The sequence below is a fragment of the Spea bombifrons genome, chromosome 3 (genome assembly GCF_027358695.1).
Source record: "Spea bombifrons isolate aSpeBom1 chromosome 3, aSpeBom1.2.pri, whole genome shotgun sequence".
In the NCBI taxonomy this organism is placed as follows: domain Eukaryota; kingdom Metazoa; phylum Chordata; class Amphibia; order Anura; family Pelobatidae; genus Spea; species Spea bombifrons.
This window is the reverse complement of record NC_071089.1, coordinates 116,967,204-117,111,382: the sequence shown is the minus strand read 5'-3', so window position 1 is coordinate 117,111,382 and position 144,179 is coordinate 116,967,204. Positions and strand designations below refer to the sequence as shown.

At 43.8% G+C, this 144,179-nt stretch overlaps 2 protein-coding genes across 2 annotated transcripts; both read right to left on the bottom strand.

The window, feature by feature from the left end:
* Positions 1–3,979: 3,979 nt before the first annotated feature.
* On the bottom strand, positions 3,980–41,715 carry PINX1 (PIN2 (TERF1) interacting telomerase inhibitor 1). The gene is made up of 7 exons (XM_053460949.1): positions 41,581–41,715; positions 40,862–40,971; positions 37,457–37,549; positions 36,532–36,610; positions 35,291–35,383; positions 27,698–27,780; positions 3,980–4,952 (listed from the first exon to the last, which is right to left on the bottom strand). Exons 1-7 carry the CDS (start codon positions 41,597–41,599, stop codon positions 4,386–4,388), a joined length of 1,044 nt encoding a protein of 347 aa, XP_053316924.1. The 5' UTR covers positions 41,600–41,715; the 3' UTR covers positions 3,980–4,385.
* A 19,860-nt stretch (positions 41,716–61,575) lies between these two features.
* XKR6 (XK related 6) lies at positions 61,576–130,213 on the bottom strand. Its single transcript, XM_053460945.1, has 3 exons — positions 129,570–130,213; positions 65,352–65,548; positions 61,576–63,716 (listed from the first exon to the last, which is right to left on the bottom strand). Exons 1-3 carry the CDS (start codon positions 130,211–130,213, stop codon positions 62,752–62,754), a joined length of 1,806 nt encoding a protein of 601 aa, XP_053316920.1. The 3' UTR covers positions 61,576–62,751.
* Between the last annotated feature and the right edge of the window lie 13,966 nt (positions 130,214–144,179).

Genomic DNA, 144,179 nt, shown 5'->3' with positions numbered 1-144,179 from the left:
GGGGTATTATGAAACGCACCAAAAAATTGGAACCGTTCTGATTCCTCCACTCTGTCCCTATAGAAGCCTCCTGAGTCCTACACCAGTTATAAAATATTTACACGTCTGTAAACTAAACAATGGGCAGGAAGCTCTCCGAGCGAGCGAACAATAATATAAAAAATATAACATAATCACAGCGAAGCGCAGATCGGCCCCATCCGGCCCCCGTCTAGCCTGTCCGTTCCTTCTGCTTTAAAGACTCAAACCTTAATCAGTCGTTGGTCTCGTCTTAGATTCAGGAGCCGTATGTCTATCCCATGCATGTTTAATACTCTCACTGTATTACCCTCTACCACTTCTGCTGGGTGGCAGTGATGGTGCTATATAAATCAATAAATAATAATAATAATAATAATAATAATAATAATAATAATAATAATAATAATGTGCCGCGGCCTCCAAAATCCACCCCGGGCTCGATTACATGAGAAGAGGTGGAGAACTTTCAGGGGACTCTATGAAACCTATAGAGCTGATGTTGGGTCCTCGGGGGCCACAATATTTGGTGAACTCGTCAATTTATTAATTAACACCAAGCCTTTTCCTTTCTGAAACTCTAAAAGCAAAGTAATTCCGCGGCGCGGCCGGCGTCTCCTGTGACACGAAACACAGATTTTTATTTTTTCTTTAAAAAATTTGACAATTTCACAACGCAGACGTTTGGCCCCCGGGGCCGGGAACATCTCTACACCTCAGCTGCTGTCTGGGGTGAGATAGTGAGAACTGCCCTGCAGGGGGTCACTAAATGGTTACTTGGCGGGAGGTCTGTGGGTTACAACCGGATCGTTCTGCGTGACTCCCACGACGCTCAGCCATCAGCCCAAGTTCCAGAGGTTGTCAGTCACGTTCCAGCGCCGGCTCGATTATAACAGCGATATAACACGGAAGCGATAATATAAACGTTTGGGCCGTCCCGACACCCGCAGCACGCCGACCTCTTACACAATATTAATGTGAACCAATTCCCTCCCCGCAACGCGAAAGCGTTTACACATTTCCCAATAACAATTAAAGCATGTTCTCTGTCCTTACGCGTACTCACTGAATGAGGATTTACTTTACTGAGAGGGTGGTGGATAAGTGGAACAGCCCCCCAGCAGAAGCGGTAGAGGGTAATACAGTGAGGGTATTAAACACGCATGGGATAGACATACGGCTCCTGAATCTAAGACGAGACCAACGACTGATTAAGGTTTGAGTCTTTACAGCAGAAGAGAAGGGGCGACTAGACGTACAAATAAAAATGAATTGGGGGTCTTGATACTCGCTTGAGTTTAGCGGCCGCGGGCCGATCGGATTATTCTTTCCCTAGAGACGCAGACGGATTCGATGATGTAACGCCTCGCGCTCTCGTAGAATCGCTAGCTATTCACTTAAGACGGGTTAATCCTTAAATCTGCGGCTCCCGCCAGGGCCGGCCCTTCAGTATGCAGAGCGAAGCAGGGGGGAATTCTCACCGCAAGCTCTCAGTTTAGTGAATACCCTTGGTATAGAATATTTTATTATAGTATTTTCTTTATTCTCCGGGGGGGGGTCACCGTGACAAATTATTCCGTTCCCCTACTCAGAGCCCCTCTTACTCCATCTCGCTTTCACTCGATGCATGCGCAGATAGCTGTACACGCTAACACCAGATCAATACCACCCCCCGCGCCGGCTCCCACACGCATTCTCTTCAGTATAAAAACACGGAGATGATTAATAAGGGGGGGTCCCACGCCGGAGCGCAGAGCATCGCAGAGCATCGCGGAGACCCCTCTGCGGATCGCAGGTAGCGCAGCCTCGGACCGATTCCCAAAGATTTCCTTCGCAAATACTGGATTTAAATGAACATAAAACAAATATACAGACTTCTGCCTAAGCAAACACGCGTGTAATCCGGGGCGTGATGAGGGAATTACGTTCCTGCGTTGCGTTGCCGGTTTCATCGAAAGGTCGCTGGGAGGGAAACGCGTTAACCCTTCAACATTCAAAAGAGAATAAGACTTTATACCCATCCAGCGCCACACGCTACGCATCGGCGAGGGCTCCACGCTTCGCTTGGTTTTGGTAAAATTCATACAAATTGGACTCGTTTTACCGTTTTCGGTCTCCCTACCTATAATAGAACGCATATCACAGAACGCTGTGAGTAACCCGAACGCTCCGCGAGTCCGTTAATACGCGTTCTTCAGAACAATAATACACACACTTACCTGACGCTGAAACTGCAGCCCTGCCGCTGCCCCTCTCCTCCAATTCCTTCTCCCATTGAACAGGATCGCATTACCCGCATGTGTCCGGGGGGGGGGCTTCTGTTAGTGTAATGGATGCCCTTACGCCAGCCCTGCCAACCCCCTCCCTACCCCAGGGCATGAATATCGCCGTGCCGGGGGGCCGCACTCCCTTGGTACCCACGCGGACGTGATGTCATTTCCCGGCCCTCACATGGGCTGCACGCGAGGACCGCAAGAGAGCAGAAAGGTGATCGCTGGGTGGGTGGGGGGAGGACAGGAGTTTGGGGGCCCCGGTGTTTTTAGTTATATTTCTTGCATTTAAACTAACAGAAACAAACCATGTAATTCATCATTTTTGGGTAAAAGCGACTGGATATTTGAAATAAAATCCGGACACTTAAATGATTAAATGTCATTTATGACGCTCGGGATCACTGACTTTTTTTTTTGTTTCAAGGGCAGAATTCCAAAATATAGATCAGCAAGCGAAGCTTTTACACAATCTTTTATTTTGAAGAAGAAGAATAAATTCTAATACTGGTGAAATATAATTTCAAGATGAAATGGTAATCGGGGACAGAAACCTCAAAATGGCATCTTTAAAAAAAAAAAAAAATTCTTCTTCTAGTACCAGAATAAAAACACATTTTTAAAAATATTGCATTTTCCTTTTTACCCCAGTTGTAGTTTTTGCCCCCGTAATATAATGTTTTCAGGCAGCTGCATATCAGCCATTTGTATCTCGCTCTGTTATCTGACCCCCGATCTACTAAACCCCCCCGACTCCTTATCATACTGCCTGTGGGGAACAATAGAATGGCTCAGTCTTAATCACCAAGCCTGACATTCTGACTAATGAAAGTCTATGGAGGAAAGGACTTGATTAGAATTGCCATAAAGCGTTAGCTCAGTGTGGTGTTTGAGCCGTCTCTTGAAACCTGGACACCTTAAATAACCGGAACAAACCTACGGGGTGTCAGCAGCTCCTGTATTCTTTAGGACATTCGCAGAACAGCAGGACGCCGGCCTTACAGTTTGTGTTTATTGGTGTAAATGATGGGATCTGTGCTCGGGACCGCCTCGTGTGCGTTGACGTTGGGCACACCGTACGTTATTTTGGGTAATGTTTCTTGGGTAACGGTAACTTTTGAAACCGAGGGATAAACCGCGTTACAGGAAGAGGCCGGGCGCGTGCTGGCGGATACATTCCAAGCCAAAACGCCCTAATACCTCCGTAACATCCGAGGGAATTTTCTGACTTCCAAACGCGCATGCACAGCCCCGAGCGGAACGCTTATGGCGGGGGGCATATCGTCCAAGGGAAAGGAGGTGGGGGATAAGAAACCAGATCAAGCGTACAGCCAGGATTCCCTCCTTTACGATCCGCAGAAAAGTGTATTTACGGGACAGACGTCTGAATCGCTCGATCTTCTTATAAACCAACAGACAAAAAAAAAAAAGCGTGAAATAAAAACAAAAAAACCTGGAATCGTTCCAAGGGCGTCTCTGCCAGATCTCGGATCCCGATAACATTTTCGCTCCGATACCTTAGAACGTCGCGTTTTCTTTGTACGGCAAACAGCTCGGTAAACACGCAAACAACGGCGGTGCCAAATATCCGCGGATGCTCGCCGCCGCCGGCACCCATGCTGCACGTACCTTCCCCGCGGCCAAGAACCAGAACGAGCCCCCAGCCCAAGCCCTGGCACACGCAGACCTAATCCTTTAATTACACCGGTTTATTATTATTATTTAAACAAAAGAAAAATTTTATTTTTGGGTAACATCATTTCAGCCAGACAGTTACCATGACGATGTAATTCCATACAGACCCCGGCACAGAGCACACGTCCTTTGCGTGTAATGAAGCGTGTGACCAGGGTACAGAATGTTGGCAGCGCGTTTCACGTCTCATAACCGGAATTCTTCTACCGGATCATCTCAGGGACCTATAGAAGCTATAAGAGACTGTATGGAATTCGATAAAACCACAAAGATTTGCTTTTGTTCTCAATAAAGTTAGTTTGGGCAAAACAGGCCGAGAGATCCACGGACAAAGACTTTAAGGCTCAAGAAAATCGGCCAATAAGACTCGCTGTTATTAGAGAAAATTTATAAACAGAGTTTTTAATCAAACTGCCTTTTATTTTTCTTCTTCTTCTTAGGCTGCGCAGAGTAAGCGCTTGTCTCTGGCGTATCGTCCTCACTGCGCTTGTCACTCTTCTTCCTCTTGTTTTTCTTTTTTTGGGGCGCTTCGCCCTGGTTTGCAGCAGCTGGGGCTCGCGCTTCTTCCTCCCCGGCTCGTTCCGCGTCCTCAGGCTGGAACTCTTTGTTTTTCCTTTTCTTCTTGGATTTTTTTCTCGGTTTCTCGCATTCTGCGGTAGAATTGCTGCTTTCTTGGGTTTCCGGGACCTCTTGCTCTTCGGGAAGTAGCCTCCCACCCCCCCGCTTGTCGCGCTTCTTCTTTTTGGGTTTCTTTACGGCGTCTTTGGTGGCGTTATCCGCAGAGTCTGTGGTTTTCGGCCGGTCCGGGTCGGTTTTGAGCCCCCGGGATCTTTTCAGCTCCGCCATGCGCTTGGCGAAATATTCGCTGACGGATAGGGTACTCGTCACCGTGTTTCCCGACTCGCACTCCTCCGAGGGACACTCGCTTTTATTTTCCTCGATTTCCTTGGAGTCAACTTCAGGCTCTTCCTAAAAATATAAAAAACAAATATTTTTTATAAGAACGGCAACGATCCTCGATCAGAAAAAAGTTCTAAAACACAATTATTTCAAAATAATAAAAAAATTAAACTGTTAATTTTAATTGTATGAATTAAATATAACGTAACGCCGATGCCTGGAGCAATACATAAAAAAAACAAACAAAAAAAACTAAAAATCCGTAAAAATAATACTGACAGCAGTAATTCCATCCATTTTAAATATTCCAGCTTCTACTCTTTAAAGGAAACGGACGTTTTTCGATGACGGCTTTTACTTTAGTTAAACGAGTTTTAAATCGGTGAGTATATAGTATGTTTTGGGCAAAAGGGTGGAATTTAAACAGAGTCTACTAAGAGGAAAACTTTTCTGATTGAAAATGTTAACAAAAAAAAAAAAAAAAAATATTGACAAAAGTCTTTATAGCCAGGATTTAAACTTTTTATCTTTAAATATATATTTTTTTTAGAATTTTTTTTTTGTTTTTTTAGGGAAACCTGGTCAGGTTAAATTGCCTATTTATTTATTTATTTTTTTAATAGAAAAACCCAAAAAACAAATTCATTTAAGCTTTTAAGGAAACGAGACATTGGTATAAAAATGACCGTTTAGAGCGTAGAATGCAACCATAAGGAGCGAGGGCCGTTTAAACTCCCCCCTTTAATCATAATAAAACCCCCTGCGCTGTATGGCGGATTTCGCCAATCAGCCGGCACTCCCAAGTCCCAGATACCGGCAACACCCGTCTCCACTTACTGATTTTTCTTTGGTGTTTTGAATGTCGGTTTTGACAGCTTAATTACTGTAACCGACTCCTGATATGAAGTAATGACTCGGGGTGAATTCTCAGAGTAAACACTACCCCCCTCCCCTCTTCTTTTGGCTTAAGCAAACATTTAAAAAGGAGTTTTGACCCCAGAAATGAGACCCCCCCCCCCGGTATATTGATAAGAATTTTAATAAGCACAGGCTGCTGGGCACAGAGCTAGCGGGGCATGGAGACAGAGCGGTGCCAGGCCAAGAAAGCCATTCAGCTCCATGAGAGCTCCAAGGGGAACATCCATCATCCCCGCGACGGGACCCGTGCCAGCCCGGTGCCCTGCCGCCTGCTCATACAGCCATGGCAGCTTCATGGGCTACCGGCGCTCCTGGCGCTGATCTAACCCAAGTTATTTAATGATTAAGCCGGCCGAGTTAGCAACGGATCGCGAAGCACAAAACAAAAACATCTGGAGACCCGAATGCCGGAACGCGTTAGAGACGGGGCACGGCTACCCGAAAACCGACGTTACTTCACGTACGAGAGCCGCTACATTCTGCTTCGTTAATAAAAGCAAAAAGGTTATCGTCTAGGGATACTTGGGATTGGGGATTTTTGGTAAATAGGGCGTTTTTCAAGGATTTGCTTAAAACCGGTGGCATGGAGTCCGGTGTTTGCGTGAAGAACGGCGCCGGTAACCCTTTCATAACCAACCCATAACAAACATTATTAGTAATCCTTAAAAAAATCCCCCAAACTCTCCCCAGAAGTAATGCTTTCATCATGTTAGTTTTTTTTTTCCCTGGGACACTGATTTGTCACGTGACAGAAAAGCACGCAGCGATTGGTTGTTGCCGTAGAATCTATAAAATGGTTACACGGTTTCTATGCTGTAGAAGTGTTAGGGTAAAAGTGGCAGATCTGCTAAGGCTTCCAATGAATGCTTTGTCTTAGTGGAACAGCCCCTTTAACCAGCGCCCTAAAGTAACACTGAACCCACATATTTCATATCTATGCGCAGGACGGACGTGGCAGCCACGGCACACGATTACGACACAGGTGACAAAGTCTGTTACCCGTAAACATGCGCGGGATAGACATACGGCTCCTGAATCTAAGACGAGACCAAAGACTGATTAAGGTTTGAGTCGTTACAGCAGGAGAAACGGGCGAGCAGACGGGGGCCGATGTAACCAACACCTGAAATGTGTTTCCCAGGAATGATTTATTTGACGGACCTTGAATTCAGGTGAGAACGGCAGGCTCCCCGTACAGGCGAGTCGGAGACACCGCTGCACCTGCTCCGCGGGGTGCGAGGGTCCGTGGGGCTGCTGGAACAAGTTTAACAACAGAACCAGCGGGCGACTACTCGACACCCTCATGTTATTCCTGAAAGGAAGCCGCCGGCAGCAATCAGCGCTCGCCGCTTTAACCTGAGATAAGAATCGCTTCCCCTATGCAAAGGGCTCCGGCTCAGTAACATTGGGATAAACGCGGCACGTAGAGGTCGCTGAGGTTAAAGGTTATAGAGTCTCAAAACATCTTACCGAGACCAGTGTGTTCAAAGGACGTTACCATGGAAACAAAAATCTGAGGTTGTTAGCCCTGACAAAAGAGAATTCATGGCTAAAAGGAAGGCCGATACAGTGTGCACTGCCTATTTTGTAGTTCAAACAAGATGACTCGGTCTTAATCACCAGCAGGACCTTCTGACTGATGAAAGTCTATGGAGGGACGGACTTCATTAGCATCGCCATAAAGCATCAGCTCAGTGTGGTGTTTGAGCCAGGAAAATAACCCAAAATATCACATGACTGACAGCAACTGCGGCTCCAGGTCTGCAGATAAAGGGAGTTTATTGGAACAAAATGAGATAAAAGCAATAAACTCCACGTTATAAGTTAAATATTATATATATATCGTATTCATACTATTTACTTGCTGTGGACTATTATATGAAGCACGGAATCCCGATCCATGCGCTACAAGGTCGCCTTAACACGGGATTTAGGCTTTGGAATCAATTACAGACACGTTTTCGGCAGAACACGCAACGGCAAGAGTGACCTCATTCGCTGAAGGCCAAAAGGACTGGCGTGCCGAGCGCGGAGCGGTAATCGCCACGCATTACCCGGGGTTCCTGTTAGGATTGTACAAACTTGCAGGAATTCTTCACATTTATCATAATGCTTATTAGAACCCAAAATTACAGCCACTTATCATCGACAGAAGTGAAAGGTTTAAACGGAGGCGGTAATTAGACGCACCGCTTGCCTGAAACGCTTCACAACGCCGGCTTGATGGACGCGTCAACCGTTCTATTCACAAAAAATAAAAAAAAAAAAAAAAAAAAAAGGAGAAAAAAAAATAAAAAATAAAAAAAAGAAGAGAAAAAAGGGAAAAGGAAAAGAAAAGGAAAATAAATAAAAAAAGGATAAAAAGGGAAAAAAAGGAAAAAAGGAAAAAAGAACAAAATATATCCGGGTAATTCGGATCTCATGATGTCGGAATAGAACACGAGAACACGTAGGCTCATCCAATATCTTATGCGAAGAATTGATTATTGCGGCGCGCAAAAATGTTTAACCCTTTGTTAAATCGTGGGTTAAATTACTAACGTTACAGCTCGGAGGATATGGGCAAGGTTTCTCGGCCCGGAGGTGACTTCGTCAGAAGAAGTGACGGATGTCTCGGCGCCATTGGCGGGAAACGTGTGGAATGCGCGCCGGTAGGACAGCTGCCTGACCCCAACTTTTACACCGTGATTAAAAAGGAAAAAAAGAAAAAAAAAAAGATTCAAACTCGCTTTTGTTCTTACGGCTCGTTAAAGCATCAGTCAGTCGGTAATTGGATGATGTCATGAGCAGGAAGTGGAGGAACGAGAGCTGCATTCCATCACGAGCCAACAGGTAGAAATGGGATAAGCATCGAGGGCTCACAGATTTACGTCGCTGGACCTGAAGGGCACAAGCGGGCGGCACAGACCACTTGCGGCACATGCTCGATTTGGACCTAGTGTCGGAGATCTGTGGGCCATGCCACTAAAAGAAGAAACTCAACACGTGCAGAACCCGTGAACCTCCCTAGTGAAGCCCTCTGGGTGAAGAGACGGGGGGGGGGGGGTAACTAGAAAACCCAACTCTGGGGAAACAGCTTGAAAAAGTAGAATTATTGAATAGCAACCAACTTAAGGGTCCAATTAGCAGGACCGGGTGCTTCTAACCCCGTACCTTTGTACGGGATACGGGGGCCAGAAAAGTGGACCTAACCGGCCGCCCCATAACCTGTATTTATATAACCTCGCATCCGAATAACACAGCCACTCACAACGGTGAAGGATTGTGCTCTATAAACGAGATAATGCCTCTTCTACCCCTTACATCTCCACCGCCTGTACCCCGACATAACCTTTATTAGGCGACTCTTAGTACATTAAGAAAGCTTCCTATTCCCTGTCCTTGATCCACGGCAGTCAGATTTACTCTCACTATAGGAGGGCAGAACCCCCCGACGGCTCGGCGACCAGCTGGCGGCACTAAATAGATGATCCGGTCCCTGCCCGCCGCCGGCGATCGGGAGCAGGGAACTAGCGGCTTAGCGTCGCCGACAGCTTCCACGGTAAAAGAGTGAAGCGTTTGTCAGCGTGAAAGAGCGACCCCGTGAATACATTTATATATCACACACATATTATATCTCTATCTGGGGAGGAAAAACCCAGTGTCCTGGAGCTTGCGCAGGCTAAAGCACTTCATCACATTTGTGGAAAGGTAAAATACAGGATGAGTCGCTGGTCAGCGAGGTTTAAGAAATGGAGCGAATTCTTCATCCAAGCCTGTCGGGGTTTAATGAACGATCCCATTGTGATGTCAAGATCCAGGTCAGCGAGTCTTGTGACTCCACGTCCGCAGAACGCTTTCGGTACCAGCTCCACGGGGCGGTGGGGCGACTACCTGCGCAGGATTAATGCCAAGCAAAAACCTGCCGGTGTAATAACGTATATGTTTAACGAGTGAGCTTTAGGTCGGGGGGTGGGGGTGGGGCAACAAGTGTGATGGGCTAAACAGGTGCGATGGGAAGCAAAGCTTGAATGCTGCATCGCCTCTAACATATAAACCCAATGAGCGTTACAAAGGAGAGGCCGTCACAACGTCACAAATCATTCGGCGTATCTGTTGGCCCATTCTTCCTTGCCTCCTGAACACGAGAAAATTATTCTTCAGGAGCCGTATGCATATCCCATGCATGTTTAAACTGCTTCTACCACCTCTGCTGGGAGGCTGTTCCACTCATCTTTCATACTCTCAGCAAAGTAAAACTTTCTTATATTCCATCTCAGCCTCGGACCCTGTAGTTTTAGATTCTGGTTTCTTGATCCAACATTTAAAATAAACTCCCCTCCTGTACTTTGTTAAACCCCTTTATGTATTTAAATGTCTCCCCCCCCCCTAGCCCAGATCCCTGAGCCTTTCCTGATAATCTTTATCCTCCCTCCATTAATCCCCCCCCCAGAATGTCAATATGTCTGGATACGGGGGCAGAACCCCCTCTATTCCTGCTATCAATGCCCCTCGCTATATAACCCAGCCCCCCCCTTCATTTATCCCGATGCTTCGCTGCACGGCATTACATTTAACAACGTTAAACTGCGGCGGCCGCACTCACTCGCTCTTCTAATTCACGTGAATCACTTGTCATTTGACTTGTTTCATCGGGAAGGTCTACCCCATCCGCCCAAAGCCATCTCTCCCCATCAAGACCTTCTGTAACATCTCGAATAAAACATTAGGTACGGTCCCAAAACTGACCCCCCCCCGACGCTCCCAACCCAATAAGCCAGCAGCAGCAGTGTATCAGATTTTCCTGCAGAGTTCCTTGGAGGCGCTCGGGCTTCGCTCTGGAAGCGGTCCAAAGGCTTGTGTGCATTTTGGGGTCTTTTGGGAGTCGTTAACCTCCCCCCCTGTTCAGAAGTCGCATCCTCGAGCAGCGATGGCACGAGGCTTTCCTGTTTTCCCAGCCCCAGTTACGGTAACACAGCTGACAAAACAGACACACGAGCCGCGGGCATCAGCCTGCTAAATACTCCTGACGGCGCCCCAGAGACTTTCCGAAGGGGACATCCCGACGGATCCATCCAGAAAGAGGTCGCCGGGAACACCGCCGCTCCCGGCAAACGCAAAACCACGCGCTTCCAAGTCTCACCCAAAGATCTTACACACTTTCCCCGCCGACAAACTATCCATATTATCAGAAAATACCCATTTACAGCAGAGAGGAAACCAGAACCTGCCGGCAGATCGACCCCATCCGGCCCCCGCCTAGTCGCCCGTTTCACCTGCTGTAAAGACTCAAACCTTAATCAGTCGTTGGTCTCGCCTTAGATTCAGGAGCCGTATGTCTATCCCATGCATGTTTAATACCCTCACTGTATTACCCTCTACCACTTCTGCTGGGAGGATGTTCCACTTATCTACCACCCTCTCTGTGAAGTAAAACTTCCACCACATTTCAAGGGCAGAGAAGGAAAGAACAAATGATTATGGGTTCTCTCCAAAATCATAATATACTTATGATAAAATTTATGATTTAAATATTTTTTTTCCCATTCCCCCCTTTTTAAGGCCACGATTATGTTGGTGATACGTTAACGGCACTCGCTTCATTAATACACCTTCAGCCGACCTGTCATTTTATTCTTCCTTATGGCTCTTTTACGATCCCTCCGATTGGATCAATGCGGGAAACTTGTATCTTTCTAAAAAATAATAATTCCTGATGAGCTGGAGTAAGAACCCGAATAAACAGAGGTAACGCAACACAATTACCATGGCAACGGTCTGTATCGTAACTATACATCGCCGGCAACAGGCTGGGGGAGACGTCCCGAGGAGGTTTACGGAAAACAGCTTAAGAGAGTCAACAAAGCGGCCGCTGAACCTGGTTACTGAACCTGCGGGGCCCCGTCACCTGAATAAATCACTACTTGGAGAGCGCAGCCCGAGGCCAAACCACGGCGACCTCTAAAGCCTCTGCCCGGCGGAAAGAAAAGAAGAAACCACGTTTCAAACTTCGAGCCCCATCCTGATCGTTATCTGTATATAGAGGACTCGAAATTCATCTGATGACAGATTACAGGCATATATCTACTTTACAGAAAGAGTAGTAGATATATGGAATAGACACCCAGCACACGTAAACATGATTAAGGAATTAAAGACAGTGTGGTGTTAAACTTCTGTATGTATAAAGGGGGGGGCGTTCGATGGGCATGTGAAAGGAAGAGGATTTTATTCACCAGGCATTGTAGGGGTTAACCAAGCCCCCAGTATGACCTTGCGGTTCTCACATTGTTTTTCACGCCATGAGGCAGAGAGTCGGGACCCCCCTGGCCGGGCAGCATCGCCCCACTAACACTCCCACGGAGCGCGAGGCTGCGACGGCTTTAAGGCTCCGTTTGAAGTGTCACTTGGTTTATGTCTCCTGTCCCCTTCTTCAGGAAAAGGATGCACTTTGGGACCCCGTGTGCCGGGCTGATAAGCCGATGGATTCCTGCACGCCGGGGGTCTTATCAGCGCTTCCTGCTACTCTGCGGCCGAGAGGCTGGGAAGTCCGACACGGGCAACGGTGGTCCCAACGCAGGACCTTAAAAAAAAAATCACCCCACAGAGAGCGTCTGCGGAAATATCTGCAAAAAATATAAACAGACGGCCCGGCGGCGTGCGGAGGACGGAAAGTGCTTAGAATATTCTAACGGCCCGTGTTAAAGGAAAAGTGATTTATACCCGAGCTTTCAATTACGGAGCACGCCGAGCACTTAAAGGGACAATGCGGAATTTAAACCGTCCGGCTCGGAAAAATCATGCGCACCAAATGCCTGACCAGAGTCCAACATACAAGTAGGAGCGGAAGATAATCGGAACGATGCAAGGAGCATATATATATATAACATGTGTTCAAAAGTTTGGGGTCACTTAGAAATCTGTGTTCCAACAGCCTTTTATCACTCCCACCACTCCTGTGTTCCAATGGCCCTTTATCACTCCCATCACTCCTGTGCTCCAATGGCCCTTTATCACTCCCATCACTCCTGTGCTCCAATGGCCCTTTATCACTCCCATCACTCCTGTGCTCCAATGGCCCTTTATCACTCCTGTGCTCCAATGGCCCTTTATCACTCCCATCACTCCTGTGTTCCAATGGCCCTTTATCACTCCCATCACTCCTGTGCTCCAATGGCCCTTTATCACTCCCATCACTCCTGTGTTCCAATGGCCCTTTATCACTCCCATCACTCCTGTGCTCCAATGGCCCTTTATCACTCCCATCACTCCTGTGTTCCAATGGCCCTTTATCACTCCCATCACTCCTGTGTTCCAATAGCCCTTTATCACTCCCATCACTCCTGTGTTCCAATGGCCCTTTATCACTCCCATCACTCCTGTGCTCCAATGGCCCTTTATCACTCCCATCACTCCTGTGTTCCAATGGCCCTTTATCACTCCCATCACTCCTGTGCTCCAATGGCCCTTTATCACTCCCATCACTCCTGTGCTCCAATGGCCCTTTATCACTCCCATCACTCCTGTGCTCCAATGGCCCTTTATCACTCCCATCACTCCTGTGTTCCAATAGCACGTTGTGTTCGCTGATCCAAGTTTAAGTATAAAAGGATAATTGATTGTTAGAAAACCCTTTTGTGATTATGTTACAGCCAGAAAGAGTAGTTATATACGGTATATACACACTATATTTTTTTGAACAGTAGTTATAAAACACACACTATATTTTCATTGTCTTACGACTTGAAAGTTTTAGCTAAGCACGTATAAACATAAAATAATTTGCTGGGTTTCTAAAGGTATGGGGAAAAGTTTCTTGTTTTCATGATTTATGCAGTTCAGGTAATACAGTTTTTAGTTGATGATCGCTTACTTCCAGAGTCAGATGAGTACCTGAATTACTGAAATAACAGATGTTTGACTGAGAGGGTGGTAGATACCATATTTTGGATATTTATCCTTTTTAATTAGTGCAATAATTTCCACAAAGCAGACTTTTAACGCTCCATGTTTTTCATGGTTTTTATGAGTGTCACACACACACGATCCGAGTCTCGGTAACACATTGTGCATCCTCTTCCTCTGTCAGGGGTCAGCAGGTTACCGTCTCATGTGGTTTTTACTCACAGGAAATAATCTTCACCCACAACTAGGAAGCCGCAAACCTCAAGGAGTTCAGCTTTTGAATGTTTCCTCCCTAAACGGACACAGATTTTCTGGCACTGGCACCAGGGGAGGCGTGGTGAAGCCCCCCCCGATCCCACACGCTATTCACGTACACACTACCTGCGCAGGTACATCGGGCCAGCGGAAAAAAATACCGTAACATCTACGCGATGCTTTAAAGAACCATGATTTGATTCACCTGGCAATAAAAAGCTTTTAAAAAAAAATAAAAAAACCCCAAGAAAACTAGCCCAAACAAAGCAAAAATCACTCAATTAAGCAGCTCTGCCTTGATGTAAAATAAATAATAATAAAAAAAAAGCAAAGATGTTGATGTTGGGGGGGTTGGATGTTTAGAGACTTTGCAATATGTTATGGCATGCAAAGTGTTAAACTTCAGTTCTTCTGTGAAAACCTACATTTTTATTTAGCCCCTTAGCCTACTCCATACTGGCTCAACGTCTTATTCTTACTTATAAAGGTTCGGCCCACATCGGTCTCACTTTTCAAATGGCAACGGAGCCATCTGAAGTAATAAGAAAAATATACTAAATTATACTTATTCTTGAGAAATAGAAAAAATATATTAATGCATCAATCTAATTAAATAAAAAAAATTGGGGACGACATCGACTAAATGAGAAATCACAGCCATTCACCCATTTTATAGACTCCCATCACAAATGGCGTGTAAAGGAATAATAAAAAAATACAAGACTATATAAAAGCGAGCCATAGATTTAATATGTTCCCAATCCATCACAAATGGCGCCGAAAATAAAATAATAATAGTAAAAAAAATACAAGGACTATATAAAGGGGGGGGCACCAAAATTTTATATTAAAAAAATATATATATAAAGCCATCTGCCTGTTTTATACGTTTCCATCACAAATGGCGCCGAACATTGTATAAAAATATATAAAGTAAAAATTCAAGACTCTATAAGAGGGGGACACGTATCTTGTTTTCGTAGCTGGCCAAGTTGCAGGCCTAGCAGCTGATTAGATGTGTCGCTCGGCACACCCGACAAAGTGACTCAAACCTGACGAGAGGAGGTGGAGGCATCGCCGGCGGAGCGGTGAATCATGGCGAAAACATTAACATGCCTCATTTCCCCCAATGAGGTAATGGGATGGACACGGACACACGGGTATATCGCAAGATACTGGCGGGATGGCTTTCCTGAATCAGTCTTCCTATCAGCATAAACAGGAAGCCCCCCGCTTCACAGCTACTGAACATGTGCTATATAGCTCTTCGGCGGCCCGGCGCGGTTTAACCCTTTCGGCAAGGAAAACACTTTGGTTTCTCTGATACCAAACCGAGATTGTGAAGAACAAAATAATTATTTGGGGGGGGGGGGTAAAGAAACCAAGACCTAAAGAAACTATCAAGGTGAAGAACAAGTTAGTGTATTCACTAACTCAAAGAGTCTGTAGGAGAGACGTTCATCACACCTGCCTGACTTCACTCCTATTATGAAAGGCCCAATAAGCGTCTCCAGCACGAAGGGTTGAACTGGCCCTGTACAATGTATAGTTAATGAAGGGAGATGCAAAGCTAAATCGGTGAGACTGTTCAAGACATTATCCAGGTCCAAGTCAGCCCCTTTCATAATGTGAGTGAAGTCAGGCAGGTGTGATGAACGTCTCTCCTACAGACTCTTTGAGTTAGTGAATACACTAACTTGTTCTTCACCTTGATGGTTTCTTTAGGTCTTGGTTAATGTGTAGAGATGGCGTACCAGTAATGTAACGCTTGTGTTGCAGTACTGCGCACTCTGATTGGATCGTTTGTTGTTGAAGGTACACTCCAGCCAAAAATTCACAACGACAAATTCTTCTGTGGACGCAAACGATCCAGCTGCCAATCGTGACGTGAATTCTAGAATATGGTTTCACACCCGCTCCCAGCTGGATCATCATCTATGGAAACCAACGAAAGCCGCCTTAAAATAGAAACTGCATCCTCAGAGAAAAAACAAAAATCAAAGAAGCCGAGCGCTGAATGGGGGTCAGAGGTCAGGAACCAGAAATGGAATATTTATATCCCCAAAAAGGGAGTCTCTGATGTTGACCCGTGTTTGGAAAGCAGGTTCCAGAACCAGCGAGGTCACGTAGAACAAAGCCAACAGGACACGCGGAATCTTCATTAACTCTTCTGGAGCGGGTTACAGCCAGGAAACATATTTCCAAATGCGGATCAGGGTCACGGCATGTAATATATCTGAGCACGAGCCACTCCGTTAGGGGTTCCTTCATATCTAAAAAGAGCCCCCCCCTTTTATAATTTAAGGGCCCTAAGCATATTTTGAAAATTACCAGGTGGGGAGAACATCTGTTGTGCCCCAAGAACTTTATACAATCCCTGGCGCTGGAAACGACCCCCAAAACCTAAATGTATCCCTGATAGCAGGTTCAGGACATCATTCTTCTTAATGGAATTTAGAGACCAAAGTGGCTTCCCCCACCCGACCTATTAAAATATTACTACCACCAAAAAATATATCGGATCTCTAATGTAAAAAAAAAAAAAAACAAAAACACAAAAAACCTGTAGAACACACTGGGTTATAAAAGGTAACGCTTAATTTAGCCTGTGTGTAATATACCCCACCTTCATCTAGATTGTAAGCTCCTTTGACCAGGGCCTCCTCAGCTGTCGTTCAAGTTGTTAGGCGACACACTACTAGTTATGTCTCCTTTATCCATTGTACAGCGCTGCGGAATATGGATGGTGCTATACAAATCGATAAATAATAAATATTGCCATAGAAACGGATGTAATAGTATTGCAGACTACTGGTTGCTATGCCGACACCGCCATTTTTCGCACTGACTCCTGGTTGGAGATCAGAGGCCTCATCACCAGAGCGAGGAAGAAGACGGGACAGAAGTCTAATTTTCAAACTAAAATATAAAAAAAAGCCTTTGCTAAAACCAACTTTTAAGAAATTGTATCTATTCACGAAGCTCGGAGCAGTTGGCGGGGGATCTCCATCACGGTTCCTCAGGTGCCACCTGCAGTCATAAAGGTTCTCGACTTACACCGCGGAGAACACGTTCCCGATATAACCAGCCCGCTCGGGGAACGGCCGTAAGCCTTTCTGTAAACAGACACAGTTTCTCAGAAAATCCAGCAGACCGTTCTCTTCTTTGTGAGGTGGAATCGCTCGCGATCGGCCCGTGAAGGCAACACGCAAACAGTCTGCTGGAAAGAGGGCAGGAGGCGACGGCGAGCCAAAGGTCAATAATTAGCAATTCATTGTTAAAAGTGAATTGCAGTAATGCGTATATGGAGAAACACGTACAAAGCGTCCCTTTGCCGTTTCGACAGTCCCTCTGTATGAGGGCATCACTGGGTTCCACAGCCTTAAAAGCCCCAATAAACTTCATTCTTTGTCAAAACTAATTTGATAATTTAAAAATGTATAAAATCTAATATTTTCAAGAGTTAAGAGATTTTTAAGGTGATAAAATGGATTTTTGTACCCCCCCCCACTCTGCCCGACCCTTACAGAGGTTGCCAGCTGGAGAAAAAAAGCTGAGCAGCTTGTAATGGCGGCTGTTTGAACAGGAAGTTGTAGAGCAGATTGCAAATCACTTCCTGTGATCTCATAGGCCAAACGAGGAAGTGGCAACCAAACCCGATACTGGGAAGTGAGGTGATGGCAGACATATTCCAGGATAGAGATTCATTTCCAACTCATTAACTAAAAGCATTAACCCCTAAGAATTGTGGGCATATTTTAACTCCATTCATTTCCGACACTATCCTATGACATCATAACCCAAACGTTCACTGCTGCAGAAGCCACCCGCCGTACAACTTGCACAAGGGCGGTCAGAACAGCTTACAATTAAGTTATACACATGCAGAGCAAAGGATTCTAGACAGACATATATGTAGTTGTATAACCTAGAACAATACCGGAACAGCGTTCCGTAACAGTCTATTCCGTTCTATTGTCTTCTTGGATTAGCCAGACGGGGCAATTTACCACCGACGGGCGTTCTGGGTTGGACCCCACGTTATAGGGACTTTCGCAGTCGTTTTTTTACAGTGAGGCTCCTTTAATTAAACGATATTAAGCTCGGCACAGCATTCCTACGGGAAACACTCCGCAGAGCAGTCTCTGCTTCCATGAGACAGGGGGAAAGAAATGTCCAGAATTTGCCCTACTCGCGGAATAAACCGCCCGGGACACGCAGCTTCTCACGAAGCCTTCAAAGCCTAACGCGACAATTCGAGAACTTTCAAGTCGGTCCAAAAAGATCACGACAACAAAGAATTCCATACAATAAGAGACGATGTTGAATGTACAGAAGGTCACATCGTGGTGACGCTTCCTCTGCCCCTCGGGGAGGCTTCCTGACGCTCTCTCTCCGACGGACGTAGTAAGACCCCAGATGATAAACACAGTCAATCTCTACATCATTTTGTTTGGATTTGGCCATCGAGGATCGCATCGTCCGTCAGAAACGGGCATTTCTCACATTCTTCAGATCGTGTTATTGTTCATTTTCAGCCCCCCCTCCCCATAGTAACGGCGCTACTGGGGGCGCTACAATTAAACGTAAAGGTTTAGGGTCCTATAGAAGGAGAAGAATGGGCAGAATGGACGAGCCAAATGGCTCCGGCGTGGGATATTTCCGTGCTGTACTGAAGATAACGGCCACAACGCCTCGTTGGGCAAGTGGGCTTTTCCAGCTTGAGGGGGGCCGATGAGATTTGACGCCCATCAACTGTCCAGCCCTGACGTAACGAAGACGTCAAACCGCATCTTTCACCAATTCTTCTCTTATTAGATTTTTATTTTTATTTTATTTTATTAATTTTTTCCAGAATAAAATATATATTTTTTTATTTTTACAAACCTGAAATACCACCACGTTGCCAACTGATAACGTAACATGCGCGTTGCGTGCGTTTCCCCCCCACCCTAGAATCCGAACGCTTTAACATCATATTTAATGTCAATAACCCATCAGAGCCGGTTAATCTTCTGCCAAGCGGGGGTCTCGGCTTTATTGTTTAGACCGTCAAATAAATCAGTTTGGAAGGGCCTCGCTTTTATGGATCGAAGCGGTTGACGGTCCGAGGCGCGGAGTCCTCGCGGACCCAATTAGAGCGGACTTTAAGAAGCGGTTAATAAAAACAGAACAAAAGCAGAAAAATGGCCATTCATCGTTGCGGATGTATTTGCCGAACCTCCGGAGACCTTAATTAAGACGCTAGAAGAAAGATATATAAATTAGTGTAACCCCCTCGGAGGGCGATACGCGGGGGGCTCCAACCGCAATGAACTTAACTTGTTTGCATTTGTTGGCATCTTCTGTGACATCAGAACGTGAAGGGGATGCGGCGATGATGTAAAGGGGATGCAGCGATGATGTAAAGGGGATGCTTCTTGCTCTATACATCTGCTTCCAGCGGGGGGGGGGGGATTTAGCCATCATACACATAAAGAGTTGTGATGGCTGGAGTGTCCCTTTAATGCCCATTTAACCCTTTATGGAAAAGCAAGCCGGCGGGGGCTGCAGGGAGCGCTGGGAGACGTTCGTTTCGGTGAAGCGGAAACACAGTAGAGATGGGAGTGTTTCTTGGCACGCGGGGAGCTCCGAGCGGGTCTCTTATCAGGCCCAACACTCCGCATTCCTTTCCAGTTTGGTAACCAAGAAACCCAACGGTAGAAAGAAAGTCGCCGCGGCCCGGTGCCCGGGGGGTATCCGCGATAATGAATGGCTGTCAGAGGAGGAACGGCATAAACAGCGCGCTGAACGCACCGTGACGAGGCCGGCTACTGTGTGACCTCTCAGGTGACTCGTCTGGCCGGCTCCTGCGCGACAGGACAGACGGGCTTATTGCCAACGGGACAGATACCTGTCCGCCTGCCAGAGAGAGATGGCATGGGGGCACAAACAAAATATATATTAAATCAGCAGAAACATTCCGCTGGTTTCCATGGCAACTGCTCTTCATTTATAACACTAGCCCAGAACTGCGCTCTTTCCTCGACACTCCGTATATTACATTATTTTGCACGGATTCTGTGTTAACCTCGATGAGCACAGTCCCGGGACCCCCGCCGTGTAACAGCCCCCTCCACGCTCTGTACATGAAGTGACCTACAGCGTGACTTGCCCAGTGGCAAGGAGCCGACCGCCATGATTTACAGGCAGCCTGACCGCTCCAGTAACGGCATTCACCCGATTAACCCAGAAACCGCCCCGGAATGTGAGAACGCGCTCTCTCGTTCCACTCCAGAGGAAGAGATTTATGAGACGCGGGCGCAGCGCCCACCTGACCCCATCGGGGCGGTAAGGGAGGAGGCGGCGATTACCACCCCCCAACCCCCCCCCCCCCGGTGACAAACAAATGAGCCAAGAAGACCTGGATCTCTAACTCCTTTATGGAGTGGACAAAATGTCTTCTGTTTGGTAGCCAGAATCTGCCCCATTCGGCCCCCGTCTAGTCGCCCGTTTCTTCTGCTGTTAAGACGCAAATCTTAATCAGTCGTTGGTCTCGTCTTAGATTCAGGAGCCGTATGTCTATACCATTCGTGTTTAAATCCCCTCGCTGTATTACCCTCTACCACCTCTGCTGGGAGGCTGCTCCACTTATCCACCACCCCCTAAGTAAAGCAAAACTTCCTGACCTTAAGTCTAAGCCTCTGACCGTCTAGTTTCAGATTAGTTGCCGTGGTGATAAGGACACTTTTGGGACCTGACTGCCCAAATTCATTAGCGGGGGTCTGCCGCACTATTACAGCTGCTGCCCATAGCCTGTGCCTTCTAATTCCCGGTTAGTGCAATCGCCATGGAAACAGTTGTTTTAAAGGGTCTGATTTACTTGATTGGAGCAGAAAGCTTTGCCACCTTCTGACACAGATAATTTGCTACAAAACGGCCGCCGGAAAAAGTCGGTTGCCACAAAAAAAGGAAGCCGGCGCGGCGACGCTTCACTAAATATTAACTCAAAGCTACATGGCTGCCTGCGCCCCGGCAGCTGAATGGCTAATAACGATCAATCACCCCGGACAGGACTGACAAAGAGACCAATTTCCTCTCATACACGCCCGGGGGTGAGAAAACGGCTAGTGGCCCCAAGCGCTCAAACGGCTCCTGGGGACCGTTGCCACGGCAGAACGCACAGAAACAGAGGTTTCCCCCCAGCGAGAGCCGAAACGACCGGTTCCTTCACCGTTTCACTCGGCGAGGAACAGGTCCGTCCGGCTCGGCCACACAGGGGGAGGTAAAGCAGTAGCTAGCCCGGCATTAGAAGGGTTAACGTGCAACAATCTCATATTTGCTAAATGTACTTATTTTGGTTAAATCCTTTTTGCAGGGAACACCAAGTTGTCACGTGAAACAGAAGCAGGTCCTGACGAGTGGTTGCCATAGAAACCTAATGGCTTCAAAGTTTGTGTTGCTTTTCTGTGACCCGCTAAGGTCTATGCCATGGACTCGTTGGCTCCAATACTAAAACTAGACGGTTGGAGGCTTCGATGGAATGTAAGGAGGTTTTCCTTTACTCAGAGGGTGGTAGATAAATAGAACAGCCTCCCAGCAGAAGTGGTAGAGGGTAATACAGTGAGGGTATTAAACATGCATGGGATAGACATACGGCTCCTGAATCTAAGACGAGACCAACGACTGATTCAGGTTTGATGGGGTTGGATATAAAGAGAGGAAAGTTTGATGATAAACGGCAATGAACTCCTCTCTATTCTGCGTTTGGTCGCCTCGAGGAGAGAAAGGAGCCATAAATCTGCCGGAGTGACGTGACCGTCGGGTTAAGTGGGGAGCTGTCTGACGGACGACGTGCTGTCACACACCTGCTGCATTTAGAGAGGGCGACGTGGGACCCGCCCCCCACCCCTGCACACGGCACCAATGCATGCGCTGCGCGGGGTCACCTATCCCCTCCGGCTGCGTCATCGCATCCACGGGACACGCAGGAAAACAAACCGTGTCACCCAAGGACAGAGCTTACGAAGACATCCTAATTAACACGTTCACTTCCAGCACGATTCGCATTTAAAGAAAGAAAAAAAAAAGTCCTTAACGAACATTGTGTTCTTATCACCGTAGCAACCAGCGTAGCGACGCATCTATTGGGAACACTCCATTGGTTGAAAAGATCATTTTCCGTACTTTATAGCAAGCGAATGAACTCGGCTCGGTACATGTAAAGCACGGGGGTTTATCACAGGGTTTTTACTAAAAAAATTTGTCACTTGAAGTTTTATGGAAATGAAAACTCCTTGAAATAGTATATTTTTTAGAACTCCGACTGAAGTCACTGAAGCCAATCACATCTCTTAACACGCAAAATATCAGTGATCAGATATAGCCTATGGCCAGCTGGCAAGCACCTGCATTCTACTGAGCATGCTCAGTGAGCGTACTGCGGTACACTTCCTGCCTTCAGCAGAGCACGCCGGGGGAGGATCTAAATGTATCGGAAGTGATCCAATCACTAAGGAATGCCTGCGCACCCATGCAAAATATGGAACCTAACCTGTAGATGACAGACATATATACACACACACACACACTTTATACTAAATCTACATATATATTTTACACGTGCATATGTAATCAAAAAAGCCCTATCTGTACTAAAATACAGGACTTGGGGGGGGCAATGGTGGGTGTGAAAACCTTGTCATGGAAGGGTTAATTCAAGTTAAAAGTGAGACTCCTCACCAACCTGCTTCTACTGGCGGGTAGCACACGGCAGCTCGTATATGCGACTGATTTTAGTGATCCCATTGCGATTAGTAAGCCAGGCTCCATTGACGCGCATGGTGCTAAGCTCTCTTCAATCATTTTTATCTATAAACAAGAAAAACAAATAGAAGAGCTTCTATGTGTACCGGGGCAGTATAGATCCTGTGTGCGTATACCTGGGCAGTATAGATCCTATGTACGTATACCTGGGCAGTATAGATCCTATGTGCGTATACCCGGGCAGTATAGATCCTGTGCGCGTATACCCGGGCAGTATAGATTCTATGCTCGTATACCCGGGCAGTATAGATCCCGTGCGCGTATACCCGGGCAGTATAGATCCTATGCGCGAATACCCGGGCAGTACAGATCCTATGCACGTATACCCGGGCAGTATAGATCCTATGTACGTATACCCGGGCAGTATAGATCCTATGTACGTATACCCGGGCAGTATAGATCCTATGTACGTATACCCGGGCAGTATAGATCCTATGTACGTATACCCGGGCAGTATAGATCCTATGTACGTATACCCGGGCAGTACAGATCCTATGTACGTATACCCGGGCAGTATAGATTCTATGTACGTATACCCGGGCAGTACAGATCCTATGTGCGTATACCCGGGCAGTATAGATCCTACGCGCGTATACCCGGGCAGTATAGATCCTACGCGCGTATACCCGGGCAGTATAGATCCTACGCGCGTATACCCGGGCAGTATAGATCCTACGCGCGTATACCCGGGCAGTATAGATCCTACGCGCGTATACCCGGGCAGTATAGATCCTACGCGCGTATACCCGGGCAGTATAGATCCTACGCGCGTATACCCGGGCAGTATAGATCCTACGCGCGTATACCCGGGCAGTATAGATCCTACGCGCGTATACCCGGGCAGTATAGATCCTACGCGCGTATACCCGGGCAGTATAGATCCTATGTATGTATACCCGGGCAGTATAGATCCTATGTACGTATACCCGGGCAGTATAGATCCTATGTATGTATACCCGGGCAGTATAGATCCTATGTACGTATACCCGGGCAGTATAGATCCTATGTACGTATACCCGGGCAGTATAGATCCTATGTACGTATACCCGGGCAGTACAGATCCTATGTGCGTATACCCGGGCAGTACAGATCCTATGTACGTATACCCGGGCAGTATAGATCCTATATGAAAGGCCAAGGAAGCAAAAAGCAGACGCTATAAACGCGATCAGCATCCAGCAGCCTTGTTAAAAATCACGACGTTTCTTGATATATGAATTCTTTGGGAAGCCATTTATCACCGGCCAGGCTCCCCTCCGCAGCGGGTCCCTCTCGCCGAGGGCCGTGTCATCCCTCGGACTGATTAATTAGCCAATCGGAGGCCAATTTTTCACACGCCGCTGCCGCTCGCTTTACTCCGGCTAGCACTCGCCGGAGGAGGCGCATTAAAGCCAACTCGGCTCTTTTTAGCACCGGGAAAAGCGGTGGACGCGGAAACAAGGAGATATAAATCACCGAGGGGTCCCCCCTGGGCTTCGTTCGCCCCGCTAACAAGGAGCCGGAAAAATGAGAGGCTTTAACCCCTGTGTGGGCACGCACGGCACAGAAAGGGTTAATCAAATAGGCAGAGAATACTTTGACACAATGATTAACGGTCACATTCTCTGGATGGAATTCTAGTTCTAGCCCGGAAACCGGCCGTCCCAGCAAAATGACCAACCGTCAACTTATAAATATATATATAAAATAAAAAAAAGCTTAAAAAAAATAAATTAAACCTATAGTTCCCAAACAGTCTACTTTTATCGTGAGAAAAGACCGGGATTATTTAAAAAACGCTGGTAAAAAATAAAGAAATAATCGAGCTTTTATCCATGTTTGGATTAGAAGAATATTTTACGGGGCGCTGTTTGGGGAGAACATGAAACGTGCGGGTATGAAAGGGTTAACGCACGTGCGCGGTGAGGTCACCCGTGTTGCTATTCCTGTAATTCCCTGCCGCAGCGGCCCGTAACCTTATAAATAAAAGCCAGGCTAGCATTCCAGGCCGTAACCGCGCCGGGGTCACCAATCCATATCGCTGATAAGACTCCGTCAGGAAACACAGCTGGATGGAGGAAGGAAACAGGGAGAAAAAAAAAAAAAAAAAAAGGAATAAGAAAAATATTATGAAGGAGAAGGCTTCCAGGAAGTGCGAGGCGATAAAAGCCATGTGTTTTCTTCTTCTATTCCTTCTGGGCTGTAATGAGGAGCCCATAAAAAATATAGAAATAATAAAATTTTATTATATTAGTACGAATTTAAATTTTAACAAAATTTGCCAATTTTGTTTATTTGTAAGAGTGTCCGAAAAAAAAAACCCAAAAAAACAAAGCATCTTGTCTTCATTCATCTGCTACTCCTCGGTATCAGCTTTTGTTCGCAAGAGCTTCCCGCAAAGGGGCGGAGCCTCAGCACAAGCCCGCCACCCCCCCATCTGTACCTCTCTATCTCCGCGAATCCATCTGCATAATTTGGCTTCTTTGGAGCACTTCCAATAGAAGGCGGAGCTTTTGCAGAAGAGCTCCGGGAGGACTGGTTAACGGAAGCGTACGGTGGAGAAACCAGAGAGAGGGGGGCGAGTGAGAGAGGGGGGCGAGTGAGAGAGGGGGGCGAGTGAGAGAGGGGGGCGAGTGAGAGAGGGGGGCGAGTGAGAACTAAATTTTGTTTTTTTGTCCATATATACAAACAATATATTGATTATTGACGGACGCACAAACTACAACGCATTACAATTTTAGTTAAAATATATTCATAAAAAAAAATAGTTTCAGATGCACTGTGATGTCATTTCATGTGGAATAGTAAACATTCCTCCCCCTCTTATTTCTAGCTCAGGAGCCCCGGGGAATGCCAGGCAAACCCAGCGTATGAAGAAGACAGGGTTACTTCACACCTGGTATTTTGCGGACAGAGCCACAGACACCTGGAAGGCGTGGACGTGTATCTACCACGCTTGAAATGTACAGGAGTATTAACGGGGGAACGCCCAAGAGTAACGGCACGTGTTAAAGCCCAGCGGGTCTGAGCTTCACGGCCCAGTAACCGGTAATATTTTTTTTTATATCCGCCTCTAAAAAAACAACAAAGAATTAGAATGGGCATGAAAAGGTTCTAAGCACCAGAGCCAAGCGAGCGAAAGCGTTTCATTAACCTTCCCAAATACTCACAGATTATTAAAAATAGATGTTTAAGCACACGATTTAAGACCTTGACTTCTTTTAACTGCCATAATGAGCTGCTTAGGGCCCCTGCTTGTTTAAAGGGCCCCCGAGATGCCGACGAGGGGAGATCGGCTATAACCGAATCCCAATACATCCAATTTCCCACCGTCCAAAAGCTCAGACTTCCCTCTAACGTGGAAGACGCTCCACCGATGGAATTTTACCAAAAGTATTAAATTCTACCTTAAACCAGACCCCAACTCTTCAGGCGCCGGTACGTAAGTCAGGGTTAGTTTCGTCTTGATACGTCAATACAACATCACCAGAGCCTCCCCCGCCGGCTCCCACACTGGAACTCCCCAAAAGGGTTAAATGGTGGACGGCGCGGAGACTCGCGGGATCTGGGTTACCGGGGGGGCGGCAGACAATCGGATCGAGATATCGAGCGGAGATTGTACGTTTCCAGCGGTGTCACCGCTCCGGCTATTGTATGCAAATGAAGAGGGCGGGGGGGGCGAGCCGAGACCCTCCATGAATCAAACGCCGTTATTACAGCGCCCTGAAACGCGCTAAGACGGGGCGAGCGCACTTAGCAGACCGAGCATTAATCACCAGATCGCAAATCAGATAATCCAACCCTGCCAAGAAAGAGCTCCGGCCGGTTACACGGCGACTCTGAGTCCAGTGCGTGATAATAGCAGCTCACACTCACACTCATTCTAACCTCAACACAAAGAGAGCTCAGAGAGGAGGGATATCACACACATAGACAGAAGGGAAGTATAAATGTTGGTGCAATAAAGGAACATTTACTTTACCGAGAGGGGTTAGATAAGAGGAACAGCCTCCCAGCAGAGGTGGTAGAGGGTAATACAGCGAGGGTATTAAACATGCATGGGATAGACATACGGCTCCTGAATCTAAGACGAGACCAACGACTGATTAAGGTTGGAGTCTTTACAGCAGGAGAGTTTGCTGTAAACTGTTAGTTTATGCTCGCGGTAAATATCTCGAGCGACTCATTTTGTTCCGTTTGGTGCAATAATTTCTTATCTTCTACATCTGTCCCGGCGACGTCACAGTGATGTCACAGCGATGTCACAGTGATGTCAAAGTGATGTCACAGCGATGCGCATGCCGGTGACATCAGACACATTCCACGGAAAATAACGAGTGTTTCTTCTATTTCTGGGTACGAGGCAGCCGTGGCCGATTCCTGCGTTCCTCCTCGCTTCCTCTCCCCGGGCAGCTGCAGCCCCGGCTGTGCAGCTGCTCCCGACATCCCTCCATGAACAGAGCGAGAACACCGACACGCTTCTGAAGACCCCCGCTCGTCATTAACACACGATGTGCTTTACACGCTAACCTTAATCATTCAGGAGCCGTACGTCTATCCCATGCATGTTTAATACCCTCACTGTATTACCCTCTACCACTTCTGCCGGGAGGCTGTTCCACTCATGTACCACCCTCTCTGTACAGTAAAGCTTCCTTACTTTCCATCTCGGCCTCTGACCCTCTAGTGTTAGATTCTGGCTTCTTGTTCTAACATTTCTCCTCCAACCCGGAGATACCGAGTTACCTTAGTCTATCTTGATCAGTTTTGCTCTTGAGTGAACACAATCTTCACGTCTTGTTTTCAGGACCTGCATGATTATTCCTCCCCGTTATACTATCTCTCCCCTTTTATTAAATGTGCCGATTGTCCGAACGAGTGGCCACAAAACATCAAAATGTAAATCCGGCATTGTACGGATTTAAACGAATTTGCACAGAATAAAAAAAAATAAATAAAAAAAATATATGTACCTGTGGAGAAGCCTTCTTAGTCTTTTCTCGTTTCCCAAAGATGCAGGCCAGGTCGGTGTCGCTGCGGCACGAAAGGTCCTTCCCTGTTAGAAAAGCGGAACGTTATTAATCACGAGGATCTCCAAAGCGGGTCACACAGAGGCCAGACTCAGGTTGCCCCCCGCAGAAGCCCCCCGGCCCTTTGTAACAATGATATTATATATTACAGGACTCAGGGCCCGGGGTATAACAAGATGCACGGTGGGGTTAAACCGGTGTCTGCTGTACTTTTTGTTATTCACGTTTTTAAATACGAACGACCCTTCCACTAATTGCCCCCCACGGCCACGTTTTTACCCCTGGGTCACATGCATGGGAATTTAGAAACAATTTGTGGGGCAGATTCACTAAGAGGTGCATAAAAAAAATAAAAAAAAATAAAAACACTTTCTCCCCCTCTTATAAGCAGGATGGGAGGGGGGGGGGTTATTACGACACGAAAATGCCCAATTTTAGGTAATTTCAAACTTGTTAAGCGATGGAGGCAATTAAAGGAAGGATTTGCAGAGTGATGAGATAAGCCGTGCAAATTCCCATGTCATCTTTTCATGACCTTAAGCGAGACGCCGGCCTGTCACGGCTCAACCGAGTGCAAGCTCTGCAGGCTGTTTTACCGCTTTAAGAACTGGGGGGGCTCCTAATATTTTTATTACCGACACTAAAACAAGTCTTCAAAAAGGTTCTCTTTTTTCACCCCAATTGTAGTTTTCAGGCAGCTGCATATCAGCCGTTTGTATGATTCTCGCTCTGTTATCTGATCCCCGATCTACTACCCCCCCGACTCCTTATCATACTGCCTGTGGGGAACAATAGAACGGCTCAGTCTTAATCACCCAGCTGGACTCTCTGACTAGTGAAAGTCTATGGAGGAACGGACTTCATTAGCATCGCCATAAAGCATCAGCTCAGTGCGGTGTTTGAGCCGGGAAAGTCACCCAGAATATCACATGACTGACAGCGACGGCGGCTCCAGATAAAGGGAGTTTATTGGGGCAAAATGAGATAAAAGCAGGTTCTTCTTCAACTTCTGATACTTATTGTATTTTTATTACCATGTTTTTTTTTGGGGGGGCGGATGCCGCACAGCAGTGAACACAAGGAGAGAGCGCTAAGCGTGGGGCTCTGCAGCGACACGCAGGGCGACGGGATGAGCGGGTGTGATGGGCAGGTGTGATGGGCGGGTCTCGGCCCAGGGATTAGGCTGCAGGTGATCGGCTCATAGCTGCTGTAATGACATAATTAAATAAATACATGTGCCGATGTGCGTCACAAATAAATGAGCTTTCCCGCACGACCCGGATAACCTGGTTCCTTGCCTCACCGCGGACGGGTCCGCACGATACATGCGCGTGCGACGGAGCCGGTCACAAGAGCTTACAACCTAAACGTAGCTGGGTACTGACACACAAAGGGTTAACACCTCTGGTTACATAGCTCTAATAAGAAGCAGGAGGTCGCTACATGTTGGGGGCTTCCTTTAAGTTCGGCAGCGCGGCTGCGACCGTCTTGGAGAAATAGGAAAGAGTCAGCCCCCCCCCCATGACTCTCAGCCGCCCCGCAGGTCGGTGGCGTGGCAATGCTAAGAAATGCACAATATTAAAATAAAATTCAATATCATGCTAGAGGGTAGAAGATATACGATGTGAGAAAATTACACTTTACGGAAAGGGTAGTAGATACACTGAATGGACTTCGAGCAGAAGCAGCACAGGCAAACATACTAAAAGGTATTAAAGAAAGCTTTTTATGTTAGAGATGCTGATAATCAACTAAACAAAAAACCCAACCATTTCTGAATGACAATATTAGTTTTTAGGCGAGAATCTCTTCTAATGAGAAATCTTTTATGTGTGCATCTTCCGCCTTCTATGAGGTCTGTGCCGGCCCAGCATTATGGGAGTTGCAGTCCAACCGCTAAACCTGCTGCCCATGCAGCGTTCAGCCGGGCACAAGACCTTCGACACTATGGCTGCCATTCATGCATTTCGCATTGGGGTCCCTAGGGAAGACAGATTTCTGGAACTCCTATGACGCTCAGCCAAGCCCTTGGCATCTCAGAGACACATGGTTTACCGGTAAAACGGTCTATAGAGTGCATCTTAACACCGGTCCTCCTGAAAGATGATGGAGGGCATAGCTACGGGACGTTTCCGTTTACCCCAGACACCCAGGAGCGTGACCCCTTTTGCCCTTTGATTGCACGCTCACGGGACCAGGAAGTGAACGCGGAGACCGGGCTGATACATCATTCAGATTCCGGCACACGGCGGCCGGGAATGAGCCGCGTCAGGTCAGGGCGACACCTCTTTTCACATGAACTCTGTGCGTTCGGGGGGAAGGCGAGCGCTGGGACGCCCGGGGAAGGCGGAGAGGGAGGAAGTGAGTCAAGTGTTCAGCTGGCAAGCGTCCCGCCGCCTTCCAGAAAGTCTCGGTGACAAATGCTCTTGCCTCAGCGATTCCGATCCGGCTAAAAACGTCCTCAATCTGGTAAATTCCTAAATAATCTAAATTTCTCCTTTGAGGCTTCAACAAGACTTTTGGGGGCTCTCCCGTACCCCGAGAAGAGCGAGGATTGTGATGAACGTCAGAGATCCCAACAAACACAAAATACATTTAAATTAGGTTTATTATTATTATTATTATTTTTTAATGAAACAGTATTATACATTTCCAATGTTGCGCATAAATGAGGATTACGTTTTTGGTCATCTACATAATTTATAGAACCCAACATTCCGAGAGAAGGATTAGGATTCCGCAAATGAATCATAAAAGGAAAAAAAAAAAGAAAAAAAAAAATCAAAGTAGGAAAAAAAAAAAAAAAAAAAAAAAAAAAAAAAATCAAAACAGAAACCATGACTCTATCGAGAAAAATTCCAGCGAGCGCAGGTTAAACCGAAGTCTCGTCTAACCTACCGGTGAGCGAGTCCTGATGCATTTTATATATTTTTTTTCCCTTGTAGGGAGAAGTGGCAAGTGTTGGCATATTTTGGGGCATTAAAGTTCCTGATTAGGAAAACAAAAGCATTACAAATATTTGTTAAGAAAATATTTTAAAAATATCCTTATATTCTTTCCAGAGTAAGACATCTTCAAAATTTACCAAAAAAATTTAAATTCATATTTAGGTAATATCACCAAATTTGTTATTTTTTTATGTATTTTTTAATGAAATGCTTACATTTAAGCCGATTTATGCGTCAGGGGCAGAATTCCTCAGCGATATTTGTGTGAAAGCAAACAGCTGCATCAAAGACGCCCCCCCCCCATTTCCTCGTCGCAGCCCCTCACTCCACGCAGGGAAGGAACTCTCCGCCGGCAAAACAAACATGTTTTCTTACAGAGTCTCACGTACCGACCCACAGATCTCAGGGCGACTTCGAGTGTTACCCCCCCAAAACCCCCACATAATGGAGCTTATCCCAACGCCTTCAATCTACGATCCACCCCGGGGAGAAGGGCTGAGCCGGCCCTGTATAATGTATAATTCAACGTGAAGAGACTGAAGAGATCTCATTTAACTATACCTTATACAGCGCCGGCCAAGCTGGGGTTGGACCCCCATAGTGAATCGTGAAATCAAGGAGCTGAAACACAAATGTGACAGTTTAGTGAATAGTGCCCAGAGTCTCAGAACTTCTCAAAGCCCCGGGTTATTGCCCCGTCTCTACCCCCTCGCCTTTAAATAAATATGGGACGCCTGGCAAGGAAGACTCAAGCGGACTTCTGATATCAGATCACCAACGAGGGCGATGTTGGCCCCTAGAAGCCCTTTTTCCGCATGGTGCACACCTGCATTTTTGCTGCACCGTGCATCGGCAGGTAGGACCCTTAAAGGTGCCGTCCCACCTCGATAATTGCCAGCTAAGTGCTGCACCAAGTAACGGGAAGAGGAAAAAAAAACATTAAAAAGGTTTATAGAGATACTGGAGCTGCTTAGCAACAGAGTCGTGTTCTTCCAAAGCAAGCAGTCCGATCTCCTGGGTCAAGAGTAGGAAGCTTAGGTAGAACTTGATGGATTTGGGGTCTTCTTCCAACCTTATGAATTATATATAACTGCGTACAACTACGGCCTTTACACAGACCTGCAAACAGACCCCCTGCGTGTGACGGCAGAAACGGGCAGCCGGAGCAGAGGGAACAAACATGGCGCCTCGCCGAAAGACAAGAAGCCACACAGAAACCGTGCTTTACTCTAAAACAGGAATTCATTTATTTAACACGAGTATTTAGTAAAAGCGAGGAGGAAACGTCTACGCGGAACACGAGCTCCGGAACCTTCAGTCATCTTCGGAACGTTGGGTCCCGTCTTGTATTAAAGCGTTGCCCCCCCCCGGCGGTATAAATCACCGCTTTCCCATCCCCCATGGGGTAAAGCGTAAGGTCTGGAGAGGAATCCGGATTCATCGGTAGGCGGCAGAATCGCGGCGTGATCGTCCCCAGCCGGGTTTATTCCGCCCCCGGCCTCTCGCGGATTTTATAGGCCTTCCCTGCGTGTTAAATAGATGTGTGTTTGCAGTAAGCGCCTCCACCCAGGCGAGCCCCGGGGCGCCGCAGAAACAGCCGTCACACGTTAAACGTTCCTTATTTCGCAAGCCTGCACTTCTGACCCCCCGAGGAGCCGTCACGTAACGCTGCCAAAAACCGGGGCGACAAACCGGTTTATCTACCCCGGAACGCGGGCTGCTGTGAGGCAACCGTTTTTCGGGGAGGGTGGAAGGTGCTTAGGGCATGACATGTGGCAGAGATCATGTAACACGCAACACCTGCCGTGTTATAAAGATGGTCCATTGTCACACGCCCCCGGTGGGCCGAAAATGGCCCCATCTCATGATCAACAGACTCTCCAAGGCGAAAGACTTAGACACTGGGGGGAAGAAAGCTTGCTTTATATATTTCTGTTATTTGCAATAGAAGTATTATTTATTGATATGGCGCCATCATATTCCACAGCGCTGTACAACGGAATCACGCTGGAAAAAAAAATATTTAAAAGTTGTGCAAAAAGCTCTTGTACAATAAAGATGATGAATGAAACGGGGAGCCCTATGGATTTTTAGCATATCCCTGGCACTGTAAACAGTAACAACCCCCCATCCCCAGCGCTGTATACAATAATAACCCCCCCAGCGCTGTATACAATAATAACCCCCCCAGCGCTGTATACAGTAATATAACCCCCAGCGCTGTATACCATAATATAACCCCCCAGCGCTGTATACAGTAATATAACCCCCAGCGCTGTATACAGTAATATAACCCCCAGTGCTGTATACAGTAATATAACCCCCCAGCGCTGTATACAGTAATATAACCCCCCCAGCGCTGTATACAGTAATATAACCCCCAGCGCTGTATACCATAATATAACCCCCCAGCGCTGTATACAATAATATAACCCTCCAGCGCTGTATACAGTAATATACCCCCCCCAGCGCTGTATACAGTAATATAACCCCCAGCGCGGTATACAGTAATATAACCCCCAGTGCTGTATACAGTAATATAACCCCCAGCGCGGTATACAGTAATATAACCCCCAGCGCTGTATACAGTAATATAACCCCCCAGCGCTGTATACAGTAATATAACCCCCAGCGCTGTATACAGTAATATAACCCCCCAGCGCTGTATACAGTAATATAACCCCCAGTGCTGTATACAGTAATATAACCCCCAGCACTGTATACAGTAATATAACCCCCAGCACTGTATACAGTAATATAACCCCCAGCACTGTATACAGTAATATAACCCCCCAGCGCTGTATACAGTAATATAACCCACAGCGCTGTATACAGTAATATAACCCCCCAGCGCTGTATACAGTAATATAACCCCCCAGCGCTGTATACAGTAATATAACCCCCAGCACTGTATACAGTAATATAACCCCCAGCACTGTATACAGTAATATAACCCCCAGCACTGTATACAGTAATATAACCCCCCAGCGCTGTATAGAATAATATAACCCCCCAGCGCTGTATACAGTAATATAACCCCCCCAGCGCTGTATACAATAAACTCCCTTGATCTGCCGACCTGGAGCCACCGTTGCTGTCAGTCATGTGATATTTTGGGTGACTTTCCCGGCTCAAACACCACACTGAGCTGACACTTTATGGCGATGCTAATGAAGTCCGTTCCTTCATAGGCTTTCACTAGTCAGAGAGTCCGGCCGGGCGATTAAGACTGAGCCCTTTTATCAAATGCCACAGGCAATATGATTCAAACAAGCAGCTGCCTGAAAAACATATTACGGGGCAAAAACTACAACTAGTTTAAAAAAAGAATGGTTTTTGAAAACAAACTAGTAATAAAATATTTGGGCGGAATTTCTCTTTAAAAAGTTTAACAAGAGGGTCCAAAACACCGCTTATATAACTACAGGAGTAAAAGAAATGAATAGCTGAAATATCCGCAGCGCGGCCCCTGTACAAACATCAGCTGGTTTTCCCAGCGTGTTTTAGGTGATGCTTAATCGTCATGCGACATAAAAGCGGACACGGATTGCATGGAAACTGAAAAGTTCCCTAAAAGTTTGTTTTTATTTGATTAACCTTTAGTGTGCCAGCCATGTGCACGGGGGAGGGGGAGCTAAAGTATATAAATATATAGGCTGAGAAACACCGACATGCGTGACCAGGAAGCAATGAGCACCTGGTTCACAGTCGCCACCTGGTGGCGGCAGAAGCCCCATAGCGTATGGAAGCGCAGGTCGCGCATGGAAGTCGCAGTAACCTCCGATGTCAGCTCTCTTCTAGAAGGATTGGGCCCATTTCATCACCGCAGTGTAGCAATCATGTTTGTCAATACGAGCTGTAATTACATGGGGGGGGGAATAATTGCATCGTGGCTTGTATGTTTAAAGGCGCTTGTCTGAAGCACCCCCAGGCCAAACACACTAACTTCACAATTATCCACCCCATATAATTACTCTCTCCACGTCGCGCAACATAACCGACTGACTCAGGGACAGGGAGAAAAGCATCAGGAGAACTCAGTGACCGGCTGAAGCGCTGATATTAAATATTAAAGTTCCACATACGGCATATTTACCTTATACGATGTTCAATAAGCGCTGCAGTAATGAGTAATCAATCCGAATAGAAAAAAATAAATTAATCACAGGAATACCATAAACCAGAATGATTTGAAAATCTGTGTCGTAATAGCGTAAGCAGGGGAGGAAGATTTTTTTTTTTTTATAAAGCATGGCTTTGAAGTTAAACATTTTTTGGTAAAATGTTAAACAAAATAAATAGTATGGATTAAATAAATAAAAAAAAAAAAAAAGAGGCCATAGCAGCCAATGAAATGTTAACGTTGAATGGACCGTTCCATTGGTTGCTGTGGTGAAAAGACCACTTTTGCTGAAAATGTACAATATGAGGTTTTGCAATTACAGGCACATTTGCGCAACTGGCGCAAAACTATGTACCTGGCCAAGGTTCTGGAGTCCCATTTATTGGTAGAAATTAATAGTTTTTGCTCATTCACACAGGTGGCTCGCAAGTTAAAAATGAACCCATCTCCGGCCGAGATGCTTACCTTTGGCGAACTTCATGTAATGCACTCGCTTCTTGGAAGATTTGGACTTCTCTTCCAGGCTAAATGACTTCTTTTCTTCCTTAGGAGGCGGATCTAGAAGAAGCGTCAAAATGTTTTTAGTGACATCATAGAATTTAAGATTCTGAGCATGCAATTCACAGAAATAAAGCACTCTGACAGCAACAGCTGCACAGCAACAAACCCCAAAAGGTGTTTACGGGGCGGCATCCGACATTTGAGACGGCATGGAATAAACAAACGACTATCCCAAGGAGGAAATGACATCAAAAGCTGGAGTTTTAAACCTGAGCAGAATGATGAAAAATTACACTTCCAAGTCGCATCCCTTAAAGCAGAATTCCCACTCGTTATTACTCATTTCAGATTAAAAATAGTCTTATAAAAAAGAAAAAATATATTGTGCAGTTTTTTTTTGTTTTTTTTTTTTACATCAGTTCTAGTTTTTCCTCTGTTATCTGATCCCCGATCTACTAAACAAACAGTCTGATTCCTTATCATACTGCCTGTGGGGGGGGGGATAGAATTGCTCAGTCTTAATCATCCAGTCAGACTCTCTGACTAATGAAAGTTAGTGCGGTGTTTGAGCCAGGAAAGTCACCCAAAATATCACATGACTGGTAACGGCGGCTCCAGGTCTGCAGATACAGGGGGTTTATTGGGACAAAATGAGATAAATCCAGATTTATTTTTTTTTTTTTTACTGCCTACAATGCTATATACAGCTCGGGGGGGGGGTCACTATTGTATACAGCCCTGAGAGTTATGCTAAAGGGAAAAAAAAAATATTCCTTAACCTTTAAAAAAAGTACATGCACCGCTGCACAAATCCATCCACATTACAGCCTGGAGACTGCCGTGGCGACTCTGCCTGATTTAGTACCATGCAGTAATTACTGATCTCAGACGAGGTTTGGCTGCCAGCGATGGAGCAGATGGTGAAACGTTACCGACATTACGGACAATAACCGTTACTGCAGTCAGCGTGCGGGGAGAAGTCCCTCTTATTCCGCAGGTATGTACATCGGACCTGCAGAGCGGAAACCAGGGGCACCAAGCGAGCCCATCGGGTGGGATTTAATAGTGAAATTGCCTTTCGGCAAACTAGCTCCGTTACCAATACGGGATCACCGGCCAAACCTTGTGCAAGAATGCGGACTTCAGACTTCTGACAGATTGGAGGCAGACGGATTTTATTTCATAAGAATTAACTCGTAACTTACCAGAATCTGCCCCGCCGTGGAAGTTATTGAGCTCAGCCAGAATTTGGTTAAAATCGTCTTGATGGGCTATCCAGTTATCCTGGGGACGGAATAAACAAGCTTTAGAAATCACCAGCATCTTTCACAAACACCAGGCGACGTCAGGAGATGCTCTCAGGTCGCTATTCATTATAAAGGCTCAATACCGGCAATTCCAGCATGAAGGTCTGAGCTGGCCCCGTACAATGTAAAGTTCAACGTGTGAAGAGACTGCTAAGAAGCTTCACTGATTTGACTATACATTATACAGGGCCAGCTCTTGCGGTAGGGTCTCCTGCTAACGCTCGCTTTAGCGAATAAACCCTTTGGTTTGGAAGGAGGAGGGGAGGAACGGCCACCAGGGGGCGCTGACCATCCCATCATCGATAAGTATAGCCAAATTCATGTTACCACAGCGCCACCTTGTGGACACTAGCGATATAGATTTATTTAGCACCGCTATTGCGCAGCGCTGTACTACGGAAACATTAAATTGAGATGTTGCGTGAATATACTTCGTTTTCTAACAGTTTTAACGGCAAGCTATACGTAAAACGCTGCCGGATATGGCGCTGACACATAAATCGATAAATAAGGTACTTAACCTTACAACGGTATCCATAATATTAACAGACACGACTGGTGCTAGCTACTTCAATTGCACCGGGGTCAGTTTTCAGACTGGATCTCTCGGTATTACATTTGCTGAGACATTGTCTCAGTTATTACTGTTTTATATAGCACCATTATATCCTGCAGCGCTGTACAGCGGGTAAACATGAGAAGTGGTATATAAAATAATTTGACTGACAGAAGCAGGTAAGGTGGCAGCCTTCAGGTAAAGTGTATAAAACCAGCTATCACTGATGCATCAAACTTAGAAATGTTCAATGCAAAGGGTTAATACCTCATGGTTAACGGAGGCTCCAAGGCCCAGAGTGTTATTCTTGACTTGCACCCTGATGTGCTCCGTGGACCCCTGTTCCTGAGCTCCGAGACCCTGCAAACAAAATGAGACAAAATGAGAATTTACCACCGCCGCCCCCCCCGAAGGCTGTCTGCACCGCAAAGCGGATTAACAACACAACGAGCATCAACAGCAAAAAGAACCATCTCCCGCGCCACTGTGTTTGTTAAATGAAACGATGTGTTTCTGCTGCAAGCGGTTATTCACTGCTGAAAGAAGACAGAGATAACTTCGTTTTCCGCAGAGAACTGGCTGCAGACGCACACCGATGAGGTCATCAAATGCCTCAACCAATCAGCTGAGAACCTAAAAACTTTCTATTTCATCACCTGCAGCAAGGAACGCTTGTTTTGTCTCATATATTAGAGGGATCCCTCTCGCCCATCACACCGCCAGTGGATCTGGAACGGGGGGGGGGGGTTATTATATACACCAATGCCGGGTTTCTGCATAATTGTTTATTTTAATCCATGGGTTTAATGTATAAACGTCTACAATAAAGGGCTTGGGAAAAGTGGCCGATATTAACCTGTCCTGAGCTGATTTCTCATTCACAACGCGCTACAAGAACTTTAATATTAATAATAATAATAATAATAATAATAATACTACTACACTAGATAACCTAAACATTATGATTTTACGTGAAAAGTATTACATCATTATTTTGCCTTAATTGCTTTACAAAGCAGGAATGGGGGGGGGGGGGGTTGACACACACACTTTCCAAATACACATCAAAGCCAGATTCCAATTTGGTGAAGTTGGTATTAAGCTAAATAGAAGACATCTAGTACTCAAAACACCCCAAATAACTAACCAGAAACACAGAGATGAGGGAAAAAAAGGTTAAAATGCACCATAGTAACATATGGTATAAATTTAAATGACAAAAAAAAAATACATTACTACTACTGTACATACCGGGGCAATAGCAGCCACTGTCTGGACGGAGAGTATATAATATATAATATGAGGAATATACAGGATATAACGGGTTATAAGGACGGGATTAGTTATACGGGGGAGAGTATATAATATATAATATGAGGAATATACAGGGATATAACGGGTTATAAGGATGGGATTAGTTATACGGCCGGAGAGTATATAATATATAATATGAGGAATATACAGGATATAACGGGTTATAAGGACGGGATTAGTTATACGGGGGGAGAGTATATAATATATAATATGAGGAATATACAGGATATAACGGGTTATAAGGACGGGATTAGTTATACGGCCGGAGAGTATATAATATATAATATGAGGAATATACAGGATATAACGGGTTATAAGGACGGGATTAGTTATACGGGGGGAGAGTATATAATATATAATATGAGGAATATACAGGGATATAACGGGTTATAAGGACGGGATTAGTTATACGGCCGGAGAGTATATAATATATAATATGAGGAATATACAGGGATATAACGGGTTATAAGGACGGGATTAGTTATACGGGGGAGAGTATATAATATATAATATGAGGAATATACAGGATATAACGGGTTATAAGGGCGGGATTAGTTATACGGGTCGGAGAGTATATAATATATAATATGAGGAATATACAGGATATAACGGGTTATAAGGACGGGGTTAGTTATACGGCCGGAGAGTATATAATATATAATATGAGGAATATACAGGGATATAACGGGTTATAAGGACGGGGTTAGTTATACGGCCGGAGAGTATATAATATATAATATGAGGAATATACAGGGATATAACGGGTTATAAGGACGGGATTAGTTATACGGCCCGGAGAGTATATAATATATAATATGAGGAATATACAGGATATAACGGGTTATAAGGACGGGATTAGTTATACGGGCCGGAGAGTATATAATATATAATATGAGGAATATACAGGATATAACGGGTTATAAGGACGGGATTAGTTATACGGCCGGAGAGTATATAATATATAATATGAGGAATATACAGGATATAACGGGTTATAAGGACGGGATTAGTTATACGGCCGGAGAGTATATAATATATAATATGAGGAATATACAGGATATAACGGGTTATAAGGACGGGGTTAGTTATACGGGGGAGAGTATATAATATATAATATGAGGAATATACAGGGATATAACGGGTTATAAGGACGGGATTAGTTATACGGCCGGAGAGTATATAATATATAATATGAGGAATATACAGGATATAACGGGTTATAAGGACGGGATTAGTTATACGGGCCGGAGAGTATATATAATATATAATATGAGGAATATACAGGATATAACGGGTTATAAGGACGGGATTAGTTATACGGCCAGAGAGTATATAATATATAATATGAGGAATATACAGGATATAACGGGTTATAAGGACGGGATTAGTTATACGGCCGGAGAGTATATAATATATAATATGAGGAATATACAGGATATAACGGGTTATAAGGACGGGATTCGTTATACGGCCGGAGAGTATATAATATATAATATGAGGAATATACAGGATATAACGGGTTATAAGGACGGGATTAGTTATACGGGGGGAGAGTATATAATATATAATATGAGGAATATACAGGATATAACGGGTTATAAGGACGGGATTAGTTATACGGCCAGAGAGTATATAATATATAATATGAGGAATATACAGGATATAACGGGTTATAAGGACGGGATTAGTTATACGGCCGGAGAGTATATAATATATAATATGAGGAATATACAGGATATAACGGGTTATAAGGACGGGATTAGTTATACGGCTGGAGAGTATATAATATATAATATGAGGGATATACAGGGATATAACGGGTTATAAGCACGGGATTAGTTATACGGCCGGAGAGTATATAATATATAATATGAGGAATATACAGGATATAACGGGTTATAAGGATGGGATTAGTTATACGGGCCGGAGAGTATATAATATATAATATGAGGGATATACAGGATATAACGGGTTATAAGGACGGGATTAGTTATACGGGGGAGGAGAGTATATAATATATAATATGAGGAATATACAGGGATATAACGGGTTATAAGGACGGGATTAGTTATACGGGGGGGAGAGTATATAATATATAATATGAGGAATATACAGGATATAACGGGTTATAAGGACGGGATTAGTTATACGGCCGGAGAGTATATAATATAGAATATGAGGAATATACAGGGATATAACGGGTTATAAGGACGGGATTAGTTAAAGTTTATTAATTCAGTAAGAAATAAGAGGTTATTTTGGAGTCAAGAAGGATTTCTTCCCCCTACTAAAACGCCCCATTGCGCAGGCACGCTGCAGATGTTGGCGTTAAGTGATAAGTGCGGTTATAGCGGTTACCTTGCCTTTAGACCATCCCATCTTTTCCAACATTTTCTGGCCAAATTTGGACTCGTCTTTACTCCATGTGCTGTTTCTGGGATCCACCGACCACTTCTGCTTCCTACGAGCTGAGATAAGGAGGGTTAACGTTACGAACATACGCGGAAGTCACCCAGGAGACACGCGCAGAGCTATTAAGAAAGCTAATGGGAAAGGAGAGGCTCTCCCGACACTCAGTCAGCCGCTTTTTATTCCGGCTCGTTGCCATCTTATTCCGCTCTCAATGCTTGACAGAGGTCCGTTGCTTTAAACTCGTACAGCGAGCTCTGTACGGGGACTCTGCAGCTGTGGCGTCGGTGCCTGGGAGTTGTGTGAGTGTCCAGGTGGCAGTCTCTGAATGTTATTATTAGCGTGTCTGAGACAACTGTGACCACCTGCAAGTTGAATCTCAGTTTAATTTGAGTGAGGGCCAGAAGTAGTGTGAGTGGCGGGAGTGCTGGGGCACTTTTCATGTATCCTGCCCTAGGTGCCAAGACCCCCAGTTAACTAAAAATGAAGAGTGCAAGCTCCTGTGGTCAATTGAGGGGGGGTATACACTGACCACTCACATACGTATTTTGGTATTTGGTATTTGGTATTTTGACTGCCAGAAGGGGAGTGATTGCCACTGCTCCAACCACGTGGCTCAGAATTACCCCTCCAAAATGGATTACAGACACTATGGCGCCATTACTCACGCTCAGCCAGCATCGCCATGGTACCGGTGGGTTTCCCTCCGCTGTCACGGGGCGATCAGATGGGTGATAGACACGGGAGCTCAGGAACAGCACCGCTGGGTGACGTCAAAAGGAGCGCGCCGGGCGCTCGGCTGTAATGTCACATTTGGGCGGGGCTCTGAAGACTCTCGCACGTGCTGCGAGACATGGAATTCTCTCAGCGGCCGGCAACCAACCAGCGCAGCTGTCACGGACTACACTTCCCAGCATGCCCTGGAACTTTATAGTCAGGCTGAGCATGCTGGGAAATGTAGTACGCAGCTGCTGCGCTAAAAATAGTCTCTGTATTATCTTTCCCTACAATAGGATGTCATGCAACCTGTTTATTTATATCATGTATGTAGTGGCTCATGCATGTGAAGATTAAAGGGACATGGGTGCATATTAATGAATATTAATTATATTAGAAGTGCTCAGTAAACACTTTAATATGTATTTATGGCTTTAAAATGAGCAGCCTGGCGTATCCTGCTGCTGGCCTTAAAGCGCCAGGACCTCCTTGTTACTCCCAGTCCAGCCGGCGGGGAGTATCCGTACACGTGAAGAAGGGGACCGGGAAAGACTCTAAATAACTGGGATTATTGCAACAAATATCGGTTCCCTTACGTTCAGCTCTTCCCTTTCCGTCGCTGTCCTCTCTGCGGTACGGCCCAGGTCCCTCGGTTCACCCTCCTGATATCACAAATGGCCGGCCAGAGGGATCCGAGAGACACGATAAGATGCCCCGGGAGCAAAGATTCCAGCAAGAGAGCTCAAAATAACAATACAGTTCTTCAAAACAGGGGCTGGTATCCAATGCCCATCTGGCCCCCCGTCTAGTCCGCCGAGTCGTTGGTCTCGTCTTAGATTCAGGAGCCGTATGTCTATCCCATGCATGTTTAATACCCTCGCTGTATTACCCTCTACCACCTCTGCTGGGAGACTGTACCACTTATCTACCACCCTCTCAGTAAAGTGAAACTTCCTTGCAATCCATCTAAGCCTCTGTGACATTTTTTAACTTTCCTCCTCCTTTGAAATAAGCTCCCCTCCTGTACTTTGTTGAACCCCTTTATGTATTTAAACGTCTCTCCCATCCCCCTCTCTTCTCTCCCCCAAGCCGGACATACCGAGACCCCTCACTCTTTCCCAATAACGTTTATTCTGCAAATCCTTCCCCATTTCAGCGCCGCCCCCCCCGTGAACACTTTCCAGAATGTCCATATTTTTCTACAGACGGGGTCTCCAGGGACTGCCCCCCGATACTCAATACTTGCTGTGATGTCATCAAAACGCACCTATTAAAACTTCCCTTTTAAATAAACGTCTTTGTCTCGCTTAAAATAAAGTTTTTTTTAAAAAAAGAAATCATTCCCGCTGCCCAACACATCCACAATACCCCCAAATCTTGTGAATTCTGCTTAAACGACGCCACACAAAAAAATCCCCTCCCCCCCGAAATAAAAACGACACAGGCGTTAATTTTATTAAAATGAACCGTTTATATTTTTCAGTTAATTCAGTACATTATAATGTATTAAAATGGAAAGGTACAAAAATCGAAATAAATACTTTCTGACTCATGTATAAATCTTTTGTTGAGATGACGTCTTGTTCATCAGTACACGTTTCAATAAAACACTTAAAATGGCATCGAAAACGATTCGAAATATGGAAGAATGGAAGAAGAAAAAAAAACAAAACAAAAAAAAAAGATTAAATAAAAATATCGTTTTGTCTTTTTTTTTTTTCCGGCTTATTTTGGCATGATTTCTCAACGCAACCTGGGTTCCCCAAAACCACGGAAATGGCGGCAAAATAGAAACGTGGAACGCATTTAAAAAAATAAACAGGCTTTACCAAAAAAAAACAAAAAAAAACATCTATTTTTCCTCCCCGCCCCCCCACTTTCTGTGTAGTCTGTGTACATTCATTCTGTCAGACGGAAGACAAACCCACTGACTTCCATTAATCTCGTGGAGTTTAAAAGCGCTTTATGGGAAAGCAAAAACTAAAAGAAAAAAAAAAAACGACTTTTATTCCCCCAAAACCAATAAAAAAACCAATAAGCAGCTGACGGCCGTATATATTCATTTTAAATCAGTCTAACCCTTTCATTGCTGGAGGACCCCTGCACAGGTAAGACCTCTCTTGCTTTGACGTTTACGGTAAGGATGAACGGAAATCGGGAGGCACGCGATGATGTGAATGACCCAAGTATAAAGTCTCCGGGTTCTGACCATGCTCAAGAGAATGCTTTTTTTTCCCCTCCCCCCCCCAATTAAAAAATGATAGCTTTTGTTTTGTTTCCGTGATTATTTAGTTGATTCTTAATGGAATGTGATGTCACTAGTGGCTTTGCTTATTTCATGTGTGATATGACATCACCATACCCAGAGTCTCCGGGTGAATCCCTGCTTCCCCTGGGTCTCGGTTTCTACTTTCTCTGGGCTATACCCGCTCCCCTGCCCGCTCCTCCTCCTTCTCCCCAACCACCAAAGGCTGGTTAGGTCTAGCTCTGCCCCTTCATGGAGTTCCCCCGTAGAGCGAGACCTCCTGGGAAGCTCCTTGATATTCTCCTCTCTCCCCAAGCAGTCAACGTCTCAACTCCACCTCTTCCTGACAAGCCTATTGCCCGATCGCGCATGTGCCATTAATGTTGAGAAGCACCATACTAGTGAAAGCTGAGAGCGCTCTATGTAAACGCCTCGGTCTTCTATAAGAAAGTATAAACTCGATACGGTCTCATCAGTATTCTCCGTCATCTCTGTCCTTGGATCCAATAATAAATTTGGAGATTTTACCGGTAAACTATAAACAGGAATTAGAAGTTGAGGAAATTACGCATCATACTGTAGAGACATATCTATGACATCATACCCTGGAGCCCAGCATATAGTAAGAAACGCTAGTGGAGAGGTCCATGCTGGTAGATGCACAGATCCATCGATCTGCGTCCCTGGTGGGGTCAATAGGGGAAGCTAGTCCAGGGTACCATTAATATCTTTTAAAGATGGCCCAGAAGATGTCGAATTCTGGAGCTTCTCTGCTATATCACAGCGGAAATCCCTACTTGAATACAGGTGGCTGGCAAGTCATGGTTTTCATAAGGGCCATTATTAGAACCACCATTAGTGAGTCTCTGCAACAGAATCCTCGTGATTAACTATTAAAGGGTCTCAGGGTCTGCTCAGATTCGACCAGAGACAACGATCACATGATCTCAGGAGCGAGACCCTCCAGTGCACTAGGAACCGGCGGGGTGCCGGGGCGTGGGAGAGCAGGTACCCCGCTCCAGACCATCAGAGTAGGTCTTGAAGCCCATTGTTTTCATGATGGCAAAGAACGTTACAAAGAACCTCTTCCTACAGCCCCTCAAAAGCAACTAAAGCAACAAAATAGATACTTAATAAAGAAACAATGGCTGAGAGGGGGTTAAAGTAAGAAATAATAATAACCAGTCGTCTGTAAACCATTCTGTATGAGCATGTCTGTAGCCCTCTAAACCGTAGCTACACTGCTTCATAACTGGGCCATACCATCATGGAAGATACCAAATCGGAATTTTTTTTTTTTTTTGTATGATTTTTCACACTTTATAATAAATAAATATATCGACCACAACCTGGTTTTAAGGAACAGTATTTCACATAGATACATTATGTTGGAATCTTTGATTTGAAATAATAATAAAAAAATAATCATAAAAAAAATAAAGAATAATAATAATAAAAACGTAATGTTTTAAATAAACGGAGACACGCATTTGCAGGAGGGATTCTGGTTAACAAATCAACCACATTTTTTTTTTTTAATTAAAAATTAAACCATCCTTTCACTGAGGACCTTAACAACATTTCTCAATGCACTAAGTACATTTGAACCATGCAAGATTACACAAACATTTTAACTATTTATTTTTTTTTTTCAAAATTTTTATTTTATTTTATTATTTTTTTTTTAAACACCAACATTATGCATTTCTTTGTTAATTATACTGGATAAAATCACAGCCTCCAGCTGTCAAATATCAGATACATCATATACATATTTTTTATACATAATTTTGGACAACACAACATTACACATCGTAGGAAAAAAAAATAAAAAATATATGAAAATAATGTTTTTGCGTTTAGACTACAGGAGAAGGGGAAAAAAAAGCCTAAGTACCTTAAATACAATGTTTTATATATATAAAAAAAATAATAATAAAAAATAAAAAAAAATGAAATGTACTGTAAAATGGCTTTAACCCTTGGGGCTGATGTAAAGGAGGTGAGTATTGCAAGCACCGTAGGTGGTGAAGGGGTTAAATACAGCACCATGTCCCTAAAAATTAGGAAAATGGAAAAAAAAAACACAAAAAAAAACCCGGCAGAGACTCATACAGACCCACAACCGTTTTGGCAGAGGTAACAGAGCCGTGACCTTCCGGCTATTTCCGGACTACAACTCCCATCGCAATAGCCAAAAAAAACGTCTCCGCTTAAAGGTGTTGTTTCACTTCAGACAAAACATCAATTAACGAATTAACTCTTTAGTACGTTAGGCAATTAACGTTAAGCAATTATACTCATTCCGAATGTTTAATCACATAAAAAGAACACCGCAACCTATGGCAACAACCAATCACTGCTTGCTATTGGGTCACATGGCAATTAAGTGATTCCAGCAAAAATTGTGAATAAGGCAAATTTTAACAATGATGGTAGGAACGCTGTCTTACATTTAACAGGGTAGATGGAATAGCACCTTCAAAGAAGACCTACATTTGGTTAATTGATCTCTGCATAAATATATATATTCCTTTGCATCATGGGAATTGTAGTCCATCAACAGCTCAAAGGGCCCAGCTGCCCCTTGAAAGTAATGACCGTCGGGTGAAAGCAGCGACCTGCAGCAGTACAAAGCTTCTGCAATTCATACAACTGGTGGAACTTCAGTCGTAATAACGGTTCCATGCAACTCGCGACCTGTAAGTCTGACCCCCGTCTTACGGTTAGGGGGCGAGGATTCAATACTCCTGGAAGGGTACACGTCGATGATACAGGTAAGCCATTCCTTAAATGCCTCCTCCCGGTTCTAACTACTCGGAGTTTAATTACAGATAAAACCAATTTCTGTAATAAAAGCCAAAACCCCCAAATCCCTCAATTACGGAAATCCGCGTAGAACCTCTGGTTTTTGGGCAAAACGCTCGCCAGGCAGCGGCCCCGTGTCTCCATCCTCGTTCTAAACCTACGATCGATATAATCCAACGGCCGGAAGTGGCCTAGGGGCTTTCCGTACCTGTAATTAGAATTTAGCTCTTCTATTACAATTTGGCAAACTCATTTCCCTTTTCCTCCTTTTCATTTATCGGTATTTTTGGCGTAGTCGTTTTGTGTCCGATGTGTTTGAGGTTAACCTTCCAAGAATACTGAAAAAGTAAAAAAAAAAAAGGAATTTTCTTGTTTAATTAACCATGCAAAGAAACCTCATCCTTTCTCTTGTCCTCTACGCTCATCCTCCTTCCAAAAAAAAAAAGCCCTTTGTTCAAAAACGGTAACTAAAGCATCCAATCGGAGGGAGGGCATTGCTCGCCGTTTCAACCAAATCGCTGCCTGATCCTCTAACAGCAGAAACGTTATTAAGAATATCTCTTAGAATAGACGTTTAACATAAAAGAAACATACGGTTGGTATTTTAAAATGAACGATAGGATTTTTGTTCCTGATTTAGGGCGATCGCAGACCTGTTATTATGGCAAAAAGTGGGAGTTTAGCCGCAGTCACATGGGCTGTGATGAAATAGCTTATTTTGCAGGTAACTCAAGTGCGCTCACTGGCCACCAAAAAAAAAATGGCTACCCGGGGACTCTCTGGGTTCGCCCCGGAGTCTCCGGGTGAAGAGCTGCTTCCCCGTGTCTCTGGGTCAGCTTCCTCTTCATCCGGGCAGGAGAATGGCACTTGGGCCCACCCACTCATGGCTAGCCCCTCCCTAGCCACACCCCATTCCCAAAGCCACTCCCCCAGAAAAGGGAGAGCTCCCGGCAGCCTACCCTAAGACGTTCCCAGGTTTGCTTCCCAAACACAGCCAACAGCGCCCTTCTACGAAGCAGAAACTGCTGTATCCGACCTGTTGCTAGGTCGTTTGTTTAGTTAAAGAGACACCGAGCACCAAAAATAGGAAATATTAATTACCGGCCAAAAGTTACGTCTTTACAGCCACTACATACAGCGTGTATTGTCTGGTTACAAATGGTAAAACCTACCAACAACACTTTATGATGATGATGATGATGATGATGACGACGGTCTTGCTTCCTGATGCCCCCCGTCTGCATGATCAATTAATAAATTTATTAAAAAAATCCGCTTTGTGCTGAGTCAGCTAAAAAAGGCTAAATGCTCCAGTGTGCTTGAAAAAAGGTGGTGGAAGGTAACATTCCCCAGAATGTTCAGGTACCTGAACCCCACCTGTACCCAGTCCTGTTTATTATCGTGACAATTTCTGTCCCGATTTGCCTTCACTAGACCCCAACTCAGCTTCTAAACCCCTCCGACTGGCACATTTCGCATCCTTATAAAAAAGGTCGCAAGACACCGGGAAGGGGAATGAAACATAATTTTCAGCTATGCGTATGCGTGCTTGTGGATTCGTTCCTTTAAACAAACCCTAAAATGAAAACCATTCCATATATGGATCAAATGGTAAAAAAAATAAAAATTAAAACAAAAAAAAAAAAATAATAATAATTAAAAAAAATATATAAATATATATTTTAACCAATATAAAATAAAAATAAAATAAATTAAAATAAATATTTAATTTTATTCGCAGTTTCTTACGAAGAGCATTTGACGGACAATGGCAGGTACCGTAATGACGTCATACAAAAATGTTACAGTTTTCGGATAGAATCGAAATGATAAAATATAGTCTGGACATTAACCGTTACAGTGCAAGGTTCATCAAAGTAAAATGTTTTACGGTAACGTAATTAGCTTATAAAGACGTAGAATCGGTCCCTGATGTTGACAGTACATTTTGCACCTGTTGAAACAGACCCCAGCACAATAATGGTTAATGAAGTCATTTAATCTACACCCCTTCCTCCCCAAAATAAATGATACAGCTCAAAATCTATACAATGACACCAATACATATTTTTGCTTTATTATGCGCATTTCTAACACAAAAATTAATTACGGAAAAAAATGTCTATTATTTTTGCTCTGGAAAGGCCCAGGGGGCACACCCAGAATGAAAAAAAAAAGGGTTAAAAATTTGGGTTTCAGATGTTTTGTCACTCTGATAAGTCAACTGTCTTATTACATAATACAAATCAACATTTATTAGAAACGGATCAACCTTTTATTTTTCTGGGTGATTTTTTTTTTTTATTTTCAGCAAAAAATATCAGCTGAACGAGGGCTAATTTGAATACATTTCATGTTTTATTGAAAAAAAAGAACAAATAGCAAAAGAGAAGCATTCTATAAATCAAATGTGTTTAATATGTCTTTGGATCAATTGTATGAACGCTAAAAAAATGCAAAAATGTATAAAAAGTATTGTTTTTCTTTAAATTCTTTTAAGAGAAATACATTTTGAAACATTGACAATATTCATTGTCTTTAAAATATTATTCTGAATAGTTTGAACCTCGTCTGTGTGCCAGTGTTAAGAAAATAGTGTGAAAAACAACCTCTAAAAAAATCATATTTTTTTTAAATAAAAAAATAGCTGAATAAAAAAAAAAACTGGAATTTTTTTTTTTATTTAAAATCTGATTTTCTAATTTTGCGTATGGATAAATAAAACCATTTGCATGCACTATAAATAAATAAATAAATATATATATATATATTTATATTTGTTTTGAATTGTTTTTTTTCTTATTTATAAATGTATATATTTAAGAACATAATTAAGCTATATAAAAAAAAAATATGTAATGCAGATGATTAATAAATTTAAAAGAAAATTAACATTATGGCCCCCGGGACAATAACTGCTGTGTTGCTGTTGTAAGGATTATTCTGATGAATAAATTGTGCTATTGCAGAAATTGTGCTTTTATTGCTAAAATAAGTTTTTCTTCTTGAATTCCACAAAATATTTAGCCATGTATGAGGTACCTCACCCCGATCAGAGGTAATATTGTCGCAGACAAAATTACCGAAAAAATAATACTTCATGTTTCATAATTATCAATAATAAATATATTTAATTTAAATATATCCAAAATAAAACAAAAAAAAACATTCAATACCATAAAAATTGTGCCATACGATAATTGTGCTTTTTTTTTTCTCTACATAATATTTGCCGCGCATGTTGTATCAGAGTGACAAAATATTTGAAAATAATAAAACAGAACTAAGAAGTAACCTTTAATATTATTAATTTTTCTATTTTTAAGCCATTTTTCCTGCTTGCAGATATCACACGGTAAAAAAAATAATTAATTAAAATTTGCAACCACTAATGGATCCACGAGTGTATTTATAGAATATACAATAAACTTAATATTTTTTCTAATTTTGTGTACAAAAAAAAAATAATAATAATAAAAAAAATTACATTGTTTGGTGCAACTCCGTCCGTTACATCAGGCAACATAATTAGGAAATCTTTAAAAATGACAAATGCTTACATTTGATTTAAATGCCAAATCATTTTTTTGGGTAGAAATTGGAAGAAAAAAAAAAGTTAACCAATTTCTGTCCCAAATAATCGAATTCCATTGGTGACGGAAGAGGTCAAAGGGTAAAATTAGCGTTGACCAACCCATAATAATTGGCGAGTTAATAGGACTTTGGCTCATGTTTTATTCTAGAATGAACATACACACAAAAAAAAAAAATGTGTTTTTTGTTTGGAAAAAATATACAGAAAATGGCACCTGAGGTCTATACGAAATAAATTGTACGAGTCCCGTGACCATATATTATTTATTCACCGTCAGATCATTTTGTAAATATATCTGGGATTTGACCGTAAACTTTACAAGTACTTAAAAGTAAAAAATAAATAATAAAATAAATATATATATATATATAATATATATATTATATATATAATATATATATATTATATATATATATATATATTATATATATATTTCATCATTGATAAAGCAGCACCATAGATATTCTGTAAATTATATCAAATAATAGAATTCAACAAAATTGGCAAAAATGTGTGCCATGTTATATTTTTTGTAATATATATATATATCAAATGATATTATTATATATTTAATATAATGTTATGTTTAACATTTATTATATACAATTGTAGTTTATTTTGCTATACAGAGGTCACATGCATGCATGTGCGAATGAATTCTCCGGTTTGCTATTTTTTTTTTTACTTCGATTTTGGCCAATTCTGCAGTACAAAAATAAATAAAAAAATAAAATAAAAGTTTTTCACCTGATCAATCTGTAAGAGCCACAAAAACGAATCGATTGAAATAAGAGCACAACCTCAAATACCACTAAGAATTGTATAAAACACCTTTATAACTACGCAGTTTGGTTTACTGTTTTTACGACATTATTTTTCAGAACCAGCACAATAATTACAAGGATTTGAGTATTTTTTTCACTGCTTTAGCTTCCTTATTGCAAAGCAAAAAATATATATATTTGTGTATATATTTATATATATATTTATCTACATATTGACTGTGCCATTTCTAAACCCATTTATGCTGAGGAAATCAAACAAATCAAGGTGAGGTAGATACACATTTATTAGGGATCTGGAAGCATTATTTCCCAAATGTGGATACATTTTTATTTATTTTTGTGTTTATATATATATATATATATATATATATATATATATATATATTTATTTTTTTATATATGTATGCATGTAATATATATATATATATATATATATATATATTCTGGATATTTTTTCCTTAACCCCTGAAAAATAAGATATATCACTGAAAAATATATTTTCACTTTTATCAACTAAATGTGTCGCTGATCCATTATTAATAAATTATCTTTTTTGCTACGGCACAAAAAAAAAAAAAAAAAAAAATATTTTAGACCAAATTTAAGAAAATATCCCCCACGCTGTGAAAAAAAAGGGAAGCCCCTATGTAGTCCTAAAAATAAAAATATTCAGTGAAACAAAAAGGCACCATGGGGTTTATTCACTAAAGTGACTGTTGGCAGGAGAGCTGAAACTCCCTGTATTCACTATGCATGGTGAAGGGCTGTCCCTGGCAAACTTCTCTACAGCGAGGGCTCAACTGGCCCTGCGTGCTGTATAGTTCAATCAGCGAAGGCTGTTGTTGCCGTTGCAGATCGCTGGGGGTTTTTGGGGCTTCATAATATAAGGTGTAAAGTCAGGGGAAACTGCAGCTCTCCTGCCAAACCCATCTTTAGCGAATCGACCCCATAATATTAGTCAGCAGCCGAAAAATAAATAGCGCTTATTGTAAAGGGGCAGTTACAGGGACGCTACGAGTTTCATTGTGTCAGCCCCTGCCTTAAGATTTTTTTTTTTTTGGTATATTTGGATAGTTTGTCGTTAATTTGTTGGAAAGGAAGAACTAGCTTTAAATAACAGTCCTTTAAAACATGTTTCATCTAATAGTCAGAAATCCTATCTACGACGTATATGAAAAAAAGAAGAAAAAAAGAAAAAAAAAAGTTTTAATTCTTCAATTTAAAGATGTAATAATGCTTAAATATAAATAATAGAAATCTTAATGCTCCAGAAAGCGGACCTTTCATTATATCCAAGGAGCCGCAAATCCACGCTCTGTATTTACGTCAGGCTGTTTTAATCTTTAATGTAGATTAAAAATCGCCGTCACATTCTAAACGTCTCGGAATATTTTTGATATGTTGTACTTTTTGTTAACCCCTCCAACAAAAAGACACGAAATGTATTAATTGCAGGATTAGGGAAGGTAGATAGTGAGGAGGGAGGGGGCTATATACTGAGGAGGGGGGTAGATAGTGAGAAGGGAGGGAGAGGGGGTAGATGTGAGAAGGGGTAGAAAAGGGGGAAAGGTAGATAGTGATGGGTAGATGGGGGAGATGAACGGAGAGCGGTCAGAGGTAAAGACTACTACTGCTCTGGACTCTGGTGTCCACCTTGTATACTCACAACCTCTAGAGCAGATCCAGAGAGTACATAGAAAGGGTTAAACAGACCCATAAATGTTATTAAACTGCGTTTTAAACATTATGAGAAATCCAGTCCGGTTTTTACGAAATGTCGGAAAGACCTCTGTACAAAAAATCCTCAACTCTGCCAGTTTCCCAACGTAAAAATGAAAGTCCATAGATTGGTACGGACTTCTTCACTGAAGAACATTTCATAGTTCCAACCATTTGGAAATTAGACAATTTAAGGGAAAAAAAATCCTCGTCCCGTCCCTTTTTGGGAAACGAAACGTTACAACCACAGGGTGAAAAGCATTGTTTTGCAGATCATAAAGCATTCTAGAATATGGTAACTAAATGGACCCCCAGCTCCGAGATCTCCGGCCATTGACTTCTCCACATCTCCTCGCTACGATCGTATCATCCTCACCTAAGTAGTTCTTTCTCCATTTTATTCCCCCCCATGACCGCCTAATATATTTTTAGCTCTTATGACCAAGGCCCTTTTCTTCTGTTGACCATTTTATATATAAATGTGAAATAATTATTAATTTCTGTGGCGTCAGAAAAAGGTGACTTTTTCTTGGAGCGGGGGGGGGGTTAATTATGTACCGGTATTTAAATATTTTGTTATTTTGTTGCGTTGGAATAGCTACATCCATACATGCTGACTATGAGCGGTAGCTAAGAAGCTTGTGACCTGCCTGCCGGAGATCCCTGTTTTCCATAATTTATGTCCTTTTAAATCCAAAAGTTGTGTTCTAGACCAGAGATGCAGAAGTCCAGTCCTTGAGGGTCATAAACAGTCCTGGAATGCTCTGTATCCCTGTCTCAAATCAAGTAGTTTAATAAATTTTGGGTTGAGATGTCTGTGCTCAATATGTATCCAAAGATTGTAGCCTGTTTGCTACAGTGGTGCACCAACGTTCTAGACCATCCAACTGACTAGAGAACACTGTTGTAAACCATCTAATTGACTACAGGACATTGCTCTAGGCCACCTAAATGACTACAGAACACAATTCTAGTCCATCCAATTGACCGCCGAACACAGTTCTACACCATCCAGTTGACTACAGAACACTGTTCTAGACCACCCAATTGACACTGTTCTAGACTGCTAATTTTTGGAGGAATGCCAATATGACCTCATGCCATGCCGAATCCCCAGCAAACACAGAGAGCAAAATAAATTGGGTGACTAAAAAAAAAAGAAAATGGGTCACTATGTGACCTTTACCCAAAATCCCACATTTTCGATCACAAACGTGGAGTGTTTTACATTTAGGGAATGATGCCGTACAGCACGTAATTTACACCAAATATATCTGATTTATGAATTTCAGTTGAATAGCAGTTTGACGAGCACAATGTATAGAGCAAATACAGACCCACATACAATACCGATGCCATTTTTAGGCTATGTTCGTACTTTATGGGAAATATAAACATCTTCTGAACGCCTGTCACTTATATATACATTTTATCGTTTTCTCCAGACGTATACAATCGAGTACATTGTTGAAACTGGGCCAATTCTATCTGTCCTGAGAAATCTAGGTGCCTAAGAACACAACCTCTCCCCATGTATTTATTATATGATCCATGTGATCCATGCGATATACCACACATCTATATATTATGCTGCTATTTCATTGGAACACCAAGGAAAGAAGAGGCTTAGAATCTCTTTAGAATGTTCTTAGAACCCTAATGCCTGCCATGTTCAACGAAACTATAAAAAGGAACTCCAATAAAGTATTTTTATCCAAGAAAATAAATAAAATAAACCCTTAGCAAACAAACGATGACCAAATCGCTGAGAACTGAGCCGAAAAACTGGTTACCAAGTTTGACCTTAATACGTAGCTTCCGAGCTTAGGTACGCTGGGCGATGTTAGCAGTCATTCGAAAGTTTGGCGACCCGGTGCCCCGAAGAGATTTTTATTTACAAGGAGGAATTTACAAATAATTATTTAAAATTTGGCAAATTTGCTTGCAATATGGCGGATTTTAAATTCAGGGGGCGGGGAAGAGCTGGGGTTCTGACTATTCTCCTTCCTTCTCCACCCCACCAGGAGCCGGTCCCGTCGCCCACACGTACCAGCCCTGGAGACAATGAAGCAGCGGGGGGGTTTGCCAACGACTCCATTGAATGGGGTAACTGTAAAGCTAGAAGCACCAACTGAAAAGGCACCGCAAGAAGTCAGCAATATATACGGTAAATATAATAATGCCTTTTCATTTATTAGTAAATCTATCTCTTTGACCTTGATGAATGTAGCTGTAAACACTCTGATTTGGCTCGTACCCACCCCCGGGGCTACAGCACGCTCCCCTATTCTTATTTCTAGGAGAACCCCCCCCCCAATGCTGTATACAGTAATAACCCCCAAACCAATCTGGTTTTATCTCATTTTTTCCCAATAAACTAATTTTATCTGCAGACCTGGAGGCGGCCATTGTTGTCAGTCATGTGATATTTTGGGTGACTTTTAGACAGGTGTGGTTCAGACACCACACGGAGCTGATGCTTTGTGGCAATACTAATGAAGTCTGTCCCTCCATAGACTTTTATTAGTCAGAGAGTCTGCCTAGGTGATTAAGACCAAGTCATTCTATTTTTTTCCCCCCACATGCCGTATGAAAGGATTCAGGGAGCTTGTCTAGTAGATTGGGCTCTGATAACAAATGACTTATATACAGCTGTCTGAAAACATTACATTATGGGACAAAAACTACAACTTAAAAAAAAAAAGCTAAACTTATTTTTAATCTGTAGCACCCGGATATCGGACCACAGCACCATTCTTTGTCCAGAAAAAAATCCAAGGAATGGCGATGAAGAAAAGGAGATGTTTCTCCTGCCCGCAGTCGCCAACGGAGACTCAACATGCGCCACGCGGTGAGAAAGAGAATAGAATGCCGATTGAGGTTTATTGCTTCATTTGTACAGCATAACACTCACATACCCGGCCCGACATATTTAACCAGTATTGTTGTTCTATTGGTGAATTTGGACCAAAAAAAACGCTTTTTCTACTTAAAGAACAGACGTTCAGTCTTTAGGAAATGTGTGGGATTTGCTACTTTTTGGATTTCGCTGGGTCGGATGTTAAAGTCGAAACCATTTATTGGGCCAACATAGAAAAACCTGTAGTGGCGCATCCTAGAAACATGGAATCTGCCGGCCCCATTCGGCCCCCGTCTAGTCTGCCCAGAATTCCACTTTAACCCTTCTTCTGCCCAGAGCTAAAGGTAGGACACAGGGTACGGGCTTTCCAAACCTATTCTTAAATCATTCAGATCTGATGTTTTTCTTTTAGTTCCAGATTAAAAATGTAATACAGAAGTAAAAAAAAAAAACACCCCAAAACCCTCCGTGGCTATTGTAAAAGTAACAAAGCCGACGTAAATCAAGAGTAATGTATAGATAATGCCCTTGGTAATAATATATATAACACTATTTACAACATCCAGACCGCCGTTATACTAACGATCCTACCCGGTAAGGCTGGGCTTAGACGAGACCTGGAAGAAATAATGTATAGAACTCTGCCTGAATAGTAACGGAATCTATGAAACCAGAGAGAAATTATCCACACGATCAGACTTCCCAGAAATATACATTTATAACGCGTGGCTGAGATTAACAACCGGCTTCCTAAATCATCCCCTTAAGCCGAGCTCAAAACTAGGCCTGGAATCTAAAATTCAATAATTAGGTGCCGTTTCCCCCTAAAAAAAAAAATCTTAATTGTTGGAATAAAACCCTTTCGGAGATTGGCCTATTTTTTGATCCCATAAAAATAACACAAACTTTTAACGAGCTTGTTTTCAGTTTCTATGGCAACAGCCTATCAGTACCTGCTTTTGTAACACATGACAATTGAGTGTCCCCAGCTAAAATGATGAATGCGTCAAATTCTTCCGTGATTAAAGAATTGTGTTTGAAAAGGCTGAGGACATTTGGCGGTACTTGGAACGATGGTTCTAAAGTTACAAAAGTGTTAAATTCAGCAGAGTAAGCGGAACAGCACCTTTAACCATGGATGGTGGATGGACAGATTGCAGGCTCTGTTCTAGCTCATTAAGTCTGGTCTAAAGAGCTTACAGTCACTTTTTCCTAACAATATCTTGGTGTGAATTTCAGTGAGCAAAAGGAGCTGTTTTGGGTCCTTCATAAAAGAATTGCCCCCTGGGGATGATGGTGAGTTTATGGTCTAGAAGGATCCAGAACATCATGCTCTATGGGGGGGGGTTGAAAATGCATGTCGGCGTTGAGACTCATAATACCACAAACCTTACAATGTATTGATCTAAAATTTTGTTGAGGGGGGGGTAAATAATAAATATATCGTATGTCAGGTTTTACCGAGGTCCAAATACCTTAAGGAAGCCTATGGGTCGTTCACCAAGGTCACGTTCCAAAGGAAACCCAAAGCTACTTAACTAAGCCCACAACACCAACTTGTCACAAAACGTTGACCAGAGCCAAGCGGATTACAAGACTCCGGCTGAGTTGGATCAGGGTGACTCTGCTGAGTTGAGTAAGCTCTCGATCTTGTGATGCAAGTCAAGCTGGCGACTCATTTGGTCATCCTTTTGGGCACCTCTACTGAGTTTAATGGGGTTCTCGGTCAACTCACCCCGTTCTAAGTAGCCAAGTTAAGTTTGTTGAGTTGAAGTTCTTCAACTTGAGCACCAACTGAAAATGAATTTCTATGACTAGACAAACCAGTGTCATGGCGACTCACCACGGGTAGGAGGTTGAGTTGACTTTAGTTGTGGTCGAGCCGACACCTCGGTTCAACAATATGCGTCAACTTAAAGGTTAGATTCACTAAATGCTAAAAAAAAGAAGGAAAGCACCTGTTTTGTTGAGAATCATCTAAACAAACATACTATGACTTGTGAATTAGGCGGAATTTCCAATTATTCCGATCAATAAGTAAGTAATTTGGATAAACGTTGAATTTTTTGGACTCCTCACTCTCTGGAAGGCTGTTATTTGTGGTATAAGAGGTACAGGCACAGATTATACGGGACGCTAAAGGGATTTCATTCATAAATTGTCTAAGTGGAATGCTGTCTGGATTGGCTTCCCTCTCGGGAGTGCAGCTTACATGACTATCCATACTCCATTTGGGTGGATTTTAAATGTTAGCACCAATTTTTATCTGTTTTATTTTTTTTATTTTTTTACCCGATTTGTATTTGTCCGCACGCTGCGGTCTCTCGTACGGGAATTCACCTGTGGCGGTAACCTGATGATTACATTTAATGTGATTTCCCGCGAGGTTTCAGGTCTCTCCGAAATAATAAAGCAGGAAATAAACAAATACAATAAATAAGCAGAACGCAGATTTGCTGGGGTTTTTTTTTTTTTTTTTACCACAAAGGAAGCTCATCGGTGAAGCAAGCACTTTATGCTTCACTGATCCCAATGAATGAATGCATGAATCTTCTTAGTTTTATATATATATTTATATTTATATTGTAATATTCACAATTTTCTTCAAATAATTTTTGTTGGAAACTTGGAATATAATGTAATATAATAAAACCTTTAGAGAGTAAAATGAATAATTACATGATAATTACATATTGTATCCTGCTTCCAATAGCATCGTAGACCTGCTCTATACTGTCTCCCATTATCCACTTTCTTTAACAAATCAAGTATTGTGCTACTTTATAAATATTTTTTAAAGCCATAATAATTGTTTCATTAAATGCCTCTGCAAGGCTAAAAATAAAATACCGGTATATTTCAGTTTCAATTGTTATTTAATCATTATTTTTATTCTGATGTAAAAATGACATATACAGATATGGATTTATTTAATCAACAAAAAAAACTAATAAATGTTATTTTAATCAGTTGTGATATTTAATTATAAATTAATTTTGGGGGAATATTATATAATGTAAGAGAATTTTTGTTTTCAGGGCATTTCTATTAAATGTTAAAACACAAGCCTCATATATGTTGTGAATATCATGTGACACTTAAAATCCAAGTAAATAATTTAATGATTTAAAGGAGACTTAAACTAAGTCCTCTAAAGTTACTATATTTATCGCTAAGTAAAATAATAAAGAAAAAAACAAACGGGTAAACTAAGCCATTCCAATGTAATCTCCCCGGAAATTATAATTTATGCCAAACCACAGGTATTCTAAAAAAAAATAGCATTAATATGTTCGTTTTTTTTTTGAATTATTTCTGATATGACAGCTACACTTGAATTTCGTGGACTATTGATAGCACAGCGCGACATTTCAGAGCCCACCGAACAGCTAAATTAACTTTAATTAAAACACATTTTTTAATTTCCACTTATTGTGGTAGAAAAAAAACAAGGAAAAAATGAAAAAATAAAAAATAAATAATAATTTTTGTAGTAAAAAAAATAAAAAACCCCAAAACATATTATTCCTGATATAGAACGAGACTAAAAAAGCGTTATTTTTTTTGTTTGTTTGTTTCCGGAAAGAACATTTCGAAACTCACAATCAAGGAAGAACAACGTTTTAATATATATATAATAGATGGAGGTAACTTATATTACCCTATTAACCCCTTAAGGACAATGGGTGGTCCCTAAGCCCATTGAAAACAATGCATTTTGAGCGGGCTTTGTCATTAAGGGGTTAAAAGTTTGGTGACCTAAAGCCAAGTGGATGAACCAATGTTCTATAATAGAATGATATCAGTATTCCAATGTTTAAAAATGAGTATTCCTAGAAATCATGCAGCATTAATATGCAAACACGGCATTCTGGGTAGTCTGTTGGCCCAAAGGACCTTGGATAACAACTGCAAATAATCAGTAAAAAGGAAAATACATTCCTAAAAGAGAGCATTTTAGGATCCAGTCATCAAAAGTTACCATAACGCCAGGTTTTATCAATGTAGCATCTTAAACAAAGATGACCGAAGAGGTATTGTAATGATTTTGGATTCAGATATGGAGCTAAAGAAGATCGAGTCTCTAGCTGAAGGTGGTATCTTTTATTGGGTCAATATTCCCCAAAAAAGTAGAGTCATAGAAGCTTTTGGGATCTCGGGTCTCCTTCAGATGGAACCGGCAACTTCAGATGGAATGGGTAATTTGGTGTAGCTAGGTTTAAGACGGGACCTTATTAATTCCTGGCCTACTGGTAAGCCTTGTTGGCTGGAGCCGAGCATGTTACCCTCCGTATGCAAGTAACGGAAAACAGGGAAACTGATTAGAAACTGTGTGGGCATATGACACTTTGTCTACGTGATCAACGTTTACAGATATATGGTAATGCCGAGTTGGAGGGACGGTTGAAAAAGTTAAGTAAATCTCCCATGCTGATCTGTGGCAACTCCCCATCGCCAATGAGACTCTAGAACCCATGAAACTTCAAAAATGTCCAAGTTTCTAAATAGACTTCCAGTTGTCACGATCTACAAAATCTGAGTACCAGGGCTGGACTCCTCATGATACGGAAGAGAACTGACAGACCACGGCCAACCACCATGGCTGACCACCATGGCCAACGAGCGAGTAAGGTTTGAGGTTCTCTGACAGGCATCAAAACGGGCAGACTAGATTCTAGGTCGTAAGTTTGCCCGTTTACAAAACAATCACGTTTCTGCAGTTGAGTTCGAGACGAAGTACATGCCACCAACGTTTATGGCCTTCACCACTTCTGTATCGGAAAAAGCCGACTCTTCTCGCTAACTCCGGCATAAACATTTTTTAAATATTCCCCCCCACCCAGCACCACAGATAACAACTCAATGTTTTACAATTCAATTTTCATTTTGAAATATATCAAAAATTTTTTTAAAAAAAGGAAATTTTCAGCCAAGAATCTTAGGATATGCGTAAATTCTGATGACAGTCTGGGAATGTTAAGTTTGAAGCATAATAATTTGCCTTTTTTATATATATTTGGTACATGGGCTACAAAGCTGAGCCCTTTATCTGTACTACACATAAGTAAAGACTCAAACGATCCATTATTTCACCCCTTTATATTAAAACCACTTCAACTTTTTCTCCACTCGTCAAATTTCTTAAAAAAAAAAAAAAAAAAAAATACAAATACTAAATAAACAAAAAAAAGAAATTTAAATAACAAAAGTCCTCGTGCTGAGCATCTCCGTACAATAGCTCAACAGTGGTTAATACCGGAGACAATTCATTCAAACACAGGAAATAAAAAAACATTTCTTTCAAAAAGCACACACGGAACTATTAGTAGTTATTTAAATATATTCTCTCTCTCTCTCTCTTTTATATATATATATATATATATATATTTGTATATATATATATACTTTTTTGCCGAGTAAAGTAATTGTGGGATTGAAAAAAAAAAAAAAAAAAAAAAAAATTTAATAATTTTTTTTTTTTTTTTAACACTCTAAAATTCTAAATTATATTCGGTTATTTCCTGAAACATGGTTTACATAGCAAGAGTTCAATTCTGCACCAGAAGAATATGTCGTATTCACATATTTTCGAGAAAAAAAATAATTAAAAAAAAAATAAATAAAAAATCCTAAAATATTTCAGTCATCACATTTTTTTTTTTTTTAAATACAGTACAACTTTGTCGAACTTCCGTATAAGAGAATATTTATCTTGCAGAACTTCTGGAAAACCAAAGTTTAGCAGCTTCTTGGGTTCTGGGACGAGCACGTCGTACAGAGGAGGACATATTCACTAGAGTTCTAGAATGCACCAAGTTATCATGTGAAGGTTTTTTTTTTTGTTTGTTTTTTTTCCGACCAATCACAACTCAAAGAAGAACAAAGCACCAGTGAGTGTTGGGTTATTTTCAACCTATGTATATCTGTAGTAAAAAAAAACCAAAAAAAAATAAAAACCCAAAAAGCAGAATAAAACCTAAAACGTATCACTACAGATCACTTTAAGGCTCAGATTGAAGAAGAGACAATAGACAGGAACCTAGTGGATTTATTGTAACACTCGGTGCTCTCTCCGCACGGCCTTAACCCCTTAAGGACAACGGGTGGTCCCCAAAACCCATTGAAAACAATGCATTTTGAGCCCGTGCATGTACGGGCTTTGTCACTAAGGGGTTAAAATGTACGATTAAATTTGCGTCACCAATCAAAGTATTGTGCCTTTAAATTTTCTTTCTTTTTGCTACCATGCTGAGTTTTATTATTACTGAATATCGTCTTATATGTGACATATTTAACAGTTTTTTTTTTTTCTTCTTGTTTTGTTATTTTGTTGTGTTTTTTTTTTGGTGTTTTTATCAAAGCTCAACTGTTTTTGTGTGTGTGTTTTTTTTTGGAAGTAAAAATGGTATTACTATGTGAAATCAGTGCAAGTAGGATACAGCTGAGCATCACATAGCACCGTGTTGGAGGTCCCACTACGGATTAACCCTTCGGGGCCCGTTTGCCGAGGCGGCCTAGGGAGGGGGGGAAGGGTTAACGGATAGCACCGGAACCCTTTGTTTCTGTCCTGAGAAGACACGTTGGGTTACGTGCGTTCTCCGCTCCGCCGCTACTCCCGAACCCCAAAGTTGGCAGACGAAAGGCTCGACCGTCTCCTGACTCGATAACCACTGGTTTTGCATTAGAAAGGTGACAGTACTTAATGAAACTCAGCACCAAAAGGCATAAGGCAGATGAAGGTTAGTTTGTTCTGTCAGCACCAATCCCATAAATTCTCTACGCTTTTTATTTATTTTTTTTGTATAATGTATAAAACACCGAAGGGAGACGTCTTCTCTCCGTCCCGGATCGTAGCGTGGATGTTTCAATACTGTTTCTTGAGTGTAAAACACCAAAGAATAGTCTTTTTTTTTGTTTGTTTCCCCCCTCCCCCACCACCCCAGTTTGTAATTATAAAACATATAGAATATCTTTGTATACATATAGCAACCAGAAATAGAGCTTTTCCCCTCCCCCGCACCCCAAGCTTCCTCTCGCTTTGTGTCGTTTTGGATCTAGATACGTTTCGATGTCGTAAACAAAAATAAGGTTCCTTCTGTGCTTGGAGCGTTATAGAGAAGACTCGTATTGTAGCAATTCGTACAAGAGAGGACCATCTCTGTATCTAATACCTACGGCGGTCGGGGTGATATACTGGAGGATGTTGATAGTCCTTCTCAAACGTCTGTCCACGAAGTGCGCGTCCCAAGCTGGATATCTTTTTCTTGGCATGTCGATCTTAATGAGCGGACCCTCCGGATAGTAAGGGCGCCCAGAGGGAGTAGATGGCACAGTTGGTCTCACCTGGAAAACGGGCAAGCATGTGTCGGCCGTTAGGTCATCCTGTTGCTCCGTCACCGCCCTGGTCGGCGTCGCCTGGCCCCCCCGTTGCCCCGGGGTCTGAGGCGCCATCGGCTCGACGTCGGGGGGCAGAGGGATGCCCCAGAGCAGCTCGGCGCAACAGGAGCTGGCGAATATCTTAGCGCGCGGCCCCGCGGGGTGCAGCACGCCGTAATATAGAAGCATGAACACTATCCCGACGGCGAAACAAAGAAACACACAACACAGTGCTGGCACGGCGTACGAGTCGGTCGCGTCGGGATCTCTGTAAAAATACCAAAGGAACGTCAAGGCCGCGTTCTCCGTCAGAATAACAGTGTAGTAAGCGAACATTCGATATCGAGTCCGGCCTTCCTTGACGTTAAACCAGCAGAAAATGTACACAATTCCTACCACCATGTTGAAGAGGATCTCCTCCCACTTCGACATGCAGAAGTCTGTCCCACCGTGGATGATCCAGAAGGCCATGACGCACCAGTGGACAACTACGAAGATCCCAAAGTAGAGCTGGAAGATTGAAGCAAAGAGAGCGAAAGAGATAACTCTGGATGATATGGTGAAAAGCCGCCAGAAGAGATGGATAAGCGCTCCTCTGTAGCTCATGCTCTTCTTATCGTCCCTGGAGTCCCGTAGGAGCTTGTGATAGGAGGCTAGCACCCAAGCAAGGGACATCAAAGAAGCCACAGAGGAAACACCTGCCAGGAGATATTCAAACAATGGGCACAAGTTGAGTATCATTTCAGTATCCACCAATACTATGCCGAATGTCTAAAAGAAAAGTAGAGAAGAAGAGGGGGGAAAAAGTACACGCCAATGTTTAAAAGGAACCGCGCTGGGATCTGTCACAAAATACACTTATGACCGGGATATGGGGGGTTTCTTTCACTCAAGGGAGTCAATTTGACTTTTTTTTTCCACCCTCAAAAATGTTAAAATTTACCTTATGGAATGAGAATTTTTTTTCTCTTTTTGAACACAAAATGAAACACATTCATTTGTCTTTTGTTTTCTAGGCTTTTGGATGATTGACCGTTGGGGTCACGGTGTAACTACGTTTCTGGGCATCTTCCGAAACAATCGGTTTGTGGGGTTCTAAACTCGCTCTTGAGGGGAACTGGTCGGGACGACAAGCTACCGGGGGTCCGAGCCTGACAGAGGATAATAAGACCCCACTCAGTCTTGCATCTTTTCAATATGGAACAGTTACCCGCACTCCTTACAAGGCCTAGAATGACTCTGATTTCCGTTAGCAGGTTCTGGAACCGGTTTGCTGAATCCAATATCATATTCGGGCTCGCACCAGCAGATACACCTTTGACTCGTACACTTAGGAAATAGAACGTGTTCTTGTTATTCCGTCGGTGGGGAAATATCTGTTTGTATTTATTTCCATATATTCTAGCTCTGTATCCATTTAACTTACAGTAACGCTGACCCTCCCTTTCTATGAATTATTTTATTCTTCTTATAGCCGGTTTTGATCTCCTTATAATCAATCTGAGACGTGCAAATGGGCCAAAAAAACAATTTTCTCGTTTCCGGGCAACGAATTACATCCCCTGCCCATTCATTTTGGCCAAAAATTCAAGGGCATTTTTTCATTCGGGAACGAAATCCCTCCCCTGGTGCCTTCACTCTCACTCACTCGCATTCTCATTTTCATTCACTCTCTCTCGCGCTCTCTAAATGTTTCTCTATCTTCTCTGCTGACCACTTCCGCATCTTCTAAGGGAAGTCGTTCAGCAGAAGCAGAAGTGATCGGCACAGAAGGTAAGGAAACATTTAGCGAGAGAGAGTGAATAAGAGAGTGAGAGAATGAATGAGAGTGTGAGTGAATGCAGACCCACGAACTTGGGAATAAAATTCAGAGCTTTTTGCTTTGTTTTCAGCCACTTCGTGGGGGATCTGGCCTCGTTTTGGGTAAATTTGCAATTCGTACAAATCTGAATGCCCAGGTCTATGAGATATCCACCAAGAAGAAACCCACCTGTGTGCTGGCACGGAACATTTATGGAATGTTACTTGCTTTATGTACGTATTACACAGTATTTTATAACATATTGATCTTTATTAGGGATGTCAACAAAGGCCGGCGGGGAGAATTAAAGGGGAAGTCCCATTAAAAAAAAAATTTAAATAAATAAAATGTGAAAAAAACATATTGAGATTATGCAAAAGAACGGGGGATGGAATCATATTGATGAGAGTGATAGGACAGCTGGAACATTTACATAATGCTATAACGTCTGACGTCTCTTTATCTCTGGAAAGGGCCGGGAATGAAGTCGAGCGTTATAACGGACCTTACAGGGCGTGTGGGGAGGACTTACATGGGAGTGTCTCTGCACGGTTCTTTTGGATCATTATGCAGAGTTGTAGCACCAGTTGCGGAGCGCTCTCTAGAAAGGTTTCTAGGAGTCGCAGCATGTTGACATCTGCATATTCGTACATCATAGCCCAATAAAAGCGACGTTGGTGTTCCTTCTGCCTCTGGCTCTGAATGCCCAGGTACATGGTTCGAATGTATCTAGAGAAAGGAGAAAGTCACGTCAGGATTTCTGATTATAGGTGGGATAATTGGAAATTTAGGGCTTTTTTCAGAATTCTTTAAAAACTTGAACCTTATAATCACCAGTACACCGAATGTCCTCTATATGAAGCATGGGAGAGCATTTTCACCCAATTCACCCAGCATTTTCACCCAATTCTGTAGAATTGACCTCAGAGTTAACTGCGGTTTTCGTAAATCATTTTGTGTTTCAGCCACTAGGTGGCGCCCAAGTCACATGTTAAAGGCGACCGTTACATGATTATTAGCGTGATTTTGGTCGGTTGTTACCTCGCCGGGGTACCACTGTGACAGCGGAGGCTCTTTTTGACCTAACTTACTCACGAGAGAACAAGGCCTCATTGGATATCGGAGGCTTTTTGTTCCGGAACAAAGAAAAGCGCTCGGCAAGCAGCGTTTAAACGCAACGCAGATGTGAACGTGAAAAGTGATACGGAAGAATAAAGAAGAGACTGCAGAGGCGCGATAACCTCCAATCACACCGCGGGCGCCAATCAGCAGCCGCCATCTCCGAGCTGCGAAGAGCTCCCCGCTCCCAACGGCACTCGGCTACTTGACACGACTAATGCTTTCCTCATCGGGGACTGCGTGGATCGAGCCGCCATACTTGATGCCAGTCATATAAGATCGGCCCCATCCGGCCCCCGTCTAGTTGCCCGTTTCTCCCGCTGTAAAGACTCAAACCTTAATCAGCCGTTGGTCTCGTCTTAGATTCAGGAGCAATATACCTATCCCATGTAGGTTTAATACCCTCACTGTATTACCCTCTACCACCTCTGCTGGGAGGCTGTCCACTTATCTACCACCCCTTTAGTGTTTACACTTCCTTACATTCTAACACATATTCAAATCCTTTTGTCTTTTTGTCAATATCCTTTTGGCGATGGGGTCTCCAGAACGGTACACATTGATCTAGGTGAGGTCTGGCCAGAGATCTGGAAAGTGGCAGAACCCCCTTCTCTTCCTGCCACTAATGCCCCTCGCTATACAACCCCCCAGCGCTGTATACAGTAATATAACCCCCAGCGCTGTATACAGTGATATAACCCCCAGCGCTGTATACAGTTATATAACCTCCCAGCACTGTATACAGTAATATAACCCCCGGCGCTATATGCAGTAATATAGCCCCAGCGCTGTATACAGTAATATAACCCCCAGCGCTGTATACAGTAATATAACCCCCAGCGCTGTATGCAGTCATATAGCCCCAGCGCTGTATACAGTAATATAACCCCCAGCGCTGTATACAGTAATATAACCCCCCAGTGCTGTATACAGTAATATAACCCCCAGCGCTGTATACAGTAATATAACCCCCCAGCACTGTATACAGTAATATAACCCCCTGCACTGTATACAGTAATATAACCCCAGCACTGTATACAGTAATATAACCCCCCAGCGCTGTATACAGTAATATAACCACCCCAGCGCTGTATACAGTAATATAACCTCCAGCGCTGCATACAGTAATATAACCCCCAGCGCTGTATACAGTAATATAACCCCCAGCGCTGTATACAGTAATATAACCCCCAGCGCTGTATACAGTAATATAACCCCCCAGCGCTGTATACAGTAATATAACCCCCCAGCGCTGTATACAGTAATATAACCCCCAGCACTGTATACAGTAATATAACCCCCAGCGCTGTATACAGTAATATAACCCCCAGCGCTGTATACAGTAATATAACCCCCAGCGCTGTATACAGTAATTATGAGGTGATACTTTATGGCGATGCTAATGAAGTCCGTCCCCCATATACTTTCATTAGTCAGAGAGTCCAACTGGGTGATTAAGACTGAGCCATTCAATAGTTCCCAACAGGCAGTATGAGTCAGGTGGTTTAGGAGATCGGGGGTCAGATAACAGAGTGAGAACAAATGGCTGATATGCGCCTGAAAACATTATATTATGGGGGCAAAAATTATACCTGGAGTAAAAAAAGAAAACAGCGAAATATTCCTGGAAGTTTATTTTTCTTAGGATAAATTCCTTTTAACACTTTCCTGACCGGGCTGATCCGCTCCCTTCTGGCAGTATCAGCGATTACCCGGCGTACAGCGCGCTCCGGGAGCCGGTCATTAACACGCAGCACAGATTAGAGTCGCGTTCCGCTCCGGAGTGTTTGATCCGGGAGGCTTACATTAACAGACGCACACGTTTGGGAATAGAAAAAAAAATCTTCCCCCTTTCATAATCCAGTGACCTTGTTTCCTGAGAAGGAGCCCCGAGAGGCTTCCGCACGTAAAGCAGAAGCTTAAGCAGATGCAAGCATTCCTGCCGTATTACAAAGACACGGATTTCAAACAATTCGAAGTGAATGAGCGACAGCAAACCTGTTACTGCCCCGGACAGGTGTACTTCCCCCACAATGTGTCCCGGGGGGGGGGGTAAATATAGATTTACCCAATTTCTATTTAATATATGACCTATTGCTACAGCAGTATGGGGTACGAAAAGCGGGGAACATGGTGCCGTAGATATAAACAACACAACACATCATTTACACGTAAGGACGTTTTACTTTACTGGGAGGTAGATAGGTGGAACGGCTTCCCATGAGAGGTGGTATGGTGGATGGGGAATTCCTCCCCAGACAGGTCTCTCCTCATCTACATCGGAGGACGTGGCTCTGGGGATATTGCCTCCGGGGCTGCCTGCTCATCCAGAATAGGTACCCGCTTCTCATTACTGTGTATTCAGTGAGCGTGCAGCATGACGGCATCAGATCAGTCCCTCCGGGCACAGGGGGGGAGACCCCACACAGTCCTGCGACCAGGGGTCTATTCACTAGAGCAGGAGTTTACAGGAGCGTTGCGTTTCAGCTCCCTGTACAATGTATAATTAAATTGAATGTATAATTTACAGCTTGAATGATACATTATACATTGTACAGGGCTAGCTCAGCCCTTCGTAATGAATAGTAAAGCAAAGGACCAAGGACCAGAGACCCCAACGCTCATGGAAACTCTCCCTTTAGTGAATATGCCCCCAAACGTTAGCGGGTTGTTGTCATCACACACGGTCCGCTGTGCATAAGTCCCCGCCCCCTCGGTGTGGCCCCTCCGGCCCCTGAGCGACTCTTCTTGGGAGTCTGAAAGGTGAACATCCGCTGAGACGCTGACTGGTAACAAGTATCTCAGTACAAAGGGCGGCTCGGGTTCCCATTCACGGTTCACACTAGCCGTGTTTTCATACCTCCCAACAGACACCGTTTCCACGGGACAGTCCCAATTTTTGCGGGCAGCGGGGATCATGGGCAAATAAGGGAGACCTTCTGATTAACCCTCACCGGTCCAAAGAAGTGAAAAGGCAATGGGGGGGTCTGACCTGTCACAGCGTGCGATCCGTGATGCCTAATTTGTTGGCCACACCCATCCCTCCGCCCACTTCTGGAAATGGTCCCGCCCCTCATTCTCTCATTGGAATGTTGGGGGGTATTTATAAATAAACATGATTTTTGCTGAATAGTAACTTTACAGAGAGCCCGTGGGCCGCGGCCAGCAGTCACAGCGTTGGAGTGAAGTTCTCATGAGCGTTTAATGGAATCTCCGCTCCGTGATAAATCACAGCCGTGTTTTACGTTCACGGCGCTAAATCACAATAAAATAACGCGTTATGATCCGCAGCCCCCCCCGGCTTCACGTTCTTTCATCACACGCAAAATATATCTCCCCGCAGCTCCTCGCTTCACACCTTCACCTTCTCTTCACCCCTACAAGGCCACAACCACTTAAACACTCTGCCAAGACGTTCTCACCATTCCTACCCGCTCCGGACTCAAATCCAACAATTCTTACCATCCCCCCCCCTTATCACCCGATTCCCTGCTCCAAATATATCTTTATTATGTGTAATAATACGATAATAATAGCTGATTAAAGTCTGTATTACTGTATACAGCGCTGGGGGTTATATTACTGTATACAGCGCTGGGGTTATATTACTGTATACAGCACTGGGGGGGTTATATTACTGTATACAGTGCTGGGGGTATATTACTGTATACAGTGCTGGGGTTATATTACTGTATACAGTGCTGGGGTTATATTACTGTATACAGCGCTGGGGGGTTATATTACTGTAAACAGCGCTGGGGGGTTATATTACTGTATACAGCGCTGGGGGGTTATATTACTGTATACAGCGCTGGGGTTATATTACTGTATACAGCGCTGGGGGTTATATTACTGTATACAGCGCTGGGGGGTTATATTACTGTATACAGCGCTGGGGGTTATATTACTGTATACAGCGCTGGGGGTTATATTACTGTATACAGCGCTGGGGGGTTATATTACTGTATACAGCGATGGGGGGATATATTACTGTATACAGCGCTGGGGGTTATATTACTGTATACAGTGCTGGGGGTTATATTACTGTATACAGCGCTGGGGGGTTATATTACTGTATACAGCGCTGGGGTTATATTACTGTATACAGCGCTGGGGGTTATATTACTGTATACAGCGCTGGGGGGTTATATTACTGTATACAGCGCTGGGGGTTATTACTGTATACAGCGCTGGGGGTTATATTACTGTATACAGCGCTGGGGGGTTATATTACTGTATACAGCGCTGGGGGTTATATTACTATATACAGTGCTGGGGTGTTATATTACTGTATACAGCGCTGGGGGGTTATATTACTGTATACAGCGCTGGGGGGTTATATTATTGTATACAGCGCTGGGGGGTTATATTACTGTATACAGAGTTGGGGGTTATATTACTGTATACAGCGCTGGGGGTTATATTACTGTATACAGCGCTGGGGGTTATATTACTGTATACAGCGCTGGGGGTTATATTACTGTATACAGTGCTGGAGGTTATATTACTGTATACAGCGCTGGGGGGGTATTACTGTATACAGCGCTGGGGGGGTATTACTGTATACAGCGCTGGGGGGGGTATTACTGTATGCAGAATCCCATAAACTCTGTGACTGCCGCACCGAACATATTTCATAGAAACCCGACCATAAAGATTGATTCCAAAGAGCAGTCAAAGAAGTTCTAGCTACACAAGCTGTAGTAATAAGCGTAATAAGTATAATTATTTCGCTGCCACCACACAGAGTTTACAATTGTTTTGTAAATGTAAAGTATCTTAAAGAAATTAAAAAGTGCAGCCTGAACAATGGCATTTAACCCTTTCATCACACCCAGAACCCCCAGTATTAGGATAACGAGGCAAGAAGGCAAATGTATGGGCTGTTCCTGAACACCCAGGAGAGTTGGTACATGCGCACGAGTGCTATGGGTTTTACAGCAGTCTCGCCAGTCCTCTGACATTACGGAGGGGAGACGACCTCCTTCCCGGAGCGCGGCCTCACTTTATTCTTTTGCTGTGAAATAACGAGGCCACATAAACGTGTTGTTAACGAGCAAAGCATTCTCCGTGATAACCGCCGGGGCCGCCGCGATTCTCCGCTGCCATTCATAGGGAGCAAAAGCCTTAAAAATAGGCTGAAAACAACTAAATGTTCTATTTTATTTGCAGATAAATTCTATTTTTTTAATATATATTTTTCCAGTACTGCGTGAAATAACCGGGTGAATAATTGTCGGTCGGCAACGGGGCCGCGGAATCCAGACAGTGACTACAATGAAGCGATGGGGAGCGCAGGGCATTAGTGGAACTTCTCCGGATACTTCCAGAAAGGTATCGGTTCTCAATGAAATCAAAGTTACCTCCAGAAATCAGTTTATTTCCCATTAAAATCTTTAAATCAATTCAGACTAATAGTTTTATGAGACAAAGCCCAGGGAAGTTAATATGATTAATTGATGCTTCTACCTAGACACAAACTGATACATTTGTAGCAAGCAATTCAATTGAACAACTCTGCGGTTAGCTCAACTGAAGTGATACGTTTCTGGCAGAAAGCCCAGACGAGTACAGATTCTCTTTTAGTTATTAACACTCCATTGCTCCACTGCCCATCCCATTGGACAGTGCTGTGGAATTAAATAATAATAAAAATAATAATAATAATAATAATTAATAAAACTCACTCAAAAGAGAATTTACCATCCCTATTTTTTCATGGCTCAGCCAAGCAAACTTTACATTATGTTTCTATGCCCCCGTCTCCGTAAGATCCTAAATACTCACATGGCTGCAGGTTCATCCATAAGGAGCAAAGTCCGCGCATGCATGCTTTGTACTCTAAAGTGTGAATTCATGTGCTCCCAATCTTATCCCCCTTGGGGCTGGGTTCAGCTTGGGGTTCTTAGAAGCCCCATTTAAGGTTTCTCCTGTAGGGCATACGGAGGATAAGGGGGGGTCTTCCTTTTTTTAATATAAAATGGTTTAAAAGTTGTGTTCCTTTAACGGACTCCGCGTCCATTTCCCCGGGACAGTCGGGTATATTATAACGCTTACATTCTAAGAATAATGAATACAAAAAGAAGATGTTATCTTTGGCGTCTCTACAGAGTAAAATAATAACCTAGAGTGTTCAGCAAAACAACAATTGAATTCCGAGGGCCAAAGACGCTTTGTTTCTGCTTCAGGGTGGACGGCCTGCCTCTGTTTGTCTTGTATATTTCAATTTGTTAGCGGTTGTGCTTTGGGACAGAAAAGTACAAGCATACATCTTCTACGACAGGATTGTAATTATAGCGGCGCTCAGACCGACCGGCCACTTCACGGAAACGCATATCTTCAGTGCTTCTAAATGAGGTCTCTCTGCCCACGAGCAGTTACTTTCAGGACTGAAGGAACACAGATGAAAAATGGCTTCGGATCCAGATCACCTCTGGAGGACACTGCTGTGCGAGAGGTGCCTGCGCCGGGTATCTGACGGCTGTAATGAAGCCTGCATCAGCACCGGTGGCAGCTGGGATGGTTGTATTTCACGTTAAGGATTTAGATATATATACAGAAATATAAAACAAGGAGATGACTTCCTGATGAAGACAATGGCTTCTCCTTCCAGATGAAACGATGGCTTCTCCTTCCACATGAAGACGATGGCTTCTCCTTCCAGATGAAACGATGGCTTCTCCTTCCACATGAAGACGATGGCTTCTCCTTCCAGATGAAACGATGGCTTCTCCTTCCACATGAAGGCAATGGCTTCTCCTTCCAGATGAAGACGATGGGTTCTCCTTCCAGATGAAGACGATGGCTTCTCCTTCCAGATGAAGACGATGGCTTCTCCTTCCAGATGAAGACGATGGCTTCTCCTTCCAGATGAAGACGATGGCTTCTCCTTCCAGATGAAGACGATGGCTTCTCCTTCCAGATGAAGACGATGGCTTCTCCTTCCACATGAAGACGATGGCTTCTCCTTCCACATGAAGACGATGGCTTCTCCTTCCAGATGAAGACTTTGGCTTCTCCTTCCAGATGAAGACGATGGCTTCTCCTTCCACATGAAGACGATGGCTTCTCCTTCCAGATGAAGACGATGGCTTCTCCTTCCAGATGAAGACGATGGCTTCTCCTTCCAGATGAAGACGATGGCTTCTCCTTCCACATGAAGACGATGGCTTCTCCTTCCAGATGAAGACGATGGCTTCTCCTTCCACATGAAGACGATGGCTTCTCCTTCCACATGAAGACGATGGCTTCTCCTTCCACATGAAGACGATGGCTTCTCCTTCCACATGAAGACGATGGCTTCTCCTTCCACATGAAGACGATGGCTTCTCCTTCCACATGAAGACGATGGCTTCTCCTTCCACATGAAGACGATGGCTTCTCCTTCCAGATGAAGGCGATGGCTTCTCCTTCCAGATGAAGACTTTGGCTTCTCCTTCCAGATGAAGACTTTGGCTTCTCCTTCCACATGAAGACGATGGCTTCTCCTTCCAGATGAAGGCGATGGCTTCTCCTTCCAGATGAAGACGATGGGTTCTTCTTCCAGATGAAGACAATGGATTCTCCTTCCACATGAAGACGATGGCTTCTCTTTCCAGATGAAGACGATGGCTTCTCCTTCCAGCTTCTCCTGTATTTTTTCTTGTTACCACTAATGTCAGCTCTTAGCACAGGGGACTCGACACAGCTTGATCGTTGAGCAGTGGAGTGCACTTGAGCAGTTGGGTTTGCAGTTGAGATGTTTCACTTTGGGATCCAAACTGGCCGTTTGGCACGCTGGGCAAATGCCTGGTTGGGCTGCTGGGCTCCACTCACTCAGCAGCTGGTTTAAGCCCTGCCGCACTCTGCTTGAGTTTAATAGCATACGCAGCCTTCAGCCGCACATGCGCCATCAGACAGCCATTGGCCATAAAGTGCCGAGGTCACCCTGTTCTCACCAGTTCGCCCCTGCTTCTAAATCAATCAAGGCCAAAAAATCACGGAAGCAGTCATCTTTACTTCCTGTTCTCAGGATCTGAATGATTATTCCTCCCCATGAAGAAATGCCTCCCCTGGCTGTCTTTGTAAGGGTGGAGGGAGCGAGTAATATTACTTCTGCGGCATTAACCTTCCCAGATATTAGCTTTCAAGGGGGTTTTAATTCATAAAACCAAATATCTCCCAAAATATTTCAAAAGCAGCCCAAACTATGTATCGATCTAGTAAAAGAATTGAGTTATTCTATAAAAATAATAAATAAATAAACTAGTTTGCACATTTGTTTAAAAAAAAACCCAACCCCCCCCCCCCATAAAGCTACAGTTCTGCTGCCGGCACGTCGGGGAAGCCGGTGCTCATTATTAGTAAGTCAGAGAACGCAGGTCATTAGTGCTGGGGGTCCGCGTAAGAAAGACAGTTCAGACGGACCACTGACAGCCCCCCACGCCAGCGGCTATTGGTAGGATAAAAGCAGAAGGCGTGATTATGAGCCGCCGTTGGCAGACGCGTCCGAGTGACTGAATCGGTGGTAGTCGCCAGCTTCGTGTTACATCTTAACTCATCGAGTCACGCTTTCCTTCGCTGCGAGTACTGAACAGATCTGGGGGAGGGGGGTTTACACGCAATGCATGGTAATAGCGGGTACTCTAGCGTGTGTGTGTGTGTGTACTTATTTAGATACCGCTTACACGGACTGCCTCAGACATTTTTTACTAATTTATTTTAGGGCGAAACCTCTAGCTCTTGGTCAATACAAAAAAAATATATATATATCCGTGCCAAAAATCGGGCTTTTGACCGCCTGCACACAGTGTGTTTAGTTCCTGAGTGGAGTTTAGTTGCCCATTTACGCTACTAGCCAAACCTGTAATTTGTAATTACAAATTCTTCTGCTGGGAGGCTGTTCCACTTATCTACCACCCTCTAAGGGAATGCAAACGTCCTTACGCCACATCTAATACCTCGGCCGTGTCTCGTCTTTTGAACGGGTGAGGTGTGTCGGGTCCGGCGGGTGGCAGAACGCAGGTGACGCTGTATTTAGGGCTCGCTCTTGCATTGAAAGGCAGCTGCCGTGTAGCGGGGGGTTATTGAAGCGCGGTACGAAGCAGCTGCTCCCGGATCACGGGGAGAAAAAAGAACCATCGCTCGCAATTACTGTTAATCACCTGCGTAAAAAGCCTGCGCGGAGAACGGAGTCGCTCAAAGAGCCGGCGGCTTCCAAACACCCGATCTCATCCGTTTAATAGGAGCCATTATTGTTAACGAGCGCAAAAGTCATGCGCAGAACTTTGGCTGCATCTGCCGGCCGTATCAACGAGCCAAGCCGAGGAAATCAGGATTCAGGAGCCGTACGCCATGCTTGTTTAAATTCCCTCACTGTATTACCCTCTACCACTTCTGCTGGGAGGCCGTTCCACATATCTACCTCCCTCTCCGTGGCATAACACTCTATTTCATGAAATCTAAACCTTTCGTTTTTGGATCACAAGCTATAAATCACTTGAATGCCAGACTAAGCATGGAACGCCCATTCCTTACAGCCCTTAAAGGGTTAACAAGACGTAATTAACTATTCGCGCAGGCGGAAATAAACTGATGACGGGACTGTGAGTATCATTCGATTGCATTTCTATCCACGTCGCTGACCTTCCAGGAACCCGAGAGCTGTCTGCGCAGTGATCCGCCACCCGGCATCCTGCATGACCGCCCCTGCTGCAACACTGCCCGGATAAAGATCTAGTCATCCCCGACTCTGGTCCGGTCAATCCATGTTGATGGAGGGTGGTAGATAAGTGGAACAGCCTCCCAGCAGAAGTGGTAGAGGGTAATACAGTGAGGGGATTTAAACACGCATGGGATAGGCTGGTGGATCCCAAAGCTAAAACAAGATGAATTACGTGTATATAGCGTGTCCAACGATCTCGGGACTAGGAAGTAGGCGCACAAACCATGGAGTTTACATTACTTGTATACAGTAATGTAACCCCGCTGTATAAATGCTGGGGGGGGGTTATATTACTGTATACAGCGCTGGGGGTTATATTACTGTATACAGCGCTGGGGGTTATATTACTGTATACAGTGCTGGGGGGTTATATTACTGCATACAGCGCTGGGGGGTTATATTACTGTATACAGTGCTGGGGGTTATTACTGTATACAGCACTGGGGGTTATATTACTGTATACAGCGCTGGGGGTTATATTACTGTATACAGTGCTGGGGGGTTATATTACTGTATACAGCGCTGGGGGGTTATATTACTGTATACAGCACTGGGGGTTATATTACTGTATACAGCGCTGGGGGTTATATTACTGTATACAGCGCTGGGGGGGTTTACTGTATACAGCACTGGGGGTTATATTACTGTATACAGCGCAGGGGGGTTATATTACTGTATACAGCGCTAGGAGGTTATATTACTGTATACAGCGCTGGGGGTTATATTACTGTATACAGCACTGGGGGTTATATTACTGTATACAGTGCTGGGGGTTATATTACTGTATACAGCGCTGGGGTTATATTACTGTATACAGCGCTGGAGGGGGTTATTACTGTATACAGCGCTGGGGGGTTATATTACTGTATGCAGTGTTGGGGGGTTATATTACTGTATACAGCGCTGGGGGTTATATTACTGTATACAGCACTGGGGTTATATTACTGTATACAGCGCTGGAGGGGGTTATATTACTGTATACAGCGCTGGAGGGGGTTATATTACTGTATACAGCGCTGGGGGGGTTATTACTGTATACAGCGCTGGGGGTTATATTACTGTATACAGCGGTGGGGGTTATATTACTGTATACAGTGCTGGGGGTTATATTACTGTATACAGCGCTGGGGGGTTATATTACTGTATACAGTGCTGGGGGGTTATATTACTGTATACAGTGCTGGGGGGTTATATTACTGTATACAGCGCTGGGGGGTTATATTACTGTATACAGCGCTGGGGGTTATATTACTGTATACAGCGCTGGGGGGTTATATTACTGTATACAGTGCTGGGGGGTTATATTACTGTATACAGCGCTGGGGGGGTTATATTACTGTATACAGCGCTGGGAGGGTTATGTTACTGTATACAGCGCTGGGGGGTTATATTACTGTATACAGCGCTGGGGGGTTATATTACTGTATACAGTGCTGGGGGTTATATTACTGTATACAGTGCTGGGGGTTATATTACTGTATACAGTGCTGGGGGTTATATTACTGTATACACTGCTGGGGGTTATATTACTGTATACAGCGCTGGGGGGTTATATTACTGTATAGAGCGCTGGGGGGTTATATTACTGTATACAGCGCTGGGGATTATATTACTGTATACAGCGCTGGGGGGTTATATTACTGTATACAGCGCTGGAGGTTATATTACTGTATACAGCGCTGGGGGGTTATATTACTGTATACAGGGCTGGGGGTTATATTACTGTATACAGCGCTGGGGGGGTTATATTACTGTATACAGCGCTGGGGGTTATATTACTGTATACAGCACTGGGGGTTATATTACTGTATACAGCACTGGGGGTTATATTACTGTATACAGCGCTGGGGGGTATATTACTGTATACAGCGCTGGGGGGTTATATTACTGTATACAGCGCTGGGGGTTATATTACTGTATACAGCGCTGGGGGGTTATATTACTGTATACAGCGCTGGGGGTTATGTTACTGTATACAGCGCTGGGGGGTTATATTACTGTATACACTGCTGGGGGTTATATTACTGTATACAGTGCTGGGGGTTATATTACTGTATACAGTGCTGGGGGTTATATTACTGTATACAGCGCTGGGGGTTATATTACTGTATACAGCACTGGGGGGTTATATTACTGTATACAGCGCTGGGGGTTATATTACTGTATACAGCGCTGGGGGGTTATGTTACTGTATACAGCCCTGGGGGGGTTATTACTGTATACAGTGCTGGGGGTTATATTACTGTATACAGCACTGGGGGGTTATATTACTGTATACAGCGCTGGGGGTTATATTACTGTATACAGCGCTGGGGGTTATATTAGTGTATACAGCGCTGGGGGTTATATTACTGTATACAGCGCTGGGGGGTTATATTACTGTATACAGCGCTGGGGGGGTTATTACTGTATAGAGCGCTGGGGGGTTATATTACTGTATACAGCACTGGGGGTTATATTACTGTATACAGCACTGGGGGTTATATTACTGTATACAGTGCTGGGGGTTATATTACTGTATACAGTGCTGGGGGTTATATTACTGTATACAGCGCTGGGGGGTTATATTACTGTATACAGCGCTGGGGGGGTTATATTACTGTATACAGCGCTGGGGGGTTATATTACTGTATACAGCGCTGGGGGTTATATTACTGTATACAGCGCTGGGGGGTTATATTACTGTATAGAGCGCTGGGGGGGTTATTACTGTATACAGCGCTGGGGGGGGTTATTACTGTATAGAGCTCTGTATAAAGTTCTGATGATTTTGCCTACAAATAAGTATTACATTTCACTTTATGACTGGATATCTCACACATGTGATATCTCTGCTCGGGTTAATATGCCGTATATTGATTTTTAACCAGTAAGCAATAACCTGGAGCTGAAGCTCGAGTCTGAAGCTGCCGTCATCAGCCGGTTAATCCCCGTCACTCAGAGTAAATGAAGCTGCCCTTTAATTCTGCAGGAAATAGCACCATCCAGCATTATGCATAATTAATCAACTCATCTCCTCTATAAAACCTATTCAGAGAATACATTATTCGGAAAGTCATGTGTACTCATACTTTTTACGTTATTGAGAGGGTGGTAGATGAGTGGAACAGCCTCCCAGCAAGGGGATTTAAACATGCATGGGATAGACATACGGCTCCTGAATCTAAGACAAGACCAACGACTGATTAAGGTTTGAGTCGTTACAGCAGGAGAAACGGGCGACTAGACGGGGGCCGGATGGGGCCGATCTGCCAGCAGATTACACAGGCAACTAAAAAAGGCATCTGACCTGCAATTCCTACATTCTTCAGCCAAACTATGGCTGTGAGTCACAGGGGTTGCAGTTTAGAGAAAATAAAATATTCCTGTAAAATGATGGAATTGCCCGTTTCCAGAACTTCAACCGACTTCAGTTTAAATGCCGAGGAGCTTAAAATACATCTTCCGCTCCTAATGTGACATTTTTCTTAAAGTCATCAGGGACGTCCTTAAAGAGACAGTCCGTGCCTCCAACAGCCTCACCAAACATTAACATACGTCACCGATCAAACATATATAATATATATACGCTCCCAATCAAACATATATATATATATCATATATACGCTCCCGATCGTGTGTATATATATATATATATACTCCCGATCAAACAAAACATATATATAATATATACGCTCCCGAACATATATAATATATAACCTACCGATCATATATATATATATATTATATACATTACAGATCAAACATATTATTTATTGTTTTATATAGTACCATCAAATTCCGTAGCGCTATACAATAGGTGGACAGGATATAACATGTAGTATATATATATATATAACATAACAATTTGCCTTAGAGAAACAACAGGTGAGGAGGGCCCTGCGCACAGGAGCTTACAATCAAGTTTATATATATATACACGCTACCGATCAAACAAACATCCGGCCTGAACAAGAAGAGGCAAGATAAGAAGTGGCGCTGCGGGAAACGGTCAGGGAAGTTAGAAAGGCATTGAGACAGAGAGAGCATGAATGAGTGAATTTATTAAGCATTATATAACATAATGGATGTGGGCGTGGTTTGGGTGGGCGTGGTCTCGTTGTGGAGGGGGGGGCAGCACAATGTCTTCTGCCGGCCGTAGAGAACTCATACAAATAGTTAATACGCATCTGCCTGAAGACATTATTTATGGGGGCAAAAACTACAACTGGGGTAAAAAAAAAAAAGGAAACGGCGTAATATTTTTGAAAACTTATTTTTACTCTGATTGGTAATAAGAAAAAAAAATGTGCGGGAGATCCGCTTTAAGAACGGGAGGCGAAAGAAAGTGCGTGCGTGTTATTAAAATATATTATTCTAATCCATCAAAAAGACTGATTTCGTAGAATAAATCACAGAGGCCGGCTGGGGCCCCGGAGTAAGCTATGCGGGCGTCCTCCTCAACGAAGCACAATCATTCACATGAGAATGCGGGTTACACGTGGAGCGTGCGGGCGGATACAATATATCACGCGCTATATAACATAATGAAACGTTTAGCGGGTATTACCCTCTGATGAACGGAGGGCAGAGCCTGTCTGCAGGACAATCACTCAGAGAAACCGCTGCGCCCTTAAAGGAGCCGGCGTTGCGGTTCGGGGTGTTTTATTGCTGCACCGGGGCAACCGCGGCCACATAAGAGGCGATGAGCGAGGGGGGGCAGTGTTTTGTATCCTAAAGGTGCCGTTTCACCATTTCTGCGAAATTTAACACTTGTTGCAACTAAATACAGCACGGGCTCCGATGCATATGGACTTCTGTCTCATTTTCCTCCTCCCACGCTTGCCTCTGCCGACAACAGGAAGTGGAAGCAGCGAGCATACTAAAGTACACTTCCTGCACATCCCTCCTATTGAGAATAATGGGAGAAGGCGTATCCAATAACACGTATGGTGGTTGGACACAAAGGCCCAGTTAGCATACATGTGATTGGCTGCCACTGCACCCATTGAAGTCAATAGAAGCCCAGCTCTCACGCCACTGAGCCCGACCGTGAAGACAGCGTACCTAAGTATGCTTCCTGCTTTCAGTAGAGACAGCCCCGGTGAAGAGGGAGACAGAAGACAATAACTAAACATTGCACGGAGCCCAAAATATAAGATTTTACATGAAAACAGGACTGTAGTGGTTTTATGTTTTAAGTGGAACAGCAGCTTTAATGAAGTGATTAATGATTGCTTTACATGAAATGGGGGGGGGTGGCAAGATGGCAGCTCCCCCATTAGAAAACAACAAGAGGGATTTTTTTTTTTTATTAACACTCTTTATTAAAACATTCTTATCCCCCGCCGTGCGTATACCGCGGAGCCGGCGCGATCATCGCCACTCATTGCACTGTTTCTTATTGAAATAGTGATGTCACTTAATTGGGAATCCGCCGCGTCGGCAGAGCTATTGAAATTCGCGCCCGGGGCTGGCGTGTAGATTCGGAAAGCCGTACGCTGAATATCTAGCACGTCATAAACAACGAGTGCCGTGGACGGGCGCCAAGCATACTGTTATCTTTATCATTTAGATTTTTTGTGCATTCAGCGTTGTTCTTTTTTAACCTGGAATTAACCAAAAACAAATCAAATCTACATTGTCATTTATTTATATAAATATATATAATGTATAAAACAACTCATTCATACAATTTATTGATATATTGTAAAAAAAAAAAAGTTTTTATATATATATATATATATATATATATATATATATATATACACATACATATACACATATACAAACTATATACATACATATACATATATACATCCTATTTTATGCAGAATTGCTATTTATACATAATTCCCACTTTTTTCCCCAAAAAATGATTCTGCTATTATACCGACCTCTTCCTTTGCGGATAGAATCATGAAGACGCAGTAATTCCAAGTAAATTTAAAGGATGCATTGGGAAAAAGATACAGTTTTTTTTCCATAACGTGATGGAGAACGGCAACGGTACCTTCGAGAGAGAAAGCTTCATTCCCACCGGTGGGTCAGTGGAGAAACCAGGGGTAGCACTTTCTGCGCATGCACGAGGGGGTCTCGTTAGCCCCCCTGGCGTTCTTGAGAGGTATAATCACCAATTGTTTAGAAGAAGGCCACGATAGGTACGTATATCTCCAATGGGCATCAGGAGATATGTTTGGCCAGCTTCATGGCTCCTGCAAGCCATGAAGCTGGGGGGGGTGAAGACGCAAATCCATTATGGGGGATTCTGCAGGATCTCTCCATAGGGGGAAACCTGTAACATGCGTTAATTAATGTATATGATGGCTGGAGTGTGATTTTTATGTACCTGGCCCATCAGGGCCTCCATGTCTCGCTCAAAAGCTGACCATAAGCTCTGGTTCTGGAGACTGTTTAAAGCACAGAGGTTCCGAGTTTCTACATCCATGCTATAGAAGCCGTAAACATACGTGTAAGAAGCCACTTCCATTATTATTGCGATGTACCCTTATTAACAGTTACAAGCAAAATACCAGATTTAAAAAAAAAAAAGCCATGTTTTTGGACGATTCTCGGTCCATCCTGTTCATTAGAATTCGTCATTTTGTCCTTCGCCGCGCAGGAATCACAGAACAGGATCTGCGTGGAGCCTTCGTCGTGAATCAGTACCGCCTCGCGAGTTCTAGGGCTGCAACTAACGATTATTTTAATAATCGATTAATCGGCCGATTATTTTTTCGATTAATCGATTAATCGGATAAAAAAAAACAATATGCAAATTTTTCGTTTATTTAAAAGAATTTAATGAACTGGATGTTAAAAAACAACTTAAAATTTACATTAACATTCTTATTTTGTTATGATGTAATAAAAAACAATATTTTCAAAGTACAAGAACCCAAACACAATATTTATGAAACAAAATAACCCCAAACATTCTGAAAAGAGGTGGACTATTACTGTTCAAGAAACTTTGCCCCAGCACTTTGCACTTTGCACCCAGCACTTTGCACCCAGCACTTTGCACCCAGCCCTGGCACTTTGCACCCAGCACTTTGCACCCAGCACTTTGCCCCAGCCCTGGCACTTTGCATCCAGCACTTTGCACCCAGCATTCAGCACTTTGCACCAGCACTTTGCACCCAGCCCTGGCACTTTGCACCCAGCACTTTGCACCCAGCCCTGGCACTTTGCACCCAGCACTGGCACTTTGCACCCAGCACTTTGCACTGTGCCCCTGCACCCAGTCTCTAACTCTGCCCTGCACCCAGCCCTGCCCCCACATTCTGCCCTGCCCCCACACTCACACTCTGCCCTGCACCCACTCTGCCCTGCACCCACACTCACACCCTGCCCTGCATCCCCACCCCCACTCTGCCCTGCACCCAGTCTCCCACTCTGCTCTGCACCCACACTCACACCCTGCATCCCCACCCCCACTCTGCCCTGCACCCAGTCTCCTGCCCTGCACCCCCCACCCCCACTCTGCCCTGCACCCCCACCCCCACTCTGCCCTGCACCCACACTCACGAACCGCTCTGTGCGAATGGAGCCACTCGCACAGAGCGAACCGCTCTGTGCGAATGGAGCCACTCGCACAGAGCGAACCGCTCTGTGCGAATGGAGCCACTCGCACAGAGCGAACCGCTCTGTGCGAATGGAGCCACTCGCACAGAGCGAACCGCTCTGTGCGAATGGAGCCACTCGCACAGAGCGAACCGCTCTGTGCGAATGGAGCCACTCGCACAGAGCGAACCGCTCTGTGCGAGTGGCTCCATTCGCACAGAGCGATTCGCTCTGTGCGAGTGGCTCTGTGCGATCCGTGCACATAGACAGAAGAATACTTACCTCCGGAACGCGTCACATCCGTCACGTAGCTTGAAGAAGGCGGAGACTGCAGAGCGTGTAGCAGAAGCGGGGAACGCTCGCGGAGGTAAGTAAAAGGAGCCGAGTGCTCCAACAACGAATTGATCACTCGATTAATCGATAACGGAAATCGTTATCGATGATTTCCGTTATCGATTATTATCGATTTTATCGATTCGTTGTTTCAGCTCTACCCGGTTCCCTCGCCGCGCTGATTGCATTTCAGGTTTGGGTACGAGAAAGGAACAAATGTCATGTCTGGTCATAAAAAAGACAGAAGACTGGTATGGGGGGAGGCTGGTCGGCGGATTCAAAGCGGCAGCTTGACCCCATTATTGCACAAACCTTCTCGATGGATAGATTAATATTAACACACAAATAACAGAATTCAGGCAGGGAGAAAAAAAATGACCCTACCTGTTCACCTGTGTATATGAATTGCCAGTAACAAATGGGCATATGGGTCAACATTGGTGGATTCCCCTTGTCCTAGAGGCTAGGATCAGGGTAAAAGAGGGCTGAGGACGGGTAAAAAGGGGGTGAGGAGTTGCAGAATGAGACGGGTGGAGGATAGAATGTTGAGTAACCCCAGGGCTGCCATTTTTAGCATTTTATCAGCATATTATTGCACAGTGCTGCCCCCTGCTGTATGAGGGATATATAACAGTTTCCGTTCTGAGAGTTCATGCATCTCACATACTGCAGGGGGCAGCACTTACCATGTGTTGGTTCGTAATGTGAAATGTAGGCGTGACCTAGGAAAATCGGCTGATATGGCAACAAACTGGATGATATGGCAACCCTAAACACACCCCAGGCAGGCATTTACACAAGCGATTGGTATCACGATGTTCACGTGTCCCCCAAAGCGGCCAACTCTGCCCAGAACGCTCGACAAGTCGCGATAGGTCAGAAAGACTGAAAACCCGAGAGATCAGAACATCACGCACTCTCTAATCCACGCCTCTTACGCCTGCTGGTCTGAGTGTATATTTGTTGAGCAGATGCCTTGAATGTGAATATGTTATGCGGAGGCATTGCCGCTTGGTTAAAAGCCATAGATCCTGCGAGTGCGGCGACCCCCAGCTAACACCCCCCGCGCTGCAATCTGCTGCCGCGCTTTCTATTCAGGTCACATTGAACGCTTCTTACCGATCTATCCATCTTAATCATGGACAGCCGTTTCCAGCAGGAGCTGCAGAGCCTGCATTGGTCCAGCCGAGACGGGGAGCTGATAACGTCTGAAAACCAATTCCTCTACCACCTCCCCATGTGCGCCTTAACCCTTCACCAGCCGGGGGGGTGGGGGGGTATAACGATTAGTGAGATGGATACAACAACGCATATGGAGGTTAGAAGAGGTTCTGAAAAGCTATTGTGGGACATAAATATATATACAGTGTATATATAAATATCTATATATTCTGTGTATATTCATTTTAACATCTTATTTGCCAGGGAAACATTCAAACATTAAGAATTGTGGAAGCGGTGCTTGTTTGTTGTGGCAGTAGCGCAGTACAGAACAGCTGAGGGTCAGCGAATGCGTTTAGAGTATGGACTCCACTTAGCGTTCAGTAAATATGGCCTCCCTCCAAGAACCGGCCTCCCTAACCCACTCCGTTACCTGCCAGACACACAAGCATGAGGCTACAGGCCCCAAATAGCGTATGTTTTAGTGGTGCTACGTTATCATCCGCTAGGCATACCAGATGTGCCTAGGGGCCCCTAGGTGTAGCTGCACCATCGGGATTAGTGTATTTGGAACATGGGCATTTTTTGAGATCACATAAAGTGGCCTCCGGTGACCCCATGGCAACTCCCACCACGTGCAAGAAGTAGTGGAGCCAGGGGTCTGATTTAGTGTGCGCGCCTATGGGTCCACTCCAGCCCTGCTTGGTGACTTTATTTAAAGTGCCAAAGATGTCCTACGGGGTGTCAAGACCAGGGTGAAAAACTTTTGTTGTCGGTTAAATGCACACTCTATGATGTTAAGCAGATAAACCTCAACAGATAATTCTATTATTTCATCTGGGTGTTTCATCAAATAAAACACAGAAATGCTTTTATCTCTTTATATAGCAACAACCTATCAGTGCCTGCTTATGGGTCACATGACAATTAAGTGTTTCCTTAAAACGATTGGATCGGTAGTTTGTGTATTATATAGATGGGATCAGCAGCGTGTGTTATTATATAGATGGGATCGGTAGCGTGTGTATTATATATATGGGATCGGTAGTGTGTGTATTATATAGATGGGATCAGCAGCGTGTGTTATTATATAGATGGGATCGGTAGCGTGTGTATTATATAGATGGGATCGGTAGTGTGTGTATTATATAGATGTGATCAGTAGCGTGTGTTATTATATAGATGGGATCAGTAGCGTGTGTATTATATAGATGTGATCAGTAGCGTGTGTTATTATATAGATGGGATCAGTAGCGTGTGTATTATATAGATGGGATCGGTATTGTGTTATTATATAGACGGGATCAGCATTGTGTTATTATATAGATGTGATCGGTAGTGTGTGTATTATATAGATGTGATCAGTAGCGTGTGTTATTATATAGATGGGATCAGTAGCGTGTGTATTATATAGATGTGATCAGTAGCGTGTGTTATTATATAGATGTGATCAGTAGCGTGTGTTATTATATAGATGGGATCAGTAGCGTGTGTATTATATAGATGTGATCAGTAGCGTGTGTTATTATATAGATGGGATCAGTAGCGTGTGTATTATATAGATGTGATCAGTAGCGTGTGTTATTATATAGATGGGATCAGTAGCGTGTGTATTATATAGATGGGATCGGTATTATGTTATTATATAGACGGGATCAGCATTGTGTTATTATATAGATGTGATCGGTAGTGTGTGTATTATATAGATGGGATCGGTAGTGTGTGTATTATATAGATGGGATCGGTATTGTGTTATTATATAGACGGGATCGGTATTGTGTTATTATATAGATGGGATCAGTATTGTGTTATGTTATTATATAGATGGGATCGGTAGTGTGTGTATTATATAGATGGGATCAGTATTGTGTTATTATATAGATGGGATCGGTAGTGTGTGTATTATATAGATGGGATCGGTATTGTGTTATTATATAGACGGGATCGGTATTGTGTTATTATATAGATGGGATCGGTAGTGTGTGTATTATATAGATGGGATCAGTATTGTGTTATTATACAGATGTGATCGGCAGTGTGTGTATTATATAGATGGGATCAGTATTGTGTTATTATATAGATGTGATCGGTAGTGTGTGTATTATATAGATGGGATCGGTATTGTGTTCTTATATAGATGGGATCGGCAGTGTGTGTATTATATAGATGGGATCAGTATTGTGTTATTATATAGATGGGATCAGTAGCGTGTGTATTATATAGATGTGATCAGTAGCGTGTGTTATTATATAGATGGGATCAGTAGCGTGTGTATTATATAGATGGGATCAGTATTGTGTTATTATACAGATGTGATCGGCAGTGTGTGTATTATATAGATGGGATCAGTATTGTGTTATTATATAGATGTGATCGGTAGTGTGTGTATTATATAGATGGGATCGGTATTGTGTTCTTATATAGATGGGATCGGCAGTGTGTGTATTATATAGATGGGATCAGTATTGTGTTATTATATAGATGGGATCGGTAGTGTGTGTATTATATAGATGGGATCGGTATTGTGTTATTATATAGATGGGATCGGTAGTGTGTTATTATATAGATGGGATCGGTAGTGTGTGTATTATATAGATGGGATCAGTATTGTGTTATTATACAGATGTGATCGGCAGTGTGTGTATTATATAGATGGGATCAGTATTGTGTTATTATATAGATGGGATCAGTATTGTGTTATTATATAGATGTGATCGGCAGTGTGTGTATTATATAGATGGGATCAGTATTGTGTTATTATATAGATGTGATCAGCAGTGTGTGTATTATATAGATGGGATCAGTATTGTGTTATTATATAGATGGGATCGGTAGTGTGTTATTATATAGATGGGATCAGTATTGTGTTATTATATAGATGTGATCAGTAGTGTGTGTATTATATAGATGGGATCAGTATTGTGTTCTTATATAGATGGGATCAGTAGTGTGTGTATTATATAGACGGGATCAGTATTGTGTTATTATATAGATGGGATCGGTAGTGTGTGTATTATATAGATGGGATCGGTATTGTGTTATTATATAGACGGGATCGGTATTGTGTTATTATATAGATGGGATCGGTAGTGTGTGTATTATATAGATGGGATCAGTATTGTGTTATTATACAGATGTGATCGGCAGTGTGTGTATTATATAGATGGGATCAGTATTGTGTTATTATATAGATGTGATCGGTAGTGTGTGTATTATATAGATGGGATCGGTATTGTGTTCTTATATAGATGGGATCGGCAGTGTGTGTATTATATAGATGGGATCAGTATTGTGTTATTATATAGATGGGATCAGTAGCGTGTGTATTATATAGATGTGATCAGTAGCGTGTGTTATTATATAGATGGGATCAGTAGCGTGTGTATTATATAGATGGGATCAGTATTGTGTTATTATACAGATGTGATCGGCAGTGTGTGTATTATATAGATGGGATCAGTATTGTGTTATTATATAGATGTGATCGGTAGTGTGTGTATTATATAGATGGGATCGGTATTGTGTTCTTATATAGATGGGATCGGCAGTGTGTGTATTATATAGATGGGATCAGTATTGTGTTATTATATAGATGGGATCGGTAGTGTGTGTATTATATAGATGGGATCGGTATTGTGTTATTATATAGACGGGATCGGTATTGTGTTATTATATAGATGGGATCGGTAGTGTGTGTATTATATAGATGGGATCAGTATTGTGTTATTATACAGATGTGATCGGCAGTGTGTGTATTATATAGATGGGATCAGTATTGTGTTATTATATAGATGTGATCGGTAGTGTGTGTATTATATAGATGGGATCGGTATTGTGTTCTTATATAGATGGGATCGGCAGTGTGTGTATTATATAGATGGGATCAGTATTGTGTTATTATATAGATGGGATCAGTAGCGTGTGTATTATATAGATGTGATCAGTAGCGTGTGTTATTATATAGATGGGATCAGTAGCGTGTGTATTATATAGATGGGATCAGTATTGTGTTATTATACAGATGTGATCGGCAGTGTGTGTATTATATAGATGGGATCAGTATTGTGTTATTATATAGATGTGATCGGTAGTGTGTGTATTATATAGATGGGATCGGTATTGTGTTCTTATATAGATGGGATCGGCAGTGTGTGTATTATATAGATGGGATCAGTATTGTGTTATTATATAGATGGGATCGGTAGTGTGTGTATTATATAGATGGGATCGGTATTGTGTTATTATATAGATGGGATCGGTAGTGTGTTATTATATAGATGGGATCGGTAGTGTGTGTATTATATAGATGGGATCAGTATTGTGTTATTATACAGATGTGATCGGCAGTGTGTGTATTATATAGATGGGATCAGTATTGTGTTATTATATAGATGGGATCAGTATTGTGTTATTATATAGATGTGATCGGCAGTGTGTGTATTATATAGATGGGATCAGTATTGTGTTATTATATAGATGTGATCAGCAGTGTGTGTATTATATAGATGGGATCAGTATTGTGTTATTATATAGATGGGATCGGTAGTGTGTTATTATATAGATGGGATCAGTATTGTGTTATTATATAGATGTGATCAGTAGTGTGTGTATTATATAGATGGGATCAGTATTGTGTTCTTATATAGATGGGATCAGTAGTGTGTGTATTATATAGACGGGATCAGTATTGTGTTATTATATAGATGGGATCGGTAGTGTGTGTATTATATAGACGGGATCAGTATTGTGTTATTATATAGATGGGATCGGTATTGTGTGTTATTATATAGACGGGATCGGTATTGTGTTATTATATAGATGTGATCGGTAGTGTGTGTATTATATAGATGGGATCGGTATTGTGTTATTATATAGATGGGATCGGTAGTGTGTGTATTATATAGATGGGATCAGTATTGTGTTATTATATAGATGTGATCGGTAGTGTGTGTATTATATAGATGGGATCGGTATTGTGTTCTTATATAGATGGGATCGGTAGTGTGTGTATTATATAGACGGGATCAGTATTGTGTTATTATATAGATGGGATCGGTAGTGTGTGTATTATATAGATGGGATCGGTATTGTGTTATTATATAGATGGGATCGGTAGTGTGTGTATTATATAGATGGGATCGGTATTGTGTTATTATATAGATGGGATCGGTAGTGTGTGTATTATATAGATGGGATCGGTATTGTGTTATTATATAGATGGGATCGGTATTGTGTGTTATTATATAGACGGGATCAGCATTGTGTTATTAGATAGATGGGATCAGTATTGTGTTATTATATAGATGGGATCGGTATTGTGTTATTATATAGATGGGATCGGTAGTGTGTGTATTATATAGATGTGATCGGTAGTTTGTGTATTATATAGATGGGATTGGTAGTGTGTGTATTATATAGATGTGATCGGTAGTTTGTGTATTATATAGGCGGGATCGGTATTATGTTATTATATAGATGGGATCGGTATTGTGTTATTATATAGATGGGATCAGTATTGTGTTATTATATAGATGGGATCAGTATTGTGTTATTATATAGATGGGATCAGTATTGTGTTATTATATAGATGGGATCAGTATTGTGTTATTATATAGATGGGATCAGTATTGTGTTATGTTATTATATAGATGTGATCGGTAGTTTGTGTATTATATAGACGGGATCGGTATTGTGTTATTTTATAGATGGGATCGGTAGTTTGTGTATTATATAGACGGGATCGGTAGTATGTGTATTATATAGATGGGATCGGTAGTATGTGTATTATATAGATGGGATTAGTATTGTGTTATTATATAGATGGGATCGGTAGTGTATATATCATTGGTTCACAATGGTACAAACAAATAGCGTTTCATACAAATAACGTGGTTTTGTGGCTTCACTGTGAATGTTGTGTTAAATTGGACAGGATTGGAACTTTCACGCTGTTAATAATAATATAATATATAGAGGGTGGAGATTCCCGCGTTGTGTTAAAGTGACACGTCTTAACTACGAATATTAAGTGTTCTCTTTCGCCTTAGGATAAAATCCTGTTTCAGACGGCATGAAGGCAGAGATTGTACATAACATACTAACGGGATGTGACAGCGGGTCACACGCAAATCACAAGAGATTATGTCACGGGAAATTTACACATAAAGATCCATTATACTCGGATTATCACACGTCTGGTACCGGCGCTTATGGAAACAGAAACATGGAACCATAGAACCTGCCAGCAGATCGGCCCCATTCGGCCCCCATCTAGTCTGTCCGTTTCTCCTGCTGTAAAGACTCGTTTTTCAGTCGTTAGATTCAGGAGCCGTATGTCTATCCCATGCATGTTTAATATCCTCACTGTATTACCCTTTACCACCTCTGCTGGGAGGCTGTTTCTACTTATCAGCCACCCTTTCAGTAATGGAATTGTTTAGTGTATCGAGCTGTAATGTGTAGGATTCGGGAAATTTTTCAATAATAAGCTCGATACCTGTGAACACGCGTCCCCCGCTGAGCAAATCTCATACGGCGGCTTCAATTCTCTTCTCTTGCCCATAAAATGCGGCCAATTAGTTTTTTTATGTTCTTCTATTGAATTGTATTTAACTTTCCAGCTTTTAATGGAAAAATGATTTTGTGGGACGACCCTGTCTGTTCATATTCCACCGACTAACAGAATAACTCCCACTACTCCGATGACTGTTTCTCACCTGCCTGACAGGGAATACTTTTTCTGATTTCACCTGAACCAAAGAAAATTTTAAGAGAATAAGGAAGCCGTCCAAGGCCCTGAGTTTAAAGGGTGGAAAATATATATATATAATCCCCCCCGCGCTGTATACAGTAATATAATCCCCCCCGCGCTGTATACAGTAATATAATCCCCCCCGCGCTGTATACAGTAATATAATCCCCCCCGCGCTGTATACAGTAATATAACCCCCCAGCGCTGTATACAGTAATATAACCCCCCAGCGCTGTATACAGTAATATACCCCCCAGCGCTGTATACAGTAATATAACCCCCCAGCGCTGTATACAGTAATATAACCCCCCAGCGCTGTATACAGTAATATAACCCCCCAGCGCTGTATACAGTAATATAACCCCCCCAGCACTGTATACAGTAATATAACCCCCCAGCGCTGTATACAGTAATATAACCCCCAGCGCTGTATACAGTAATATAACCCCCCCAGCGCTGTATACAGTAATATACCCCCCAGCACTGTATTCAGTAATATACCCCCCAGCGCTGTATACAGTAATATAACCCCCAGCGCTGTATACAGTAATATAACCCCCAGCACTGTATACAGTAATATAACCCCCCAGCGCTGTATACAGTAATATAACCCCCCAGCGCTGTATACAGTAATATACCCCCCCAGCGCTGTATACAGTAATATAACCCCCAGCGCTGTATACAGTAATATAACCCCCAGCGCTGTATACAGTAATATAACCCCCCCAGCGCTGTATACAGTAACATAACCCCCCAGCGCTGTATACAGTAATATAACCCCCCAGCGCTGTATACAGTAATATACCCCCCCAGCGCTGTATACAGTAATATAACCCCCCAGCACTGTATACAGTAATATAACCCCCCAGCGCTGTATACAGTAATGTAACCCCCCAGCGCTGTATACAGTAATATACCCCCCCAGCGCTGTATACAGTAATATAACCCCCCAGCACTGTATACAGTAATATAACCCCCCAGCGCTGTATACAGTAATGTAACCCCCAGCACTGTATACAGTAATATGACCCCCCAGCGCTGTATACAGTAATATAACCCCCAGCGCTGTATACAGTAATATAATCCCCCAGCGCTGTATACAGTAATATAACCCCCCAGCTCTGTATACAGTAATATAACCCCCAGCGCTGTATACAGTAATATAACCCCCAGCACTGTATACAGTAATATAACCCCCCAGCGCTGTATACAGTAATATAACCCCCCAGCGCTGTATACAGTAATATACCCCCCCAGCGCTGTATACAGTAATATAACCCCCAGCGCTGTATACAGTAATATAACCCCCAGCGCTGTATACAGTAATATAACCCCCCCAGCGCTGTATACAGTAATATAACCCCCCAGCGCTGTATACAGTAATATAACCCCCCAGCGCTGTATACAGTAATATACCCCCCCAGCGCTGTATACAGTAATATAACCCCCCAGCACTGTATACAGTAATATAACCCCCCAGCGCTGTATACAGTAATGTAACCCCCCAGCGCTGTATACAGTAATATACCCCCCCAGCGCTGTATACAGTAATATAACCCCCCAGCACTGTATACAGTAATATAACCCCCCAGCGCTGTATACAGTAATGTAACCCCCAGCACTGTATACAGTAATATGACCCCCCAGCGCTGTATACAGTAATATAACCCCCAGCGCTGTATACAGTAATATAATCCCCCAGCGCTGTATACAGTAATATAACCCCCCAGCTCTGTATACAGTAATATAACCCCCAGCGCTGTATACAGTAATATAACCCCCAGCACTGTATACAGTAATATAACCCCCCAGCGCTGTATACAGTAATATAACCCCCCAGCGCTGTATACAGTAATATACCCCCCCAGCGCTGTATACAGTAATATAACCCCCAGCGCTGTATACAGTAATATAACCCCCCCAGCGCTGTATACAGTAATATAACCCCCCAGCGCTGTATACAGTAATATAACCCCCCAGCGCTGTATACAGTAATATACCCCCCCAGCGCTGTATACAGTAATATAACCCCCCAGCACTGTATACAGTAATATAACCCCCCAGCGCTGTATACAGTAATGTAACCCCCCAGCGCTGTATACAGTAATGTAACCCCCAGCGCTGTATACAGTAATATACCCCCCCAGCGCTGTATACAGTAATATAACCCCCCAGCACTGTATACAGTAATATAACCCCCCAGCGCTGTATACAGTAATGTAACCCCCAGCACTGTATACAGTAATATGACCCCCCAGCGCTGTATACAGTAATATAACCCCCAGCGCTGTATACAGTAATATAATCCCCCAGCGCTGTATACAGTAATATAACCCCCCAGCTCTGTATACAGTAATATAACCCCCCAGCGCTGTATACAGTAATATAACCCCCCAGCGCTGTATACAGTAATGTAACCCCCAGCACTGTATACAGTAATGCTGGTCGGTGACGAAAACCTGATTTTATCTAATTTTTTCCCAATAAACTCCCTTTATCTGCAGACCTGGAGCCGCCGTTGCTGTCAGTCATGTGATATTTTGGGTGACTTTCCCGGCTCAAACACCACACTGAGCTGATGCTTTATGGCGATGCTAATGAAGTCCGCTCCTCCATAGACTTTCACTATTCAGTGGCAGGCTGTGTGGTTAAGACTGAGGCATTCTATTGTTCCCCACAGGCAGTATGATAAGGAGTCGGGGGGTTTAGTAGATCGGGAATCAGATAACAGAGCGAGAATCATACAAATGGCTGATATGCAGCTGCCTGAAAACATTATATTATGGGGGCAAAAACTGGAACTGGTTTATAAAAGAAAACAGAGCAAAATAGCGGGAGATCTCCTTTAATTCCTGACTTAAGTCATTAAAGTGGAAATTAGCAGGAACATCCCTCACAGTATTAGCCTCTACTAATTCTGCTGGGAGGCTGTTCCACGTATCTACCACCCTCTCTGTAAAGCTAAGCTTCCTTTCATTCCATCTAAGCCTCTGACTCTCTAGTTTTAGATTCCGGCCTCTCGTTCTAACATTTCTGAGAAGCCAAGAACAGCAGCACAGTCTGTGAATCGCCACTACGTTCCCGTCGAGTAAATATTGTTTATCACATGGTTCCGATGACGTCATATCTCGCTCAGACTCATCAGGAACCCGTCACGTGGATCTATCTATAGCTTCCATTTGTCGTAATGCAATCACCGCGCAGCGTGTTCCAAGAACTCTATACATACCCCTGGAAATGGATGACGGTGACGACCTTGACTTGGATGCCGTGATTGCAAATCATTGTAATTCGCTCTGCCAAAGCTGGCATGCTTTCGGGAAGCAGAGAAGGGGGAAAAAAAGGCAAAATAAAACAAAATGCCCAAAAATAAACAAAAAGCGCCTTCGTTTTAAATCAGCGAAAGGTACTTGGTAGACCGTGTTCTGCTTTGGGACGCAATCATGGCAAAAGCTGAGCAGGAATAATGGAATTTAAATATATATATTTATATATTATAATATATATATATATATATATTAGCTTGGAATATTAACAGTTGAACAATTACTTGTTGGGTAGTAGATAAGTGGAACGGCCTCCCAGCAGAGGTGGTAGAGGGTAATACAGTGAGGGTATTAAACATGCATGGGATAGACATACGGCTCCTGAATCCAAGACGAGACCAACGACTGATTAAGGTTTGAGTCTTTACAGCAGGAGAATCGGGCGACTACACGGGGGCCGGATGGGGCCGATCTGCCGGCAGATTCTATATTTCTGTAACTTATATGTTTGGGTTTTTTTTGAAATATTTCATGACTTATACTTCCTCTAAAAATATAATTTGGAGCTGATCAAAAAAACCTTATGCTGCCTATAGAAGTCCTGCCTCTTCTGAGCACTTTTGCAGCAGGAAGTAGTAAAGGGTGCGAGCCAAAAGTACTTCCCCCAGGCCATCCTCTTATCAGTTTTATATCGTAACCATTAACCAAGCGTATCAGAAAGCTGCACGGGAACCGCTTTACAATTTTAATGCTAATCAGGTGCAGGACGGGGATTTACTAATTCAAAGAGTGACTGTTACAGCTTTGAGGTTCCCGCAGACCGCGGCGGGGATTTGTAAACACAGCGTTTTTTATCATTTTTTTCAGCCGGCTTTTATTCGGGTGATTCATTATGCCTGCCCAGACACCCAAGATAAAAGCCCAACCGCACGTATGATTCCTGAGTTTGATCCATCCGCGGCGCCGTCTAAAAACACGAGCATCAAAGTTCCATTCTTTAATCATTAGACGGCTCGGGGGGCTTCTATGAGGTGTCTCAGCATCTCTTCCATCTGCGGGGGGGGGATCTTGCGGCGGCCCCCGGGAACGCGATGAAATGCGGCTACTAAGTGGTCTTTAAGATTAAATGAATTTGTTTTGGGTCAAGTAAATAATAAATGAAGAAGGTCTGATGAGAGAAGAGATGAGATTTATATAAAATACTTAAATCGGGTGACGACGCAGCCGATAAGATTATCTCTGGCTGACGAATATTCTCCCTTCGATCAATAATAAATCCGATCAAAATATCCCAGTGATTATTATCAGAGGTTTGGGGGTTTTTTTGTAATAAAATGCTTATTTTTTTGGCAGAAATGAGCGTTTCTGGCAGATTCAGGATCATTTTATATCATTTTTTGATGATCGCGGACACTTTCCTGCCGTTAGAAGCCGTCTCCAAAGCCCAACGTTATCGCGGAATGTACCGGTATATTACGCAGTCATGAAACCGTCTGTCCGGGTTGAGCGTGTGTGGCTGTACCGATTCATCCTTCCCGAGTGTCCCAGTTTCCATTGGACAGTCCTGAAACTGTAGACTGCCACAACTATCCCACCTTTGGAAGGTAGGTGAAGTCCTCTGACCCCCCCCCACCCAACCAGCCCAGTAAGCGGTAAAAGCCATTGAGGTCTTTGCTGTTGCCCCCTCTTGGCGATTAGAAGGCTTTTGTTGCGTGGGGGGTAATCAGCCTCCGGGGCAGATCCGAAGAGTTGGGTACGGCTGTGGGGCGCTGCTAGGTTCATCGGAACCCGGCATAATGTTTGGAACGATAACTGAGCCTCTACGAGGCAGGACTTCCCAGGGTTCTTTATCCAAGCCCCAGCATTCCGAGATGAATCGTGCCTCTCGGCTACCTCGGAGGATAAGCCCAGCCCCGGCGATTAGAGCTTTTAGAACGTCTGAGTGGTGAGGAAGTCCGTTACTCGGAAAGGTTACCATCTGAAGCTCCGTCGCAGCCGCTTGTGCTCTCTTCAAAGCGTTTAAGGCCCGGCAGGAAGCGCGCGCTCCGTGTAACGATCGGCGCCCGTGCTGTTCTCAGACACAGAGTTCGCTTCAGAAGTGGAAGATAATAGGTGTATTCGGAACGCGAGGAGCGGCGCTGGCTGCTGAACGCACTCGGGCGGCTCGTCTGCGATCATACGGGTTTAGGAAAGAAAGAAAGAGCGTCGCTAATCACCGCTTTCCTGGGGGAGAAAAAACGTTAAGAGGATTTCAAATCGATGGAGTAACAAAATGCGTCGGAGTCCTCGACAATTCCTATGAAAAGGAGGAGCTCATCAAAGGGGCTTTCATGTAGATGATGGCTGAGTGCCCCCTTTATTAACGCATTCGCCCACCTTGCCACCCGGCTCCTTGGCTTCCAGGAGGCATCTCAAGCTTCCTACTGCGCATGTCTGATATACTCTCCACCGGCCACCTCTGGAGTGGGACATAACTCTTACAAACACAAAAGAACACAAAGAACCCCCCCCTCACAAATATATATATATATACAAAAAAAGAAGTTCTGTGGGTTTTCTATGGCAACGACCTATGAGTGTCTCCTTTTGTGTCACGTGACAATTAAGTGGGCCTGGCAACAACAACAAAAAAAGATTAATACAATGACACGGAACTTGCCGGCAGATCGGCCCCATCCAGACCCCCTTCTAGTCTTCTGTTTCCCCTGCTGTAACGATCCAAACCTTAATCAGTCGTTGGTCTCCTCTTAGATTCAGGAGCCGTATGTCTATCCCATGCATGTTTAATACCCTGACTGTATTACCCTCTACCACTTCTGCTGGGAGGCTGTTCCCCTTTTCTACCACTACTACCATTCCACTTATCTACTACCCGCTTAGATATTCATGAATATGTACTGTGTCTTAAAGACAAATCACGTTGCTGCATTAAAGTTATACTGTATTCCGCCCTTATATTGTCTGTATTGTACTCAAAAAAGTGAAATGCGACAATAAGAAGAAATATTGGGTCTGTTTTGTAGCCGATTTGTAACACTTGGGGGTTGACAGCCACCACAGGACGAGATATTGGAAATTAGTTTAAATTGAAGTAAGAAAGAGTTGCTGAAATAAAACAGGAAAAAGAATGGGGAATAAAATTGTTGTGGTCTTGGCTTTGTCCCTGTATTCCGATGCATACAATATAAACATATTATTATTATTATTATTATTATTATATTACACGCTGATTGCAGAATAAGCCATAATTAGTATAGGTCACTCCGGCCGGAGTCAGAAAATGTTCCTCTGCCGGGGGGGGGGGGCTACAAAGAACCAGCTGCCGACGCAGAGATCGGTTGTTTTTTTTAACAATATAAGAAATGTAATATTTATACGGGACGCTCAGTCCTGCTTTACAGCTATATAATTAGCCGCTTCTGCAAAAACATATCCCCTTAAACACGGTCATTCGGAAACATTCGTAGTTTGAGTATATATGTAAGTTCATATAATATGATTATTATTATTAATAATAAATAATAAAGTAATAACAGTAAAAAAAAAAGATAAATGAATAATAAATAATAAAATAATAAATTCATAAAATTCTTAATTTATTATTAATAATATTTTTTATTAATAATGTATTAGTCATTATTTATTATCGTTGTTACTATTTTTATTAAATGGATTTACACTTTGATCCAGAAGAAAGGACCATCTTAGTAGATCCTCTGACTATACTATATTATATTTATTATCACACCTGTTGTCTCTGTAAGTAAAATAGTTATGTTACTTACTACTTGGTGTGTCCTGTCCACCCACTGTACAGCGCTACGGAATATGATGGCGCTATATAAAACAATAAATAATAATAAATAATAATAATATATACAGCTCCCCACATTTATTTGATCGCCTTAAGGATGTTTTCAGTGTTAATTTGCCCCTAATTTACGCTCGTACATCTTTGCCATACTTGCCGTCCTTCTTTAAACGTTATGACTTCATGTACGGTATTGATCTGTTTCCATGGTAACACTACTCATTGACCAGACCCCATTCGCTCTATATTTAAGGTGTCTGCTCCCCATTCTTCCATTCACGGAACATGCGCGTTGCTATTTATAACCCGGCTCCGGAAATGTTTTGAGTGGGGTGGGTTCCGGTTATATCGCAGACGCATCTTACCGCCATTAGTCACCCGATACCCCCCATCACTACTTAGCGATCAGATGAACGCCAGACGCCATCGATGGAAGTGAATAGGTGCCGGCAGAGGTGGGCAGCCTGCCCGAATTCCAGCTTCATTCATAAAAACACTTAAGTGGGAGCAGGCACGGCTCCAATACGGTGCAAAGGATTCTGGGAAAGACATTTATTTATATAGCACCGGCAGACTCGGTAGCGCTGTTACAATACGGGACAGTGAAAAGATTTAACAATTGATGTTAAGACATACTGCTACAGAAGGAGAAGGGGGCCCTGCTCCCAAGAGCTTACAATCTATATATATATAACCTATATTCGTTATGTCATTAGAAAGCCACTGGAACGCTATGTATTATATATAGTTTATTATATGGTTTACCAGCCGAATGGTTTGAATGAGCTGTCCCTTTTATTTTCCAAATTATTAACCATTTAGCAACCCATCGTGGAGTGTTCTGGGACTACACGGTCCTAATTACAGCGCTTATTAGGATTAAAATCGATTCTTCCCTCCTCGGCACTCAAACCAGGATCTCAAATGCAACAGATTAATAAGAAAAGCACATATCCGATCGCTACAACTTCAGGAAATCGGTGTAATTTTTCCTGAAATTAACCAATTAATACATTTTTCCCATGACCCCTCAATGTAGACTGCATCGGAACCCTGCTGCACCAAACAGGAAGTTGGAACCCACTTCCTGGACGCCATTGTTTTAGGGGACTGCGTCTGAGCCTCTTACGCTAGACACCGGATGTGAATGAGCAGTTATGGCAGCTTTGGCTCTTTAAATCGATGCGGTGGAGATGTGGTGCAGGGCATAGCTGCCAACTGTCCCAACAAACAGGCTTATATCTACTAATAAAAAATAACATTTGTAAGAATGACCCTGCTCAGACCTTAATCAGTCGTTGGTGTCATCTTAGATTCAGGAGACGTATGTCTGCCCCATGCATGTTTACTCCCCTCACTGTATTACCCTCTACCACTTCTGCTGGGAGGCAGTTCCATTTATCCACTAACCTCTCAGTAGGAAAAGTTAATTATCCTGTGTGTCTCGCAGTGCGGCGAAACATAACCGAAAAGCCTTAACGGGTTTAAATCGTTGGGAATTCTAACTCTGTAAGTAGAAAATAGTAACTTTTCACATATTATTCTAATTTTAGGCTAACGCCGGTGTAGGACGCGCAACGATAAAACCTCTAATACTCCAGCGTCCAAAGAGAATCGATAACGCTCTTCCTCTCCAACACGTAATCCTCAGACTCTGGGGGGGGGTGCACATCGCACATACATTATTCACGAGGTTGTGATGAGCACCGTATCCACTGACAAGGGCACGAGCGACTAACTTCCTCTTCAACAGCCATTCTATATAACCCAATGGGGGGGGCAGGGCAGAAACCAGGAGGGCTTGACTGGACCTAGGAGGGAGTGTAGACAGGGCACAACCACCCAATCACCCACCCCCATATCTGAACAGCTTCCACATCAACACATTGTCGCCTGCCCCCGGTAATTAGCATACACACTGGTGCACATATTTACACAAACAAACACACTCATACTTACACACATACACGCTCATGCCAACACATACACGCTCATGCCAACACATACACGCTCATGCCAACACATACACGCTCATGCTAACACATACACGCTCATGCCAACACATACACGCTCATGCCAACACATACACGCTCATGCCAACACATACACGCTCATGCTAACACATACACGCTCATGCCAACACATACACGCTCATGCCAACACATACACGCTCATGCCAACACATACACATACATACATACATAGTCACTGCACTTTTGAGCGCCCCGAGCACAATTGCCCCCCCTGCACCCAGGGCCAGGCCGCCCCGGCTTCATTATTTTGTTCTAATGCATCTGCTTTACGAAATAATCCTGGATACAACTCACTTCACTTTGGAGCAGACACTTTTTAATGAATGGAGTTGTCGGTCTCGTGATGAGTTGTCGGTCTCATTAATGAGATGTTTGTCTCGTTTTCCTCATCACTTGACTGCTTCTACTTAAACCAGGAAGCATTAGTAGTTAAAGCCCTTGCGCATGCTCGGTAGCACTCCCAAAGTCACTAAAGCAGCAGCCAATCGCATGTATGGTAGCAAATCATCACTGTTTGGATAGAATACCTGTAACCAACTGCTGCTACTTCCGTGGATTTCAAGTGAAGCTCAGCGCACATTGGCTAGAATGAGAGTTCTACTGAGCATGTGCAAGAGGTGTACCGACGGCTGCTTCCTGCTTTGAGCAGAGGCGGTCAGGGGAGGAGTTATATAGAAACGTCAATAACTAAATAATATGTGCATTCGTGTGCATTGAAATTCACGGGAAAGAAATACTCTATGATACAAAAATATGCCTAACCATACCGAGACCCTTGGGATTAAGGATCAGGCCTCAGGGGACATCTAGTAATACCACCCTCTGAAGGGGAGGAATAACGGATAGGCCAAATCTGAGACCACTGCAAAAGATCATAGTACTCTGCCGTCACTCATCTGCATCTGGAGACACAGAGGGTCCTCTCCAGCACCTGTATGAGAGAGATGAACCTTGCCATAGGAAGCACTCCCTGCTTATGCTCTCCAGACAGGAAGTGTGCACACGGCATGTACCACTTAAAGGGGGGGGGGGTGATTTGCCGTAGTCTCAGAGACAGAGGGATTACGTGCTGGACGTGGTTTGGAGGCCAAGCGGTTTTTTTGCTCAGGGAGGGTAAAGACGGCTCTGTGTAAAATAATCAGGAGCCTGAAACGATAGAAGAATTAGCCGTTTCCCTGGCAAAGCACGTAATCCCGTTAATTCTCAATAACGGCGCAAACAGACTCGAAGATTGCTCGAGAGACGAGATAAAAAAAAACAAGAGCGGAGAGAGGCAGGCAGAGTGACGACAGCTGCACGGTCCATCTGTTAGACAGTCACAGAACACACAGTTACACGAATGTTTGCAAACAACGCTCCGCACGGCGGGGGAAGCAATCGTCCACTTAACGGGAATAAAAATATATATCTGCCTAAGCAGGCGTATGCTCCCCAAACCACGTCCCGTCTCGCCGAAAATAACTGCATGAAAGGAGCTGTCGTCGGATACGTTACGTGAATAATATCAGGAGGTCTCAGCCGGCGACACAAACAAACCCTTATAAATGAGCTAAAATGGGTTAAAAACACTAACCCTTTACTAGCCAATCACACGGCTCCACTGGACGGCAACCCATTTGTTCCGATGACTGACCTTTACGGAAAATCGAGACTTATCGGACGGGTAACAGTGTTTCGGGATCCGATGGCGCCATTACATCGATAAATTATAATGAAGAGACTCTAAATGAAGTCATCTGTGTTCAAGAAGGGATTTCTGCTGTGAGGAAAGCACCAATAGGGATGTTTAGATATCATTGGATACGAGTAGAATAAGGAGTCAGCTCCTGCCTGTGTGACCCTGAGAATCTGCCCGCTCACCCTGAGATTGGGGTAAAAACTCTTGGGATCCCAAGCTAGGGTAGCCAGGTGACAGGGCAGGGGTAGGTATCCTAAAAAAATGGTGATGCACCACTGCTGTCTTGCTTGCTATGGTGGTCTAGTCTTGGATCTTGGGTGGTCTAGTGGTCCTCCTGCTCTCTATATAGTCCATTACCACGTCTCATGAAGACGGGGGTACAGACCTCCGTTCACCCCTCTAAATCCCCAGGCATTCGGGGTGCAGGGGGTAGTGATGAATGATGTCATAGTTATATTGGCGCTAAGTGCACTGCATTGCTCGGAGAGGATTGTCCATCTAGGCAAGAGCAGCTACACCTTTCAAAAATCCCAAAGAATACGGTACCCACCGCCCTTCATGTCAATGAGAAGTATTCCCACATGAGACATTTACCGGTTCAACGGACCGCCAATTAAACATTGAATGTTGCCACCAACAGAACCTCAGACATTATTTGTGGAGCGGACCATTATCACAGTGGACAATCATTCTTGGTCCTGAGAGCCCCACCACCATGTAAGACACACAAAGAGATGCAACATATCATTTTTCTTTCTTTTCTCCTTTTATTGAAGCCTGAGGTGCGGTGCTGAAGAAAGTGAGGGCGCTCCAGAGCGCTCAGCTAAAAGGTAGCCGGACCCCAAAAGCTTCTGAGGAGGCAAATTTCCTCTTCCTTCATCTCCCAGGGCTGGATCTTCTCCCCAAAGACTATTTATGTCTTCAAGGTGAAGCAGGAACCAGAAGGCATCTCCAGGGCTCCATCTCCACTCTGGCATTCCTAGTGTCCAGAAATATGGACTTCCGTAAATCTGATACGGCTTTCCAAAAAATGACAAAAACTACAAAATCATTCAAGCACACGTTCAAAAAAGGGGAAAACCCCCACCTTACGCAGAAGAGGACACTATACCGAGAGCGCACTCAGTGAGTGAAGGCTGCAATGTTCTATATATCGTCTAGATTGCAAGCTCCTTACCTCTTGTTTCAGTAAATCCAAATTGTTAAGTGATGCTCTACTTATAATGTCCTGCTTAAGCAATGTACATCTCCGCGGCATATGACGGTGCTATATAAACCATTTGCCTTTGTAACCCAATTATAAACGCCGTTTAGTTTATAAAGCCCTGCTGTTTCTATACACATTATCAGGGCTTTTAGGACGGTAGAACCCTGCGATCCCCTCATACCCAGCAAACATTCCGACCTCCTAGAAAAGAGGGGCTTCAGGGGGCACGGGGGAGAAAATCGGGGCATCAGCAGAAGGAAGGGGCGACGCAGGGGTTTGGGGCCCAAAGAGGGACTGGCTAAAATAAACAGGGAGACATGGGAGGTATGTATTAATAAGCTGGATCTGTAGACCGACTGCAAGTTACAAGCAAATACTCCGATATTCTATTTATAGCTTCTGATCTTCAAGCTAAATATAGACGCGGCCAGGCTTCCCGCGGCAACGATCGCTGCAGAGCGAATGCAAATCATCCCGACGGCCGGCGGCCGGCACCTTCCCGTTATTATAATAATTATCATTCTTTTCTGATTTTTCATTTATTTATTTTATTTACTTACACGCACACGTTAGAAAGTACGTTTTGGGGGAAAATAGGAGAAAATTCAGCAAGAGATGTGACTATTTCAAGGTCACCTTGGGGCTTCCGAAAACCAGCGACCTTAACACGGCAAATGGATGAAAAAAGTCTATTAGCCCCAGAAAAGATGGAGCCTTTAGTCAAAGGCGATACATCTTATTGCGTGTCGACAAGCATGAGCATTCATATCCTCAACGGTCTCTTCTTCACATGGCCTTCGACTACGAAATTCCCCCAAAACAGTGAGACGCTGCGGCAAAATCCTACATAATACCATAACAACAAATAAATAAAAACAGTGAAAAAAACTGTTCCCAGACCCTGATAACTTCCCGTACATTTAAAACATTTCACACGCCCGTTAACTCTTTCCTTACTAAGGCTTTTCTATGGTTTTTTTGCCATTTTTACCAAAAATTCCCCCTTTTCCTTGTTTGATGATCCCACACAAACTAGACATCTTTTTTTTTTCAGACGAAATAGGGCTTTCATTTGAAACCCTAGAAACATGCAAAAAATAATAGTGATCGCTGGTACGTAAAAAAAAAAACCTTTATTAAAATTAATATTTTTTTGGCCGTTTTGCTTATTATTTCTTCTGCGCATTAGGGACCCTCGATAAAAAACGACCCCATTTACGTCCGTTAAAATCCCTCATCACAGTAATAGCCGACATGAATTTTTTTGCTCTGGAGGGGCCACACCTCCCTTACATAATACCCTATAGGGTGGTCTTTTTACTTTGGGGTGTCAGGGCCTTTTATTATTTTTAGTTTTTAATTGTTTGAATTTTTTTTTGCGTTGTCATCGGTACATCTTATGTAAGCCAGTGATGTCACAACGACGTTCCATACGATTTAGATCCTTGAAAAAATATTTTTTTTTGAAATCCCATTTTTTTTGTGGTTAAAAAAAAGCCCTACTTTCCTTAAACTCCAAAAATATTAAATTTGACGGCAAACATGTATTTTAATCGAAACTATGTAATGGAGGAACAGCTTAACATTTTGGCAGGATATGCATACAAGGCTTGGCCCTTCGTAATGCACACTAGTGACATCATTTTTAACGCACTTTAATACGCCATTTAGTAAATCCGCCCCAGATTGATACTTAATCAACAGTAAAAAACACCAAAAAGAATTCCATGGACGCCTACATTCCCAGCCTGTGCATCACCCAACGACTTGCCTACAGCGGCCACCGTCCTCTATTCAGCGACCATATGACATCATACCCAAGCGTGCTGCATGCGCGGTACGGCCTGTGCATAGTGTATATGGGCCAGTTACAAGGAAGATCTCTCCGACAGGCCCATTGGGCAGTGTCATGCCGGGGAGCCTGATAGCCCAATAAGGCCCTGGTTATGCGGCAGAGGGGTTACTGCGCCCAAGAACTGCCACCCTAGGCTTTAAATTCCCCCACTGTATTATCCTCTACCGCTTCTGCAAGGCGGCCGCTCCACTTACCTTCCACCCTCATTACCACATTATTCAATGTCTCCTCGACGCACCAAACGCATCTCTGCACGAAGAACATTAACCAGGGTGCGAAAAGCCCAAATAATGATTAATTACGCGGCATAATTAAAACTGCCAAGCCTCGGAAAGATATTAGGAGTCGTGGCATGTTCCGCTAATTAGGGAATATAGAGCAAGCGGCTTTCTTCCAAGCGCGAGTTAAAGTTCATAATAAGAGTCGCACCCCGGCCAATACTTTCCCAAAAAGGTACCTTTTAGCTTTTTTTTTGTATTGCGTATGATAACAGAGCCACGCCGGAGAAACGAAGATACGTGAATTGATACCATATATGGTAATGTAAACATAAATATGGTCATAGGAGGGCACTTCCGGCCCCTAGCTTTTGGGGTAGGTCTGTTTTAGGGGGTAGGGTGTATTATTAGAGGTTAATGTAGTTTGGCCAAGGCCAACTAGATCTAGGGTGGTTGGTCAGGGGTGGCAGACCCTATTAGGGGACATGCGGAATGCCAGCGTATGATGTCATACTCCAGCACTCAGCAATGATGGCAGCCATGGAGGTGAGCCCCGGGTCCCTAGGTACATACATTGCTTTTTTTGGGTGGGGGGTTGTCATATGTTACTGATGTCATCAAAATTAGACCAAACTAAGTTAAAACACACTCACTGCTCTGAGATATTCTGTCTTGCTTTCCTCCTCTCTTGCTGACGGCAGGAAGTGCACTCAGGAAGCATACTTAAGTACACTTCCTGCGCATGCACTTATCATCTAACTGGATTCCATGCTGAATCTTTGTTATATCATCGGAATCAGCAGCTGTTCTCCCCAGGCATGAACCACCCAGACATTCCCATGACCTGTCCTTTCAGTGAACGCAGCGACACTCACAACGTCACCATTCTCGCCGTATTCTATTATACTGTCTGTCGAACAGTGATTTTTTTGTGTGAAAACATGATTTTCTGCTACTTCGTCATACGCTTTGTTTTCACGCACCATCTGGAGATCAGCTGCGTTTATTGGCAAATACACCGTTGCTTTTTCAAATGCCATATGATGACAATCAGGGGGAGAGGTATAAAAATGTTTCTGTATTAACCCCTTCGTGTGAAGAGACATTGGCACCCACTAACGAGAATTACCTTTTTAAATCAGAGCTTTTTTTTTGACATCATAGCATAACCTTTGACCAGTCAATAAATATAAAAAACAATGTTTTTACAATTACGATTTTCATATAACTTTGTTTTTGCCAATTCTGGTCCCATTTCTGTGCCAAAATAGGCCAGTGATGCGAACGCCTCACCCAAGCCTGGTAATGATTACAGAGTAGAAGCAGCATCGGTTTTTATTGCCTCGCCGTCCTTATTGCTGAACTCCAGATATGATGTCATATGCCAGAGCCCCCCCCCCTTCGTGGCACCAGGATCGGCATGCTGTGCTGTCTCTGCATGGTCTTCCATGATCTAAAAGGACCCGTTGGGTTTAACTTGGAGTCTCCAGGTCAGTTTTTTTCTTTCTCTGTGCTGGGGCGTGGCATGTGACCACTCCCACTCCACACCCACTTTTCCCCCCGCTGCCCACAATCCCCTCCCATGAAGGGCACTCTGCCAGGTGACGGAGATCTCAGTTCTCAGGTATGGGAAGAAGAGAGCTCTCTCTTGTAACCGTCCCAGTGAGCAGCGGAGCACCCGGGAAAACGATACAGCGACCCGTCCCAAGTCTGCCCTGCTGCCCGAGTCGTTGGCCAGGTTCCGCCTCGCATTAGTGGATGTGATTATTACCGCCTTTAATGGGCCACTTGAGCATGAAGAAGCCTTATGGAAACCCTACTCCTAAAGTGACCTCCCTGCCTTCCTTGATATCCCAATAAGAATCTGTAATGTATTAACGCATGTAGTTATCTGCCCTCTCTGCACGTCGCAGTATGACTCAAACGATTAGCTGGGAGGTGATTATATGGATGATGGATCCTTCTAAGCGCATTACGGGGGGCTCTGCGCACTTTGAGGGCAGCTAAATGTCACTCGTGTAAAGCACGGTCCAAGGAGCTTCTTCCGCCCGCAGCTACCTCCACAGCTCGGGCTCCGTGGCCTCGCCGACACGTCTTCCGCAGCAGCCAAAAGTTAGCGATGGTGGAGAAGCACGTGATAGCATCTGATATACACATTACACGGATCATCGGAAGGGCAGATTTCCTTTCCCGAACAAAATTAGCTTATTTCCTTCACTCGGAGAGCGAAACGTGGAGTTTTAATTATACAACAAAGCATATCGACACATAGGATCCGCCGGCAGATCGGCCCCCGTCTAGGCTGTCCCCGTTTCTCCTGCTGTAAAGACTCAGACCATAATCAGTCGTTGGTCTCGTCTTAGATTCAGGAGCCGTATGTCTATCCCATGCATGTTTAATACCCTCACTGTATTACCCTCTACCACCTCTGCTGGGAGGCTGTTCCGTGTAACTACGACCCCTCAGTAATAGCCACACATTCTTACGTTACACCTAACCCTCTAGTTTTAGATTATGATGCAACAGTTTTATCCTCTGCTAGTCTGGGTTTGTAATTTAGCGCATTAAGCAAATGAACCCCAGCAGATCCGGGTTTTATTCTTTCCTCTGGAGGTTTAAACAGGTTTTCAGAAATAGTTCCAGTGCTCTCTTTCGTGTCACATGACAACTAATCACAAATTTGATGCAAAATTCTGCCTGATTCAAGACATTTTTTTTCTGGGAAAGCCTTGGAGATTTGATGTTTCTATTGCTGTATGTAGTAATAACCTGTAGGAGAAACTGCAGCTCAAGAGCTGCAGCATGCTGCCCCCTCAGTGGTCTAATTTTCAGTTTGGTCTAGGAGCCGAGGGGCAGGGAAAGAGGCAAATGCACGTGGAGTGTCTCTTTAAGGCATGTGCACCTCATCCTGACTATATATCTATATATATATAGTCGATTGCAAGTCGACCCCCCAAAACTTGAATATTTAGAAAGAAAAAAAGAAAGCCTGAATATTAGATGACTCTATAGGGAAAAAAGTTTTACTAGTAAATTTTAATTCACATGTAAACTTTTTTTTTCATATTTAATATGAATTTAATCCAGATATGCCTTATACCCCCTATGCCCCCCCCGACTTACTGATGAATCCCTAGACTTCGATGACTGAGCACCAGAAAGTAATGACACGCGGAAGTGGAGGACAGTAGCGGAGGCTGTCAGAGAGGAGGATCCGGGTCCCCTGCAGCGCTGCGGAGGATCTGGATCATAGTGTTATTATCTGATTTCTAATTGAGGTCTGCAAAACCTTGTCTTATATTCGGGCAAATACAGTATACACATACATACACATTTACACATACATACATACATGCATACAAACATACACACATACACACACATTCACATAAACGCAAGAAAACCAAATGATACAACACAATTCGATTCCATTACAGTAAATCTGCTATCGTGTAGAGATATGGACGCGCGTGGCTCCGTGGGCCAGCGGATCATCGCGGGAGATATTTTCTTGACGTTGTATTCATGTTATTATTTTGCTACAATCAACAGGGATATCCTTACGATAACTTGTATTACAAACCATCGCTGAATTATTCACCTGAAACTTGGCAGCGAAGGGGCTGCACGGGATTTCGCGTTGAAAAATGAAACGGAAGGCGAAGCCAAGAAGAACGAACGCCGCTCCACAAATAGCAAACCTCGGAGGTCTCACGCGGACCTCTCGAAAACGTCTATTAACATTACAGGCCTTCTGCATTCGACGGTCCTGAGGGTATCCGGGCGCCATGGAAACGGGATTAGAGAGATCGTGAACGGAAATTGAAATATTAAAAGGTCTTATGATATCCTGTAACGCCAGCTGACTGACCTTCACTCCGTGCACCCAAAGGGGGCACCTGCGGCCGCACCGGCAGGCAATCTAAAAGCGCTTTCGTTTCGGCACTTAAAGGGGAATTCCAACGATTTTTTTATTATCAGATCAAAAATACATTTTCAAAAATATTGCACTTTTTTTTAAGACACAGTTTTTTGCCCCGTAATATAATGTTTTCAGACAGCTGCATTTCAGCCGTTTGTATGATTCTCGCTCTGTTATCTGACCCCCGATCTACTAAACCCCCCGACTCCTTATCATACTGCCTGTGGGGAACAATAGAACGGCTCAGTCTTAATCACCCAGTCGGACACTCTGGCTAATGAAAGTCTATGGAGCAACGGACTTCATTAGCATCGCCATAAAGCATCAGCTCAGTGTGGTGTTTGAGCCGGGAAAATCACCCAAAATATCACATGACTGACAGCAACGGCGGCTCCAGGTCTGCAGATATTTATTGGGACAAAATTAGATAAAATCAGGTTGTCTTTCTGTAGCTCCCTGCAGCAATTAACATTTAACCTCCATTAATCCATCATTCATGTTCTGTGGCTTCTCCCCCGGTTCCTCATTAACTAAATGGCATGTTTGGACCACCTCTTTTCTCATAGCTGCAACCCGTTCCAAAGAGAGTGGTAGATAAATGGAACGGCCTCCTAGCAGAAGGGGTAGAGCAGGGGCGTCCAAGTTTTTTCTGCAGTGGGCCACTTCATCAGGATTGTATACGTGCGAGGGCCGCACTCATTTTTCACTGTGAGAAAATATGGCCTTTAATAAAATATGCAGATTTAAATAAATTAAATGACACAAAACCTTTACTTTTCCTCTCACTGATTTCTGGGCCTAGAAAGTTTTGTGACTACAAATGCAGGATTCTGTATAAGTAAAAAATAAAATAGTTCTATTTATTTTAGCGATGCACTAAAATGAAAATTCTGGAACAAAACCGAAAATTCAGGGTTCACTTAGCCGAAACTGAAAATGACCCCCCACACACTTTTAATAAAAGTAAGTTACACACCAAAATTGTACAAAAAATTATATATTATGATTGTTAACAGCAATCTCAGGCATACCCAGATTCCAGCATGTACTGGTTGGCTGGGCATTGTACCGGTATTTTTTGTCAAATTTTAGTGTGTAACCATGCTTTTATTAAAAGTAACACACCACAATTGGACAAAAAAAAAAATCAACAATATGACTTGGCATGATAGGAGTGTGATTGCTAACAGCAAACACACTCTTTTTATAGCCAGCCAACCAGTAAACTGGAACCTAGGCATGATGGGACTGTGATTGCTGTTAGCAGATTGCTGTTAGCTGTTAGCAATCACACTCCTATCATCCCAAGTCAGCCAGTACATGCTGGTACAGGGTGGCTGTAAGTGCAGACCCCATACTGCTGGCAGCATCAATACACAAGGGGGCAGCTAGCCAGGTTTCAGCATGTACTGGCTGACTTGGCATGATAGGAGTTGGATTGTTAACAGCAATCACAGTCCCATCATGCCTAGGTTCCAGCACTTACACATCCATGCTATCACACACACACATCCATGCTATCACACACACAAATCCATTCATTCACAGATTCATTCCCTCAATCAGGCACACTCACTCAAACACACTCCCCCACCCCCTTACCTGCATTTCAGCTCTCTCAATGCCGATCACTGACTTCAGCAGGGGGCGCGGCCTCCCTCGTTCTCCCCACAGAGGAGGCAGGACTGGAGCAGAGCATAGACCCTCCCACAAGTAAGCAGCAGGGCTCTTGCGATCCTGGCTGCCGATCTCATGCGGGCCGCACCTTGAGGTCCCGCGGGCCGCATTTGGCCCGCGGGCCGCATGTTGGACGCCCCTGGGGTAGAGGCTAGTACAGTGAGGGTAATAAACATGCATGGGCTAGACATACGGCGCCTGAATTCTGCAGGTACAGCTTCATTATGGCTCTCGTGAAGATTCGTTTCAGATCATTACCCTGTCATCGGACTCATTACCGGAGACGTGGTGATGGCTCTGGGATCAAGAAAGTCTCAGATTATTCTGACCTCAATGGCTGCTTGAAACCCCAGTAAACTATATTATATATATACACATACACACACATATATATACACACACACACATATATATATATATACACACACATATACATATATACTGTATATATCCACGAGAGCCACGAGCAGCGGGGTTACAGTGACTGCAGCACGTTTTGTAGAGATGACATTTGAAGGGTTATGGACGGTTGAGTTTGTTATTTCCTTCGTCTCTGGGACACGCGTTCCGCCTGAATGTTACATCAGATCAGCAAAGACGCCACGGAGCCGGTCGGATTGTCTCTGGAATATGTCGGTTAAACGCAGAAGGACGCTCAGCTATCATATTAATACAAACATCAATAACCAGAGATGGTCAGCCGGTGGCTTTCGGGGCTGCTGTCAACCAAAACTGGCCTTCAGAAGGGTACTTTTGGTTAAAGTTGGGTAAACTGGTCCCAAAGGGTGAAGAAAGGTAGTTATTCAGGCTCTTGCCTACTGTCATGGGGCCTCAGATGTCTACAATGACCTTGCATGAACCCACAAGTCGCCGGTGGTCTCCTGAGCTGCTTCCGCTTTCCTCATCGTCAATCATTTCACCCAAAAGTCTCCTTTACTCAATGTCGCTTTCACTTAATCCTTCTTTCATTGTCTAGGTCGGAATTTCGGCATCTACTTGTTCTCCCGTACCATTCAATGAGTCTAATTACTAATCTGTCCAGGTCCAGGTCCAGGTCGCCCATTAGCAGAACCTTCCAAGAAGGGTTAGAAGGATAGCACATGGTGCGGTTCTCTCAGCATCTCCACCCCAGGGCCACCTGGAAGTCGAGTGCATTTATCCGGCACTTCCCCGACTCCCTCGTATGATAAATACCGTGTGAATGAAGAGCGTGCCGGAGGAACGTGGAAGGTGAGACTCTTCGGGGGTTAGAAGGTTCTTCGCATCTCTTTTTGTAGCAGGAGATGACGGAAGCCGCAGAGAACACCCCGCTATATAGACGTTACGCCTGGAAATGCTAAAATAACCTGACGGATCACCAGTTCCTGTCCCAGACTGCCGGAAATTTACATTTCTTGCCGAGTTCGTTACCTGCGCCTAATTCCGCTGCAACTGCCGTTACCGTGGCAACTGCTGTTGTCGGTCATCCCAGCAGGCACAGCACCGCGCGGCTTGGGACTCGGATTTTGCTGCGGGTCGCGCACGCGTATCCCTTTTTCTTACTTACAAGCATGTTTTACGTGGAATAAAGAAAGGTTTCTTATTTCGGAAACGTCTTGGGCTTGATGCCAGCCGCTTATTCCTCCCCGTACCGTTCTCTGCTGACTGGGCTGCTGGCAGCGTTAGGATTCCCCAGCTCTGCTGACTGCTCCCGTGATACGGGGTAATATGGGGGCAAACGATCAATAGAAAGAGGTGTTTAAACATTGCTTTGAAAATGTCCTTTTTTAATTAATATTTTTCTTTAATTTTAAACTCCTATTATGGATATTATAATTATTATTATTATTATTAAAAGTAATAATAGACCCAAAATCTGTATGCTAAACGAAAATAATAATAATAAAATAAAGATGAATATTATTAATAAATGTAACAATAATAATATTGTATTATTTTGATTTCTGGATCATTTATTTTCCATGGTAACGAGGACACCAATGAAGAATACATCTTAATGGGCATTCGGTTACTGAAAGTAGGCAACTTAAGTAAAAAAATCACCTTATTTTTAGGGGAAGCTGCAGCTCCAGAACACAGCCACAACTTTCGTGTTTTTTTTTGCACCAATCACATGCATGCTCGGCTCGGGGTCCCGCCAGACCCCTGCAGCTCTCGTGCAAACCAACTGGAGCTGGTGGGGAGAAGCTGCAGCTCCGGAGATGCCACCACGGCCCATGGTCAGTGATAGCTTTTATCTGTCATCAGACCTCGGAGAGTCTACCCAGTCGGGGCGGACTACTAGTAGCTACCTCCGGCACCCCAAATGGCTAGGGGGCAGGAAAAGGGGCTCGTGTATACAGTGTGCGGGGGAGGGGGTTCTATGGAACACCATCAATGCATTCACAAAAGGGTCCGCACAGCTGTCACACCCATTAAAGTGCATATGATGGCCGGGGGGGTCTTTATAATGAGTTACACACAATATACGATACTAAAACAATATAACAAATACACCAAAAGGGTAACATCGTGACAATATTTAGAGGCGGCAGATCAGCCCCTGGACTCTGGACTCAAACCTTAATCAGTCGCTGGTCTCGTCTTAGATTCAGGAGCCGTATGCCTAACCCGCGCATGTTTAATACCCTCCATGTAGTACCCTCTACCACCTCTGCTGGGAGGCTGTTCCACTGTCTCAATAAAAGTATTTTTTTTTTTTTAAGCCAATATTTCTGAATTTTATGAGCGCAGTAACATCTCTACTCCCACTGGTGTTCATCGGGGAATTTTTTGTACCCTAATGAAGACCCTTGCGGGTTGGATCACTGATTTTGACTACAAGTGTAGCATACCACCAAACAGCCCCGGTTTTTTGCTTTTCTGTTCCTTTTTTCAAATTTCATTAAAATGAGCGTTATTCGCTGAAAGCGTAGCGTCAGAACGAGGCGACGTTTTCCGAGCAGCGGTCTCCGCGCTGGGTGTTCATCGGGGAAGGAAATGAAATTATCTGGACAAATATCAGCGGACAGGCGCGGCCCCTCCACGTGTGGACGGCAAACAAGATCATTTACATATAAATTAAAAAGTACTCATGCAAAGACGTTGGCACCAGGATTCAACATGCGCAGCCCCCCCCATATGAAAAATAACCTGTATCTGTCACACAGGGGCTGGCAACATGGATACTTTATAACAAAGTATAATATTATAAATCATATATTCTTGTACTTGCCATATAACTTGCAAAAAACATAAAAACATTGGGTATTTCTAAACTCAACGCAAACAGAATCTATTTAGCGGGGGTTTTTTCATTAGATTTTGTAGATGAGTAAAATATTTTTCAAATAAGTCAGAAAAAAGTGCTTTTTTTTTTTGTTGTTTTTTTTTTTAGTAAATTAGATAACAAGACAAAAAAAAATCTTGTCCTGAAAAATATATATATATGTAAAACTTGCGTGGATTCACTAAACGGGAGAGGAGAAAATTACAGCTAAACACGAACACCTCCAAAGTGTCAAAACATCCTTGGCCACAAAGGGTAACAAAAATAAATAATAGTCTGGTCCTTCATGGGTTAATTGTCTTTTATTAAGTGTAAACAGGGTTTCTTCTCCTGTCCAAGCATCCTCAACATTGTCATCTATTAACAATCTACGAGTATTTCTGTGAAGCATGCGCAATGTCAGAAGAAGCCCTTACTTCTCAACACTGCAGAAAGTCTCTTTGGAACAAACCACTTCGTGTAAGGAGAGGGGGGTCATGTGGAATAAAACACTGTCATTTGTGAAAGAGGCAGCTGTGTATTGGCCCTGAGGATATTTGGAACCAGGGCAGAACACCCCTATGGTCCTTGCACTGTGGTACAGCCTGCCCTGACTGTGATGTCATAGTGCTGTGATGTCACAATGCTGTGATGTTCTGTAAAAGCACATCCAGACACTGTGGTTGTTTCAGATTGTGAGCAGTAGCAGTACTGAGCATAACAGTTACCTGTCCACGACAGGCAGCGAAATCGCGATTTCTATTGACTCTGAAAAGACAAAATAGGCAGAGATTAAAAGGCCTTCATTCGTGTGACGGAATACCCGGCACATAGGCGCGAGTCTCTGCACCTGAACATCTTTGACTGACACCCGACAGGTACACGTTTCAGCCATCATGGAGCGCACTTGCTTCGGCACTCCTGGCCCTCGCACAAGCAGCAGAATAACATTCACGCTGTTTGTGTTTGGCTGGGCGCTCTTATTCGGCGGATCTCTACTTTCTGTCTATGGGTTCGCGACATGCCAGTCCGGCAGCTGTATCGCCTACAAGGTGACGGGCCCGGTACTTGCCGGGTTAGGGCTGGCATGTTTAATGATGGCGGAGTTTACTGCCCAACGAGAGAGGAGAAGGAGGGAATTAGAAGGAGACCCGACGGATCCAGATAGAAGCTTCCTCTGCGGCATACTCGTAATACTCGGGATGCTGTTACTGGTTTGCGTGGTACTGGTTTTTATCCCAGGACTTGTGGTTCCAGCCTGCAAACCGGCATCCAACACAGACAAACCCCCTAAAGTCTGTGTAGCTCGCTTAGTGCAGATAATCGCAGTCGCAATCGGCTTGTGTTACTTGCTGGCTGTCTGTGTGAACGGAATCCGTCGGGACGGCGACTCTGAGGAGGACCCAGAAGACTCCGGATATCAGCCGGTTCCAGGACCTGATTGGTCAATGAGCAGGGACCCTCCTTCCTACGACAGCATCGATTTGGAGAGGGGCGACCGTGATTCCGGCCGACGCGGCGGGGAAAATGAACACAACGTTCCAAGGCCATGGGGGCCGACCGTACAAGACATTGACGAGTTTTACCCTTCAGAGCCACCTCCAAGATACGAGGACATATTCCCTACTCAGCCGGATCCTGAAGAGAGTTCATCATCATCATCGTATCACTCGGTTTCCCAATCATCAGAGTCGAGTGACTATGAGCTCGCACCAGGACCCTAAACGTGGAAAGTCTGAACTATTGGGGGGGTTTTTTTCTAACATTTCGACTCAGTACGGAGTTTGAGCCGGAAGCGTCACCCAAAACATCACCTCTGACAATATCCAGGTCTGCAGATAAAGGACTGAAATCAGACCGGGTTTTTTGTCAGTGCCGGCACCGTACATGACGCCTGTCGAAATGTTTTTTTCCCCCCCGTGAGACTTCCACCTTAAATAAGGGATAAATAAAATGACATCTTTTCATGGTTGCCCCTCAAACAGTATCTGTGTGTGTTTGTGTGTGTGTTTGTGTGCGTGTTGGATGTACCGCGTGTACGAGGTCACATTATCGTATGGAATCTATAACATAAATCTCTTACATGTGAAATCAATGAGTTATCTCTGGCTTGGAATCACCTCCAAGATACGAGATATATCCTACCCAGCGCGATCCTCTTCATATTACTCGAGCGACTACGAGCTCGCACCCGGACCGGAAATGTGGGAAGTCAGCGGTTTTGGGTGGGTTTGTAGGAGGATAGATTAGATCTCTGCACTGGGTTTTTTTTTATTCTCAAAAATAGTTTTTTTCCCTCCAACATTTCTAGCTTAGTGCTCTCTGTCAGCCGTTCTTCTCCAGGCCGTTTAACTCAACAATGTTGCGTCTTCGTTAAAACGCGCCGTGTTTATATAAGTATTGCTGCCAAATAGGCGTTACCGCACAAACAAGTCCTGGAAACCAAAAAGATGGCGTCTCACCGCGACGCTTGTAGACGTGCTGCGGGGGGGGGGGCAATTAGCTCCCTTTCCGTGAAAAGACCCGCGGCTGCATTACTTACAGGGGGTTGGAGGGGGCGCCCTGCGGCTTCCGTCTCCCGCAGGTAGTCTGTCGATATACCTGGATGGATAAGGCAGCCGCCATGTTTACAGGAGACACGTTTATCTGTGCTGGTTAGGGACACGTGAAAGCGCTGCCTTCATGTATGTTGTGTGCGTGAGCCATTTAGTGGATTCGGCCCACATACTCCAGGGCACGGTCTGTAACGTATGAGATCGATGCCTTAACACGGCTGTCGCTCTGCATCCAGACATTATTCTGACTTCGCTCTGACCTCCATACAATTTCCCGGCAGATCGGCCCCCGTCTAGTCGCCCGTTTCTCCTGCTGGAAAGACTCAAACCTTAATCAGTCGTTTTAGATTCGGGATCCCTCACTGTATTAACCTCTACCACCTGTGCTGGAAGGCGGATCTACTTACCTACCACCCTCTTCCAAAACTTTCTGTAGCTCACTTTTGCTAAGATTTCCTCCAAAAGTGAGCTACAGAAGTTGAACTTTTTAGAGGAAGGGTTTTTAATGACATGCAAATGAGCAGAGGAAGTGAAGCTGTGGGATTGTAGCAGCATCCGTGGGAAGTTCTCACTCTCCCCGTGTTAGAAATATCACGTTATCACAACTATTACAGAGTCTTTGCTGTCATAACAGCTCCTGACTAATGTGTCTGCCGCTTCCTATCACGTAAACACAATGCAACAGCTTCGGGTGCCAATATAAAACCCGGGAACGCGTCTCACTCCCGCGCCAAATATCCTACCTGCAGAAAAAGGGTCATTAAACTTTTTACACGGAGAGGTTAAAAAAAAATTAGTCATTTAAGGTCAAATGTTCCTCATCGTCATATTAAACCGGAAAAGGGTTCAAATAAATACATTCCCCTCTGAAATAAAACAAAAAACACTGGCATTAATCTCAGAATTCTCTCATTCATTCTCTCTCTCATTCATTCACTCTCTCTCTCTCTTCTCCACCGACCGATTCCCGCGTCCCCATCTTTTTTCCCACTGCTACACCTCCCGGTGCGCTTGCGCAAAGGGGCGAGGTTTCCGCACACACCCTCTCCCCTGATTTGTAGAGGAGAGGCTGCCAATGTGGGGCTGTAACTCCGCCCCCCTTTTGCAGAACTACTCCCAAGAGGCCAGAATAACGAAGGAAGATCCGCGGAGAAAGGGAAGCGGAGCTGCGGAAAAGGACGCGGTCGGCGGAGAAGGAAGGGTAGCGAGAGCGAAAAGTTTGGGTCCCTCCTCGTTTTCGGACTTTTGTACAAATTAACAAAATTTGACAAAATTAGAGTTCGTACGAATCTGAACGCACAAGTCTAATCTTGAAGAATCCTTTCCTCTGCTTTAGGCGAAGACTCCTTTCTTCAGAGCGGCTGGTATTGTCACCGCATATGTCTGTGTAATATCAATGATATCTCATATACTGTAGCGCTGTACAAAGCGTAAACAGGACATTACAAGAAGAGCATCACATAACTTGTGTTTGGACTAAAGGTAACGCAGGCGCGAGGGAGCTTACGATCTAGACACTCGTGTATTATTGGGGGCATTATCTGTCAAAAAAGTCATAAATATTAACCCTCCACACCCCAAAGATTTCTATAGGCATCGAGCACACGGGCGATGCTATGTAATCCGGCGTTACTGCGTTTTGCGCTGCTCTGGAACAGAAACGGAGGATGACTTTGGAGGAAATACCTCTTCTAATAACCGATCTAGAAATGGAACCCCGAGGGACTGAGAGAGGAGCGGCAGAGAGCGCCGAGCGTCAGCCAGCGGGAGCGCCGTGCGTCAGCAATGCAAATGAAAAGCCCACGATCCATAATGTAATACGTGGTGGCTGCGCGGAGACGGTACGGCGTGCGTATTATACGGGAATATAACGGGTCGACGGAAAAGCTCCTATCAGGAGAGAGAGAGTGTGAGAGAGGGGCGGGGGATGGGAAAGAGACATTTAAATACATAAAGGGGTTTAACAAAGTACAGGAGGGGAGTTTATTCCAAAAGGAGGAGAAAAGTTACAACCAGAGACCAGAATCTAACACTAGAGGCTCAGATGGAATAGAAGGGCGTTTTACTTTACTGAGTGGGTGGTAGATATATGGGACAGCAGCCCAGCAGAAGTGATACAGTGAGGGGATTTAAACCTGCATGGCTCCTGAAAATGAGATAGAATCTTTATATCAGGGACGAGACGGGGCCGAATGGGGCCGATCTGCTGGCAAGTTCTACGGGTCTGAGTGGGGGTGGCTAAATATTAGCTCTGCCCAGTCTTTCTTATGCCACCCCGCCCTCCCCTTTTAACCCCATGCTACCCATTCCTTTTTGCCCGTTCATATCATTGCTTTATGTGGGTCGCACAGGGAAGCCTTTCAACTCAAGTAAGAATTTGAAGGTTAATAATCCTGGGATTTTTCATTCTTTTTGGGGGGAATTTTACTTCTTTTTACGGCATATTTGTAGGAGCGAGTATTTGGTTTTGGTTTTCCTCTCGGCGGCGGCGCTGCTGGCGATCCCCGATGGCCGCATTCATCACATCTAGGAGAACTCGGGATTAAAATGATTTAAAAGCGTACTTGGATTTGGAGTGCGTCGTGTAATAAAAGGCCAATCACCCCCCGAGGGATGCCCCGCTGCCGTCGCTCAACACCAAGAAACAAAGAGAGCTTCCCCATACAAGACCCCAAATAATAGAGGACCTCAGGGGTAACCCGCAGGAACAATTTAACCCCTTGTGCTTTGTCTGGGGACAACTTTTAATGGTAATGTCTTCATACGTCTGTTTGCAGGTGGAAAGATTTATGCAGATGGCGGTAGATGCGTGGAACGGCCTCCCGGCAGAAGTGGTAGAGGTTTAAACATGAATGGAATAGACATACGGCTCTTTTAAGTCGGTAGAACGGGTTCTATATGTACACAGCGGGAGGTATTGATCAGGCTGATAACCTTTGCGGAAGGACTTGTCAGCCAGCTTTACGGTCTCATTAGTACCAAGAAAATACCTCTGACCCAATCATTCCAACAGAGTAGGGGCCGCCATAAATCCTTATATTAGAATTATTCCTGTAGTGCCAACAACTCCCGTAGCGCTTCCTACAGTCCCTACATGCAAAGGGTCTGAAGAAACTGATGGAGACGACATGAGACATAAATCAGCTCACCCGTCCCCTTCCGGTTGATGGTATATAGATGCCACTCCCAGTACCCTCAGCCATTGGAGGGCAGCAATGCTGAAACTCCCACTCTAAACTGGATCCTTAAGTATGGATTCTTCTAAAGTTTGAGTGAGGAAAAAAAATCACTTGCCTTAAGGAGAAGCTACAGCCCCCCCAATTTATGTTTTCATAGAGGATGGTAGATAAATAGAACAGCCTCCCAGCAGAAGTGGTAGAGGGTAATACAGTGAGGGTATTAAACACGCATGGGATAGACATACGGCTCCTGAATCTAAGACGAGACCAGCGACTGATTAAGGTTTGAGTCTTTACAGCAGGAGAAACGGGCGGCTAGACGGGGGCCGGATGGGGCCGACCTGCCGGCAGAGTCTAAGTCTCTGTACTGTTTTACTATAAGACGCTTGAAGCAGCAGACGGCGTGTTGCAGGATTGGAAGCGTGGGCCGCGCTGCAGACGGTGTTTGGTAAATATTTGCTCGGTTTCTTCGCGTGGGGGTCTGCCAGCTCGCTTTGTGCGGGAATCTCTGCAAAGAAAGAGATCGAAAAAAAGAGAGCTCCCGCCGCGCACGAACAGCTCCTCATCGATTACAGAAAATCTACGGTAGGACTTTACTCGGAATATTCCCGCCAATTCAGGGCAGCGGCCCCTTAAACAGGACTTAAGGAACTAGAAAAGGTGCAGAGGAGGGCTAAAAAAAAAAAAAGTTACATTTACTTATATCCTACAAAAACTGAGAGAGGACAAGAGGAGCGAAGATTTCACCCACAACACAGGAAGGGATTCTCTACAGTGAGGGCAGTAAAGCTACGGAATCCACTGCCGAGAGAGGAGGTTCTATCAGATACACCCGATGCCTCCAAAAGCGGGCTTCTCGATCCGAGGGGGAATCCGATTGGCTTTTGGAATCGAGAAGGAATTCCCCCCAAGCAGCCAAATCTTTAAGGTAGCTTAATTGGGGTTTTTTTGGATCAAAAGCAGAAAGAAAAGGGGGGGGGGCTTGATGGACGTCTCGCTTCCTGCAACTCCTCATCTGGCCCCAAACTCTAACCAACCGCTTACCCCCAATTACTGAGACAGAGAGCCGCCGCGGCCTCTTTTTGTCTCAATTACCCATAAAAATACCTTTTAGACCGTAAGCTCACGAGCACGGCCCTCTGAGGGCCGTTCTCGCCAGGAACTTCTGTAAGCCCCTGGGAAGGGTCCTCAACGATTTCTTACCCACCCCATATTGTACAGCGCCGCGGAATATGTTGGCACTCATTAATAAAGCATTATAATTATTTTAGTCAGTTCTCTGAAGGTTAAACACATAACGAGAACGCAAACGCTTAAGAAGCCTGCCAGGGCCGGCTTTTGCGTCACATGACAATAAAGCATTCCCTAACAAATTGTTTCTGGGAAATGTTTGTGCACATAACATAATATATATACACACACACAGCGATATATACACCGATCTCTGGCATATCTCTGGCACGGCAACTAATGGGGGGGACAACACAGAGAGAGCGAATGATCCTCCCGGTAGGTTTTTAACCCTTTCTTTGCCATTCATTCATTTGCCCTTTTCTAACTCCGACAGTTAGGACTTGATTTTTATAAAAGTTTTATAAAGTTTGGCATTTCCCCCCCCCCACGATTTGGTTCCTAATTTGAATTTCTGGCTGCGTTTCCATAACGATTCTGTTTCGTAATCCTCGCCTGTTGAGCCCCACGAGGGATGGAGACAAAACCCCGCTTAGAGATTGCACCCCGTGAGAGGCCGTCGCGGTCCGTCGCCGAGCCAGGCAGCTGCACGCGAGCCGCCGGGATAAACGACTCCATCCGGATCCACAATGAGGCATGGAGCGATCCGCCGCCCCGACGCCACCAGCTGCCGGCGACATAAATACTGTTTTCCCAACTTTTGCTGGAAAGCAAACATTTTACAATTGTGCTTGAAAAGAATACAACGCGTTGCTTAATGCCAGAGACAGATTTAGTAATTGCTGTTTTCATTCGCAGCCTTCCTCTGATCGCTTAACTAGTAAGCCGGGGGCACGGCGAGCCAGCGCAGCGCATGTTCTACAGCAGTACGTGTCATTTAAACGCGGATGATCTCTGCACTCCTACCAGAAACAATTCTTTAATCATTCAAAAACCGTCTCATTCCTGGTTTTTGCCGGGAAAATGTTAATTGTCATGTGACACGAAAAGCGGGCATTGATGGATTGTTGCCATAGAAACTAATCCTTCGGAAGGAAGCAGCGGCCGAGGTTTATCGGTTTTATACGGAGTGCAATTAATAGATGTTGTGTCTGATGGGAACAGAAGATTCAAGTGCCAGATCATAATTACGTTCACGAGCCATATGCCTGTCCCATGTAGGTTTAAATTCACTCACTGTATTAGCCTATGCCACCTCTGCTGGGAGGCGGATCCACCTATCTACCACCCTCTCAGTAAAGTAAATCTTCCTTACATTCCATCTAAGCCACCGACCCTCTAGTGTTAGATTCCGGTCTCTTGTTCTATCTTTCCTCCTCCTTTGAAATATTTCCACCAAATGGGTTAAAATAAATGAATAATAATATTATTATTTATTATTCTATACACACATGCAGTAAAACATTAATTACTCAAACACTCTACAGGTTATGGTTCAGTTATGAGAAACAAAGAAAAACGCGGTAATCTATCATCTGTACTTATTTTCCCCCGGTCTTGCATTGAGCCAGACCACAATATCCCATCAGATTCATTTGTCTCTTTGGTATGAGGGGAAGCAGTCGCCCCACCAATAATAAAATTGAAATATACAGACGCTGACCCATTAATAAAATTTCTTTCGATTATTTCTTTCGTTTATTCTATTATTTTTGGATTTGTGTTTATGACCTTATTATATACAAATAAAGAAGGATACTGAATATCCGTAATAATGGTAATAATAACAAATACATTAAAATCGTAGCTAAAATACAACAATAAGATATCAAAATATAGAAGTAATAAAATACATAAAGATAGCCTGGTAAAAACTTGCAGCCCTCATTCATTCATTCACTCATTCATTCATTCACTCACTCAATGTCTTCCTAACTTCTCCGCCGACCAACGAAATGAAACAAAAACTTGGAGCTCTCGGCTTCCTTCTTGTTTGTTTCGTTGGGGGTCCGCCCTCATTTTCCGACATTCTTATGGATGAACGACTTTGGCAGATTTAGTTAAAATGTAAATTCTTAGGTATCTGAATGCACAAGTCTAGCTCATACTGCCCATGCTTTAAACGATTGGTTCTGGTTATCCTCTGATGAGCTCTAAACACACGAGTGAGCTGAGGCTGGCACATGGGAGGCTATTAAAATTCACCATCAAACATCTCCATTATTTGACAATAATACATTTCTCTCAATTATGGATCACCAGCTTTAGTTTTTCTTTCATTTTGTTCGATATTACACGCCTGGATCTCGTTAGGGAAATAAATGCTTTAATATTGTGAATGAAGGCGAGCGTGAATAAGAGGTCATCGGTGTGTCTTCGCCAAACAGATTACGTGTGAACACGTGTACTCCATACATTTTTAATCAGAGGAGGGTGGTTTTCTTACTCGCGGCACAACAGGTAGTCAAAGAAGCGTAATCAGCAAGACCTGGATTGTGACATTCGATTGGGGGTCTGTACACGTTTCTGCAGGACCCCCTGCAGGCCTGCCAAGGCCTCTGTTGGGGAACGTGGCCAGGTTGGCGAATGACGGGTCTGTTCATACAGACTTCTGATTCGCTGCTTTCTCGTAAAGCATGCCGGCTATTGATGCTGAGCATCGGGAGAAGATGCCATATCCCGGCGCTCAGCACTGAAGCCGCGTGCAACGGAATGGAGCCCTGGAACAGACCTGAGTATATGTAGGTATGAGTGTATGTAGGTATGTGTGTGAGTATGTATGAGTAGATGTAGGTATGTGTGTGAGTAGGTATGAGTAGATGTAGGTATGTGTGAGTAGGTATGAGTGTATGTAGGTATGTGTGTGAGTATGTATGAGTAGATGTAGGTATGTGTGTGAGTAGGTATGAGTGTATGTAGGTATGTGTGTGAGTATGTATGAGTAGATGTAGGTATGTGTGTGAGTAGGTATGAGTAGATGTAGGTATGAGTAGATGTAGGTATGTGTGTGAGTATGTATGAGTAGATGTAGGTATGTGTGTGAGTATGTATGAGTAGATGTAGGTATGTGTGTGAGTAGGTATGAGTAGATGTAGGTATGTGTGTGAGTATGTATGAGTAGATGTAGGTATGTGTGTGAGTAGGTATGAGTAGATGTAGGTATGTGTGAGTAGGTATGAGTGTATGTAGGTATGTGTGTGAGTATGTATGAGTAGATGTAGGTATGTGTGTGAGTAGGTATGAGTGTGAGTATGTATGAGTAGATGTAAATGTGTGTGAGTATGTATGAGTAGATGTAAATGTGTGTGAGTATGTATGAATAGATGTAGGTAAGTGTGTGAGTATGTATGAATAGATGTAGGTAAGTGTGTGAGTATGTATGAGTAGATGTAGGTATGTGTGTGAGTATGTATGAGTAGATGTAGGTATGTGTGTGAGTATGTATGAATAGATGTAGGTAAGTGTGTGAGTATGTATGAGTAGATGTAGGTATGTGTGTGAGTATGTATGAGTAGATGTAGGTATGTGTGTGAGTAGGTATGAGTAGATGTAGGTATGTGTGTGAGTATGTATGAGTAGATGTAGGTATGTGTGTGAGTAGGTATGAGTAGATGTAGGTATGTGTGTGAGTATGTATGAGTAGATGTAGGTATGTGTGTGAGTATGTATGAGTAGATGTAGGTATGTGCGTGAGTAGGTATGAGTGTATGTAGGTATGTGTGTGAGTATGTATGAATAGATGTAGGTATGTGTGTGAGTATGTATGAGTAGATGTAGGTATGTGTGAGTATGTATGAGTAGATGTAGGTATGTGTGTGAGTATGTATGAGTAGATGTAGGTATGTGTGTGAGTATGTATGAGTAGATGTAAATGTGTGTGAGTATGTATGGGTAGATGTTGGTATGTGAGTGAGTAGGTATGAGCAGATGTAGGTATGTGTGTGAGTATGTATGAGTAGATGTAAATGTGTGTGAGTAGGTATGAGTAGATGTAAATGTGTGTGAGTATGTATGAGTAGATGTAGGTATGTGTGTGAGTAGGTATGAGTAGATGTAAATGTGTGTGAGTATGTATGAATAGATGTAGGTATGTGTGTGAGTAGGTATGAGTAGATGTAGGTATGTGTGAGTATGTATGAATAGATGTAGGTATGTGTGTGAGTAGGTATGAGTAGATGTAGGTATGTGTGAGTATGTATGAGTAGATGTAGGTATGTGTGAGTATGTATGAGTAGATGTAGGTATGTGTGTGAGTAGGTATGAGTAGATGTAGCTATCAGTAGGTATGAGTAGATGTAGGTAAGTGTGTGGAAGTATGTATGTGTATATGTATGTAACTGAGTGTGAGTATATGCTTGTGTGTGTTTTATGTTTTTTTATTATTATTTTTATTTTATTATTTTTTTCTTTTCTGGAAGGTGAAGACAACACTGCGTGGACGGCGGGACCAGCATGCAATGTTGGAACCGCAACTTGGTTTCATGCAGAAAATTTGGCCCAAAACCATTCGTCATCACTGCCGTAAAGGGTGGGAGTAAGTGAACGTAAACAGTAAGTAAACAGTAATTATCCATTAAACCCAATATACCAGTCTCCGGAATGAAATATATTATATGGGAAATGTCTTAATTATTGACTGAGAATCCCTTAAAATTACAATAAAAATAATAATAAATTAACATTTAAGTTACATCTTCACCTTTTTAGGTTTTTTTTGGTGGTGTTATATTTTGGGTACAGTACAGGTGTTTTTAAATACAATTTTATAGCCAATTTTATTAAGTTAGACACCCTATATGAACGGCTGTCCCAACTGGTTGAAAAGATGAACTCCAATTTAACTGTTTAATTGCCATCACCAATAAGACCTTTTATACAGAAAAAAATATATATATATATAAAAGAATCAATGTTCTTATTGATACGGAAAATGCACAAAAACTGATATTATTAGGGGCTGGATTTACTGTAATTTCTATTTTAATAGCCCCCTGCCCCGTTCTCCCAGAAAGTACGCGTTCGTAATTAAAGCATTTCCGATATGTCAGCAAAGGTGACGATAATATTTTAATGAGAAAACCAGAAGGATACGTTTACCAATTACCCTGCCGGAAAAAATCCAATATACCGAGGACCTTCTTATTTTCCCCACGTTGAGTTTTAATTAGTTATTTTTTTTTTGTAATTATATTATATTTATTACATTACGTTTCCAGGCATTAGCAGCCGATAGTCGATGAATTCCGAGCACGTAGCCGTACAGAATATAAATCAGCGTAATTGTTTAACAAACGGGACTATATTCAAAACAAATACATTCCAAATGAGATCGCAGGAGATACTCGCAGGCCAGACGCAGCCGACCGCGACCAAGATATTCGCGAGCGAAGCAAAGCAGGCAGAATGGAAGGCGAGGCGGAGGTTAACGGCAAGGAGCGGACGGGACTGCTCCGGCGCAATAATGGGACCCTTTAACCTGGAACCGGCTCGCCAGCCACAGCGGACTACAATTCACATCATGCCTCAGCACACCGCCAGCGCTATAGGTTACCTACCCCTGCTTTTAACTACTCAAGTGCCAGCCGTTTATCCGACAACGTTCTATATATGCGTTACCAGCTTTACATAAAGAGACATCCGTCATATAGTAAAGAAGCTATTCAGCATCTTGAAAATCTCCCCGATAATATATCTCAAAGACTCGATTTATGCGCACTACCGTTCAAAAGCTTAGGGTAATAAAATGTTGTTTTTGAAAGAAAAGCAAATTTTGCCCATTAAAATAACATGAAATCGATCAGAAATCCAGCGCAGACAGGGTTAATGTTATAAATTACTATTGTAGCTGGAAACGGCTGATTTTTCATGGAATCTCTTCATAGGCGTAAAGAGGCCCTTTATCACTCCCATCACTCCTGTGTCCCAATGGCCCTTTATCACTCCCATCACTCCTGTGTCCCAATGGCCCTTTATCACTCCCATCACTCCTGTGTTCCAATGGCCCTTTATCACTCCCATCACTCCTGTGTCTCAATGGCCCTTTATCACTCCCATCACTCCTGTGTTCCAATGGCACGTTGCGTTCACTGATCCAAGTTTAAGTTTAAAAGGATAATTGATGGTTAGAAACCCTTTTTTGTAATTATGTTACAGCCAGAAATGTCCTTGTTTTCCCTCAAAACAGCTGAGTGACCCCAAACTTTTGAGCCGTAGCGTGTGTGTATTTCAATATATACCCGTTCATCATAAAATTAATTGACATTTTGCTTTATGTGACACGGTACGTTCCTTTCGGACGCCATTCGTACTCGCGCATGCAGATATTAATCAGAATCCCAGCATAAATCGCGATATCATAAAGGAATGAAAACACAAACCAACACGCTTCAGCCGCTACATCCCGTGACAGCGAGTTCTACATACATGACGGGATCCGATCATGGAGCCAGAGCCAGCCGGCATTATCAATACTTCTTATCAATGCACGGGGCCCGGCTATGTGCCAGCCCTCCACCCGTCCACCATAACACCGCCATGGTAGAAAAACCCCTCGGCCACTGAACCTGATGAAGGTGGAGAGCGGAGATCAACCAGCGATCGAAAGAGAAGAGAACCGCGCGGGGCAGCCTGGTTCTCCCAGGATAACCCAACGCTACGGGGGGCTGTGTGCCCGGGTCTCCCAGTATAACCCAACGCTACGAGGGGCCGGGTGCAGAAGCAATTTTTAAGGGCATTTACTGTGTTTGATTAATCTTACATAGAAATAGAGTAAAGCCGGTCCCGAGAGAGAGAACGGTCTGAGGAGGAGAGGAGGGGGGGGCATCGCTTTAATAACAGCGATTCATCATTACTGGGAACACAGGAGACCACAGCGCACAAACCAGTAAAAGGGCTCGATGTTTCCCATTAGCTCTGGTAGCGGCCGTTTAGCGCTGGGCATCACCTGTGAAGACCCGCAAACACCCCAAGCGTAAAACGCCCGATATAATTACCTCCCGGCAGGACTGCCTTACAGATTTAAGAGAGAGGGCGTGTTTCGAACGTTTCCCTGGATGTGGGAGCCGCTATCAGGCTGCGACAGACACGGCAATTTATATTATGGTGCAAACCGACCAAAACCCATGGTTTTTTTTAACCCTTTGAGCAAATAAAAAAAAAATACTCCTTTCCTATTCCCAAATGCGACTCTACAAAGCGAACGTTCATGCACAGATCTCGCTACAGCACACACACTCCAATAAAAAAAACGATTTAGAGGAGGGAGATTCAAATACGACACCGGCCCCTTTAAGATCAAGTCGATGCACATCCAGCCACAGATGCCCCCTAGGCACCCGGGACAGCGGGGTAACAACAACCAGTTCAAGTCAACGAGCCGACCTGGGTCTCAAAGCGGCTGTCTCTGGAAGGTCGACATCTTGCGACGGCCGCGCTGGCAGTGAAAGGGTTAACAGGATATGCAGCAGGCTTTGGCAAAGCATGGGTTAAAGGTTTTAGAAGGGGGGGGGTGTTTCCGCCCCTTTCAATTGCCAGTGAATCTATTCCTCCTCCAGCGGGGAGAGAGCAGGTAGTTTGTGTTCTGCAGAGGGAGCGATCGCAGGGGTATCCATTGCGGTTCAGCACCACGGGCTGGGGGACAGCTCCTAGCTGCAGCTAAATACCCCCAATCCAGCCCCTGCCCCTGACATTGCACCAAACACACCGTGTACCGGGGGGCAGGGGGGGTCATCAACCAAAACACAACCGATTCACCAAATGCACCCGAAACCTGTGCACCCCCACACTGCAGTCACGCTTTAGCCGGATTTAAAGGGGTTTTTCTGGGGGGGGGGGATATGATGGCTGCAGCAGCTGCTGTGTTGGAATGACATCTCCGAGGAGGGTCGAGGAAGGTTATTTATTTGGCCCACCTAATGCAGCCATGAAGGGCCACTTTACTCCAGGGTGAAGGTTACAGAGGCATCAATCAACCCCCCCCCCTCCAATTACATGCCCTTGCCTCCCACTCACAGGCGTTCTGCCACCTCTTAAGATGCACCTTCACGTCACCTGTGCAGCTCATCACACCTATTAGATACCTTCACATCCCTGCCCGCCAGGGGCCCTTTTACCACCTGAAACAGCCATGAAGGGCCACATCACTCCAGTGTGAAGGTTACAGAAACATCAATCACCCCCCCCCCTTAGATACCCCTCCCTCCCACTCACCGGGTAAATTCCCAAGCATCCTGCCACCTCTGGGGATGTCTCCCCCCATGCACCTGTGCAGATCATCACACCCATTATTTACCCCCCCCAAGATAAGACCCCTGCCCAGAACCAGCACCCCACCCCACCCCTTCAGTCGATGCCCTCTTACCTCCACACTTGTCCCATCTGCAGGATGTGGATGACAGACTGCCAGATCCAGACAGACATCCTGCAGAACGTTTCAGCCCCGGGTCTGGTGGTGGTGGTGTACTGGTGTCGGTGGTAGTGATGGGTACTCCCCATCATGGGGGGTCCCCTGCTGCTGAGCCCTTCCACCGCCCCCAGCCCACCCCCGGTATAATCCTGGGCGAACCACCTGAAGCTAAGGATCTGAACCAGCACCGAGGGCACCAGGACGAACAACAGGGTCAAGGAGAAGTACAGGTAGTCCCTCTTGGTGTAATAGTCTGCAGCCAGCCACAGGTCGGTGCCCACGTCCCAGAAGAAGACCATCAGGGCCAGCACTATCCAGAGGCAGTCTAACCAGGCCCTCTCCCCCTTCTGCACCTGCTTCTCCCTCTTGTTGCCCCCCAGGACCCCGGACCCCTTGCCCCTCCGCAGCAGGGACCTGAGGCAGGCGCTCCTGCAGCCCCAGTAGCACGATGAGGTGTTGCAGCAATGGCAGATGTGGATGGAGCTGCTCTCCCCGGGGTCCCCCTCGCCCCCCATCGCAGCAGCCGCAGCCTCGTCCAGGTTATGGAGCTGGGCGAAGCCGGAGCCGACCCCCAACATGCCGTCCGACTTGGCCGCCATCTTCCCTCTCTCCTTCCCTCCTTCCTTCCTCCTACCCTCCCTCCCTCTCTCGAGCTCTCTGTCTCCTTCTCTCCCTCTCTCCTGGACGCTCCAAAACGGGGGAAACCCTCCGCTTCCGGAAGCCTGATGCCACTTCCGCCCGCTCCCTCCTCCTTTTATTTTCCTCACTGGGGAGTTCAAAATGGCTTCCCTGCCGGGTTCTTTTTTTATTTATTATTGGGTTGGCTGCTGCCTGGTTTTCATTTTATTTCATCTTTTTGGAGGGTTAGAATGGAGCTTCAGTTGCCAAAACTGAGCTTCCTTTTATGAATTTCAATTATGAATCATTATGATTAGTTTAACTTTATATACATCATTTATAAGAAGTTGGGTAAATAATAAAAAATAAATAAATAAATAACCAAAATAATCATCAAATTATTTTATAACATATGTCTTTTTTATGTTAAATGAATTTTCACCTTATTTTCACCAAAATATTTTTTTAGGTCATGAACATTACACCCATGACATGATTCTGCTCTAATAATATTAGATTTTATAGCCAAACGCCCCAAAGTCGGGCCACCCAACATGTTTAACTTTATAAATCCCTAGAAATGTTAATATACATATATATTAAAAAGTATTTAAAATTGAAAGTTTCAAATACAAAAAAGATGAGTTAATGGAAAAGCCAATATTTTGATGTTAAATTGATTATATATATATTAATAAATATTATTTTTCAACCATGCCAATTTTAACCGTTCATCTCTAAACTAAGAAGAAGTTCGGAGATACATAACAGCCCAAAATTGCATTTTTTTTATTTTTATTTTTAAATCATAGTTTTCTTTAAAGGATTTTTAAACAAAAGTTGCTACACGGAATGTATAGAATCCGAGAAGTGTATTTGTATAAAATTACATTTGAAAAAAAACACCCCCAATATCGTTATAGCCATTCATTACGATATAGAGGAAAGGAGAAAAGGCATTTTGTCATAGATGAGATGAACCAAGACCGGAACTATGAGGTTGAGTGGGGCACAATGTAGAGTTAACCAGGGTTAGGGGGGTTAGAGTGCAAGCTCTTGTGGTAAGAAGCTTGGCCTCCAAAGAAACAGATCCTTGATCCTTTTCCTTCTCCACTCTTGGAAAGCCCGAAGACGCGAGGCTATGACATCATCCATTGCAGCTCTCCTTCTTGCTTCTTAAGGCATTTGACTTACGTAAAAAAAATTCAACAATGTATTTTTTTTTTATTATTGTGGTTTTACTATAATTCTCACCGTCGACTATAACTGAGAATTCCAAGGAGTGACGAATTTCATGATTACGCTCGATACAGCTAAATTAATTCAAGCAGGTTCCGGTAGTAACACGTTGCCTTCACAGAGACGCCAGTGTGTGCAGGTATTTGCATTTAATCCGCGCGATGGGGCGCCAGCGTCTTCAAGTGCGCTGTGTGTGGGTATATCCCATATCGCTGGGCTTTTATGAATGCCCATGTCTTGTTATCCCCTTAAGGACAATGGACAGTCCCTAAACCCATTGAAAACAATGCAATGTCATTAAGGGGTTAAGACTGGTCCAATGTAGACAATTGACAACTGCGCTAACCAAAATGCTTCCAAACTTTTTAGGAGGGGTCTCTGGATCCCAAATTCCCGTACCCCTCTTTCCTCCCCTGGTGCCCCTCTTTTTCTTGGAGCTCAGAATGTTTGCTGGATAGGAGGGTATCGCAGGGTTCTACGGCCCTAAAAGTCACAAACTTAGCCCTGCGCTTAGGGCTGTAGAACCTTGCGATAACTTCATACCCAGCAAACAGTTCTAGAAAGGGGAAAACGTATATAATGAAAGGGACACTCGAGGCGTCACATGCGCTTTAATGCATATGATAGCTGAGGGGTCCCTTTATATTTACGTGGTGTCCCCCCCTTGCACATATAAGGGGGATTCTGTAGGATTTGCTGTCCAGGAAGGTGACATTCTTACTGTCATTCAGCTCTGGCTCTGCCAGCGAGCAAGAGTCTAGTGACAGCCAATCAGTGGCCAACATAACGGGACACAGGGTGGGAAGCTGCAGCTTCTCCTGTGGTAAGTGCTTTCATAGGCGTAGTTTGTACGGGGGGCTCCTTGGGTCCCTTTAAATAAGATCTGTCTTACAGAAAAATACCATAGCCGTTCTTCAAACATCTACTAAATTGTCGTATTGACCCTTAAAATACATTAGTGGATAAGCCGAGATGATCTCAGGGATGCACTTAGTCCAACGCGGCTCCTCCATCACTTACTTAAGAGGATTTTTTTCCCAGGTTTAAGAAAGTAAAATTACTACCTTCCTGTGTTAAGTATTAAAGGATTATTATAATCTGTACCCACTTTATAGCACAAAACATTATAAAACTATATATCACTATAAATGTATATCAGGGAATTATACTCAAAATGTCAGCATATCAGTTATTCCACTGCGTGACAAATAATTACGAAAAATATGACTCTATTATATTTTTTACCCTGCTTGTAGTTTTTGCCCCCATAATTTAATGTTTTCAGGCAGCAGCATATCAGCCATTTGTATCTCGCTCTATTATCTGATCCCCAATCTACTAAACACCCCGACTCCTTATCATACTACCTGTGGGGAAACGATAGAATACCTCAGTCTTAATCACCCAGCCTGACATTCTGATTAATGAAAGTCTATGGAGGAACGGACTTCATTAGCATCGCCATAAAGCATCAGCTCAACACTGACTCACATTACTGTATACAGCACTGGGGGTTATATTACTGTATACAGCGCTGGGGGGTTATATTACTGTATACAGCGCTGGGGTTATATTACTGTATACAGCGCTGGGGGGGTTATATTACTGTATACAGTGCTGGGGGGTTATATTACTGTATACAGTGCTGGGGGTTATATTACTGTATACAGCACTGGGGGGTTATATGACTGTATACAGCGCTGGGGTTGTATTACTGTATACAGCGCTGGGGGGTTATATTACTGTATACAGTGCTGGGGGGTTATATTACTGTATACAGCGCTGGGGGGTTATATTACTGTATACAGCGCTGGGGGGTTATATTACTGTATACAGTGCTGGGGGTTATATTACTGTATACAGCACTGGGGGGTTATATTACTGTATACAGCGCTGGGGGGTTATATTACTGTATACAGCGCTGGGGGTTTATATTACTGTATACAGCGCTGGGGGTTATATTACTGTATACAGCGCTGGGGGTTATATTACTGTATACAGCGCTGGGGGTTATATTACTGTATACAGCGCTGGGGGGTATATTACTGTATACAGCGCTGGGGGTTATATTACTGTATACAGCGCTGGGGGTTATATTACTGTATACAGTGCTGGGGGGTTATATTACTGTATACAGCACTGGGGGGTTATATTACTGTATACAGTGCTGGGGGTTATATTACTGTATACAGCGCTGGGGGGTTATATTACTGTATACAGTGCTGGGGGTTATATTACTGTATACAGCGCTGGGGGGATTATATTACTGTATACAGCGCTGGGGGAGTTATATTACTGTATACAGCGCTGGGGGGGTTATATTACTGTATACAGCGCTGGGGGGTTATATTACTGTATACAGCGCCGGGGGTTATATTACTGTACACAGCGCTGGGGGGTTATATTACTGTATACAGCGCTGGGGGGGTTATATTACTGTATACAGTGCTGGGGGTTATATTACTGTATACAGCGCTGGGGGGATTATATTACTGTATACAGCGCTGGGGTGGTTATATTACTGTATACAGCGCTGGGGGGGTTATATTACTGTATACAGCGCTGGGGGGGTTATATTACTGTATACAGCGCTGGGGGTTATATTACTGTATACAGCGCTGGGGGGTTATATTACTGTATACAGTGCTGGGGGGGTTATATTACTGTATACAGCGCTGGGGGGGTTATATTACTGTATACAGCGCTGGGGGGGTTATATTACTGTATACAGCGCTGGGGGGTTATATTACTGTATACAGCGCTGGGGGGTTATATTACTGTATACAGTGCTGGGGGTTATATTACTGTATACAGCGCTGGGGGGATTATATTACTGTATACAGCGCTGGGGGGGTTATATTACTGTATACAGCGCTGGGGGGGTTATATTACTGTATACAGCGCTGGGGGGTTATATTACTGTATACAGCGCCGGGGGTTATATTACTGTACACAGCGCTGGGGGGTTATATTACTGTATACAGCGCTGGGGGGTTATATTACTGTATACAGTGCTGGGGGTTATATTACTGTATACAGCGCTGGGGGGATTATATTACTGTATACAGCGCTGGGGGGTTATATTACTGTATACAGCGCTGGGGGGGTTATATTACTGTATACAGCGCTGGGGGGGTTATATTACTGTATACAGCGCTGGGGGGTTATATTACTGTATACAGCGCTGGGGGTTATATTACTGTATACAGCGCTGGGGGGTTATATTACTGTATACAGCGCTGGTGGGTTATATTACTGTATACAGCGCTGGGGGGTTATATTACTGTATACAGCGCTGGGGGTTATATTACTGTATACAGCGCTGGGGGGTTATATTACTGTATACAGCGCTGGGGGGTTATATTACTGTATACAGTGCTGGGGTTTATGGTCAAAGAAAATATTTTTTTTGTTCCATGAGACATCCACTTTGAACATTGTTTCTGTCATTCCGAAACCTCATCATAATGCCTTTTCATTTCCTAATATAATGTCCCTAAATGATATGCATCTACCAGCTGTGATGAAAAGCCGTTCCATGCATCCACCTGAAGTTTGCTAAAGCTAATTAGTAAATACATTTCCCCCATTTTAGGCCTATGTTTCCATCCGTTGGGGACTTCATCGCACGCACAAAAGTTTTAATTACCATCTTTTTCGTGAAAATCCTCTCCCCTCTATAAAGCGTTGTCCGTAAATCTCCTTATTCTGCTTTACTGCTGGTTATTCTACACTTGGCCAAAAGGACAAGGACCTCATTGAAAGTCCAGCCGCTGGTTTAATTCCCTTATGTAGGAAAGATAAAGACGCGGATCCAACGCTAAACTTTATTGTGCTTCAATCAATCAAAAAGGATACAGCCAATCAATGGGCTGCCGGTAGAAGAACACAATTAACTTTTTAAATTCGGCAAGTTTATCCGGTGTCAGAATAAAATATATATGTAAACTGTAAAAAAAATAATAATAATTCCAATAAAGTACTTACCTTCGGGAGAAGCTGCAGCTCCAGAGCACACCTCCTGAACCCCCCCAATGGAAATTTAAAGGGACCTCTCCGCTGTCGTCTGCGTTGATGGCCGGAGTGTCCCTTTAATTAAAATAAAGTTAATGATTAGGAAGCATGTTGTTTTAAATGCAATTGTCATTTAAGATGTAAAAAAAAAAATCTATATCAGATGCACCAAAATTCTACAAATAGAACACAAAAGAAAAGAATACCGTCCGTCACGTCGTCACCGTTGTGAAGCCTCTGCTCCATTGTGTCTATCACAGCTCATCGGGGTCAGTATTAGCAGGGTAACGCCGATGGTGACTTGTCTACTGTCTGTCAGCGGCATGTGCATCGTCTTCAGGTTTGTGCTCATTCAGTGTGTTTTTCTCCCTGTAGCTCCCTGTGAGACCAGATTTCACCAACAAGGGGTCTATTCACTAAATGCAGAGTCCCCCGTAGTGTTTACACGAGAGTTGTGGTTTTAACTTCACTCTTCATTAGGAAGGACCAACTCTGGCAGGTTTGTACAGTGCGAGGGCTGAGCTTGCCCTGTATAATGTATCGTTTAATATGTAAGGAGTAATCTGCTGGATTTAACTATACATTATGCATGGCCAGCCAAGCTACAGTACTTCCCTTAACCCATACAGTACCCCCTATGTACGCATTTTTTTATTCACTAACCCCCATTGATGTGAAGTGGTCTGCCGTCCCTGATGATCTGCTCCAGTGCACAATGCCAAGTGGCAGCTGCAAAGCTGGTAGAATGTCGTGTAACGGTTACAGAATTCCTGTATAGGTCTCCATGTCATAGTTTATAAATGAGATTGAGTTTTTTCATGGATTACACTGGAAATGCAGCGAGATCCCTGAGACTTGGCTTTTTTAGGTGGGGTTGGCATTTTGGCTCAGATATCACCTTGAATACTTCAGAGGTTCTCCTCTTTAGAAGAGGAAACAAGAAAATCTGTCCCTCCCTTGGTTTATCTTGCCATGGGGGGGGTGGTAGGGTTTGCATATCCTTTTGGGAGTGTGGCCCTAAAACAACAAGTCCCCTTCACTTCTCATCCCCCCCAGACCCAATACCAAGGTATCCTGTGAATAGATAGATAGATAGATAGATAGATAGATAGATGGATAGATAGATAGATAGATAGATAGATAGATAGATAGATAGATAGATAGATAGATAGATGGATAGATAGATGGATAGATAGATAGATAGATAGATAGATAGATAGATAGATAGATAGATAGATAGATAGATAGATGGATAGATAGATAGATAGATAGATAGATAGATAGATAGATAGATAGATAGATAGATAGATAGATAGATAGATGGATAGATAGATAGATGGATAGATAGATAGATAGATAGATAGATAGATAGATAGATAGATAGATAGATAGATGGATGGATGGATAGATAGATAGATAGATAGATAGATAGATAGATGGATAGATAGATAGATAGATAGATAGATAGATAGATAGATAGATAGATGGATAGATAGATGATAGATAGATAGATAGATAGATAGATGGATAGATAGATAGATGATAGATAGATGATAGATAGATGGATAGATAGATAGATAGATAGATAGATAGATAGATAGATAGATAGATGATTGATAGATAGATAGATGGATAGATAGATAGATAGATAGATAGATAGATAGATAGATAGGTAGATAGATAGATAGATAGATGATTGATAGATAGATAGATGGATAGATAGATAGATAGATAGATAGATAGGTAGATAGATAGATAGATAGATGAACAGATAGCATATTCACCAAAACACAATGTACAGATACGTAGAAATTACCTTTTTTTCTCATCCCCCACAGACCCAATACCGGGGTGTCCTTTGCCCTGGGATTATCTTAATTTACCATAATCCTCTTTATAGTATAAATGTTCCGCAGACTGTTCCGGATCGAGTTATACCCGCAGGTAACGTCTGATAGGAATTCCTCCGTTTGCTTTTCTGACACATTTTTTTTATAAATGTGTAGCCTTAGGGAAGCTCCCAGCTACATTCTACTAGAGGATACGTTCACGGGCACCGGATTAAACTCTGACCCCTCCGTACGGCTCTACCTATATACCTATCCCCCCACCGCTAATAATATCAGAGGGATTCATCAGGCGCCAGAGGTACCTTTGGCTTTTAGATTTTATTTAATTTTATTTTTTTATCTTAATTCCCATTTCCGTCATATTATTAAAAAAAAAATGTGAAACCGGGATGTATCCATCCAACTCATCCAGATTTTCATCTCAAAGACAATACAACGCGGACGCCATCTGAATGAAAACAGCATAATTAGGCTTTTTTGGCTCTGCTGGAGAAAAAAAAAAAAAAAGCTAGCGCGTTAAAGAATGAAACTTTAATATCGTACCAAAGAAAGCTTTTTGAAGCGGTAAAGGAAAGGTAAAGATATTTAGCGATATTGTCTTAGGAGAGGCTTTTTTTTTAAGTCAAGATAGGCAGAAACTGAGAGCTCGGTTTCTTTCCCGGCTGACAATGCAAAACTAATTAACCTCGGAGGTTTCGAAATCAGCAAAATACCTTAAATACGTTTAGGGGAAGTTCGTACAAAACTAATTAACGCTTCTTAGGACTTTGGGCTTATCGGGAAATGTATTTGAAAGCTTCTATTTATTAAAATATTTCAGCATTTGTGTAGAGGAGCCTGTGCCTTGGCTGATATTAGTGAGAGTTTGTCTGTGAGACGTCTGTTTTGTCAACCATTTGGCCGTGAATAATATTCATTTTGTCGTCTTCTTTAGTATTTTAGATCTTGCGGTTAAGCAATTAAATGGTTAATTTCAGGCAAAGAAATGGCAAATAAAGTTTAACATGAAGAAGTGCAAGGTTGTGCATTTGTAAACAAAAAATATTTACCTGCGAGGTAAAAGGTAATCCTGGACGAACAAGAATATAGTGATGTTATTATTTATACAGTTCTCCTGGGTTCACCTATCTGGCTTCCTTTTGTTTCTACCTGTGACCAATAGTCAGGGCCGGCGCCACCTGTAGGCAAAGGAGGCGCCCACCTAGGGCAGGCTGCAGCCGTGAGCCGCCGGCTGCAGTCATTCAGTAAGCGGTAAAAGGGGAGGGGCTTGTGGGGGTGGAGCCAGGGGGCGGCAACATTTTATTTTGCCTAGGGTGGCAAAAATCCTTGCACCAGCCCTGCTAATAGTGGTGCTGCCACTGACACATCTGTTTAGCCTGAGTGCTATGTTAGTAGCCAATAGTCACGTAGAATTCAAATAAGATATGTCCATCATTTCCGTACCTCCAGAGTGTTCTGTCCATACAACACTAATTCCCCAAAAACATTGTATTTGTTATGTTTAGTTAGTTGTGTTATGTTAGTGTTGCAAATGCAGTTTAATGTTGATAAATGCAAGGTAATGCACTTGGCGTGTGGAAATCCAAAGACAGACACTCACAGCAAGCAGGGTGCTGGGGTGTATAGCGAGAGGCGTTAGTAGCGAGAAGAGTTAGGAGGTTCCTCTACTTTACAGATCTCTGGTCAGACCTCACCTTGAGTATTGGGGGCAGTTCTGGAGACCCCATATTCAGGAGGATATTGACGTATTGTAGAGAGGAGGAGGGCGACTGAATTGGTGAATGGTTTGCAGGATAGAAATTACATGGAATCTCAATATAAACGGCTTGGAGGAAAGAAGAGAAAGAGGGGGGGGATGGGGTACAAACATTTAAATATTTAAATGAATTTAGCAGAGTATAGGAGGGAAGTTTATTGAAAGGAGGAGAAAAGTCACAATAAGAGGCTGTGAAACTAGAGGGTCAGGGGATTAGTTGGAACGTAAGGAAGTTTTAGTTTAATGAGAGGGTGGTGGATAAGTGGAACAGCCTTCCAACAAATAAGTTAGAGGTTTATACAGTGAAGGGATTTAAATATGCATGGGATAGACAGAATAAGCAACAGCTACAAAGTAACCTATAGTCCTGATAAACCGAGTGAAAAACCTGAGGAAGGAGGGAGTTGAACCGCGGTTTTACCTCCGACATTATTTCCCAGGTTACAAATAAATCCGACAAACAACAATCACTCCGGAACAAGATTATATTGAATTTCCGATCTATGAAGCCCCCTTCACAGTGTATTTTATTATTTTTATGCTATAAAAAGGCTGTGTTTTGTGGAACGGTTTCAAACGACTCCACGCAGTTCCTTTACTCAAAAATAAGCAGATGGACGGAAGGAGAGATTCTTCCTAATTTTAGCATTAGGACGACTGTTGCTGCAGTTTTTATTTTTCTGCTGCCGGAGACTTAATGAATTCTTTGCAACACGAACATTTGGAGGTCCGGATGGGCCAAATGCTTCTTATCTGCCGTCGGATTCCATGTTGTGAATTTGCTCCGGAAAGGACGAGAGAAGGCAGTAGAGTCCGGATCGCAGGGGTTAATGTGGATCGCCGGTACTGAAGAAGGCAGAGTAGGGAGGAAAACAAAAAGCCAATGCTAATTCGCTTACTTATCAACCATGTGAAGAAGCGCGAGATGATGAATGACGCGAGGTTGGTGATTGCCTGATGATGTGTGAAGGCGACACGCGGCGCTGCGTGAGCTCGACCGGTGTGTAGACTCCTCGCCAGTTCGTGTGTTGGGTCGCGGGGAGAAGAGAAGGCGCAGAACACGGAGACGATGGCTCCAGGTAACGTGATGGAGAACTAGTGATGGATGCTCAGCTGCCGACGGGCAAGAAACCCGCTCCTTTCCAGGAGTTTGAAGGAATTCTTTCATTTTTATTAAAACGGCCATGCTTATTTATCTATTTTTTTCTAGAGCATGGCGCATGTGCCTGCGCAGGTGTTCCCTTTACACGCTCCAAAGACGTTCTTGGTTTCCACCAGAACCCTGCCGTCACCCGTCGGTGCCATTGGCACGTCAGACGGCTGAGCAGGATCAGGACACCGGCGAGGCGGCAAACTATTTTAGTATTTCAGAAAAGGGAACAAACGCGGCATGACGACTTCTTTAAATATGTTCTTTAAATTTACTTGGCGCTGATAAAGGACTGGTAAAAAAAATAAATAAAAAAAAATAAAATGAAGAATTAATAATAATTAAACAGAAAAAAATGTAAGCATGTAGGAATCGGTGTCCTAACACCTCGTACTCCTCCCGCTAGCAATATAAATAAATAAATAAAAACCCCTAGCCCTTCTCCCCAGGTGTAGAGTTCAAAATGACAAAAAGGGGGGGCATTACACGTTATTCGATGAAGAAATCCTTAGTAAAATTGCTAAATGTGTACTTTTTATTTTTTTTTGTTTTCAATTTTTTGACTTACTGCTCAAATGCTAAGTGATGGATTACACAGACGAAAAATTGTATTCAAAGAAAGGCCTGTCTGTCCTTGAAAAACAAAATATTCATACTGTGCGGGAACGCTAAAACATAAAAAAAAAGTGGAATCACGAAAAAAAAAACGCTTCGTTCACTATTTTAAGAAAACCCCAGTCAAAAAGGGTTAATAAAAGAAAAAGGTCACTGCTTTTTGGCTTAGAATTTTAGAAGTAAACCTACTAGCCCCGCCCCTCTCATAAAGCCACTCCCCCAGAACACGTAGCGCTGCGGGTAACACGCTATAGGAAGTTCCCGTGTAAGATTTCGGCGAATGCCCTTCCAAACAGACAGAACTGTCTTGGCTCCAGCCGAGCCTTCTCTCCACGGATGAGCTGGATGTTGGTCTTCTTCCTGAGTCATTTGGAAGAATAATATTTTAATTTATAAAGCCGTTTCCTGCTGTTTCTATACACATTATCGGGGCTTTCAGGGCTGTAGAACCCTGCGATCCCCTCATACCCAGCAAACATTCTGACCTCCTAGAAAAGAGGGGCATCAGGGGAGGAAATGTCCCTCTCAAAAATTAGACACATGTGCCTACTCACTCAGCTCCACACTGTAGGGGCAGGAGTGGGGACGACATGGTGGCCCCAGCACTTTAAGGCCAGTGGCCGCCAATGATGTAAGAGTGGCCGACGCATGTATATGACAGGCCCCCCCATCACAGTTCCATGCACGTGTAGCTGGGCATATCCAGCCACGGGAGCGGCAGACCGAGTGTGTATGGCGTTACTCCCAAATTCTACCTCAGGTGTCCTGGGACACCGGGGTGGGTGGAGCTTGAGAGGTAGAGTGTCAATCAAACTGTCAGTGATCCTAGACATATGATGTCATATCCCTGCACTCCATGTGTTATGTGCACGTAGCACCTTCCAATCCAGACTATGGGGGGCCGTGCTCAGCCAGCACAGACTCCATTGGTCACCCCTGTATCTGGTCAATTCAGCAGCGGGATACTGGGGGCCCTAACCACCCAAGAGGGAGATCTCCCCTCTGATTTCGGATAGAATAGAAATATCGGGACAGTTGGGAGGCATGGCATGGAGAGCTGTCGGCTTACGAGGTATTTGCCAGTCTGGGCTCGTACACCATGCAGTTACTTTATTTTGTAACAGACGCGTTATATTCCCGGGGGGGGTGCTCGCTGTGGCCCCTGCGTGTCCGTGTAAATCACACGTTTCCGTTTATAACTGTCCATTCAGGTAGATCAGACACGCGAGTAACATAGAATAGAATATTTGCAGACATATTTGTTTAGTTTTCCCGGAGAAGCAATTTGTTGTAATATTTTCTACGTGCGTCTGGCAGATCTCTGCTCATTAAATTACAGTTTCAAGGAACAAAAAAAAAATACAATTTCTTCGAAAGAAATTCCGGGGATTCCATGGAGACGGAACCCGGAATTTTAATTTGTATCCGTCACGTCTGCCGTCACGTCTGCCGTCACCCGGGAGCGCACGCCACAGAGGTTCTTCGCACTGAATCACCCAGCAAGGGGGTTGAGCGGACAGGGACTTGGGGGATCAGGTACTTAGGTGATCAGGTACTTGGGGGATCAGGTACTAGGTAATCAGGTACTTAGGTGATCAGGTACTTGGGTGATCAGGTACTTGGGGGATCAGTTACTTGGGGGATAAGGTACTTGGGGGATCAGGTACTTGGTTGATCAGGTACTTGGGGGGATCAGGTACTTGGGGGATCAGGTACTAGGTGATCAGGTACTTAGGTGATCAGGTACTTGGGTGATCAGGTACTTGGGGGATCAGTTACTTGGGGGATCAGGTACTTGGGGGATCAGGTACTTGGTTGATCAGGTACTTGGGTGATCAGGTACTTAGGTGATCAGGTACTTGGGGGATCAGGTACTAGGTAATCAGGTACTTAGGTGATCAGGTACTTGGGTGATCAGGTACTTGGGGGATCAGGTACTTGGGGGATCAGGTACTTGGTTGATCAGGTACTTGGGGGATCAGGTACTTGGGGGATCAGGTACTTGGGTGATCAGGTATTTGGGGGATCAGGTACTTGGTTGATCAGGTACTTGGGGGATCAGGTACTTGGGGGATCAGGTACTAGGTGATCAGGTACTTAGGTGATCAGGTACTTGGGGGATCAGGTACTTGGGGGATCAGGTACTTGGGGGATCAGGTACTTGGTTGATCAGGTACTTGGGGGATCAGGTACTTGGGGGATCAGGTACTTGGTTGATCAGGTACTTGGGGGATCAGGTACTTGGGGGATCAGGTACTTGGTTGATCAGGTACTTGGGGGGATCAGGTACTTGGGGGATCAGGTACTTGGGGGATCAGGTACTTGGTTGATCAGGTACTTGGGGGATCAGGTACTTGGGGGATCGGGTACTTGGTTGATCAGGTACTTTGGTGATCAGGTACTTGGGTACCCGGTCCCGGTAAGAGAATGAATATAGGTGATAATGCATATTATATTTCTCAATTAAAAATACATTTTTAAAAGAAAAAATTTTCTTCACTGCATGAATTGTTGACATTCGTGGTAACAGGTGAATTCATGATGATGTCTTGAGCACCGGCGCACTTGTTCGTGTCTCCTGCATGCTGGGTAGGCAGAGGTACAAACGTTACTGCGTCATCCATACTTCTTTACACCAGGTGATTCACAGCGAGTTCATGTTGGTCATATACTAGAGAGGACTCTTGACGTGCTACATACCTCCCAACAGTCACAGTTTTGGTGGGACAGTCCCGATTTTCAGGCATTGTCCTGCTTTTCTGGTTAGTGGCCCCGATGTCCCACACTGAGGATCACGGGCCAGTCCCCGACCAGGCGAGCTGTAAAATCAATGGAGGCGTGTGCAGCATTCAGGTGTGCAGGTGGGCATCATACCTGGGCCCTCGCCCCAATCCCCGCCTACTTCCCCTCCTACCACTTTAAATTTTTCTGCGTGTGGGGCAAGCCCCGCACTCGACATCAGCGGACCACCCACCGATGACAGTGGACTGCCCACTAATGTCAGAGCTCCGCCCACTGATGTCACCAGATCCACCCACATCTTGAAAAGGGATGGCTTTAGGTATGCGGAGCATGAATGATCCCATTTATGGTGGTCATGCTTTCTGCCCCACCCACTTTTGGGCTGGCCCTACCCCTTCCAGACTCTTGCCATACCTCCCAACACAGTTCTCCCGATTTGGACAGCGGATTTGGGGGGTATGGTGTTACCCTGGGGCCGTACCTGCTCCTTATCACTTCCTGAAAGCGGTTAGTATGGGCTGTCAGCTTCACGGCCTCATCGCCACATCAATCTATTAACACCACTGTTATTTGAAAACATT

Coding starts and splice junctions, on each gene's coding strand:
- PINX1 (XM_053460949.1), bottom strand. Junction 36,611..37,456: donor GAGCCTCCGTTAACCATGAG/GTATTAACCCTT, acceptor TTCCGTCCCCAG/GATAACTGGATAGCCCATCA. Junction 4,953..27,697: donor CTAAGAAGGCTTCTCCACAG/GTACATATATTT, acceptor TTATATTTTTAG/GAAGAGCCTGAAGTTGACTC.
- XKR6 (XM_053460945.1), bottom strand. CDS start 130,213: ATGGCGGCCAAGTCGGACGGCATGTTGGGGGTCGGCTCCGGCTTCGCC. Junction 65,549..129,569: donor CAGATGGGACAAGTGTGGAG/GTAAGAGGGCAT, acceptor TCCTTTCTCTAG/ATACATTCGAACCATGTACC. Junction 63,717..65,351: donor CCGTGCAGAGACACTCCCAT/GTAAGTCCTCCC, acceptor ATCTCCTGGCAG/GTGTTTCCTCTGTGGCTTCT.